This window comes from Labrus mixtus, chromosome 14 (assembly GCF_963584025.1).
Source record: "Labrus mixtus chromosome 14, fLabMix1.1, whole genome shotgun sequence".
Taxonomy (NCBI): Eukaryota; Metazoa; Chordata; class Actinopteri; order Labriformes; family Labridae; genus Labrus; species Labrus mixtus.
The window spans coordinates 16,865,223-16,987,118 of NC_083625.1; the positions used below are offsets into that span (position 1 = coordinate 16,865,223).

At 39.8% G+C, this 121,896-nt stretch overlaps 12 protein-coding genes across 17 annotated transcripts in view; 5 read left to right on the top strand and 7 right to left on the bottom strand.

The window, feature by feature from the left end:
- The window catches only part of rtn2b (reticulon 2b), a 4,844-nt gene extending 3,811 nt beyond the window's left edge, over nucleotides 1-1,033 (bottom strand). Inside the window, exon 1 of one of the 2 annotated variants that reach the window (XM_061055521.1) lies at nucleotides 897-1,033. In XM_061055521.1, coding sequence (XP_060911504.1) covers nucleotides 897-909 — 13 coding nt within the window. In that variant the 5' untranslated portion in view covers nucleotides 910-1,033. Of the gene's footprint in view, nucleotides 1-637; nucleotides 793-896 lie in introns of those variants that run through there. The other variant, XM_061055522.1, reaches the window with a different exon arrangement.
- ccdc61 (coiled-coil domain containing 61) overlaps nucleotides 1-25,037 on the top strand; it is a 111,954-nt gene extending 86,917 nt beyond the window's left edge. Inside the window, exons 2-14 of one of the 3 annotated variants that reach the window (XM_061055527.1) lie at nucleotides 17,695-17,923; nucleotides 20,035-20,192; nucleotides 20,273-20,355; nucleotides 20,932-21,092; nucleotides 21,195-21,347; nucleotides 21,429-21,636; nucleotides 21,737-21,837; nucleotides 21,950-22,170; nucleotides 22,257-22,335; nucleotides 22,427-22,624; nucleotides 22,720-22,753; nucleotides 23,629-23,692; nucleotides 23,803-25,037. In XM_061055527.1, the coding sequence (XP_060911510.1) occupies nucleotides 20,045-20,192; nucleotides 20,273-20,355; nucleotides 20,932-21,092; nucleotides 21,195-21,347; nucleotides 21,429-21,636; nucleotides 21,737-21,837; nucleotides 21,950-22,170; nucleotides 22,257-22,335; nucleotides 22,427-22,624; nucleotides 22,720-22,753; nucleotides 23,629-23,692; nucleotides 23,803-23,897 (1,545 nt within the window). In that variant the 5' untranslated portion in view covers nucleotides 17,695-17,923; nucleotides 20,035-20,044 and the 3' untranslated portion in view covers nucleotides 23,898-25,037. Of the gene's footprint in view, nucleotides 1-17,694; nucleotides 17,924-20,034; nucleotides 20,193-20,272; nucleotides 20,356-20,931; nucleotides 21,093-21,194; nucleotides 21,348-21,428; nucleotides 21,637-21,736; nucleotides 21,838-21,949; nucleotides 22,171-22,256; nucleotides 22,336-22,426; nucleotides 22,625-22,719; nucleotides 22,754-23,628; nucleotides 23,693-23,802 lie in introns of those variants that run through there. The other 2 variants (XM_061055528.1, XM_061055529.1) reach the window with 2 other exon arrangements.
- ppm1nb (protein phosphatase, Mg2+/Mn2+ dependent, 1Nb (putative)) lies at nucleotides 3,517-9,827 on the top strand. Its single transcript, XM_061055524.1, has 6 exons — nucleotides 3,517-4,295; nucleotides 4,607-5,178; nucleotides 7,254-7,371; nucleotides 8,089-8,203; nucleotides 8,412-8,475; nucleotides 8,587-9,827. Exons 1-6 carry the CDS (start codon nucleotides 3,890-3,892, stop codon nucleotides 8,593-8,595), a joined length of 1,284 nt encoding a protein of 427 aa, XP_060911507.1. The 5' UTR covers nucleotides 3,517-3,889; the 3' UTR covers nucleotides 8,596-9,827.
- kcnk12l (potassium channel, subfamily K, member 12 like) lies at nucleotides 9,686-12,813 on the bottom strand. The gene is made up of 3 exons (XM_061055523.1): nucleotides 12,771-12,813; nucleotides 11,933-12,456; nucleotides 9,686-11,809 (listed from the first exon to the last, which is right to left on the bottom strand). Exons 2-3 carry the CDS (start codon nucleotides 12,276-12,278, stop codon nucleotides 10,800-10,802), a joined length of 1,356 nt encoding a protein of 451 aa, XP_060911506.1. The 5' UTR covers nucleotides 12,279-12,456; nucleotides 12,771-12,813; the 3' UTR covers nucleotides 9,686-10,799.
- itpkca (inositol-trisphosphate 3-kinase Ca) lies at nucleotides 13,937-18,431 on the bottom strand. Its single transcript, XM_061055532.1, has 7 exons — nucleotides 18,298-18,431; nucleotides 16,909-17,008; nucleotides 16,505-16,718; nucleotides 15,939-16,143; nucleotides 15,514-15,615; nucleotides 15,365-15,436; nucleotides 13,937-15,237 (listed from the first exon to the last, which is right to left on the bottom strand). Exons 1-7 carry the CDS (start codon nucleotides 18,307-18,309, stop codon nucleotides 15,031-15,033), a joined length of 912 nt encoding a protein of 303 aa, XP_060911515.1. The 5' UTR covers nucleotides 18,310-18,431; the 3' UTR covers nucleotides 13,937-15,030.
- Nucleotides 25,038-26,293: 1,256 nt separating the features above from the next.
- On the bottom strand, nucleotides 26,294-52,247 carry LOC132988251 (transcriptional regulator ATRX-like). Its single transcript, XM_061055525.1, has 35 exons — nucleotides 52,100-52,247; nucleotides 51,321-51,427; nucleotides 51,180-51,235; nucleotides 49,826-49,854; nucleotides 48,615-48,736; nucleotides 48,166-48,282; nucleotides 47,351-47,460; nucleotides 46,078-46,145; nucleotides 44,190-45,961; nucleotides 42,765-42,825; nucleotides 37,290-37,441; nucleotides 36,925-37,092; nucleotides 36,740-36,839; nucleotides 35,762-35,852; nucleotides 35,451-35,636; nucleotides 34,802-34,940; nucleotides 34,381-34,490; nucleotides 34,063-34,206; nucleotides 33,785-33,959; nucleotides 33,548-33,685; nucleotides 33,014-33,189; nucleotides 32,811-32,928; nucleotides 32,246-32,376; nucleotides 32,102-32,157; nucleotides 31,546-31,598; nucleotides 31,310-31,466; nucleotides 31,140-31,231; nucleotides 30,951-31,053; nucleotides 30,671-30,848; nucleotides 28,753-28,947; nucleotides 28,523-28,666; nucleotides 27,819-27,890; nucleotides 27,648-27,743; nucleotides 26,579-26,707; nucleotides 26,294-26,493 (listed from the first exon to the last, which is right to left on the bottom strand). The coding sequence occupies exons 1-35, from the start codon at nucleotides 52,117-52,119 to the stop codon at nucleotides 26,410-26,412; spliced, it is 5,649 nt and encodes a 1,882-aa protein (XP_060911508.1). The 5' UTR covers nucleotides 52,120-52,247; the 3' UTR covers nucleotides 26,294-26,409.
- Nucleotides 52,248-55,059: 2,812 nt separating this feature from the next.
- Nucleotides 55,060-74,289, top strand: LOC132988258 (plastin-3-like). 2 transcript variants are annotated; one of them, XM_061055535.1, is made up of 16 exons: nucleotides 55,060-55,193; nucleotides 62,213-62,317; nucleotides 64,064-64,215; nucleotides 67,117-67,246; nucleotides 67,729-67,861; nucleotides 68,304-68,385; nucleotides 68,468-68,633; nucleotides 68,749-68,891; nucleotides 70,205-70,300; nucleotides 70,403-70,598; nucleotides 70,726-70,804; nucleotides 71,117-71,234; nucleotides 71,381-71,511; nucleotides 71,897-72,020; nucleotides 72,945-73,069; nucleotides 73,175-74,289. In XM_061055535.1, exons 2-16 carry the CDS (start codon nucleotides 62,257-62,259, stop codon nucleotides 73,305-73,307), a joined length of 1,869 nt encoding a protein of 622 aa, XP_060911518.1. In that variant the 5' UTR covers nucleotides 55,060-55,193; nucleotides 62,213-62,256; the 3' UTR covers nucleotides 73,308-74,289. The 2 variants fall into 2 exon arrangements, with proteins under 2 accessions (XP_060911518.1, XP_060911519.1); XM_061055536.1 differs by lacking the exon at nucleotides 55,060-55,193 and adding an exon at nucleotides 55,344-55,362.
- A 1,344-nt stretch (nucleotides 74,290-75,633) lies between these two features.
- Nucleotides 75,634-82,414, top strand: cnga2b (cyclic nucleotide gated channel subunit alpha 2b). The gene is made up of 7 exons (XM_061055534.1): nucleotides 75,634-76,693; nucleotides 77,750-77,864; nucleotides 78,060-78,170; nucleotides 78,464-78,637; nucleotides 79,155-79,262; nucleotides 79,396-79,502; nucleotides 80,261-82,414. Exons 2-7 carry the CDS (start codon nucleotides 77,767-77,769, stop codon nucleotides 81,751-81,753), a joined length of 2,091 nt encoding a protein of 696 aa, XP_060911517.1. The 5' UTR covers nucleotides 75,634-76,693; nucleotides 77,750-77,766; the 3' UTR covers nucleotides 81,754-82,414.
- Nucleotides 82,415-84,874: 2,460 nt separating this feature from the next.
- rraga (Ras-related GTP binding A) lies at nucleotides 84,875-89,636 on the bottom strand. The gene is made up of 10 exons (XM_061055537.1): nucleotides 89,475-89,636; nucleotides 89,040-89,157; nucleotides 87,911-88,010; nucleotides 87,734-87,800; nucleotides 87,400-87,622; nucleotides 86,849-86,944; nucleotides 86,638-86,760; nucleotides 86,443-86,534; nucleotides 86,232-86,347; nucleotides 84,875-85,457 (listed from the first exon to the last, which is right to left on the bottom strand). The coding sequence occupies exons 2-10, from the start codon at nucleotides 89,064-89,066 to the stop codon at nucleotides 85,354-85,356; spliced, it is 948 nt and encodes a 315-aa protein (XP_060911520.1). The 5' UTR covers nucleotides 89,067-89,157; nucleotides 89,475-89,636; the 3' UTR covers nucleotides 84,875-85,353.
- A 2,316-nt stretch (nucleotides 89,637-91,952) lies between these two features.
- Nucleotides 91,953-94,774, bottom strand: chmp1b (charged multivesicular body protein 1B). The gene is made up of 8 exons (XM_061055539.1): nucleotides 94,595-94,774; nucleotides 93,627-93,724; nucleotides 93,298-93,444; nucleotides 93,102-93,170; nucleotides 92,876-92,983; nucleotides 92,745-92,788; nucleotides 92,487-92,559; nucleotides 91,953-92,216 (listed from the first exon to the last, which is right to left on the bottom strand). The coding sequence occupies exons 1-8, from the start codon at nucleotides 94,608-94,610 to the stop codon at nucleotides 92,172-92,174; spliced, it is 600 nt and encodes a 199-aa protein (XP_060911522.1). The 5' UTR covers nucleotides 94,611-94,774; the 3' UTR covers nucleotides 91,953-92,171.
- A 306-nt stretch (nucleotides 94,775-95,080) lies between these two features.
- LOC132988263 (uncharacterized) lies at nucleotides 95,081-101,924 on the top strand. Its single transcript, XM_061055542.1, has 2 exons — nucleotides 95,081-95,468; nucleotides 97,748-101,924. Exon 2 carries the CDS (start codon nucleotides 97,754-97,756, stop codon nucleotides 100,022-100,024), a length of 2,271 nt encoding a protein of 756 aa, XP_060911525.1. The 5' UTR covers nucleotides 95,081-95,468; nucleotides 97,748-97,753; the 3' UTR covers nucleotides 100,025-101,924.
- Nucleotides 101,925-102,716: 792 nt separating this feature from the next.
- brwd3 (bromodomain and WD repeat domain containing 3) lies at nucleotides 102,717-119,312 on the bottom strand. Of its 2 annotated transcripts, none has more exons than XM_061055541.1 (40): nucleotides 119,162-119,312; nucleotides 118,965-119,023; nucleotides 118,834-118,863; nucleotides 118,589-118,648; nucleotides 117,420-117,570; nucleotides 117,245-117,343; nucleotides 116,967-117,127; nucleotides 115,713-115,934; nucleotides 115,462-115,562; nucleotides 115,278-115,348; nucleotides 114,986-115,086; nucleotides 114,841-114,881; nucleotides 114,641-114,745; nucleotides 114,400-114,550; nucleotides 114,162-114,296; nucleotides 113,949-114,077; nucleotides 113,552-113,777; nucleotides 113,322-113,462; nucleotides 112,915-113,101; nucleotides 112,474-112,567; nucleotides 112,208-112,382; nucleotides 111,976-112,045; nucleotides 111,699-111,906; nucleotides 111,429-111,539; nucleotides 111,238-111,345; nucleotides 110,343-110,467; nucleotides 110,157-110,239; nucleotides 109,955-110,066; nucleotides 109,770-109,831; nucleotides 108,309-108,464; nucleotides 108,103-108,223; nucleotides 107,885-108,010; nucleotides 107,689-107,764; nucleotides 107,464-107,514; nucleotides 107,209-107,346; nucleotides 106,930-107,082; nucleotides 106,659-106,828; nucleotides 106,311-106,399; nucleotides 105,763-105,897; nucleotides 102,717-105,660 (listed from the first exon to the last, which is right to left on the bottom strand). In XM_061055541.1, exons 1-40 carry the CDS (start codon nucleotides 119,193-119,195, stop codon nucleotides 104,825-104,827), a joined length of 5,403 nt encoding a protein of 1,800 aa, XP_060911524.1. In that variant the 5' UTR covers nucleotides 119,196-119,312; the 3' UTR covers nucleotides 102,717-104,824. The 2 variants fall into 2 exon arrangements, with proteins under 2 accessions (XP_060911524.1, XP_060911523.1); XM_061055540.1 differs by having other exon boundaries at nucleotides 111,976-112,049; nucleotides 112,206-112,382.
- Between the last annotated feature and the right edge of the window lie 2,584 nt (nucleotides 119,313-121,896).

The following is a 121,896-nucleotide window of genomic DNA, read 5'->3' on the forward strand; positions in this document are numbered from 1 at the left end:
AATGACTATATGACACACGGCATGACAGAAAAGTAAAAGGACAAAGTTCAGCACTTAACAGAGGGGAAAAAAATCCCCACTTGATTTTAACAGTTTTAGCATACAGCATAAATCTCGCCTTCAATATAAATTCAAGGCAGCTGCATCTTATATCAGACTATTTTCTCGCAGTAAAAGAATATATTTCAGGAATAGAAGTCTCTGAACTTATGCACTGCTTTTAATAATTCACATTTCTGAATGAATAATAAATCAAGGAACAATTAAATGATGAGTCACACTATGATATGCCAATCTCTCAAACATCACATTAGACTCTTTGCATCTAGTGTGAATCTCAAGATAATTTACTGATTAAATCAAACACTCAGTAATGTTACACACATACATTAGTCATCCATGAACACACAAGTAAACAAGCTTCCATAATCAGCTTTCCATGGTAATATTTTATATGTTTTTTTTTAATATTGCAAACTTGGACTGCACACTCGAGGTAAATAAGAGCTACTCATACTTGTGTTGCTATAGTACACCTATGAAGTCATTTCCCAAGCATGGCATGACCATAACCCAACACTCATTCAAACAACAACAAGAATAGATAATCAAAATAGCTCTCACATTGAAAACACACATCAATCTTATCTTATTGGACTTTAAAGAATGAACCAAGCATTATTCCGTCAACATTAGGGTCTCATTTAGTCGAGTCCAAGTCCTTCCATCTGTCCACAGAATGAGAGACATGCTGCACTCAGTGCTAGACTGCTCATCCTGTCAGCATTCACACCTGCCCAGCCGAGAGGAAAAAATAAATCTACAGCTGCACTCTGACCAACTCTCTGTCTCTTCTAATTATCCTTACTTAAAGCTGTCTGTGTTCATTTCCTTACATTTGTTTGCCATTTCAGCTGCAGTCCTGCCCGCTCTCCTCTCCTCCTTCACTTCCACTGTCGGCTTCAACTCAAGGCTTTTTTTGGCCACACAGCCTGGTCAGCAGTATAAGGCCTGGCTGGCCTAATTTTATCCCGTATTGGATACCCCCTGTTTGGATTCTGTTTGGAACACACACACTCACACACACGCACACATACACACAAGCACACACAGACACTCAAATTGGGAACCTGAGACATCAGCATGTACTTTCAGAGACTCTCAGGGTTCCTCAGCCAGTTGGTGGCTGACCTGCACCTAGAGTCCTCACATGCAGCCAGGTCAGAGAAAGAAACAGGTTTTTTATTTCAAATTTCAACAAGTCAGGGTCAATCAGGAAGAAGAACACCACTGTCTGCACGCTCCTTGTGTATGCCACAGCATTCATGATTGACTAATGAATCTTTAATGAAGCTTTAGAAAAACACTGTACCCTAATAGAAAAATGACAGAATTGCTTCATTTGTATTATTTTAAAAGCATGCCTCAGGTACAAAGGCCTTCTTTCTGCAGGGTTCAAGAATCATTTTAATTTCTCTGATGACACTTTAAGAGTTGTTTAGAATTAAACCGGGAACCACTCACACCTCAGAGTCTCAAGCTGCAAGATGCATTTTGAATCCGACCCTTTTTGTTTTTGACATTACCTTAGAGGTAGCTATTCCCACATGGCTGGTTTATGTGTTCTGTGCAATGCAGAAAAATGATTGTACAAATGGTAACTGTCACACTCGCCTTTCACACATTCACGCGCAAGTGTCATGCAAGATCAGTAATCAGCTAACAATTCTCACACATTCAAGCACTGGAGGCTATGCCTTCTTGAGCAATAAAGTTCAATAAAGCTCATAGGAGGGTTACCCCACTATACCTCCAAGCCCACAGCCACCATGGAAACAGGTACAACAAGCTCTCTCAGGCATTTTTTCCCCCGCTTGATCACAGAAGCATGACGATACAACATTTTTGTTTGTGGAGAAATACAGAGAGTGGTGATGTGATCGTGGTTGATTTCACACATTTAATCAGTTATTTGGGCAACAGTGCCAAAAATGTTATAATTAACTTTGTGGTGACACGTATAATCATGCAAAACCCAAAATCACATTTCTGCTTGTTCAAACAGAATAAACAATTAAGACATGGAATAAGCCTTGTGCCACAGGCTTATAAAATAATTAATCTTTACTCAGAACCAAACAAACAAAATCTGTAATAAACTTATCTGGACAAGATGAGATTTTGATAAGCCATTAACAAAGATTGTGGAAGAACTATGCAGTCAAAGGCTTTATTTTCTTTGTCAGTCACTAAATAACTAAAACAATACAAACATAATTACAGTTCAATAGACTTGACAGATATAGTCAAACATATATCCACAGCCTACAGTAGAGTCGGCCATCTCTCAGCCAGTGGTTTGATCCCCAGCTCCCTCAGCCACAGCAGTCAAGTGTGTCCTCGAGCAAGACACCTGCTTCATCGGCAGCATATGAATGTGTATGAATGGAGTTAGTTAACACTGATGGTCACTTTTTATAGCAGCCTCTGCCATCAGAGTGTGAATGGGTAGATGTGACCTGCCTTTGTCAAAGTGCTTTGAGTGGTCAGAAGACTAGAAATATGCTAGCTGAAAATATGGTGTTTTTGAGACCAATGACTTATAATAAGGAATTCATCGATTTTTGATTTAATGTTTAGGTGGTAGATTGAGTGAATACGCTATATAAGTCAATGAAATGTGATTCAATGAAATATGACAACTTTTGTATTGTATTGACTGTTTTAATCAGATAACTTTTCTCTCTACTGGTCACTTATGTTACCAGATTTAAAAAAGTGTAATAATGAAATACCAATCTCCTATTAACCTCTTACAGTCTACAAAGACACAACATTTCGTATAGAACATAATTAAACCATACTGTAGTTGATAGCATCCTCTCCTTCTCTAAAATTGCTCTCAACTGACTTCGGCCTCCTTTCTTTTTAAACTGTTTTCCAGGATCTCTTCTCTGCCATAAGAGACCCTTCAATGAAAAGACCACATAAGAGTGCTTGATATTATGTTATTTCATTTAAGTGATGCAATCCAAACTAATTTGCAGTACTTTAAATCTCATTGAAATATTGCTCTATAAATGCATTCATGCAATCCAGTTCAATATATGATATGTAACATATATCATGAAACCTTTTTAAAATAATGCATTACACTAGGTTTTAACGTAATGGCTTCAAACCAGTGAGGTTTCATTTTAATAATGGGATCTATTTGAAAACTGCAGATAAAGGCTCACAGTACATTATCTTTCTGCACATTGATCATAAGCCTTCTTCTTCTGTTTCTTCTCATCACAATATCAGCCACACGCTGCATGTTAAATGGCCGACAGTCCCGTAATCCACAGCAGTCGCAGCCCATAATCCTGACTGATCAAAGGCTGAGATTACCAAAGAAGTGGGAGGGGTGGACAGAGAGCGATGGTGAGCTCAGACATGACAGAGGCGATGCAAGCCAGGCAGGGATTGGTGCACACAAATAGCCAGCCAATCAGAGTATAGGAAGGGGAAAATAACAAGGCAAAGGGAGAGCTGGTGAAACAGGGACTAGCGATGAAAAAGCGAGGGAGAAAGTGAAATCACAGCAGCACAGAGGAGAGACCTAACAAGGAGGAGAGCAAGGATGAGTGAAGGAGAAAGTGCTGAGCAGTGAGGTCTCCAGAGAGGAAGAGGAGACGAGAGGAGATGAGCTGGGAGAGGAGGGTGAGCAGCCAGCACTGATAACATCCATCAGCTCAGGCAGCCATGCTCTGAGCCCTGGAGCAGCAGGGCTACGCAAATACAGCTCAGGCCTACCATCAGGCCTACATCAGTCCTCCATCCCAACCACAAACAGCAGGGCAGGGATAGAAGAAGACTCGCCTCACATCAGCTGTGCATCAGAGCCATGAGGACAGCCAGGAAGGGCAGCGTCGAGATGCCTGCTTTCATGCGGCAGCTGGTTAAAGAGACCGAGAAGAGGGTCAGCTCTTTCTTCAAGGGGGGACGTGGAGGAGCAGCAGAAGGGGAGCATCCAGGGGAGGGGGAGAAAGAGGAAGTCATCCCCAGTCCTTACCTGGACCGTCCTGTCCTCGACAAACTCGCAGAGGAGGGCTGTGCCCGCTGGGGTCTCACCTACGCCCTGGGGAGCATGCAGGGCTGGAGGGCCAACATGGAGGACTTCCACAACTGTGTTCCACAGCTGGGAGGAGAGCTGGCCGACTGGAGCTTCTTCGCTGTATTTGATGGTCATGCTGGAAGCACAGTGGCACAGTACTGCTCCCAGCACCTTCTGGGTCACATGCTGGCCACAGGTGAAAGAGATGCAACTGGGAATGCCTTATTGTTATATAAAAGATTGTACAGTGTTGTTATATTTCATAAAATAATACAATTTACTGATCCTTTGTAATCATGCTGGGTTATGTTTAAGATATTTTATTCTTGAAACTGTTTTCTTCCTGATGAAAAGACTCCAACAACAATGAAAGCGATTATTTTCCCTTATCAGACATTTATATCATGACTGATCATTTCCCAATGTTTTCTGCAAATATGTATCCTATTTTGTGTTTTTATGGGCTGCTGGATGCAAAAGTAACACTGTGTCTGTTTGTGCACACAGGTGGATTGGTCCCAGAAGACGACCCCCTAAAGGTGAAAGGAGCCATCATCGAGGGCTTCCTGCAAACAGACAAGCACCTGCATTCAGTGGCACGTCGAGAAGGTTGGGAAAGGGGTGGCACCACTGTGGTATCCACTCTCATCTCACCGTATTACATCTACTTCGCCAACTGTGGTGACTCGAGGGCCATGCTGTGCAGGTCTGGGCAAGTTTGCTTCTCCACTGAGGACCACAAACCTTACAGCCCTTTTGAGAAAGAGCGAATAGAAAGCGCAGGCGGCTCAGTGACCGTCCAAAGGATCAATGGCTCACTGGCAGTGTCCCGTGCTCTGGGGGACTTCAGCTACAAGGCAGCCGAGAACAGGACGCCCAGCCAGCAGATGGTGTCACCAGAGCCAGAGGTGTGTGTGGTGGAGCGCTCACCCGCAGATGAGTTCCTGGTGCTGGCCTGCGACGGAGTGTGGGACATCATCAGCAATGAGGACCTGTGCGCCTTCATCCACAATCGGCTGCGTGTCTGCACTGACCTGAGAGATGTCTGCACCCAAGTCATTGACCTTTGTCTCTACAAGGTCAGAAACTGCATCCAAAGTTCAGTGAACATGTTAAATGAATTGATTTAATTACAAAGTGACCCGGCGACTCATGCATGTCTACATGTGAAGTCATTTAAATGGCAAATCTGTTTAGCTGATTTTATCACAAAACTTCATTTCCCAGTAAATCTATGTTATATCATTTTTAATGGGCTGTGGATTTTATGTCACAGTTTAAGGGATTAACGTAATCCTTTGTAGTGTAACTGTGTTGACTTCATTTTTGCTTGATGCGAAAGATGCTTGGGTCACTCCACTCTCTCCTTTATGACAATAACTGTGGGGCTGCTTTAGTGTGACCATTACTAAACACTGGTTAAACTTGATCTACATACATGTAGAACTTTTACACAGTCCTGGAAAACCCCGGTCAAGGCACAACTTTCTGTCTCTAGTAGTTATAAGAAACTTTCATGGGGGGCGCTGGTGGCACAGTGGTTAGTGGCTGTAGTCCTCCAGTTTGCTATATTGTTTGTCTACACTTGACTGTTGGAACTGTAATGAAATTCTTCTATTTTGGAAGTTTAAGTTTATCAAAACGTTATTTTTTTTTTATCTAAAAAGAACGTCTTTTTTCGCTGTTATGGTGAAGTTGTTTACGAAAAGTAGCTGATTTCCTCAGGCATCAGTGTCTGTTTGATGTGAAGCTGAAAATGACACAAATGAGAGTCTTGATCATGAACATTAACGTGTTAAGTTGTGAGCTTGGAAACAAAACAAGCTGAAAGTCATTATAACAAACTGTTTAGGTAACTATGTGCACATCCTTGGCTATGGCTCAGAGATAGAGTTGGTAGTCTCTCAAACAAAAGGATTGGGGTTTGATACCCAGCTCCTGCAGGTACATGTCCAATGTGTCCTTAGGCGAGACACTTTCAGAAAAGGTTTTGCACATGATGGACAGCGCCCCAAAAAATGACAACTCAGGACTGACACACCTAACCGAGGAGCTAACTAGCTGTCAGCAGACTAAACCTCAATTTGCTCCCGCTGCTTCATCGGTGGTGTGTGAATGTATATAAATAAAATTGTTAATACTGATGGTCACTTTACATAGCAGCTTCACGATCAGTGTGCGAATGGGTCCAGTAACCATATACCTTAAACTCTTCATATGGGATATCAGGTTAATATTTAACCATTGATTAAAGACACTTTAAGCCCACCGTTCCTCTTGCCGCCTTCGTCTCTATTACACTGTGGCCTCTGTTCATGATCTGAAAGTGTGACAGAGCACCTTATATTAGACTGAAGAGGTGTCAGAACTGGTTTTATTGGATTATTCTGGGTTCCAATGAAGACTCATTTCAGCCTCTTTCACTCATATAGAGTCACACAGTTGACGGTTGATAGTCAAAAACACATAATTGCTTGTTGTAGCATCGTTATGTGTTACATAAATGAGAATCATTTCAGACCAGAAAGGGAGAATAACATTTCATCACAACAAGCTCCAGTTTATTATAGCTGGTAGAATGAATGCTGTTTAATGAAGAACACTTAGACACTAAACACTAAACATATATTGTCGGTAAAATAAGAAAATTGTTTGGAGAAGAATACTTCAGCTTTTGTCTTTTGTATGTTGTCCCTAAAATTTTACATGTTAATGCATATATTCTACCGGATAAGTGATACAAATTCCCTTATTAGTTCATATTCTGTTTACAATTACGGCTCACAGAACCCATGGAAGGGGTAAATACATTTTGTTTATTGTTTATCTTGAGTCACATTAGAGCACACCAGGATACACACGGGCCACATGTGCACACTGTCCTCTGTTTGGCTATCATGTCTATCATGCCCCTCTTATGTAACTGGGCTTCAGCCTGGATATGCTCAATGACCTCAAAATGTCACCGCTTCTTCCACACTCCACTTATTTCTTCCTGCTCCGCTGCATCTGTGTGACAGTGCTGCACAAACCTGGGGGTGAAAATGATGTATTTCTAAATCTGTTTGCCCAGGATGAAATAATGTTTGCTATGTTGACATTTGTAAGGTCAGCCATCATTACTCACCTCTGCTGACGCCGTTCTGCTCCACAGGGCAGCCTGGACAACATCAGCATCATCCTGCTGTGCTTCCCTGGAGCCCCCCAGCTGTCAGCAGAGGCGTTACACCAGGAGGCCGAGCTGGAGGACCTGCTGGAGTCCAAAGTAGCAGGTGTGTGGGGTGCAGGTGACACACAAGGACCACTCAGGACTATGCACGGTCATCTTTAACATGTGGAACCTTCTGTTTAATCAAAGTTTGATGATAAAACTCTGACACTTTTATGATTTCTGGAGGTCTGTATTTTGAGATTACTGCCTCCGCTTGTACTCTTTAATGAGGTCATTCAGCCTTACAACAACTTCATTTACTTTTACAATTTATCAAATATAATAACAATTAAAACTTCCTTTGAAAATATTTCTCCTAACGTTAAATATTCGTATTAGAAGGTTATTTTATTCTTGTCAACATAATTCCATGAAAAATCCTAAATCAAGATTGAATAATTATTCTGACCATAAACATTAATGGCTGTCAGTTTATGCATTTTTTTTTTGTTAGAAGGTCACTGGCACTGTATTCTTATGTCATCCCTCAGTACTGAATTTTGTCCTGATTCGGTAAATATTGCAAAAATAAATCACCCCAATAAATTCCTAGTCTAGCCCTTTTTGTGAGAAATTTGCCAAATACTAAAGTGCCTCACTGTTGTGGCAGTTTATTAAATCACTTTTTTGATAAATTGTTATTATACTGTTGCATTTTGGAACTTTGCAGGTTTGGCTGTATTAATTAAACTCCCTTAAAGTCCCATTCTTTAAACTGTATGTGAAACTTCCAGACACTTTAAACATGATTAAATGTTCTTGTTTTCATGTCCAACAGAGATTTATGAAGAGCTGTGTGCCAGAGGTGAAGATCCAGACTTGTTGTCAGTGCTCACTGTCCTTGCATCCACTGTCATTCCTGGACTACCACCAGGGGGAGGCATACAGAGCAAGTAAGAGACAAAGATTAAATGTTTGTGTGTGTGTGTGTGTGTGTGTGTGTGTGTGTGTGTGTGTGTGTGTGTGTGTGTGTGTGTGTGTGTGTGTGTGTGTGTGTGTGTGTGTGTGTGAGTGTGTGTGTGTGTGTGTGTGTGTGTGTGTGTGTGTGTGTGTGTCCTCTCTGTAGTTGAATTGAAGTCATGGTTCTTCTTTTTATTACAGAAGGAACTGCATTATTTCTGCTTACTACCAACAAAGAGAGATGCACAACCCCACACTACCAAATGTAAGTAAAGCTACACATAAATCCCATTCTAACCACTAATGTAGAAGTTAAATTATTGCCTGATCTATGAACATTTTTCACCAGTATTTTCTCTTTGACATGTCTGTCTAGGGCCTGTGAGGATACTGAGCAGGCTGCCTGGGATTTCATCTCAAGGGTTCCACGGAGGGACTTTAATTAATGTCGATATTAAAAGTGTTTTCTTCATGTGTGCAATTTAACAAAAAGGGAGATTATTTATAGAAACCGTTGCCAGCAAGCACCATCTTGTTGTAATGAATGCAATGCAAAAATAGATGTAGGCTAACGAAAGCCTGTTACATTTTATATTTCTAATAGAAGATTTTGTAAAACTATCTCAGAGAAACTGATCCAGCAACAAACCTCTGCCTCATATTCAATGAACAGAAGCAACAGATGATCATTTCAATGAAAGTCTGTTAGATTTACAAACTACTGTGAAATGGCATTTTCTGTTGGATAGATAAAGTATATCAGTTAGTATATAAATAGTGTTATATTTTAAAGATGATGTAATAAGAATAGATTTAAAAGAGTAGAGTTTAAGAGTACTTTAATGTTTTTGATGATCAAAGTTTGCCTTTCCTCTACAGGAAGGAAAAATGTGTCAGTGCTAGCTAAACGCTAGCATGTAGCCAACATGTACCCATTTGGTTAAACAGGGAATGCTAACAGCTGCTCGGCTGATTGGAAAGCACAAATACTGTATCTCTTAGAGTGACAGACAAACAAGCACTGATTAAATGTTCAATTTTAGTAATTCAATCTTGACACATACTCACACTCAGTCCAGAAACAAATACATTTCATGCAAACTACTAATCTTCTTGAAGATGTATTTTTACGTTTAAAAGTGCTTGTTGAAGATAAACATGTAGATTAAGATTCACTTGGTCAGAGTGATGCTTGAAAAATTTGATTATAGGTCAGAATAATTTAATAGATTGTTAAAAAAAAATTAAAGCATGTCTCAGATTTCTTTGTGAACAAAAATTTAACTAAATTCATCCAAAATCGAAAAAATACCCTAAAATCACTTTAGCTGACCAATTAAAAAAACATTCAAGTTCTACATATATACATTTATCTTAATATAAAAACCATATTTCTAAAGACATTCTTCAATACGGTGTATATGAAATGTGTTTTTTCCATAAGTTGAATGATGTACTGTGATGCCTTATTCATATTTTATATTGATGATAAAACTAACAGCAGAACGGGTAAGAATATCTTCATTGTTACATTATCTCAGTTAGTCATTTCCTCTGTATAGACATTACATGTAAGTCATGATTGTTCCAAACTTGAATAAAGATTATTTGACTGATGACTTGTTGCAATATTTTTACCCAAATGAACGACTAAAGTCCTTTTCTTTTGAGCGAAGAAAGTTCCTGAAGCATGGTCACTAGAGGAAAAAGAATATTTAAGACCTCTAAGGATGGAGCATTTTACAGATGATGCATAATGGATTCAAATTGACTTTCTTGCAAAGTAAAGGATCTCCTCCAGCTGACCAAGGAGAGCCTGAATGTTGCTCTCTGCTGTGTTGATGTTATCCAGCTACTATCTGCACACCACTTATTGACATAAGGACATCCTTTTCAGGCCAGTTTGATTAGATGTGCTCCACTAAAAACCCTGGATCTCAACTCTTCCATGATTACCATGAATTTCAATGACCTGCATTGATGAAACAAGATGGGTGACTCGTGAGCAATCAACAAATTAAATACATCTCTTTTTCAGAGCTCGTGAGCTCCTTGAGAAGCACTGTTGAATACAAATGACATTTTCAGATCTTTTATAGATGCAGCCAGTGGTCTGAGAAGAGACTGTATATATTTGATTTAGTCCTGCGTGTTCTCTTTCATTGACTACCAGCGCACATCCACCATGTTTATTAAGGAGCACAGAGGGAGTGTGTCGCTCTCTTAAATCAGCATTCCCCCTTTAAGAGCTCCTTCACTGCTTCTTCCATCTGATTGCTTTTGTATGAGCCAATCACTTCAGGACATCAGACCCCTCTTCACGGCCATGTTGAATTCTTTAAACTGTGGTCGTCTCGTTGCTCTCTCTTTCTAAACGGAACAAAACGTAGTCAATTATTTGATGTCCTAAATCGATGCCTGGGGTCTACTATTTTGTACATAGAGTTCCACTGAAAGGAGGTGCTAACAGGAGAAAAGAGATTGGAAAAGAGTTTGGTTTTTGTCATACTAAGAGATTAAATAGGACATAATTGCTGTTAAGAAACTAGACGCCAAAGAAGTTTACACAAGACTAACATCTGTTTGGTGCTACCTATCTACACTGGTTTCCTGTAGGCGATTATTCATAATAGCTAAAGCCCCTACTCCACCAGAGAATCCATTGTGATGTCCGTAGCTCTGTCGTGGACCCTGATGAGCCGTTTCGCTCAGCTGTTTCTGCAGCAGAGCGAGAGACACCTTATTGGACACCATAAATTCATTGACGGAGATCATCTCTCCTGAAAGACGACGGCCCACGTTAACCCCATCGTTCACCGCTCCTGCCTCTGTCTCACTGTCACATACCGTCTCCACGGAACCCTCCGTGTAGCGGTGTTTTCCTGGGGGGCAGTGGGAGGAGATGGGCTGCACAGTGTTTCGTTTAAAGCGTTTTTGCCTGAGGTGTGCAGGCAGACGTCTTTGGTTGTGTTTTTTCTTGAGGGGGCAGAGGCAGCAGAGCCTCCAGCAGCTCGGTGCGGAGCAGGAGCAGGTATTGTGCCGACCCTGGCAAACAAATTTACCCACAATCCAGTTGAGGGTCTGCTTAATGATAATAGAAATTACATTGAAAAGTGAGTAGATGCAACACACCCCCATTAAGATGAAAAGGCAGTTCCCAAGTCGGTAAGCCTCCTGAGACTCGTACTGCTGCCTCTGACTGCTCACCAGGTCCCCGAAGCCAATGGTGCTGAAGGCCACGAAGCAGAAGTAGAGTGAGTCCACGTAGCTCCAGTTCTCCATGGAGCTGTACAGGGTGGAGGCGCTGCATGCGATCACAATTGATGCCACACCCAGGATCAGCATAACATAATAGACTGACGGCTTCCAGCCTTCAAGACTGTCCTCCTCACTGGATGATTCCTCCCGGCTGGCCACCACCCCGACTCCAGCACACTTAAGCCTGCGCTCGTGACACCAGCGCATGATGTAAGCCAGCATGGTGATGATCCTCTCCAGGAACAGATTGAAGAAGAGGATGGTGGCAGCACAGCCGATAAGACCGTAAAAAATTAGAAATATTTTCCCAGCTATGGTGGCTGGTGTGGTCATGCCAAAGCCTGGAAAAGGAAGGTTAAAAGGTCAAGGTCGACAAACAGTGCCATTTTGGAGTTGATAACTTGTCAAAGAATTGAACTTATTAAATTTGCATATAAAAAAAACAAAATAACTTCAACACTTACCAATAGTGGAGACCACTGTGCCCACAAAGTAGAACGCTCCGGAAAAGTCCCAACGGGGCCTCAATGTGTCCACTCTGATCCCAGCTCCATTCGCCTCCTCATACTGCCGCAGCAGCGTGTGCAGGGCACCCAGGTTCACCCTGTATCTCTGGGTGAAGTTGTCTAACTGCTGTTTCCAGAGGTGGCGGGCTCTCAGTTCAAAGGGGTGCTCCAGGGCAGAGAAGATGGCCGCCCCACATAGCAAGTAGAGAAGGATGAGCCCGGCCAGCAGGCAGAAACGGGCATTGTCTTCATTCACGGGCGCCCGCGGGCAGCAGCAGCTGCCTGCAGCTCTCCTCTGAGCCATGAGTGGTACTGATATACCACTGCAACAGCATGCACGACCACAGCCAGTCACACACTCACAGTATGTGTTGCATGCATCACCCTATACACAACATACATGCGCTGTATAAATATGGCACAGAATTGGAAGAAAATAAATCTCTTGAAGAGTAAAGTTGTGCAGCTTAAGACATTGTTGCCTATGAGAAAACAAAATAAAGCATAAAAAAACATATATTAGTTATATTTGTACAAGAATGTTTGGCCTATATTCTTTGCACTATTTAAGTTATAATTATTTATTGTTATACACATAAATGTATCTCAATCTAAATGACAACCTGACTGATAACATAGTAAGCTTTGGTTGAAACATTATCAAATAAAGAAAATGTATAATTACAAAATATGTATTTCTTGATAACATTTAAGTCAGTAGAAGTTCATATCAGTAAATACACACATTAAAAAGTCAAAAAGTCAAGTTTAAAGTCAAGGAGACATTAGATATTACCTGGTGTTGTTGTAAGCGTTGTAAGTCTGCTGCTCTCCTTCCATGGGTCTGCTCAACAATGACCAGCGAGAGGAAGCCTCTGGAGGATTTTTCTTTTTTTCAAACTGAAAGGCTGACCGATGTTTCATCTGTCACAGTGACATCATAAGCCCCCACCCACCCCCTCTTGTCTTTGAGCTTACTCAGGCTGGTTCAGTAATATCCTCCACTATTCCTCTCTATTAAAACTTAGTTTCACTCTACACTAAAAAGCAACAGGTGTCTAAAGCTTCACTAATTTACATCCGCAAATTAGATTTTCCAAGATCGGATTGAAGATCAGCACAAAATGTGATTCTCTTCTGCTGTATTTAGTCCTGGACAGTGTTTTAAACAGCAGCGAAGAACTAAAATAAAATGATGTTGGGTACATTTAAGAGCAGAAATGTTCCCTTTGTCTTCATCACCACTGATGCTCCCATGAGCAGGGCTCCAGACCAGCTCCGGTGGGGTAAGGTCCCAGAAGCCATCAGACTGTGTTTGTACTGTGCAGCTCACCTCAGAGGGCTTTGTGTTGTTGCTGCAGACTGTGTGGGAGGATTCGCTGAGCATGACTCTCACTCACTCAGTCTGCTCGTCCCTTTAATCTCACGAGGGGCTGCAGGTAAGGGCAGGGGTTTCCTCTGCCCTCTGTTTGATGGCTGAGTGACAGGAGTCGACAGGTGTGGAGGACAGAGAACACATCTGGCTTCATCTCACCATCAGCTCTGCATCAGGTGTTGAACTTTAGAGTGTTTGTAATATTGGGATTGTTCTGAGACGGTTTAAAGACGGGCATATCCATCACTTTAACGTGACATGTCAATAACTGTAATGTAGTGGGCTGAGGTATAACAGTCTTGTGAACAACTCTTAAATACATTGTTCATTTACTTTTTGAATAACTGAAAATCTCAATGATAGTGAAAACAAGCTGATCAGAATAATGCAAACAGTTTATAGTAGTATCAACTCTGGTCATTGCTCCTTTTTTTTAGCGTTCAGACACAACCTATCAAATAGTATTCATCCACTATTAAGTCGTTTTTAGCCTTAAAAATGAATTTCTGGATTAAAAAGAGAGCATCTACATGACATGCCAGCTGTATGTGAAGTGTTACTGTTTACATGCTAACATGTCAACACAATTTCTGCTTTACCATTTTTTATTTAGAATACAAACATTTACTTTGTAGTCATCACAAAGTGCAGCTGGAGATGATGGGAATGTGGTAATCAATTGTGAAAAAAACATTTTACTCAAATGTCAAAATCAGGGTGATGCCGGAGGAAAAGTCAGGGATTATCAGAGGAGGATTCTTCTTCTTGTTGGCACAAACATTTGTAATAAAGCAGGAGTTGGAAGTGGTGTAATGACAGGCTCACATTGCCATCCTCACAGCTGTGCTGCTAGTATGGTTAAAACAATTTCCACGTTTTAAGCCCCTCCTCTAAAAGACCAAAAAAGTCTAAAAATGAATTTTAAAAAGCTCTTAAAATGAAACCTTTCACCCAATCATTTTGGATAACAACAGGTTCCATCTTGTTAGATCGCCTGATAGTGTTCTCGACTGTATACAAATGTGTACAAATAATATGCACACGTATCTAATCCTACAAACTATGATCCATTTAAGCATTATCAGGTAATAATAAAAAATTGTGGGGCAAACAAAACAACATAGTGCATAGTAAATATGAAGATATTGTGTTCATTAAAATAGTGCAGAAAATAAATGGGCTTTATAGCATTATAGTTTTAGCACCATTTTAATGACACTGTGTGACATTTTTCTGTTATAAAGCTGGGGGGGGGGGGGGGCGGGGGGGGCAGCTTATTACTGCTGTATCTCCTAAAATAATCTCAAACCAGCAAGGTCAGAAGTCTCCTGCTGAGGCTGGGAGACTGAGAGTGTGTTTGGCACACAGTGGAGGTCAGTGTCAGGTTGACTGGACGCTCCACGCTAATGCCCCTTTGACCGTTGTTGTGTGCCTGATAACTGAACAAATGTGGAATGTATTTATTTGGAATACATTTTTGCTAATTTGTTACTGTAACTAATCACATCAAATGAGGATAACATTTCTAACATCCTCATTCTCTCTTTTTCCAACATAAAGTCCATTCTGACAATTCTGATAAGTCAATCATTTTCTGCAGGCTATCCATCTGCAATCAATATGCCCTTTTAGAGAGTTAGAAGGGATTAAGAGATCCAATTTCACATTTCCAGAACGGAGTTTAAGTCAATGGCAGCATATTGGACAGTATATCAATGAGGTTGTCCAGACCCCAGAGGTAGCCATCTTCTCGATTGCCCTCCTCCCAGGGAGTGCGGTGGTCCAACGTGAGGTGTGACGGCAAGGCGGCTGTCTTCCCAAAGTCAATCATCCACACTCCTGTACTGCCTGTCCAGTCGTGAACAAACAGTAAAGAACTGCCCACAACCTGTAGAGATACAGCTGTTAGAGAAAGGGTCTACAGCTGCTACAGATGTTTTAAATTATCAGAAATAAAAGGCAATGAAAAATACTTCAAAAACTAATGACTTCAAAAACCGTGTTCTTAATCTAACCTCGTGTGATTTGAAGAAGTCTGATGCTTCCAGGACCTGCCGCAACTGCTTCAGTCGTCTCAGATAGCCCCACTAACAGGAAAGATATGAGAGATTTACACATGAGAAAAGAAAAACAAATGTTAAGGTTCACTGAAGGTCCCACTCACCAAAATGGTTGTATTGGAGTCAACAAAATTGTCAAGAGCTTCGATCACTTGTTCTCTGCTTTTGGTCCTTTTGAAGTTTGTGTGGCATTCTTCATCTGCCTTCTGTATAGGAAACAAAGAGATACGTCAATATTTGGCATGCCAGAGGAGAAGCCATAGTTTTGTTGCTTTTTATATGACTGTGAAATCAAAGGGCACTGATGGCCTAGTAGTTCGGTTGCGCCCCATGTCAAAGGCTACAGTCCACCAAGCGGGCAGCCCAGGTTAAAATCCGACCTGCGACTCCTTTCACCCACATGACATTCCCCATTTTCTCTCCTAATTTTCTCTCCACTGTCCTATCAAATAAAGACAGTGAAAACAAATGTATTTGTATCACACAATCCTTATATATCAAAATGACTCAATGACCTGACACATCTTACCCTGAATCCTTCGATACGGAAACCCAGAGTTGTAGTGGAGCTCAGCGTCTCCCTCCACTGCATGTACCTGGTCTTCAGCACAGCTTGCTGGGCTCTTTCCTGAACCGTCGGGGCCTCTGGATCCACGGCTACCATCTTCTCGTACATGTCTTTACGAGGCTGGGGCCGTTCTCGAGCAATTACCAACTCCTCCTCGAGGTACGTACTGTGAAGGTCAGTCCCTCATTATTGTGCCGGGAGCATAATTATTATACTGAAGACTTATTATGACATCAATGAGGAACATTCTGCTTCAATATCCAAACCATTCAGTCAAATATATTAATAGTAGTATTTGTTTTTCTTTTCTGTCAACTGCAGCTAAACCAAACCAATATTACATTTGTATTTAGGGAAGTCTTTTATGTGTTTTATAATGTTATAAGTTAGAGGACATTTTTTCTGCACATGAAATAATTGCATAACTATGTTTGCTGTTTTAACAATTAGTAAAACTATGAAACCTTTTCTGAGAAAAAGCACTTTTAACAGCACTCAGCAAAACACACTTCCTTGTTTGAACATACCGGGTTCCCATCTTGCAGTCCATGATGGCCGGTGTGTTGAAATGGGTCAGCAAGTTGTCCATCATGTTGTAATCTTGCTCGTCCCGCTGCACCACACCGTGGTAGGCCGGAACAAAGGGCCTCAGAGAGTCCTCCATCAGCCTGAGGTAGCATTGCTGCTCCCCTTCACAAAACCTCTTCAGCAAGGTCCCATAATCCCCAACATGAAAACTTCCTGTGAAGACAAGCAGAATGAGACACACATAACTTAACTGGGGTATTTCAATATACATGACATGTATTATATTAGGATAAACCCCTTGAGGAGTATCACCTCATTTCAAGGGGGTCCTAAAAATATAAGGATAATTCCCTTTTAGGAGCAAAATGTCAGAAAAGTGAGATTTCAAAACAAAAAAACAAACCTGCATGTCCAACCACTTGCAGCCACTGCTGAGGTTTCTTGGGAGTCATAGGAGTTATAGCTGAAGTCCCGCAACTTTGTTGTTTTGTCCATGCAGAGTTCTGCATCAGAAGAACAGAAAACCTCAGTCAGTCATTCTTTAGCACACACACACACAATCCGGGACGCACGCTTCTGCTACCTGTGTCTTCACAGACAGACAGCAAGAATCTCAGACTTCAGACCCTGTCACTCTGCTTTTTGCCTTTAGAGGGAACAATGTTTCCATGGAAACAGCGCTTCACTGAAAACAAGTAAAGACATGCAGAGGGCAGGGTTGGCTCTCAACATGTCTAACAGGGTTGTCAAACATTTACAGGAGACACTTGGTTTTTTTTTTACTAAAAATGTCTTTTCAGGAGGGCTGAACACAAATATGTCAAAAGAGGATTCCAGATTAGTCTTACACAATTACACAAAAGTATCATGATTAAGAAAAATGTGTCTGCCATATGGTTCTCTGACGTTGATGAAACTATACAAATACAAATAAAAAACTTTAGAAGTTAGCTGACCTAATACAGCAGCGAAAAACATGCTTATAAAAGAATAAACTTGTATTAACAAAACGTTATTTCATATTCAATAACTTCATCCTTCAACATTTAATTCCAGCATAGTGTTTCCAAGCCTTGCATTAGATGTTGTTTCCATTCACAACCTGTAGGCGGCGGCGGCGGCGTCGCGCCTAAACGCTGTCGAGTCCACATCTAATTTTAGTAGAAGAAGAAGAAAGCGGGAGCGGTAGACCAAAGAGGAGAAGAAGAATTTAACGGTTCCCGGTTGTAGACCCGCTCCGGTCTCCACGGTGCAGGAGGTTTACACTTTGATTTTATTTATTCTATATCAAATAACCGGCTGAGTTAGCTGTAACATTACGTCACCGAGCTAACGCAGCGCCGTATTGTTCCAATGTGTTGACAACATAAACCTTTAAGGATCTTTACTAATCACCAGGTGAGCTACACGGAGTAAAGGTAAGAGTTTCACATGAAGGTAGTTTTGTTATCTTACTGTAAGTCGAGTTAACTAACATGCAACTAACGACATTAACAAAGGTAGCTAACCTGAGCTAACGAGTTGTTACGTCTCGGTATCTTCATGATGTTAAAGATAACACAACATTAGTTATCTCCCTGAAGCCTGTTGTCTATATAATGACTTTCTTTACAGTCGATACCTACATTACTGTTACCAAGACGATGGTAAACAGATTCCTCACCAGCTGTGATGTTGTGTTAAAGATGAGGTCAACACAGGGTTTCAGTCTCTTTCACTGCACGAAGTGAAGTCAAGCGAGAAATCTCACAGCGTTACATTAAAGCGAAACAGACGCGATTAAAAAGCTTACCTCGAAAAACATTACTCAAGACACTACACAGCCGAGTCCTCCACACATGATATGACCCACCAAGCTGCACTTTTTCCCAATAAAAACGATGATGACACCTTTTGAAATGCACTCTGTTAGCTCCTCAGCGCCCCTAGCGGCGTGTTTGAGGACAGACTGTGAGGTGGTGAGCCATTTGAAATTGTATAAAGATTAACTTTGCTTATGCAAATGACAGTTAATGATAGGACTACACTGCCCCACAAAGGCAAAAGACCTGAACTCACCAGAGTGTAGAACTGAGACAAAATGACTTTAAAGTCTTTTTGTTGTCCAGCCAAATGAGTTGCAGGCAGAATATTGGAAATGTGGCAATTCTTTGTCTTTTTAATGAGGTTATTAATGTACATAAAAATCTTGAGCTCAAACATGACCTTTGACCCTTATTTGGAAGTTGCATTGCCTGTATAATAATAACGGGGTCATGCCAAGGCAAAAGGCATTCACTTCCATTTGATACTGTATCTCACTTGGTTGCATGGTTAAAATAACACAACCAACACTATTTATTTGTTACACTTTAGTCAAGCTACTGTGTGTGTCAGAAGTTCTTAATGACAGATATTAAAACAAAGGCATAACACCTTAACTTCACTGCAGTGAAACAGTAACTTCACTTTGATCCGCAGTAAAACAAAGGCAGAAGACCTTAACTCAGTTTGAGCATTCCTGAATGCTGCAGTTCAAAGGCAAAGACCCTGATGAGTGAAGTTACTGGACTCTGCCTTGGTTTCTCCAGGGCTTTTGGAAGTTAGGGCAAATACAACCTACTATTTTCTTTAAAAAAACAACACAATTGACTCAAGATATCTGTCCTCATAATAAAACACATCTGTAATGTTCCAAAAATGACAAAAACTCATTTTTGAAAAATTGAAGTTACTGCCTTTTGCCTTTTGTAGGGCAGTATATATATCTATCATTTATAAAGTGGTGATGCATGCTCAAGCTCTGCACTATATGATGTATTTTTACATCATATAGTGAACTGTTTATGGTTCTTTTTTTTGATTGATTAATTTATTTTCGTGTCATGCACACAAAGTGCCCAACCCTCATGGGCTTATAAGACACCAAAGAATTCAGTTGCAGTGGTTCACAAAAAATCATAACATTACAAAGTTGCCGGCTCCTGTCAAAGTTCAGTCTCAAACAACATGTTCTGTATTTTTTTCCCCAGGCTTTACAAACAAAATCTGCTATAACAAAGGTTTCTTTTTTTAAACACAACTCAAGTTTTTCATAATCGTCTAACCAAAAAAAAAAAATCAACATAATTTGAAGACATTCTTTTAAAAAGAACATCCCTGATGTCAGCGTACATCGGGCAGTAAAACAAAACGTGAGTCTCGTTTTCAATTTCTCCTAACTCACACAACAAACAAACTTGATCTTCCTCTGGAAGGGAATTAAACCTGCTGGTCTCTAAAACTAAAGGCAATGTTACTGAACGTAGCTGAGCGCAGAGGGATCTTTGTCTTTTATTTAAATTAAACTTAGCATAGGCTTCTACGCTGTAGCAATCCTTTATGAGACAGTATGTTCTTAGTTTTGGTTTGCACCATATATCCACAGACCATTTCTCTTTGTACATTAGAAACATAACATTTTTGGTTCATTAAGGAATATTCTTGTCATCAGATTTATAATCAAGCAGCCTAAAGTGGCATCAGGATTCACAGGATTTTTTTCTCTCAGACTCGGAGGGATGGAGGAGGTTTCTGAGGTGGTGGAGGAAATGGTATTTCGAGGAGTGGAGTTCTCTGTAAAGATCGAGGTGGAAAAGAGTGTGCTGATAGTTGAGATCTCAGACTCAATGACAGCTGATCAGTGGAGGGGCGACTTTGATCCAGCATGTAAGTAGCATACATGTCTTATTGATTAAATGTCTTTGCAGGCACAAATACTCTCTCAAACACCTACATTATTCTTCCAGACATTGAGGACCTCACCCGCAAAACAGGAAACTTCAAGCAGTTCCCTATCTTTTGTAGCATGTTGGAATCAGCTGTCAGAAAGGTACTGTATGTTTAAGGAGCACTTAGATGGAACAGAAACACAGAGATGGCTGAAATTCACACAAAGTCAATAGTGAGCTGAGAACAGACAGAGATAAGCTCTTGGGTCTTTGAGCGAAGACGAGACACAGTCATCCGAGTTCAATGTTTCCACTTGAGTGAAAACTGCCCAGTGTCCTGAGCTGCCTTGTTGCCTCTCTGCTAGTCATTAATGCACAGGCACCAGGCCCAAAAGAGGAGAGCCTGCAGAAAAATATAAGAAAGTGATGTGAATTTGGGTAGACGATCATAACTGACCTTTTAGTTCAATACAAGCACAATACACGCACACAACTTGTGTTGGTTCAACAAATTATTGAACCAACAAGAGTTTTGTTTTGACAAAATTACACAGAGCACACTTTTGTTTCTGAGCAGCCCTTTATATCACATTTTGTGAAAAAACTAAATCATTGGTTTTTACAATTGTTTTTGTCAGGAAGAGGATAGGATATATATCCATCATAAAAATGTTTAAAATACCTTACTATCTTATTTCTAAGTTCATAACAGTAAAGTCTTTATTTAATTTTTCCAGATGAGTGATTCTGTGACTCTTGACCTGCTGACCTATGCAGACCTGGAGCTGCTGCGCAACAGAAAAGCAGGCGTAGTTAGTCGTCCTCGCAGTCATCAGCAGCCCTCTGCTCTCACTGCCAAAAGATATCTAATCCTCATTTACACTGTGGAGTTTGACAGGTTGGTACCTTTATAAGTCAAACATATACTGTATATGTTTGTTCAGAATTGTTTTGGTTAACTAAAAGGTAATAACTGTTGAGATCTGCTTCTCTAATGAAGGATACACTACCCTTTACCTCTACCCTATGCGGGTAAGCCTGACCCGGCAGCTCTGCGAAAAGAAGTGAGAGCTCTGAGGGCTGAGCTCAGCGCTGTCGCCTCTCATGGAGTTAACAAATCTGCAGAACTAGAGATCCAGAGGCTACGAAAAGAGTAAGTTGAATTTAATTTGAATCACTGTGACCAACATGAAGGGATCTTTTTTTTTTTTTTAATGTGTACTACTGTTACAAGGCTTGCCCTGGTGAAAGAAGAGAAAGCAACCATGGCTAAGGTTTTGGAGCGACTGCAGCTCGATGGAAGTGGTCCAACATCCGGACGAGAGGACTGGAGGGTCAGAGGCGTGGTGACGACACTGGAGGAGCAGCTTGTTAAAGAGCGGGCCAAAAGTCAACGTTCAGCGAGCAAGAGAAGCCAAGAGCAGCGACTGCTGACTGAGCAGGTGGGCCTTCTGCATGTCAGAGTACCCACCTGAGAAAGAGCTAAGTTGCTTTCTTTTTTTTGCCCCGCTGACTTAACATTTTATTCTCTTTCCTTGCTAGTTGGAGGAGCTGCGAGCATCAGAATGCACTCTCCGCGTTCGTGTCAAGAGTCTTACAAATGAGCTGGCTTTACTACGGAGAGGGTTAGACAATCTAAGCGTGTACTATATCTTTACTTTCTCTCTCTTTCCATTCACTTACATGTTAAGTAAACATTTGAATTATACATTCTTATATTCCCACTTGGCTCACACTCATATTGTTCTTCTGCAGCAAAGTGACTCCTGTGTCTGGCCGCCTCAGCTATCGAGTCGACGGGGAAATCTATCGCTCGGTCTCCCGTGAGAGAAGTGTGGGGTACGGGGCGGTCAGGGCTCGCTCTGGGTCCAGAGATCGTATTGAGAACAGAGGTCAAAGGTCGGAGGAAAGAGGAAGAAGAGCGGACTCCTCAGGACCACATGCTCGCATACACAGGCCATCACCTTCTCCCACGGGTACTGTTCACGCTGTAACATTAGCTTTGCCCTATATCTCTAGTATTCTCTTTTTGATCTCAGGCCTCTAACCACGTGTCTCACAGGGTCTCGGGGGCCACGCTTTGACCCAACCGCATACATCCAGGACAGACAGCGCAGGCTGAAAGAGGCGGAACAGAAGAAGTTGGTTTCCATTATTTCTGTTTTGTAGTTTGCAGGTATTTGATGTTGAAGCTGCTGAGATGAACAGTTTATCCCTCTTTTATTGTGTCAGACAGAGGAAGGTACGTAGAGAAATGCTGACCTCACCTATTGTCACTGAGCGTGGGCGTTCACGCTCAAGGGAGGCGTATCCTCTGATGGCCCGGTCCAGCAGCAGAGGCAGGAGTTTATCTGTGGAGCGCAGAGGGAGCAGGAACTCATCTGAGAGCTCGTTGGTGGATATGGAGGAAATGGCTAGAACTCTGTTCAGGTAATGGGGATTACCTCAGATGTCTCTCTTTTCTTTTAGTGTGATTTCTGTTGTTTTAGCCGTCTTTTCAAATGTCTGGGAATTTGTGTTTGCAGGGGAAGAAAACAGACCTACAATGGACCCAGTGTGGTGAGTGACATTGTCAATAATGTTACTGTGGTACAACATTTATTTCTACTCTATCTTATATTAACTTAAAAGAGAAGGTTGTTGTTTTTAAAAAAAATATATTTTTCTTACTGTCTGCAAATCCCAAAACCCCAACAAGACCAAAACAAACAAAGGTTTAGTCTGACTCTCAATAGTGTTTGACTTCCCTACTCTGTCTGACTGACACTCAGCTGCAACGCTGTTCGCACATCTATAGTTATATTACGACATGACGGTCTGAGTCAGTTGTGAAATCACACTGGAGGAAAAAACATTAGAACAATACCGATTTGCTACCAATAAAAGTGGGAGTTTCTGTGGCACAGAGACCTGCAAAGAGATCACAAAACTTTAAGGACTAAGGCTGTGTCCAAAACCATTTACTTTCATAGTATTCATACTAAATGATGTCACATTGAGTAGTAGTAACTTCTGTTGATGTAGGAGGGGGCGGCGCCCCAGTGCCCCTTACTAACAAACTGCCAGTGTTTACTAGTAGTTTATTTTCCTTTTCTGTGTGTTAGAAAAATGTAAACAAAGGCAGCAAGAACTTCTTTCTTCTAGGACTTTTTAACCAGGGATCAGTACACAAACAAAAACGACAGTGGACATGTGAGTTGTGAGGAACATGACCTCAGTGTGACTCACTGATGTGTTTCAACAGTTTTTGGATAACAATGGAGCTCTAAGGCGCAGAGGAAGACGCTCCTTTATGACCAGCTTGCATATTACAAGCTGGACTTATTAAGATCACTTTATTGTGGGTTGGGGGCTTTTCAGGTATTTGTTGGCAGTAAAAAAAAAACATATTTCTGTCAGCCTTATCATCTAAAGTGTGATTTATCTTTTTCCAGTCGAGAGACCTTTTAACCAGGAAGCCATTAAGCAGTACTCCAACACAGAGGATGAAAGACAAAGGTAGTTCATAACAAGTCTTTTTGGTGCAGTAAAATTATTACAATTTATGTTAAACAAATAAAAATCCACCACAGAACAACTAAACATCAGTTTATATCTCCAACCGGCAGAGAGCTCCATGGATACAGGTGCTGAGCTGTCAGAGATTGATGCCAGACTGCAGGCGCTTCAGGACTACATGAGGGACCTCGATACAGGACACTAACAACCTCTGCACAGCACGCTGCTCAAACCAGCTGTGGAGAAGATACATTATGATTGCACAGTTTGGGGTTCAGAGGATCTGTTTTGTTTTTTTGTCAAGTGCACAAACTGATGAAGACTTCGATCTTCAAACATGGACAATGGATTTACTGTAATAAATCTGTTTACAGATGAGACATTAAAAAAAAAAAAAAAAAAAACCTTCGGAGGGTCAGACTCCCAGGACCTCAGGAAACTAGAGCCATCACTGTGAAGGACTTCTTTATGTGGACTGAAATTATTTTTTTAATGTACAAAGTTTTTATTAACTTAAAATTGTAACTGTCTTCTTTTCCTTTTACACACGTCACCAAACCCACTAAACTTGTTACATGGATGTTAAATCTGGCAGTAACTAACTGTAAAAATCCTTTACTCACTTGATGCGTTCCTATTTTTAAAGCACATTGAATCAACTGACACTAAGAGTTGCATTCTTCAAGGTATTAACACCTTTTAACGGCGGCATGATTTATCCCCCCCTCTTTAAAGACACAGTACGCAACAACATTTAAACAAAAAAAAAGTTGACGGTTGTGATTGTATTGGATTTTGCTTTACTGTGCCAACATTTTAACCATAGACTTAAACCTGTGATGGTCTGTTATCTTTGCCCCCAGTGCATGCTGGGATACACTCCAGCTCCTGTACACTCAGCAGTAAGCATGTAGAGGACAGGACTCACTTCATCACCTTGTGTTTTAGTGCACTTTCTCACTCCTTCCCCACTCTGTACGTCACATTAACAATGTACTTTCAGCATTTTAATTGATGGCAGAATATGACCTTTAAATAAGTTGATTCACATTGAAATTGTAGAATATTCTTCTATTTCAATGTAAGAATACATATGAACTTGGAGTATAAAAGCTAATAATCCTGGACCCCAAAAGATAGATTGTTAATCACACACTTAATATATTTGTATTTATGTGTTCATTAATCCATCCCACTTTCAAAGTGATGGTGCATGTAAGTGTACGACTGTTGAGTGACTCAGTCCCATTCTGTATGAAACATCTCAAAGCCAAGACTGTTACTGTTAACTTTTTCCACTGTAATGCCCTTTTAACAGCTACAAATATATTTTATTAGAAATGTGTCCTGTGTGTCAAGACATTTCCATTCTTTTCTGGCTCTGAACAGATTTGAACACTACTCTGATCAAGCCTAGTGTTGGTTGAAGGGGAGCTTGAGGGAAACCTTGAAGCGTTTCCAGCTCTGCAGCTGGCTCACTTTCATTAATTAACCAATAAACTTCCGGGCCAAGAGCTGTCCTCTCAGGGGAACAGCTCTGTGTCCGAACAGCTGCTCTGCTTCTGAGCAGATCAGGAGAGAGATGTGAATGCCTTGTTCTAAATATCAGTTATTAAACGATCTACACTGATGTCCCCATAACCACCGCCATCCTCATTCATACACGGTCTGCTCCCACCTGAGCGGCAAGGAAGTGTGGACAACAGGAGCACAAAAGAGAAATCCTTCCCGCATCTCATCCCATCTCCCCCATCCCATTTTTTACCTGCTCTTTTATAAAGCACCTTATGAATTGGCACTATACAAATAACGATTGATGGACATTGACAGAAAATTAGGGCTAAAAATAAACATTTTAAAATACATGTGTTTAGATGAAATTCTTGAAAAGATGAGGAAAACATATTTTACTTGGACAAATGTACATATTCATCACCCTGCACCCTGAAATATTGATTCAGCTTCATGAATACTGGTTGAAAACATCAATCCATAGTGGATATTTAAGTTAGAGCTTCATTTTTTTATTTCAATGGCACTTAAGTCCCATTGTTACACGCCCAGGTTCGAGGTTAGAAAAAAAGAATGAAAATATATTTTCTCTTTTAATCAAAAACACATTTATCAAACACTTTGGATTTAAACTTTCTTCTAGGAAATCATTATAAAACTGTAAGTAATGAAACATGGGAAACTTTCACCCTGTCATGGCTTGAGTCTTGTTGATGGTTCACAAACAAGGTACGATAAAACAAGAACCTTTCAGTTGAGCTCTTCATTTATTACAAACATATAAAACCAAAAAGATTCTAATTTACAAACAGGAAATTGAACTCCAGTCAATGGTAAGGCATATGGCGTCCAGTGTGAACCCTCATTTTGATGTTCTGCTTTTAGCCTGAAGCAGCTGAACAACATGTTTCTAAGAGTATTTGCAAACCCTTCCTAAAGCACATTTGTGAAATGCTAAGACATCCTGTGTGTGTTAAAGTGCTCAAAGTGTCACATAACAAAACTTTCAGTGCATGTGAACATTGCTATAATGAAGTACTAGAAATATAGTCCAATAACATCTGTTAGTATGCTGCTGTCATGATTTAATAACTTAGCTGCTCAGTGTTACATACATACATTCCTCGGGTGGAGAAGTGTTGACGTAAGGCCACAATTCTGGGCTCTCTTCTCCCGCTAAATAATGATTTTCTTGTTCGAGTGTGTCATTGCTGGTTCTCTGTGTTCACGGTCGACTGCATCACTTGTTGTCTTCGGCTGTTCAGGATGGCCTGAATGCTGAGTGTGAGCTGTGGAGGGATGTGATCAATGAGATTTGTGATTTGTCACACATGTTCATACATAAACACACTCCGACTAACTTAAGTGACTTACTGTTTGTTGCTGTGAAAGGACCTCTCGATAAAAGGCTTGCCTGCGTTGCTGCTCCTTCTCGTCACACACTTTCCAAGTTTGAGCTTTGCTTTGGATCAAGGCCTCAGGCAGCTGAGGATTCTGTTGCCGCTGTGACATAAAGTCAATTTTACAAATACATGATGGACAAAGACAATTCTGAAAAACTTACCCAACAGCAAAGGGCTTTAGTCATACTGCACTGATTCATTATCTATTTCACTGTATGACAAAATACACCAGGAGAGGATCATCATTGTCAGTTCTACTGGTACCTCTTATATCCACTGCTGTATTAGATTAAAAGTGCTTCATGACCATACTGAATGTTATTATAGCTTGTCCCTCAAAGTAACTTTAGTTGTCTGTTGTTTTTTGTAGTTTATTTTATCCATTACTTTGCAGCCAACTAACTACCAGAAGCACCATTCAACTATTAAAAGTCGATATCAAGTTCTTTAAGAAAAGCAGAACTAAGAAGTTTGAGGTGGACAAATATTAGTTTGATTTTTTCTATAATACTGAAACAGTTGAATGGTAAGGCATATGACGTAAATTTCCAGTATGAACCCTCAGTTAGGAGTTGATGCCAGACGATTACCCAAAATATGTGTAATGATTATTGTTGTGGAAACCTTTTTGTGCTGCTATTGGAGTAGTTCAAATGTGGATTAAAAGCACTGCTGCTCAAAGGAAAAGCTGGAGATCTGTTTGATAAATATTAATGCTAAAAAACTAAGTTCTACTTCACTCTACTTATGCTGCTTGCTGCCACGCCACTATTTCTGAAACAAAGGTTATTTCATTGAAAAAAAGAAGTTATAAAACTCTGAATAGTAAAGAATCTTTGTCTGCAGCTTCAACTGTGTAAACTTAAAACACTTCTCAGCAATCAACTCCCTAGATGCATAACAACAAATTAAAATCATACTGTTAATGTCCTTTTATAAGATGTTGGCATTCCTTATACATATATATATATATATATATATATGTGTGTGTGTGTGTTAATAACACCACATTGTTACTATGAGACCTTCAGGTTACTCACCACTTGTAATATGTAGTGGTCAATAGTTTGAGACGTCATCCTCTGCAGTGACAGGAAGGACATCGACACGTTTGCTCTGCTCTTGTTCAGTAGTTCCTGCCGACACATTTTTATGTTATGTACCGTATAAAACATTTTAAAAAAGTCTCATAAAATGATATTTATTATTACCACAAGCTGTTCGTTGGTCATCATTTCCAAGTTTTCCTTGCTTGAGGTGACAGGAAGGTTGGCAGTGTTTGACTGAGGAAGAAACATAAAGGCACACATTAACGTTTGGTTAATACATATTAACGTACTGTTAGAGCTGCAGATAATCCTCTTTAATACCATTCAAATATGTATGCTTTATAATTTTTAATATTCAAATATATTAAAAGAAATTATGTTAAAATTGAGGAGGCTACTAATTATCCTATACTCAACTAATGGCAACTACAACATACTACAACAACCCTTGTGCCCATACTGCATGTCATTTTCTTTATCATGATGCTTTGGCACAGAGTAACGTTCACTTGGATGTTTGCATTTCCCATAGTATTTTGAATATGGCCCAAACAGCGCGACGCGGCTCGTCGTTTTTACACCGACACCCCATTTCTATTTCCCTCTCTGTCACTTTTGTAAAACTGAACATTTAACATCGTCACGTGAATTGAGTCACTCCTTATCCATGTTATTTATAACCAAATTACATATTCAAAAGGCAATTAAGCATTTGAATATTATTATTTTTAATATTGGGAATATATGCAAATTTCATTCCTGCAGCACTACAGAACATTCAACACTTTGCAGGAATTCTAGATGTTATTTCACTAGATGGAGTTGTGCTTGTAATAATTGATGCATTAAGGTGTTCAACTTTTTACCTCAGCCTCATACTCGGCCCAGGCAGCTTTGCGTTCTGCCTCACTGAGCTCTTCCTCTTGTTTATGGTCCAGCAGAGATTCGTGCTCGTGGTAAGTTACTATCTGGGTCTTACATGTTTGTAATAGCTGCTCCAGGACTTTATCCTGGGAAACAGAAACAAATAGCCATTCAATCATAGCATCTATGTGCTGAGGCATCAAAGCACAAACCTGAAAATACAAATGGTTACCTTTGGTGACACTGAGCTTGTTCTTTTCGAGTTTTTCTTCGAGTTTGGGTCATCCAGTAGATCTGGCTCAAATGTGTAAAGTTCAGTAAGTTCAGAAAGGGTGAAGTGCCTCTCATTCTGCTGATGATCCAACACTCGATTGGACAGAGACTGCTTTGTCACCTGACGATCATAGATCTTCTCCTCCATGGTGCCCTGGAGCAGGGGATAACAGCAATATTTAAGCAGCTTTGAATGGACCTGTGTATCTTTGTGCTCGTCAGTGTGTGTCACAGGTGCAGGGTGTGTCGGCACCACAGGTGGTGCTATATCTTCTGCACAGAGGACATATTTGTCCACACATGACTGTAATGAAACATGGGGAATTTGGATCTGATTGAACAGTGTATATGAGTTTATATTGCCTCTTTACACTACATTGCATTGTAAAATATCAATAGGTAGATCTTAGAGATGCAGCGATTGGGAGAATCAGGGCCCATACCGATGTTTGAAATAACAATTAAGCCGATTGCAGATTCCAATGTTTGTTGACTTCTTTTGGCCACCATTTTCTCCCATGTTTTGACAATGAGAACAATTCAGAGTTTGTTCAACAGGTGACTTCATCTGCCCAATAACAAACCTCTTCTCTGATTCCACATTTAGGTTTACTTGATGCCAGCATTACATTGATTTGGCACAACAAACAAAGAACAGCTACTGACATTGGTTCATTTGCCGATAAGCTGATGTCTGTCAACATGGCCGATATACTGATGTATACTATGAGTATACCAATGTTGAACCGATGCATCAGTGCATCCCTGATAGATCTGTTTAGGGTCGAACTTTCAAATGTATATGAATACGTCCATAACTCGCCTTCTCCGCTACTGAAACACTGATCAATGCTTTCATTACATCCAGACTTGATTACTGCGACAGCATTCTTTACAATAGGTCATTGGCAAGTCCTCAATAAACATCAGTTTATCAAGAACTCTGAGCGCCTACTTATCCATTACTCCTGTGACCAAATCAGCCCTGTTCTGCAAAGTCTCCATTGGCCCGCTGCCACAGATTGCATCCTATTCATAATCCTGCTTCTCACTCACAAATTTCAGACCAAAGTTTTGAAGAATTTCTCATGTCCAAAGTTTCCCAAAAAAATTCCCCAAATCATTGATGATTGGTTTCGAAAAATTCCTCAAAATTCTCATTGAAAATGACAGAAGTTTCCAAAATTTTCAGATTAAGGTTTCTAATAATTTCAGACTAAATTCACAAAAGAACAGGTTTCACAAAATTCTGATTAATGTTCATGAAAATTTCAGACAAGAATTCCCATATGTTTCTGAAAAGTTCCTAGAGTTTTGAGCGTTTCAGTAACCCTAACCTCGGGTGTCACATGTCTTTGAGCTGTGAGGAGCAGCATAGCATCACTCCAAACGATAGTTAGGTGAGAATATTTTAAAGTGACCACAAAAGTACAAAACTATCCACTAATTCCTAAGACATCTCTGTGGCAGAACACAAACTATTTATGTATATGTGGACAGTTTAAAGCTGGATTCAATATACATGTTGTACTTTCATATAACAAAATCTCAAAACAATAGAAATACATTTGTTTGTCCTGCACCGTGCAGTCTGTGCACTAGAAACTTTTGAACACGTCCTTAATAATAGAATGTTTATGTAACAATGATTTAGAGTATCACTCACACTTGAGAGCAGTGCCAAGTGTGTGTGCCAATGATGACACACGCTCCAGCATTTAAAGTGAAATTCAATTAGAGATGCACAATTCCTTTCAAATATGAAAACTCAAAACAAATGCACAAGAGACACAAAAAAACACAAACTTCATAGTTAATGCTTACATAAAAAAAACATAAACACATATACAAAATATGTTCCAGGAAGAGATGCCTACCTGAGCCAGGAAGCGGTAGATGAAGACTTGTTTGAGCTGACCAAAGCGGTACACCCTGTATATGCTCTGTATGTCATAGGAGGGATTCCATGAGGCATCAAATATGATGACCCTGTTAGCAGCCACCAGGTTGATACCGAGTGAGCCTGCTTTTGTTGAGATCAGAAACAATCGGCCACTAGAAAGAAACACGATCCAAAATTAAACTTCATCATAATAAGTCCCCCCTCCCCCCGACATTATAAGCATAAAATCTGAAGATGAGTCAGTTCATTCATACCGGACATTGGCAGTATTATTGAACTGATCCGTCCATTTCTTCCTTAATGTAGCAGAGGTGGAACCATCAAGACGATAGTAATCAATGTTCTTGATCCAACTGCCTTCTGTGATAACAAAGAAGAATCATCATCAAAGGTTAAGTACCATAAGGGAGACATCAGTTATATGCTAATCATCCATAAAATACCTTTAGAAGATGAAGGGTATCTTGCCCGGTGAGAGGCCCCGAGGAAATCCTCTATCAGGCTCAATGAAGTCAAGGACTGACTGAACACAAGCCTGAAGAAGAATAGGATAATCAATCGCCAGCTTCTTCAAATAAAGTTCAACTTGCATCAGGTAACAGTATTAACTTACACTTTGTCCTCTAGATCTTCAGCCATTCTGAGGATCTCAAACAAGAGCAACATTTTCCCAGAGTGCTCCTTGATTTTGGCATCCTGTTCTGACAGCAGACTTTTGAACCAGCTCATAGGTAGACTCTGAGATATCGAGCCGATGTTTGATTTCTCTCCTAGACAGAGGACAGCACAGGCCAAACTGTATTAGTGTGCATGCTACAGTGTTATTAAGAATTATTAATGCATTAATACCTTCCACTGTTGGAGCTCCGTTGGTCACACTCCCTCCATTTTGGTTCACACCACTACATCAGGCAAAAAAAGAGCATAACAAGCATAAAAATAGCATCAGAAAGCACTCACACTCTTCTTAGTATGTGTGTTGAGTCCATGAAAAACTTTTGGCACTGGCAGAAAAGACGTGGCAAGTTTACTCAGCTCTGCTGCTCATCCCACAAATGCATGTTCCTTAGAAAATGTGGCACCATTTAAAAGGGAAATAAACAGTATGGTATTTCCAACGGTATAAGATTTATTGCCAAGAAGCATCGTTACAACAAAGAAATAATCTACCAAACACAAATTTCCTGACTTTTTGTGCAATGCTCATATATATATATCACACGTTATTCTCGAATTAGATGAAATAAAACTCTTGTATGCCAATGTGCTTTGGAGCATTCTGATTTATCAAACTAACACAGCTTCCTCATGTATATTATAGCTCAAGATGTGCAAAAAGCTTTCATAAAAACCAAATGAAGTGAAATGTATTTGTAATGGTAGAGAGAGATTATACATGTCTTACCTCTGAGCTGCAGCATTTCTTGCAGCTTCAACTTTATTCTTCTTTCCCAACAGACTCTGTAATCAAAGCTCAGTAAAATACACTTCAAGTGATGGAACACTACCAACATGCCATAACAACCTGTTCAAGCTGGGTTGTTTGTACCTTGTTTTCTTTGCTGATGTTGCTGAGCTCAAGGCACCACGGGTGATTCCAGATCCTGCTGAACACATGGAAGTCCTTGAACAGGTTTGCTCCGGCCTTCACCTTTGCTCCGTTAGTCAATGGACCAACACCTGGAAAAAAAGAAACCTTTACTTGTATCCTCACCTTCTCAAACACAATTCAATCTGAGCGCCTAGCCAGGCTTATCTTGATGGATCATTGATCAAATTAAAAACAACTGACATTGTCTGAAGAATTCAACACGTGTTCATCAATGAATTACAACATGGTGGGGCAGAAGGGGAGATTACCTATAAGTCACAATAAAAAGGTAATACCATGACACTTTAATGTAAGATTGAACCAGTCAATCGTCTCTACCAAAACAAATGTCGGTTTCAGTGACTAAAATGACAAGTCTGCAAATGGAAGATCCTAATAAACTTAAATTTGTTTGAATTTAAAAATGTACCATCTTGTAAACATTCAAATTCCTCCACTCCTGTAATGACGGACAATCAAGTTCTACAGTTCTTAAATCAAAAATACTACCAGAGATTCTTACCAGAGATGTGATCAAGGTAGAAGCGGTACAGTCGATACTGAAGTGGGGAAATCCTCACTGCCAGCACGTACTCGTGTTTAGGAGGTAGAAACTGAGTCAACTCTGAGTAATCTCTTCTCTAAAAAAAACAAACAAACATGTTTGTAAGATCTGGGCTATAAAACCAAACCATTTTGAGCATGTATACAAAGTTAGCTTTTTACCTGCACACATCTGTCCAACATAGCATGAAGGACATGAGCACGTTTCTTCATGACTCGGACGTCTTTAGGTGTGGAGTCAGCACACTGGCCGTTCTGTATGGGGTTGATAAATCGGTTTCTGAACTCTCCCAGAGAGCCCAGAAGATTCTTCTTGATGAAATTCACCATGCAGTGGTCTGTGGGAAGAACATAAAGTGTATCACTTACTCAGATCTCAGTAAGTGGCGTAATTCACAAAGCCTTGTTGCCAACCAACCGATTATCAATACAATGTTTTTGTGGTTTTATTTACCGGGAAATGTATTACATATGTCGTTTAGCTCGAGGTAGAAAACAAATAGATCTGTCAACAGCCCCTTTAAAGGGAACCAACACTTCAGGCCATAGCCAGAGAAATAGAAAGATATGCAGTGAAATGAAAAATGAGCTCAGTGTGTTGCAAAAATAACAGATGATATTCATTCAGTAAAAGTAATATGTGTAATAATGTGACCTTGTGGTGTTATTTAAAATGTTATTGTGATGCAGACTTACACTCAATCAGGTTGTTCTGTAGCGGTGTGCCAGTTAGCACCACTCTTCGTCGAGTCTTGATTGCATTCAAAGCTTTGGAAATATCTGAAGCTTCATTGCGCAGGATGTGGCCCTCATCACAAACAACAAAGTCTGGACCTGTAAAAAAAAACACATGGGGGGGGGGGGGGGGCAGTCTAAAGCTGAACCAGGTCACACTTCAACAACATAATGGAGTTTATAAGTTATATACTGTACCTGGATCCACCAGTATGCTTTTAAACTCCTTCTTTACATTCTCGTTGCTGATCTTCTGAGCTAATGACAAGATGCGATACATCTGGTAGCCCATGATCATGACTCCTCCGTCCCTCTGCCACCTCCGCAGAGCGGAGATTCGTTCTTGAGGTTTTATTGTAGCCAATTCTGTTACCTGAAGTGAGATAGGTGTGATATTAAGGAAAAGATTATGTCATGAAGTAAAATATGCAGTAATGCCCATTTTTGCTTATAAAGATTTGAACTGCTTTTCAAACCTTGACTCTATCCTGCCCCATGTTGTCCTGCCATTTCTTGAACTCGTTCACCCAGTTGAGGATGGTATTAAGTGGACACACGACCAGAGCAGTTCTGAATTTGAGGTTCTCTGACAGCAGCACTGTGTGCAGGAAGGTCACAACCTAAGAAGTAACACAAGTATGAATATGTAAGAAAATAAAAAAAAAACACAAAATAAAGCATAGATTAAGGTAAGGGATGATTGGTTATTTTGTGCAAAAATAAATATTTAAAGTGTCTTAAATATTGTTTATCATTAGTCAAGGCAAGGGGTGCAGGTCTGTGCATGTCTTCACCTGCAGAGTTTTCCCCAGGCCCATACAGTGTGCCAGAACACAGCCTGACCCAGGGGTAGAGTTGGCCTTATTCACAGACTCACAGCAACTGTCCCAGATGAACTGAACACCTGTTGGAAGAAACAAATAAATAAATATAATATTAAAAGATAAAAATTATTTCTAACCAGAAACAAGAATTCGACTCTGTGCAGCCAAGATCTGAGAAAACGTGTTGTTTTGTGGATCAATCATTAAAATAATATATTTATTCAAATAATCTAAGGCTTTCAATGAACATTGTAAAAGTGCTTACAGACAACAAATGTGTAACTCAGGTAAATAAGAGCTGAATTATTTCTTGCTGTTACATGTCTGTGAAGTGCGTTACAGTAAATTGGTGTCCATGTCAGACAATTTGTAGAAAAAAGTGCACACTAACCATCCACCTGGTGAGGCTTCAGTCTCGTCACCAAGTTCCTGTGCACCTGAACAAGAGGCTCCTTGGTCTCCTTGTCCTGATCCAGGACCAGTTTAGTGGTGATGGGGCCCCCAACTTGAGACAGCTCCTCCGGTATTATCTGTAAAACAACAGCAGACAGTCAGCATTAATGATCAAGATTTAAGATGAACTTTTATTTAATTTCTGTTTTTACACTCTAAGTCATGCAACACACACATAGGCTGAAATATACAGATGCACAAACAGGATCCTATGGACATGCACTAATGGAGAGATGTCAGAGTAACGGAGCTGCCCACAGCGAGCGCTCCTGGGCTGATGATGTGTGTGTGTGTGTGTGTGTGTGTGTGTGTGTGTGTGTGTGTGTGTGTGTGTGTGTGTGTGTGTGTGTGTGTGTGTGTGTGTGGGGGGGGGGGATCAGTGCCAAGTCCCGGTGGTCCGCACCGGGACTTGAATCAGCGACCCTCCGGTTCCCAACCCAAGTCCCTACAGACTGAGCTACTATATATACTGTATATTACCGGTAAGTGTTATAAGAAAAAGGATACAAGCATCTCGTGAACAATACTTCCCTTAATATGTATTCATTATAACACAGTGCAGTTTAGATTCTGTTTGTGTGCAGTACCGTTCTCATGTCCTCCAGCTGTATCTCCCTGTCTGCCAGTCGTTGGCACCTCTCCTCCTCCTCCCTGAGAGCCTCCTGGGTCTCTGCACGCAGGTTCTCATCATCGATGATTTTGCGAATCTTTTTGCGTCCTTTAGGGGTTCCTTTACCGTCGCTCGTATCCTCATCTGCATCCTCTTTATCACTCTGCTCACATAGAGAAGCAATAAGACCGTTATGACAAAGTCCTCGTCTGAGAGCAACAGTGAGGTATGATAAATAAGGAAAAACAGATAAGTGGTAAACAAAGAAGTTATAACATCAGCTGCTACCTTTTCACTGCTGGAGTCTGACAACAAAATGTAGGGCACTTTGATCGACTGGTCTTGACTGCTGGATGCCTCCTTATCTTTACTGGATTGTCTGGAGCCATAAAAAAAAAGAGCGAAACTCATTAATGAAAATGAACCTATGTAAAGTTAATAAAGCAATTGTATCTCTATTAATATAAAAGTTTACAGTGTGACCGACAGAAATGGGTTCGCTTAAGGCAACTTTTAGCAAAGTAGTATAAAGGAAATGTCATGATTTTCATTCAGGAATAAAAAAATGCATTTCATATTCATGTGTTGTTGTTTACTCAAAGCCAGTTTCAATTGAATTGCTTGAATCCAGCTCAGATCGTTAGAGGTTTGTCTGTCACAAAACAAACAGCTTGTTTAGTGAATAAGTCAACCATCACTCAGCGCTGTATTGTACTCTTTATAAATTCTTCTATTTCCTTCAAATATTTTGCACAAATACATATAACCAATATGGATCATTATTGAAAACAAATGGTTGAGAAGCTCTGCTGTATTGCAACAATAATGTGACATTGAAAAAGAAGTAATCATTTCTATTTGATACATTCGTAGATTTACCATCAGGGCCCCACTGAGGTGTATGTTGGTTAACTGTCACTGAGCCACTGGAGCACTTAATGGACATGAACATTCACTGATGACATGAGATGAACATGCTGTGACGTGGACAAAGGTTCAGTCTTCCACTGTGGTAATTGTGCTTTTACTTAATCTCATTCGCTTTATACATGTTGTTAAACGTTAAATCAAACCAGAACTGTTTGTTACAGTACTACCTTGTTTTGATGTTATCAATCAATCAATCATTGTTTTATAATAGCGCCAATTCATAATAAGTGTTATCTTGAGACGCTTTACAAAAGAGCATAACGAGATAATATGAAGGCAGGATTTCTCCTTTGTATTCCTCACTTTCCTGATCAATGGCATCTAAAAAATGTTTACCTTTTCAGTTTGTCTCCACCTGCTTCATCCTCGGAGTGACTCAGCTCCACGCTCATCCCATCTTCTTCTGGCCCCGACTCGTCGTCAATATCAGTCTCGGCTTGAAAGAAATCAAAAGCAGACATTAAGGCGGATCATGTGCCCCCTATCTGGGTATTTATTGTTAATGTCGGAGGTGTTCTTACAGCTCAGGTCGATGCTTTTGTCTCTTTTGTTCTGCTTTCCTTCTTCACTTTCTGCCACCGCCTTGTCACCTGATGTCCCTTCATCAAAATTGAGTTTGTGACGGAGGAGATGGTGCCTGTTGCTCTGCTGATCAGACGCGGTGTCAGATGGCGCTGAAGAGTCTTCCCCTGAAGTACAAGTTTAGTCTCATCATTTCCCCTTTTAACTCCATAAGTCACCTTACAGCTGACTTATTATGGCTTTTATGTACAAATGTTAAAGTGGGCTCTCTTCATTAAGATTAGAAATTGAAAATACTTGTGCTTATAAAAAAAAAGATGCACAAGAGTAAATCTAAAGCTGGTGCTTTCAATAAATGACTTACCATGTGCATCACTTCCATCTTCACTCCCCTTTTTGACTGCCTTGTCGATGTCTGAATCTGATTCCTCATCGTGTGTTTCCTCCTCCGTAGATATTTCATCAGCCGAGGAGTAGTTGGCTTTGATTTGGGCCAACAGAATTTTCTTAGCGATTCTTTCAAAAGTAGAAAAAAGGGAAAAGGTACCTGAGGTTCATTTCATAATCAGTTAGTGTCTTAAGCTGGATATTTTTCAATAGATCAAAGGCAAATGTGTCATAACAGTTTGACTGATATAAAACATATTAAGTGTTTAATGACCAGTAGTGCTTCAGCTGTTAGCCTTTAAATAAATGTACTGTAAATCTGAACAGACATTTAATAGAGTCACTGATTTCTGGTCAAACACATCTTGTGCTTAGATAAAGGTAGGGACAACTAGTATTTATTAAATTAAACATTCAGAACACTTGAAGACATCTACAAAAAATAAACGGATGAAGAAGTACAAAAAAAAGAGACAGAGGGGTTTTCAAAAGTAAGAATTTATTACAACAACAGGTTTTCTTCACAGAAAAAAGACAATTAAGAGTTTCTTAAAGTGTTTACAACGTGTTAAGTCTGCTTGAGTTGGACACACATTTTGTCTTCTTTTGTTGCAAGTGGATTTTTAAAAGAACAGCTATCATTGATCGCTAGCTCAACTATACACGGCAGCTCGCATTTGAAGAGCAAAGCACTCCTCTGGTACTGTACCAGCAAATCAATGTTCTGTGTAACAGGGAGGAAAACCTGGGACAAAACAAAGCATCACTGAACTGAGTTTTAGATACGTATTTACACAAAGAATCTGTTTCTTTATACCACTTAATGCACCCGGGAAGGATAAAAACTAAAGAAATGGGGCGCTTAAAATAAATATAAAAAAGGGGTGTGGGATTAAGATTCAATACCTTTCCGTGTTTAATACCTTCTACTAAACGAGAATTTTCAAAAAAGTGCTTGACCTGTTATGATTTATGAAAACTGAGAGTCAAACAGCTCAAACTGGTTTGAATAGAGTCCTCAGATCAATTGTCTGCCCAAAATTAACCCTGTCTCACAACTCTATTGTGCGCTCAGGGCCGCTCCTGAGCTGAGCTCATAGAGGTCAATGCAGGTCACTGGACATGTGATACCAGCCATTTTCACTGACGTTTGATCCAACATCCAATGAGATTGTATTTACAAAGAAGCTGCATTACAGTGATTCCAGGCCACAGCAGCATCTACGGACCAGGCAGAGCTCTGAATCTCTTTTGACACATTTAGACCATGCAAAGAAGATGAAGAGAAAAAGCACTGAAGAAGATACATGTAGACCCCAGGAAGAATAGCTGAGCTCCTGGGTACAGCTAAAGAGGATCCTAACAAATAAACAAAAACCTACATAATGCCACACATTTACATGGCATAACTGCCATTGGTAATCACATGCTCTTTATGTTTTAGCCCACTAACCACTAACATAGTAAACATTACACTTTTGCTGACCATTTTTCAACAGTTTAAGTTGTGCTACTTTTACAGCAAAATAAAAAAGACTTTTGTCATAAAAACAAAAACTATGTGTTGCCGATAGTAGGCTACAATATCCAACATTTAAGCGATTGGTGCCTAACAGCACTGCAATCACTGCTGTGCTGTCAGAAAATCCGACCTGGAAAAAACATAAGAAAGAAAAATGGATGTCATTAAAAGCACAAAGTGAAGTCTGTGCCTCTTGCCTAAGATGGATGTTGTTTCATGGCCCACTCTCAATTCTCAGATATACAACCCTCTCAAATATGTTGAATGAAACTGACCTGGAAGGCTTTTAACTCAAATTGTTCTTTTCTTCCTCAATTTAGCAAAAGGTGACAGCTGGTTAACATGTCAAGCAGGGTTCAGGAGTACCAGTTTGTGTTCGAGATGCACCGATTGCAAGGTCTGACCTGCCGATTCTGATTTTAGTCAATTTTAATATTTTCTTTGTTTCAGGAAATGTCATGGTGCACTCTGAAGTCACAGCTGGGAATGATGTCATCATGTCACACTCTAGTTGACCACATTCCAGTGATGAGTTTGCAACAAGTCGAATAAGCAACATTAACGCCTCCAAGGAGAACCTTTGTTTGGTTAGCTCACACAACGTGATAGTTTGAGGGCCGAAGTCACATGACAACATGTCCGCGAATGGAACTTTCACAATACCATCAGTGTGATCGATTAAATTACACTAAAACAAGACTGAGCTTGATGAATGTAGCAGCCACGTTGGCGTTAAGCTTGGGCTACTGAAGTTATTTCAAGTTTCGGAGTCAAAATTCCGACTTCAGTTCCAGATGACGTATCAGACTGGCAACTCACCCACAATTCACACATACTCCGTGCACGCCGCGTCAGCGCCACAGTTTTGCTCCGTCGGACGGCTCGCGCCCATTCACACTGGATCCGTTTCTGCGACGTCAGGGCAGCGGAGTGCACCCATGACACATCACAGGAGAACTACAAGATCCCGCGGGAATAAAGAGAAAAACATGCAAACAACATGTTGCTTTGTCTTTCTGAGGATGCATTGTTGTTAATTCGGTGCCTGTTTAGACGTAATGTTGATAAAGTGATGAAAAATACGGTCGCGAGTCCGTATATTGTGTTTTATTTTGAAGTTGACCGAATGCTCTGTGCGTTTCCTTGTCTGACTTCCTGTCCAGGCTGTCATACTCTGTCCAGCTTGACGCGTGCCTGCAGCGTACTCCGGGGAAAATAGACTCGCTGCGTATTTGAAACGGAGCAGAGCGCAGTGCCGTTGGTGGCACGCGCCGGAGACGGACCGCAGCACACCCTGTGTGAACACAATGATTGACTAGAGTGGCAGCTAAGTACAACGTATTGCGCGGTGCTGACGGACCGCGGTGCGCACAGAGTATGTGTGAACTGGGGGTTACAGGGTGAAATGGAACGCAACATTATTGAAAGCAAAAACGTAACTTCTATGCAACCTTTCTTAAATCTAAAATGACATTTTTGGGGACGCAGATGGCCTAGCGGTTGGGTTATGCAAAACCTATGTCGTCTAAGCAGGCACCCCGAGTTTAAGTTCTGTGGCTCCATTCCTACATCATTGCCCGCTCCCTGATTTCCTGCTCTATCTACTCTTCTATCAAATAAATGCATAAAAGTCCAAAAACCAATATTTAGAAAAAAATGCAATTTTATGTTCATAATAAAACATTGTTTATTAGGCTATTCGATCATCAGAAAAAAATTCTAATGGTCTTTGTTTATCGTCCAGTAGGTCGATGCTTTTTAGCCTCTGCTGATGGGCGCCTGCCGTCCACACATGAGCTTATGTGTCTGTGATTATGTGCACATGACATGAAACATGTAGCTTATGTGTACACCTGAGACTGGCACACAATGTTTTTTAGGTATAGATATACTTTACAGGACCAGCTGGTCACCGGTCATGACCAAACAGGATAAAAATCGGCCAATTCCGGCCGACAGCCGGTCGATCGGTGCACCTTTATTTTGTATATACAGTAAAAATCAATGAAACTGTTTTTAAAGCTACAGTCTGCTTTGGAAAATGGTCAGCAAAAATGTATTCTCTGTGTAAAGAAAGTGGGGTAAAACATACAAAAACACTGGCATGGCTGACATTGAAGTCTGTAAATGAGAATGGATAACGATGATGGGTCCATGATGGTACCAATTCTTTCCAGAATTGCACTAATACAACTCAGGCATCTCACACACTGCCCACACACTGGAGTCAAAAAAAACATAATGCCAATTCACATTTTTTCTTGTACTACAAACTAAGAGTAATTTCAGATTTCAAAGTATATTTTCTCTCATGTTTTATTGCATGTTTTGTAACATTTTGTTTCAGATAAAGTCATGACTTTTTCTCAGCACCTGGCCCTGAGCAGTGATAACCTTTCAGTCTCCTCTACTGACCTGGGAGTGTTAAGTGTCTCAAAACCTCAGTAGATAAACGTTGAAATATGTGAATGGTTAGATGGAGTACTGCAAGTGGTAGAGTGATGGAAAAATGTGTCCTTGGATCTTTCTAAAAGCAGTACTACGGGGAAACAAAATGACATGTCTCCAAAATGCACCAGTAAAAACACGACAAGTCCTTAAAAACATGTCACCTCTCTCATCTTCCCCACAGCATAGTAAATATACAAAAGCTTCTAAATAACTTGACCATTTGTATAAAGGGGCGGCTGTTGCTCAGTAGGTAGAGTCGTCGCCACTCAACTGGAAGGTCAAGGGTTTGATCCCCAGCTGGGTAACATGTCTGATGTGTCCTTGGGCAAGACACTAAACCCCAAATTGCTCCCGAATGGGATTAGTTACTTCTGATGGATGATACTACATAGCGATCACTACCATCAGTGTGTGAAAGGGTGTGAATGTGTAGGTGTGACATGCAGTGTAAAAGCACTTTGGGTATTCGGAAAAGACTAGAAAAGCGCAATATAAGCTCAAGTCCATTTACCATTTATTCACACGTCAAATATTATGACATTAAAATGTGCGGTAGAAGAATTGCTGAATAAACTTTGTGGTCAGTATTAACACAGTCTGTAACATCATTGAAATGTGTCCTTGTAATGCTGAATGGCATAAAATGCACTCACAGAGTCAGGTACTCTGTCACAGGCCTTTCGACTAAAAAAGCTTTTAGCCATTATGAAATCTAGGTTGTTACTTCCAGATTTGGATCCCCGTAGATTTAAATTAAGAATGAAATGCAAAAATAGGATGGTTTGAAGGCAAAGCATAACAACATCACAAATGCTCAACTCTGCAGCCTGACAAACCATTAATAAACATAAAATAGCTGACACTGCAGTATCAGTAAAAATAAAAGTAAATATGACTTCACAAAGTAATGTTGTTGTTTGTACAGATCATGTGGGAGTACAATAAAGTTTAACCTTAGTAAAAAGTGTAGAAATACTGTCACTGAAAACCAACGTGTAACATCTGAACGGGTTGCGCCGTAAAGCAAAATAAATTCAGTCATTCTTCAAATGTTTGCTCAGACCTCTAAAAGGCCAGAAATCTCAACTTCAAGGTCTCCCGTTATATCAGTTTGGGGCTTGCCAAGGCGATAATAGAATACAAATCTTGATTAAACTGTATCTCTGGTATTTACAGACGTGCTGACTTATACACTAAATAAAACACAGATAGGCACAGTATGTAGCCCATTCCAAGCTAGGTTCAGAGTCCCTGCTTTATTTTTTGGCCCTGTGCTTCACAGTGTACCTTTAGAACGTGTATTTGATTGCTGGGGCCCGACTGCAGCTTCGCTTCGGTCTTGTCTGAATAGACTGTAACTGAGTCTGAATAACCCCGGTGTTGCTAGACTTTTCAGAGATGTTAGGGTTCATTGCCCCAGCTTTTTTTCCACATTTAGGCTGTTTTACAAACTCTACATTTGGGCTTTTTGATCCATACCTATTTTCTGGGTCATCATCATCTTCTGCCGCCCACGAGGGCTCAGAATGCTCCTCATCTCCTACAAAAACAAAATAAAAAAGTAGTGTTAGTTTTTCAGTAAAGGAAGTTATGTTGCTTCAGCAGAGTCCATTATCAAAGACCAGATAACAGGGAACTACAAGCGGCATTATATTGATATACCACCAAGAGAAGCTACCTGGAATTTTATATCCCATTAGATATACACAAAATGCTTAGTCACAGAGTCACTTTTTTTTTAACAATGAAATGTAAATTTTATGAGATTCTAAACACTGACTCAGCAGTACCTCATGGTAGAAACATATCAAGCCTGTTTATCTAGCGTTTTTTTCGGGGAAAAGAAAATCGCTGGCTGTGTGCTAGTACAATACACTTGTGCGGTGGAAATAAAAGCGCTGCCCGTGCGTGTTGTCTATGACAACAGTCTCTTAAACACTTAATCTCAATAATTGAGATAATTTTTTCCCCTTTACTATGAGCATCCAACAGAGGATGCTTTCCTTCCTACTTTGTCTAGACACAGAGCAAGGAGGATGTGGGCACACAACTGGATCCGTAGAAGACAAAAATACGGAAAATATCATTTATTTTGAAAAGATCGCTGGTGACATCAACGGAGCCTTTCTTAAAAGTTGGGAGATTTTTTATTTCAAAGCGCTCTGGGCTGCCACACAAGAGGCTGAGCGCTTGGGATAAGACGCTGAACGCTTTTTCTTTGTCTGGCCGTCTGCTACCGCAAACACTTTGTTCTCATTGGGAACAATTGAAAAAAGCAGCTGGTACTAGAAAAAAGAGTTTACACTAACCCTACTAATGCTCTATGACTTTTCTAACGTTAGAATGGATTTTTAAATTGTTACATTAATAGAAGAACTACCATATTAGCAAGTGATCTAAAAAAAATCTTCCACAGCCAACATTTGGCCTGTATTTGGTCTGCGGACATGCTAATAATAGATCCTCCTTATGCCGTGATCACCCTCCTCTTTGTAAACTATTTACTCAGATTTGTTGATGCTTAGTTGTTATGTAGGACACACACTTCCACACAACTGATCCTTTCTTAAGCGCAGCGGCTCCTGCTTAATACTCAATGAAGAGTTGGGCATGATTGATGTCTGGCAGAATTTACTGAATACTATATGTAGTAAAAGGAGCACAAACTGATGAGCAATGTTGACAGCTAGAGTTCTCAAAATTTAGTCACGGGAGAATATGGGGTTGCAGCGACCTAGCATTATTAAGGATAATGGTTAGTAACAGCTATCAAAGTCTAGTAAATTTAGTTTTCCAGTTATAATCAGGCAATCGATAGAACTATTCAGGAAGTGACAAATGTACTGTATGTTTTAACTGAAATACTCAATAATATTTTGCAGTCTCATAGGATGAGAAACTCACCTGAAGACTGATGGAACGCTGCTGCTCCCATTGAGGGCACATCTTCAGTGATGGGCTTCATCTTCTGATTGCTCCCGTCACTCTCCGAGTCGTCATCTTGATCATCTTCACTGGATGAGGAAGACGAATCCATTGCTTCCTGAGGAGTTGAAGACTTTGACTTTGAAGCCTGTAACCTGCTCTGCTTTCTAGCCACCCCTTTGTCCTCTCGTTTGGCCAGGTGAGGCTTCCCTATTGGCCTCAGGGTATTCAAGTGCTTTACCTCCTTGTGTGTGCCTTGATCATCACTCGAGGAATCAGTCCCACTTTCCCTTCGAGATTTTACTCTTCGGTCAGGTGAATCAGGCTCGGGGGAACCCCGGTCCAGCATCTTGCGTTTGCGGCGCATTTTCTCAGGTGAGAGCGGAGTGTTCTTAGTGAGCCAAAAGAGACATTTCTTGGCCACCTTAGTTGACGCTTTTCCATCCTCATCACTCTGAGCATCATCAGAACTCTGTGATATGGCCGCTCGCTCAAGCAGGGCTGCAGGGACTTCGTCTGAGTCCGAGTCGTCTCTTTCTCTGCTTAGACTTTGTTTTTCTGGGTTTTTGGCTGGAACTGTGCTGGAGGTTTGCTCAGGGTCAGAGTCACTGTCACTATCAGCAGCAGAAAGAGACTGTTTTACCTTGACATCACTTTGTCTACGCAAAGGTGTTGTCTTCACACGAGGAGATCTTCTATTGCCGTGTTCCTCCTCTTGGTGTGGAGATGCACTGGAGTTGTCATTGCTAACTTTGCTGTCAGCTGTAGCCCCTACAACACCTGTCTCTTCATCCTCTGAAGCATCCTTTTCCTCTGACTTCTTATCCGTCATGCAGCTGCCCTTGTTCATCTCTGGGTTGTCATTGGATTGCTCTTGCTCCATAGGTACAGGTGTTAGTTTCACTACAAGTGTTTTAGTCATGTTGACCCCACTTTCAGAGGTATTCCCACCAATTTTTTGTGGCCTCTGTTGGGCTTCATGCAAGTCTTCCCCAGGACAGTTATGGGTGGTTAGTCCATCTGTGAAGCCCTTAGAGTCAGAGTCATCATCGTCTAAATGTTCACCTGCCAATTTCTGCAAGATACCCAAGCATCTTTTATCAGAGACGTCCAGCTCTGCTTCTGGTACAGGTTGGCTATTGCACTGCTCACTGAGGAACTTGTCCCAACAGCTAACAAGATTCAAGTCACTGAACTCCTCCTTAAGGCTTTCCTCGAGAGCTGTGAGGGATTTTCGCAAACCTTTATAAACTGACAAAAAAGAGTTTAGATATAGACTGCGAACTCCTGGTGTTTGTTTGCTCTTTGTAACAGAATTAATAAAATTGACAAATATGCGGTTTAATATGTTTGTTGAGTCAACTAAATGTTTGGCTTTTTTGGTTATCTCCTTCGATATCTGCAGTGTGTTGTAATTGAACACAACATTTCCGTCCATACCAGTGTGATCCCATTTATCAAGAGGAAGCTTTCGGGACAAGCCTGGCAACATGGCGTAAATTCCAGATTTTTCCTGGCCTACTCGGCTCTTCTTGCGGTGCTGATGCAAAAGACTCTCCATGTTCTCCAGGACGTTGTCACAGGCTACCACTAGGTCAAAGAGCGGCTCCGGGCTGCACACATAGCAGTACCATTTACTTTCCAAGATGCCCGACAGTTCCTTTCTTCCCAAATTCCTTAGAATGCACTTCTTGCAAAAAGCATTGCTGCAGTAGTCGCAGCATATCAGGTTTCCTCCTTCAGCACACCATCTATTTGAGGAAAAATTAAGAGGTGATAAATGCGGTTTACAAGAGCTTAGTATAAAGGAAGTTATGAATAGGTCTATTTTTTTTAGTTTTTACATTTTAAATACGACAAATCCTACCTGCATTGCTCATCCATTCCATCCCCGTCCCTACTGATGTCATCACTTAAGTAATACTTATAGCAAGACTGAAAAAAAAAAAAAACAATCAATAGAGTTAGAGATAGTTTGAACTTTGATCTATTAATTATTTACAGTTAAAATGATCTTCAATTTAAAAAAAAAAAAAGAAACGTAATCACAGAAAAGTTTTCAACAAATTTGGATTTCTTAAACTCGAGCATTTGAAATAACACAGATGTAATTGATCGTTTTTTTTTCAAACAGTTGAGTTGTTGACTGACAAACTGGACACAGTATTTTCATCTATTTGAATATAAACCAACAATAGAAATTCTCAGATGCTGATACCCGCCATACGTCTGTACAACACCTCACGGTTATGGCAGGGGGAAAGCACACACTTGGACTAAATCTTCCTTTTCCCATCTGCACAGCTGTCCCAAGAGTCAGCCTCTAGTTGGACACTTTAATGATCACCTCAATTTACTTAAATAGCACCTTTAATTTAATGTTTGCACTGCCTGTTATTTAATGTCTGTTTTTGATAACTCTGCACTATCTGCTTTTTTAAACATTGCTGTACATATATAAACAACACAACTTCAGAAGGTCAACACTTTTTTATTTTTTTATATTCAGGTCTAATTACAGATTTTTTCCCTTAAGTGTTTATAGGTTCTTGCTTTAAATTACAAATTTTTATCCCTGCACAGGTTACGTACATTTCTTGTATAAATCTATTTTCAATTGCACAGTTTAAGTTTGTTTCATCTAGGGGTATTCTTTAAATCTTTTTTCGGATTAACATATATGTATGGGAGGGGGGCATCGGTTTTGCGGCTTTTTTTTAGGCTTAATTTGTAACAAATGTTTCATGTCATGTACGTCTTGTAACCTGCTACTGGATGCTTTGAATTTCCCTCGGGATCAATAAAGTATCTATCTATCATCTATTTATCTATCTACAGATTCATGTTTCAACGGGTGAAGTATCCCTTTAATCACACACAGCTAACAGAACTGAAAAAGAGAGTAGTGATGTCAGAATCATGCCACATTATGAGCTGCTCCATAGAGAATGTATGTAGACTCCGCCATTAAAGAAAGTCATCTCATGTAAGCTATATAATTTAAAAACAGAATGCATCAAATGTCTTCTGGTTTTTTACTTTTTGAAGAGATTTGCATGCTGATAAAGACAGGGGTCATGGGACATTTTAAAATACCTCTGAGCAACCCTATGAATATGGAGGATTACAATAACACTCACCTTACAAATGAGTACTTTAAGAACTGGGTGGCGATAGATGCAGTCCTTCTGGAAGTGGTTCACTTGTCTGCCACATGCAGTGCAACTGACAATTTCCATGTGTTCACTTCCTGAGAAAGAACACCACTGGGATTAGCAACACAAAGGTTATAAATGGGGTTTCTTAAACACTTTGAGACTACATTGTTCAGCCTAGACCTAAATTCAACATATTCTACAGGTCAGGTCTCCATGAGCAGTACAAGTGGTTAGGACCAAAATGTGGCAAGGCCGGTGTGGAGTGGGAATGCTGCAGAGGCGACTAGAGCATAAAAAAAACCCTGAACTTTCTATACACACAAAACACATGACAGTGGAACTCCCCATAAAAGCCTTCTATGGCTGTCCTCCATCAGATGTGCACTGACAAAAAAAATCATTAAATTATGAAATTCTTTGAAATGCGGAAAATGCCCTAGTGTTTATTGAACTTTTCACTGTTTACACTTTCTATTTTAGAGGGTTTTTTTGGACTATAGTGCGTTTTACTATTGTTCTTATGACGTGCTTTTAATGTCGTCATTACAGTTGTAATTCCTGTGTTTTTATCTGTCCTGCCACTGACAAGAGCTTCTTAACAAATCTTTGTTTTATTGCTTTGACAATTAAGATCTATTCTATTCTATTAAGCCTTCATGTCTCTTTGCCTTGTATCCCAAGTTGTTTCAGTTGTTGAATTAATACATGTCACCACTGTCACATTCCCTTACCTTTAGGACATGGCTTTGTGAGTAATCTTGAATTAATGTTCAGTCGTATCATTAGCAGTAACTGACCTCCACGTCTTCTTGAAAACTCTTTCCTCAGAACACCTGGTTTGCGGCTGCGGAACTCTGGACCCCTGAAGTCGTCTCTTCCATTCTCAACAGCTTCAGGCCTCACCAGCACAGTGCCTGTGATGTAAAAAGACATAGTTCCAATAAATCAAGCTATTCTGTCATCACCAAATATGTTTGTCAATCATAACGTTGTTTAAGGCTCTGTCAACCTCTAATCCCTTAGAGTATACAAAAAGAATACAGAAATTATACAGACTGATGATTTAGTCTTGTATTCAGCACTTGTGAATTTCAAGTGTTCTTGACCAAAGTGACCTCAATATATCCACTGAAACACATATTTAGACCGTGACATAACACAATGGACAGTTCACTGTTGCATATTGGCATATAGGCTAGGTGTAAGAGTATTAAAGGGACGCACATTTGGCAACATTAAGATTTACCTTTGGGCAATCTAGTGATATCAAGGTGACCATTTGTGTTGACCGGCAACTCCACATCCTCACTGGCCTCCGAGTCCCCAGATTCATCCAGTCCAGAGTGCTTTATGACAACAGCTGGTTTTCTGTAATAAACATAAATATTTTAAGTCCCAGAGCTTTTGTTGGCAGCTTCTTTGGAATACCAAGAAAAGATGCACACAGTAACCAAAGTGTTTTAGTATCAGGGCGCACTCACACTATGCAAAGTGGTCCCATAAGCACTATTGTCCCCCCCTCCTCATTCCCCCGCTGGCCGGCCCTCCCACTGCTCCAGGGCTAACCAGGCCTGAGCACGGTTACCTCTTTTACATAACATCGTAATACAACACTCGTATGGCATTACATAATTATGAAGCACACTTTGTTTACAAGACAAGCGTACACCAAAAAATAAATAAAAGGGACGCGCTGTCGAGTACGCCTCTGCACATCGGAGAACAGATACAGACTTGAAACTTGAAAACATTTCTTGATAATGAAGCAGTGTTTCCCCTAGGTTTACAGCGTTGGGGGGGTGGGGACAAGCCGACACGACGACACAAACACTTGAAGGAATCTTGGTGTTCATGTGTTACTTTTAATGACAGCTGTCCTTTTCTATCGGAAAGATATTCTTAAATGACTTCTTTCCCTGATTTCCGACTCTATCCACTATCCTATCTCTTCAATAAAAGGCACAAAAAGCCCAAAAATAAATCTTAAATCTTAAAAAAAAATAATAATAATAATATATATATAAATATTTTTTTAACTTGACCTTCAGGGGGGGGGGCGCCCCCCCCAATATAATGGTAGGGGAAACACTGATGAAGGCTGTCCAAGCTGTGTACCCGTGCTTGTGCTCGTGCATGAACTATGCCATGCCGAAGCACACCTCTTCCAATTGGCCAGGGCCAAGGAAGTGTACCGTGCTTGAGCACTCACACTAGTCAAACAAACTGGCCTTTAGAGAGAAGCGTGCTTAGGCATGGTACTGATTGCCTAGCGTGAGTGCGCCCTTATATGCAGTGCATAATAATCCTGTTTTCCTTTGGTTTGATCACTATGGGATGCATCATAGCTACAAAAAATATTACACATAAGTACTTTCAGCAATGAACAAGAAAACACTGGCAAGTTTATTGCAACAGAGCCTTTTCTAGGTTTGGGGAAAGAATGAAAGGCCAACTCACCTCCTCGATATTCTGGTGTCCATTCCTGCCTAAAAGTCAAGGCAGTTTATTAGTTAAGCCTTCATTAGCAGTTTCACTATTGGTGTTAAATACTTCACAGTAAAGTCTATTGTGGGATGCATGTCCTGTAGGTTATGTTTTCTTCATGCACATTTTTTTTTTTTTTTTACAGATAAGCGTTGTAAGTAACATTTTTGAATTTCCATTAAACATTTTAGCTTACTACAAAACATTTTTTTTAAATAGAAGGGGGAACTAGTTGTGTAGAAATTAAACAAAGACTACCACTTTCCAAATTTTTTTTTTTTTAAACTTTGATTCAGCAGAATCTCTGTTTTAGTGGATTTCTGTCTGAATGGAACCTTATTTTAGGGATCCAGTTGTGAAAATGTTGTGTGGGACATTAGTGCCCAGGCCCTATAATTAAGATTTTGACAGCCAAGCTGATTGGTAGATGAAAAAATATAAATACAATTTTAAGCACCATACATTTTTAACTGCATTCTTGTCAATTCTTATGTACCAATTTGTGCCTTTTTCTGCGCAACATTATTAGATTAGATCAACTTTATTGTCCCCAGGGGGAAATTTGTCTAGGGTAAAAGTGCAGAGAAAACACACAACTCTGTCCAACTTACGATAACAAGCATAACAAAAAACTAGACAGCCATAAAACACATTAAGTAATGCATAAAAACACAATAATAATAATAATAAAAAATAACATTCAATACAAATGTCTTGTTTTTGTTTGAAGAGAAGTTAGGACAGTTTAAATGATAGACACATTTGCACCTTGCATTGGATGCACTGAACGTGTGCGCTGATATGCTGCACAGAAATAGTTGTCAACATAAAGACCTCATTGAGTGCACCGATTTCCAATGCAAATCCATGTGCAGAATTTATGAAACCCTGCTCACAGTTTGCAAATCCAAGTGCACAGTTCAAGAAACAGTGTCCATTGCAAATCTGTAAGCATAGACAAACAAACTGTGGGTACGAATTCACAACCACAATAAAAATTTATCTGAGCCTTCGGGGGCTCCGTGCAACACGAGAGATGTTACTATCTTTACGTTACTGATTGTTGAAGTCCAACCATAATACATGTTGGTGTGCATCAGTGCACCCCAGACACACAGACAGCAGAGGAGCAGGAGAGAAGCTGCAGCTACACTTAACGCACTTAAAACTCATTAAGGTTTTATACATGACTATTTGGGTGGATAGCCCTCTTAAATCCCTCCCCCAAAAAAACAGAAAAACTACCCACAATTTGGCACTTGGTCGGTGTTAATTTGTTAGCGTTCGAAAATTAAAACTGATCCAAACATCAGGGATGTTCACTTACCTCTGTCTCCGTTTGACTTATTGGGTTTCCCATAAAACAGCTCTTGTTTGGCAAACCTGTTTAAGAGAGGATAAGTTAAATAGAATTGTAAAGCATGATCATTATAATCTTTCCACCACTGTAATCATTGAACAACTGTACCATCAACATCCTGTGAGTTTGGAGTGCCATTGGTGCCGTCAACAGGGGATTGGGCCAAGTATTCGTGCAGTTTGTTGACCAACACATTCAGCTTGCTGGTCGTGGTGCTAGAGTCAAGCAAAAAAGAAAAAAAAATCATGTTTATGAAAACTTTACAAAAAAGGTAGTTAAGAGTTGTTTAATCAAATCAGTTTTTAGACTTTTGCTTCACATACTTTGTTTCAGTGACATTTGAAGAGGAGAACTACTAATGCATCTCATAATGATGTGTTATACATCTTACAGACCCTCAAACAGTCAAATGACATTTACTTTTTCAAATAATAAATTTACAATTTAATTAATATAACAACTATTACAACTCTCGAAATCTCTGATTATTTTCCTTTTTAATGAATGGGGATGTAAAGGTTGAGACTAAAGTACAAAAAACTATTTTGATAATGTCAAATTAAATGTATTTAATTTCAACTGTATGCTCGAAATTTAATTTAAAGTTTAATATTTTCATCGAGTTTTTTTTTTTCTCAGAGCATAATGAGAAAAAAAAATCGCAACATCACCCAAACAATAGCTGCTATCATCACCTATGGTAAGTCATGTTTCCTGCTGTGTTGGCTGTGTAACACACGCTTATAATAAATGTATCTGACACAATTAGAGTTGTCGTTACACATTTCGATTTAGTTAACTGTTAGCTCACACGGCTAGCCACTTGCTAAGCTAGCTCTTCTTCATGGTTTCTAGTGAACAACAGAATTTCAGAGCGCAATTTATACCTGAGCATCGTCGCTGACATTATCGTCTAGCAGGCGAACAACCGAAATCGTCGAAGTTCTCAGTCTCTCATGAATTTATTCAGGTAGAAACATGACGCCTCAAATTTCGTCTCGCACCCCAACACAAGCTCGAAACAGCGCTGTAGAAGCTAACAACAACCAGTGAATGACTTCTTCTTCTTCTTCTTCTTTTGGGTTGATTGGAGGTTGGCAAACAGTTTTAAGGCACATTACCGCCACCTACCGGACTGGAGTGTGGCAAAAAATATAGGCAATAATAAAAACAACAAAAACTATATTATCTCTATTATTTTAGTTTTTTTTTTTTAAATGTCTTTAATTTATTGTTTATTTTACAAGACCCAGTTCCCATAATATTTAATACAGTGTTGATCTCTAATTGTTTAAATTCTTTCCTTAACCTCCTCCTCTCACCCTCATAAAAACTGCATCCACGAGAACATGCTTTGCTGATTCTGGCTGATCACAGTGGGTACATAAGCCGGTTGTGTGTTTGCCTATTATGTGTATTGTTGAGTCCTGTGTGTCCAACTAGGAGCCCGGTAGTCACTGCCTCTTCCCTTGGGTTCCTGCACCAACTTGTTTTTGAATGTTACTAGAGACGTCGCCTATCACCTAAATCCTTAGACTCTGCCTTACTTACTTTTATCTGTAATTCGACTGTTTTTGTATGCAATATGTCTGCACCCTCTGTCATTTCCTCCTACTCCTACACAGTGACGTCTTTGTTGTTTTCTGCTTTATGGCCACTGGCACTCAGCTTTCAGGTTCATTGCCGCCACCAACTGTGTTGGAGTTTGGACCAGAGTTGTTAAAGCTCCTCCTTGATTAAAGCTCTTCCTTTCCAGATTTCCATATAATTGTTTTAAAGTGTTCTCTCTTTCTCTGGATAATTTCTGGCATTGTAAAAGGACATGCAGGTCTACCAATCCCTCTGCATTGTTAATATTATACTGTGGGGTGTTTGTTTAATGAATACAGTGTTTTATTGAGACTTATGACCACCTCTAAGCCTTGTTATAATATCTTCCTCTGCACTCCTGTTCGTTGCCCTATACCCACTTTAAACTTTAATTTATAAAGGTGATGCCTGTCTCCCAAATTTGTGACCATTCTTTTATAATGTCTTTTGAGGATTCCTTTTAGCTTCCATTTTACTAAGTGCCATATCCATAATGTTATCCTGTGTGTGTTTAGGGCCAATTTTGCTATAGTTTATCTGCATGTTCATGAATTCCCTTTATCCCTCTGTGCACTTACAGATGAATCCAGTGTATTTGTTTTTTACTGTAGTAAACTAACAAGTATTGTGGGTTCCTCTTTTAACTGAATATGGTAAAGTTGGGATAGGCCCACTTAATGCAAAACTTGTGCTTCCTGTTTTAGAATCCCTTGATCCATCAGTGAATACTTGAACATATGATAAAATGTTTGCATCCAAGCTTCAACTAACTGCAGTACTTCAAATAATTTTTGTTGCCAATTTTCCAGAATGTAAAAATTAACTTTAGCTGGGAGATACAACCATGGAGGTGTAACTGGTGTACTGTCAGGGTAAATCTTTTCTGGCTTAAGGTCATGTCTCTGGCTATTTTATAACTGCTCCATGCAAACCACCCTCCCTGCATGTGAAAATCAGTTGTTGGAAGATATCTTCAAAATATACCCTTGTAAATTTGTTCAGTCTGCTTAGATAATTGGTTTCTTAAATATAGCCAAACAGAATTCATTGAAGCCAAGATGAGTAAAGATAATTTACTATGAACTAAAAAAGGTCAAATGTGTCATAACGTAGTACTCTAGGAATCAGAGAGACAGAATCAATTAGTAATAGCCTGGTATTCAGCCAAGGCAGTGACCGTCACAAATGTTCATTAGATTCTTAAAGAACAGATTTTTAGATCATTTTTATAATGAATGAACAGGCATATTGGTTCTGCCGTTATTCAGTCTAAGATAGACTTCCTTAACTTCAGCAAACTTTAGCCTTTCCAATGTCTCTGCCTGCGAATGTCAAATAAGATTGTATAATTTAATGCAATCATACACATACAAGCACTATTACATAAGCCAACAAATAAATCAGACAGGATCAAACGTAAAGGATCGAATAAAGAAAAACACAAAATACAATTAATCCTCTCATATAATATTTAAGTTAATGCTATTATGGTGGATGGTGTCATATTACCCTTACATTACTGTAACCTGCTGACATTGCTGTTGGTAATTACACCACCATGTGGCTTCACATGAGAAAAGACTGTCTAAATACAGCATTGCTCATAGTTACAACTTGTGTTACGAGTTTAATTATCCTGGTATGGTTTATTTTTTTTTAATTAGTATTATATAGGCCTATTTCATATTTCAATATAGTCCTACCGAATTTATATTAATTCCATGCATGTACTCCATATACTGCCATACCCACTTTCCTCAGGTCCACTGGCACAATTGAGCAGCTGTTTTTCTAACAATTTGCATGTGCGTGCGTATGTAGATTAGATAGATAGATAGATAGATAGAGAGAGAGAGAGAGAGATAGATAGAGAGAGAGATAGATAGAGAGAGAGAGAGAGAGAGAGAGAGAGAGAGAGATAGATAGATAGATAGATAGATAGATAGATAGATAGATAGATATAGATAGATAGATAGATAGATAGATATAGATAGATAGATAGATAGATAGATAGATAGATAGATAGATAGATAGATAGATAGATAGATAGATAGTTTTAGTTTAATGTGATAGTGATAGGCTATACTTCTGTTCTGATAGCCTTATTTTCTTTTGAACTTTTTATTCTTGTTTTGCTGAAACTCCCGATTTGCCACGTTTGCAGAAATGTGGCTTATTTTATTTTATTTTACAAAGCATATGGCTACCTATTAGCAGTTGAATATCTCTCATGCTTTCCGTCTCACATAATGCTCCGGCGCAGACCATCGTCTGGAGGTGACGTCACCGACAGGGCGGGGCCAACATTCCAACTGCCGTCTACTTTTGTCTCTACGTGGAGGAGGCAGGACTGCACACTGGACGCTGTCTGGACTTTCAGGCGCACCGACAGTGAGTACCAATTTCCTGGCAATTTTATAGATTAACAACTACCTAGAGCTGGTCTTTGTCTCAGAAGCTTTTACTTTAAAAAAAACAAAAACATCCTTGTCCTAGTGTTTCCTTTCTGTGAACGCGGTTATCCTCTGTTTTGAGAGGTTGAATCTGCTGGAGTATACAGGTATAGTTTCCTGCCCATGAAACTTGCATGTCTGTCGCTAGCAGACTAGCGTTAGCTACACCTTCACTGTTGTCAGGATGGGTGCTAGAAATACCGATATTCCCAAAGAGTCGCCAAGTTCTTTAATTTTGTGACATAGTAGCCTAACTATTAGAAATAGTATCTGTGTTTTAAAGACATAACTCTGAATACTTGTAACTCAGCATGTTAATGTTAGGGTGTATTGAAATAACGTGTCATGTTTTCTTTGAGGGTTTTTTTTTTTTTGGGGGGGGGGGGGGGGGGGACATTAGGTTTGAGAAAATAACAAATGTCATGGAAGGAGCAATGAGACGAGGTTTGTTCCTTGGAATTGGCATAGCGGGAGTCTGCACTGTTTTTTTTTACAATGTTCTCAGTTCACAGTATAGAGACTTTATGTTAATAATATAGTCTATGGTCCACAGGCTGGCGCATAGAAGAGCCATACATGAATATACTTAGGACTACACATGAAGCCTTTACTCAAGGTGTAGCTGTAAGTGAGAGGGCCATGAATAACTTCACTGATCAGTTACCTGATGACAGATCGCGTAGTTTCCTGACACACAATGCAAGCACTATTCTAATAAATATTTAGCTGTGGAATAAATTGAACCAGCCTCCCACTTTCTGTGCCACATTTCCTTTGAAATAATAGGACTCATTTGCAGGGTGGAACTCACAAAGTGAACAAGTGATCAACTTTTTTAGGTCAGGTTTCTCCTAAAACAAAGCATTGTTCAGTGCGTTTTATATAGTAATAATGATAATAGAAAACTTTATTTATGCTCCTTTAAAAACGCTAGTTACAAATTGCTTTACAGCAACAAGATAGAAAACAATGTGGCATGATAAAATAACAAAAAATAAATTATACTATGCTGTTCAAGGTTTTAGCTCAGAAATTGGGTTGTCTGGTTAGTGAGTCTGTTTTTGGTGCTCTTGTAGGACAGTGGTCTATGTGAACTTGTTTGCTGCTCTGATTGATTTTCCAGATTTTTCCTGTAGAGACATCTGGGTCTGCAGCACTTGTACATCTGGCATCCCGATTGCGTGTTATTTTAACTTACCTTTTTAAAACTGACTTGGAGCAAGAATTATGTTACATACAGCCACCATTCAGTAAAGTATTTCATGTTCTCTGTCCTCCCTTCAGGTGTTGTTTGGCTTGTTAGGGGTCTTTGAGAGAGATTTGGCAGAAAATTGCTCAAGACAAAACTGTTAAATCCATTTCTTAGGACAGGACTCGGGACAAACCATTGTTCTCTTGTCAGAGGGGAAAAAAGTGCTTTTACGCTAGTTTATTTTAACTGTACCTGCCTTTACCCTTAATGGCATGGTCAAATTGTCCCATGAGTGTGCACATGTGGTATGTGAACTATGCTTCACAGCAGCTGAAGTGAAATTCAAGTTCCTTTGTTCATGCTGCAGAACCACACACGAGTACGTAGTGTTTTAGATACAGACATTACATGCTGCCGTTACCCGTCAGCATGTAAAGACAAACCAGACGATCAAGAAAGGGGTGGGTGTGTGCTTGTGTTTTGTTTCAACATTTGCAGACGCTCACACCTCTGCAAGTGAACAGGTTTCCCCACTCTCTGTGTTTGAAGATTTTAAACAGGTGCCTTGTTTAAGGAAGCGAAAGTGATCAAGTTACTCTTTTATTTTTAAAGAGCCTTATGGTTTGCCTTAACCCCCTCCTGTTAAGGCATTTACATATTAAGCATAAATATCGCTTAACAAATGTGGTTTTATCCTAAATTGAACCACTTGATTTTACATACAATATGGGTAATGGGTAAAGTATGCAATTGAAAATATATATATTTTTACATTTGTTTTTGGTAGGCGTCTTGTGACCCCCTCTGTGTCCTGCAACCCCCACTTTGGGAATCACTGGCGTTGAGGACCGTTTTGAGTGAGATGTAGTGGATTACCTTGGCCAAAGTCTTTTTCTATATTTATCATATTTCATACAAAAATATTGTAATAATGGCTCATAAATCACCACAAAGAAGTTGGTGCACTTTGTTTGAAGGTCAGGGGTCAGCTATAACCTTGGAGCAAGGAGCGATGCAGTTTATTGCTAAAGGGCACACGTCATGCTTGCGTGAGAAATAGGCGGTATAATGCATTTGAGCTGTATCATTATTTCATTTTTAAAAGATAATGCTTTAATGTGCCTTTTTCAAGTTATGACCCACCCTTATAGGTGTGGCTGCTCCCAACTGATTCAGCAGCACCTCAATAACCTGTCGAATGACATTCTTGAATGATGGTTTATGGGGATTCCTGTGTTAACCCATTTGCTAGCTTAGGCCTCTTTATGGTCTGCTTCCTTGTTTACTACGAGGTATTATTTCATTAAAGTAATGTACTACTGAAAGCAAGTTATAGAAATGAGGGACAATGTCAAGGGACCATTTAATTTGAATATTTCCATGATGACTCATCGATGCCTAGTTTCCTGAGCTTTTATAACACCCCTTAGCCCAGCCCAGGGCATCATACTTACAGCTGTAAATGATGTAAGAGGTGTGTAAACTCCATGTACAGTGTTTGTTTTCGTCACCTCCTCCTTACCTGTCAGTATGTCTGTGCTGATCTGTGCCACAAAAGCTTTAGAGGAAATAAATGGCCTGTGCGTTACAGGCTGTTGGGAGTAAATATGACTCAGTTTGCCTCACATCTGCAGCCGATTGTGACTGAATAAAATCGCCCATGTTCCTTTTACAGACGTTGTTGGGTGTGTTCATATGAACTTGACCACACTTGGGAAGGGTGCCCAATCTATTTGTGTGCCTCACATTTCCCATGTAACTGTGTGGATGAAACACTGGCAGACGGGGTGTGTCGGCTTTACACATTTAACTCAGCCATCTGTGAACAGGCTTTGGCTTTAAATCGACTGAAAGATCCATCAAAGGCGATTGTAAACAGTGTAAATGAGATGTTTCTGGCTCAACAATTAATGCTGATGCTTGGAAAGAAGTGCTTGTTTGTGGGTGATATCTTGCTTTAAAAGAACAGCAAGAGAACTGAAAGGGAGTCTTGGATGAGTAGTGAAATGTCCCGAAGGCTACAAAGCTAGTCCTGTTGCTCTTGTTTTGCTACTAGATATCATGTGACCTGGAGGACTGAAAGATATGTGTAGAGGCCTTTGTTGTTTATTTCTATTTCATTGTACTGCATCCCCCAATTTACAGGGCTCTACTGAAATGGGATTTTTAAGACAGATACCACACAATTTTGGTGTGGACAATTTTGGTGTGGACAAACTCACTAATTAACGATACAGCAGACGATATAGTTTACTTTTGAGCTGGGATGAAAATAGATCTTTGTATGTTTTCTTTCTGAGATATAGTCATTTGAAATTAAAGTAAAAGACACCAGATAAATGCGGTGTCTTTTATTTGTACATTATTCAAAATTTTAATCAAACAATTCTAATTGCTTTATTTTGGTTTTTAATTAATTTTATTATTTCCAATCTAAACATCAAACACACTGGGTCCATCCCTGAGAACCATTCTGACACACACATGGAGTAGGAGTAGGAAAGGTGGCGAGAGAACAGTAGGAGCGGCATGTAACTTCATAAACTTCACAAATAAACCTGTGGCTTGAAATTGTCTTACTCGAATGTCATCAAGCATTTCTAATGATGTTCACAGTCATGTTTAGTCTCCATGACCAACCCAGTGATTATAACTTCTAATTTATTCTAATGAAAGCTCACTGTCTTCAGCTGCCTGTGACTCACACAACACCTCATTGTGTGCACTGCAGGTGAAGCTGCTAAAAGTCAACAATCAGTGACACATCCGCGCCGTTAAAGGTCCGTATATGTGGCCACAGCATTAACAATACCGGGATGAAGTGCGTCTGCCTCCAGCGTCATGCTGTGGTATCTGTGATGGCAGCAGCGTCTCCTGTAGCCTATGCAGTTTTACATGCATGGGGCACACAGACTCTGCATGCACAGTAGTTAGTTCTGTGACTACTGATGATGATATCAGACAGACTTATTGAAGATTAGTCATGGAAACAATGAAACTTGCAGTTTTGGTTTACATAATAGACAAAAGTGGCAGCATGACATACTTCAGGTCACCTGACTGAAATTTCACGTCCTGTGTTGTGACTATTGAGCATGCGCACCTCGCAATCAGGATGATAAAAAAGATATATTGTTCAGCCCTATTTCAAACTAGCCTGGGGGTTGGGTGGTCTTGGTATGGAACCTTTTTATTAACAGGTTTACTAACATATACTCGGCAGTTCAGAAGCCGATATCTGAACAGCTCTCATTTTACTATACAATGAGAATATATCAGAAAAACAGAAAGTATACCATGTATCCGTTTTAACTGTTATCAACTAATGTCAGTTGGTATCTATAACTAAGTAGGCAAACACAAGCAGCTCCATAAAGAGGCTGGCTAGTGGCTACTGTTCAGAGTGCAGGATTTTTCTCCTCTCTTAGAGGCAGCACACGGTCCAGCTGTCAAAGACTGCAACTGTCTTTGGAGCCTGACACTCTGAACTCATTTTCTTCCCTTACACAGGATTTATTACCGCAGTGTGTTTCACCAATAACAAACCCTCTATTCTTCTGTACCACGAGTGATATGGCTCACATTTGTGCTCTGCCATCTGTGCCTTTGCTCCATGTACTTGACCCCTCTTATGTTTCTACTCTCCAGTCTCTGCCGAGGGTGTGACAAGGGCTGACAGGGCACATAATGTTTGTCGGCCCTTAGTGTAGCCCGGCTGACTTCAGCAGCCACATTTCACAACCTTTTGGAGAAAAGTTAAATATAGCAACCGTGGTATCGTCATTTTCCTAATGGTTTAGTCAGGGGTTTGTGCTTGCCCCAATTGAGTGTTTCTCTTCATAAGAAAACGCGGTGTTCCCTGTGATTCATCTGAAAGCATCTGTTTGATAAATATTACAAACCTTGTTATTCTTTGAACAGGATTGTACAATATTGATTATGATTTCATGAGTTACTGTCCTGATTTTGTTCAACAAGTGTTATTTCGTCACTTTTTTCTTTGTTCATATAGTATTTCAGGAAGTGAGTCATATCTCAGCGACCACATGTAAACTGTTGAACCATCTGTCATGAAAACTATTAATAGTTTCATTCATGAAAGAGGATGAACGGATATTGGACTCGGTTCATTGTTGCTCTGCTTGTGTTTGTGCTGGAGAGGCTGTTGTGGCCACAAACAGAAACCTTTTGAGATATTTAACACAATATATAAAAACTATTACAAACACTCGGGTGGATTTTTGATCCATTTGACGAATGCGACATTTAACAAGTAGGGTTTGTTGAAACCTGTGGCCTTGCCCGGGATTTCTGACTAACACACACAGTTAAAAAAAACATCACCAATCTGTGCTTAAAATCAGGAAATGGGACATCTTTTCAGTCTGGAAAAATCGGTGATCCCTAGCTACCCGCAGCATAATAACCTCATCTTTGTTTTCTGAACACTTGTGTTGGAGAGGAATGCCATCATACCAGTTTAGCCTTGGAAAACGAAGCAATCCAGCCCGCTCTGCTCTCTGTGAGTGAAGCTCGATCTGCCCAGGCCTCAAGCATTCCTCTGCCACACAAAATGGGAAGGAGGTACTCAGAGGAATTCCTTATTTCAGTCATTTTCAGCTTGTTGCTGCTTTGTGTTTTTTTTGGTCAACCAGAATAACTCGGGGGAATGATTCTGGTTGGCTGTTATGTGGCTTGAGTCTGTACATGGTCAAATGAATCTCTCTGCTGGGTGATGACACTTTTCTCTCCTAAAATACAAAAAAAAAAAGTCCAAACTGCTTCAAGATGAACCTCAACCAGAAGCAGCCGGAAGTCATTACAGCTGGCTCAGTTAGCATGAGCGATAACTTAACATTACAGATACAATGGTTTAACACAACATACTTTAAAAAGGTCAGATTTTTGAGGGGGTGCTTTCGCAGCTACCGTATTTATTCGAAAAGGTTGTAACATTTCATCAAATCACCTTAAATGCTTAAGTGGTCTCTTTTCTCTGTCTGGTTTTTTGAACAGCATGGGGTTGTTGCTACACAATGGAACTAACAGGAAATTACTTTGATTATGGGAGAGAGGCCGTTTATAGAAGGAAAAGCGCTCAAGAGAAAGTAAAGATATGATCAGAAGGGGTGGGGATCAACAGGGATCGGGCGGATATATGAAGTCCTATTTTGAGAGTTTTTCGACCTGTCAGAAAAGTTTTGTTCCAAATGTAGAGAAAAGGTCATTTTCTCTATAGGAGGCAGAAAGAGGCACGACAGTGAGCAGTGAGGTGTTTGACTTGAGTTAAGAAGAGGTGGAGATCCCGTCATGGGTTGCTTTCACAGGGTTTGTGGCGGCCTGGATAAGCTGCAGCAATAAGTCAGTAAATAAATCAATCAGTTCACTTTAAGAAAGAAAAGAAATGTGATTCCAAATGGATTTCGTGTTTTTAAATTTTTTACTTTCAGGGATATTTAAAGCGAACATGTCTTAAAATTGCTGGTTCCAGCTTATTTAATGTTTTCTGCTTCTCTTTGTGATTTTCAACAGTTAATGTAGATTATTTTGTTATTTCTCTGTTTGTTAATGAGAAGACATTATAAAACATGTCTTTGCGCTTATTCAAATTGAAATAAGCATTTTTCACAATTTTGACATTTTATCGACAACTCGATGAAGTGTGAATATCGTAGTCAGATGAATAGAAAATGAAAATGACCTTTATTTAAACTCTGTCACTTTGAGACCCTGTTAACGATTCTTTCTTGGTTTCCTCCCTTCAGTCTCACATTTCTCTGAGTGACCCACTCAGGTCAATCACAGAAAAATGTCTGGAAACATATCAAAAGAGGATATAGAGGAGATGAGGGAGTCCTTTGGGAAATTTGGTAAGTAAAAGCCATGTCACCTTGATTTAGTTTTGTTAGTTCAATCATTTTACAATAATCCAAATATTGGCAAGGCATGTTACATAAAGCACCATTTCTACATGTGGCAACGCAAAGTGCTTTACAGAGTTAAAAACAGAGTATAAAGAACATTCATTAAATATGACCACAGTAAGATAATCAAATACAAAATATATGAAAATGTAAGATCAATAAACAAGTAAATAAGCAAGGCAAGTTTATTTCTATTGCACAATTCAGCAACAAGGCGATTCAAAGCATCACAACATAAACCCTTTTCACACATACGGAAATCTCCTGAAAAACTTGGCTACCCGGAGGGGATATAGGTTATATGTGAACGCAAACAGCTGCATTTTTCGCGCGGTCTTTACCGGACTTTCTCCGGACAGACCCCTAGTATTTTTTCCGCAGAAAATCCGAGTGAGCTGATGTCTGAACGCGGCCGAATATACTCCGGAGATTTCAACTAGAGCCAATAGAAAGAGAATGACGTTTATATACAGTGACTGCATAAAGTGTCTGCAGGCGACCACTACGATCTCCATGCACGTTATTAAACGGCTGCATTATGTTTTCTGGTCGTCAGTATGTTGTTCTCCTCTCTCTTGTGGATGTTGTCATTCCATTGCACTAAACATAACATTGATATAAAGGCAAATATTCTCATTATAACGTCGTGTAGCGGACTCTGTTTCTTCGGCCGCTACATCCGCGTTGTTTTTTTATGTCACGTCTTACCTCAGGAAATCCCCCGACCCCCCTCCCCTCTGACAGGGATAGTCCCCTGCTGTGAGGAGCATATGTGAACGGCTAGGTCGGGAGAATCTCCAGAGCGGTCCTCCTGTAATTATCTCGATATTATCCGGAGTGCATATGTGAAAACGGCTATAGAGAAAAAGAAACATTAACATTTAAAAATGACAAAAACAACAATTAATCACAGAGAAGACTTAGTATGAAAATATGTTTGAAAAAATAAAATAAGATCCAAAAGAAATACAGAAATATGACATGAAGACATTAAAAATTGAAATATATACACCATATTTAGTTGGGACAGAATTCCAGAAGTAATCGGCTCTGCGTGTACAAGAGAAATCCAACGCTCTGAAGTCCCTGACCACAGAGTCTTACTGTCCCGCCAGAGTCACCAGCAGGCGACTCAGATTCACCTGCTGGTCTTTCCTAATCGAAATGAACTTTGTTTAACAATCCACCTCAGAACGTCTTCCCTAGGATTCAGGCTCACAGTTTGTTCAGTCTGTGTCGAGTCACAGTTCACAGGCTGGATCAGACCTCCAGTTATACCCAACATGGGCACCCTACACAGCCCAACTCTCACCATTTGCAACTTAAAATGCCCAGAATTTGTTCAAATGATTAACTAAAATTGAAAATGAATTCAAAGATAATAAAAAAGGCAGTTAAAACAGAAGCTAAAATATAGAAGGAGTTATATATTTTTTTTAAAACATAAAAGTAATAGTGCAAAGGGGTATTTTAAAGATTTTACAAAAGCTAGTGATTGAATTGAAAGAATCAAGTGAAAGTAGATAAGTGACTGCATTTATGGCAAGGCAACAGTAAATAAAATGTGTTAAGATCTGTTTGAGATGAGCTAACAGGTGAAGTGTAAATAGTATGAAGTAATTCTAGCATTAGTTTCAGCCCAATATTAACCTTGCTTCCTTGTGTCTAATTGTTCCGTTTGTGTTTCTGTAGATCTGGACGGCAATGGATTTATTTGTGATTATGAACTCCACGAAGTCCTCAAAGAGTCCGGCCATCCCCTCCCAAGATACATGGTTCGAGAGATCGTTCAGAAACTGGATCGCGACAAGGATAACAGGATCAGCTTTGAAGAGTTTTTGTCGGTACGTTAAGCAGCTCATGCTGCTTAGCTTCACAAGTTTTTATGTTCTGTTCAGAGCAACTTTTAATGCAAGTCGGGCTTTGTTTTGTGCTCTGCCCACCTGGTCCTCCTTCATAAAAACAACTTTCAGCAGTTTCTTTAAGCACGATAGAGTGGAAAGGCCTCTACAAACCCCACACAGGAAATGTGGAAGTGAGGTCAGCAAAGTGGTGTGAGTTCTAGTATTTAGTTTCATCAGCGATGAGGGAGTAGTCATTCATATACAAGAGTGTCAGGGTCAACCAAATCTACTGTTGCTGTGTTTGGTATTTTATATGTTCATTTAAATATCCTGACTAAGCCTGAACTTTTTAATAAAACCAGACAAAAAAATAAAATACATTTCCCCTGAATTTATACAGAAATCTCTAATGGTGTAAAAAAGCAAAACAGACAATCAGATATCAAATATTTTTGTGTGTCTTTTTTAAAGCCTTTCGCTGCTTTTCCTGGATGATATTCAGATGAAAAAAAGTGAAAAGTTTTTACTTTCCCATGGCAAAGTTTCACAGTGAGAAAATATATAAGGAAATTAAAAAGAGGTAGGATTACATTCTTCTGAGAGTACTACAGAAGCATATTCAGGTAATGTTAAGCATAGAGATAAGATGTATTCTTCACAGCAGCTATACAAAAACCTTCTCTAAGAAATTTGAATTTAGAACCATGGAATTAATTTAATTATAATTAAAAAGGTAAAGTGATTAAAACAATTCATCTATCCTAGTCATCTATCCTCCAAGCATCTGATCTCTTTTTTAACAATCTGTTTGAGAAGATTAGGACACATGTTCTCTGGTTACTTTCCAAACACAGTGTGTCTGCAGGTTAGAAAATGTTTTGTTGTAACCTTTTTGAGGCCCTAAGAAAAAGATGTCTAGAAAAAAATAATTTTGAAGCACATCATTTTAAAGCAGAGCAAGTTTAATGCCAACCCAGCATGTGATGCTTGTCATTCATTCTGTGTCCTACAGCCTTTTCTGTCCTTTAAAAAAATCCTTACTTACATAACTCCAAAAATGCCCAAAGGTAAATCAAAACAAACAAAAAAACATGTTATTACATTTTTTTGGATAATTTTTTTAGTCCCAATGATGTGTTGCTGTGTTTGTGTTTTTGGGGGAAGGAAGGACATTTGGGAAGATTTAGCTGCTAAACTGCACTGGCCACTATGTTAGAAAGGTGTGTGCTCCTCCATCATGTTATAGTGGATTAAAAAATGAATCTGAATCCGCCTTAAAATGTGAAAATGACATTTAAAAAAAAAGCTTTTTTGCAGAATTGACTAGTTGCAAATACCTTGTTGTGCTAACTTCTTTTACCGGTTGTGGCCAAAAAAAAGTGCCAGCTGGCAGTGTGGCCGTATGAGTGAGTGACTGTGGTAAATGGTGCTGCGCTGTCTTTAACTGTTTCACTGTGCCAGGCTGAATAGCTCATTGTGGTCACAGCAGCGCCTGTGGGGCTGAGGTCACTGATGAAGCAGCGATTACTTCAGGTTCAGGAAGTATCACAGTTATTACTGCAGAATATGTATTGTCAAAGCTGCTTTGTCTGCAGCTGCTCACAAGTTGTGTACTACTGATAAGCTGAAGTAGTATATGGACTCGCACCACAGAGCTCTCTATCGTCAGAGTAGTTGAGTTTGATTTAATGTTCAGGGATAATTATTTAATGTCGGGTTTCAGGCCTACAGAGGAGGTTAACTGCTGTAGCTCTGGTGGTTTACTGTTACTGTCCATATGATTGCATAATAGCCCTCACGCTCAATGCTCTTATACTTGGATTAGATGTGTGTTGAATACACAGGTTCGCTTCAGATCACTGAGGTGTACAGTTGCTTTTATGAAGCCATCAGCCGAATGTTTTCCTTGAGTATTTTCTTTCTATTCGAAGTATCTTCTCAGCCCTGTAGCAGGTTTATGTTTTCATACCAGGGTGGATAAATTCCTGCTGTGCTGCTTTGTCTGCAGAATGACCTTGGTGGTTACAAGAAGCCAGACAACACAACAAAGGAAAAAACTAAACAGCTGGTCGAACTGAACAGAAGATGGTTGATGCTTTAAGACGAAACAAAAAACAATTCTCAGATTAATTAAAAAAAAAAAGCAATGAATGAGTATTGGTAGCAAGAAAAAGAATATATACAAAATGTGTTATCAGTCAAATACACAGAAAAATGTTGTAATCAAACAGCATGGATATATCTGGGTATGATTTCTAAGCGATTTGTAGATTCCTTTACTTCACGGCTGCATTATTGGGTTCACACGTACAGCAATCCTTTGTAACTGTTCTGCTAGAAAGTTGACTTTTATGAGGCCTTGTGATCATTTTTTATGAAAATGATGTTAAAGCAGTGAGGTCATAGTCTGTGATCGTGTTGAGTGCATTATTTTTGGAGGTGTTTCTAATGTAAATATACAATCAGATACTCCCATTTCTGCAAATACCAAGAACTGAACATCATCATCATTGGCTTTTAATAGTAGAATGGTTGGCGGTGCTGTTCAACTGAAAGCTACTACTGTGAAGCTGATACTAATCACATTAGCAGAGAATGATTATGTTTGTTACAGCAGAATCAGTTCATTAAGAATAAATTGTAATATAAATATTAAGAAGCTTAAATTACGTGGCAAAAATGTACATAAATAATTTGTCAATTTCAGTGTTTTTTTAGAGAGAGAGAGAAATAAAAAGAGAGATGCAGTAAAGGTCCTCGGTTAGTAACTTCAGTGTGCTGCTGCAGAAAGGACTCAGCCATAATATGGTATCTGAGTAAACATGTGAGCTACCAGTACCCACCAAATGATGCAGGTTTTTTGATGAATAGTTTCATTAGTCTGTATTGTTGTTGTTTCAGATTGTCAAGGAGTTAAAGGGTAGTGAAATAGCAAAAACTTTCCGGAAGGCCATCAACAAAAAGGAAGGCATCCTGGCAATTGGAGGGACTTCTGAGCTATCCAGCGAAGGGACACAACACTCGTTCTCTGGTAAAGACGCATGGATATTGTCCTTCCTATATCTAGTCACGTCTGATGATTTTATATAGTGTTTTTTTTTTCTGTGTACCCTTTTCTCAGCAGCTACAGATGCTCAATTTACCAATACAGACATTGTAATGGACAATGTGACTTAAATTATGAAATATGACAGTGTCATGTTGAAATATTTAACCCTCAGGCATCAGTTTAATTTACTACCTTCTTAAGTCACTAAGGACAAAAATGTCCACTTCCAAAAAACTGCTATAAAAATAGAACAGATTGATTTTTCTACTTTTTCTGCATACATCTCTTAAACAACTTCAGCCCTGCTCAAAACTACCAAACATTCAGTCATTTTAAGGAATTTAACCCCCTAAATGCCAGTTTGATTACTTGATGTCACTGTTGTTATTTATGAATAACATGAGGCATGAGGGACTGTCATCATTTTGCTTTTCACTGACACCTGTGTATAATCCACTTTCCAGAGGAGGAGCGATATGCCTTTGTGAACTGGATCAACACGGCTCTGGAAAATGACCCTGACTGCCAACACGTCCTGCCCATGGATCCCAACACAGACTCTCTTTTCAAGTCTGTCAAAGATGGTATAGTCCTCTGGTGAGAGTTCCTGTTTTCACTTTAACACAGACACACCCCCCTCCCTTACCTAACTATCATTCTTAAATAAATATCAAATACCTGCATCTCACTGCACTCACGGCTACGAACACATTCTGGCTGGAAAAAGGCAAATAGGAGTCTGTAGGCTAAAAGGGATGTAAATCACCCATAAAACATTCTTAAAGAGGAGATATTGATATTTAATTAATTAAAATGTTTAATTGTTGAGACTTTTGAAATGCTTTATTACAAAGTATTCTAACATTAAGGAGGACAAAGCTCGACTCCAAATACTTTAATTTCATGTACCATAGCCAGAGTTTATAAACATTCGTCTTCTGCAACTTTTGGTTGCTACTGTATATCTTCCTTATTTTACTATGTTGACACTGTATGAAACGTGATAAAACTTCATGTCTGGTTTTGTATGTTTGCACAGCAAAATGATCAACCTGTCAGTTCCAGACACTATTGATGAGAGGACCATCAATAAGAAGAAAAGAACACTGTTTACAGAGCAGGTAAATTCAACATCTGACTAGCTGCTGTTTCTCTTACTTTCAATGGTAATGCTCCAACAGCTGATGCTCGGTACCTTTACAGGAGAATCTCAACCTGGCCCTCAACTCAGCGTCTGCTATCGGCTGCCATGTGGTGAACATCGGTGCTTTAGACCTGAGCGAGGGGAAGCCCCATCTGGTACTGGGCCTGCTGTGGCAGATCATCAAAATTGGCCTGTTTGCTGACATTGAGCTCAGCCGAAATGAAGGTACCTGATATCTGATAGGTCCATTACATTACTCTTATTAGAGTCTGTGTTGTCATCATTAGGGTTTCCTGGTCTGTTGTCAAGTAGCCTTACTGATCATTAACACCCCTGACAGCACTGGCAGCCCTGCTAAGAGACGGGGAAACCCTGGAGGACCTGATGAAGTTGTCTCCAGAAGAACTGCTGTTGCGCTGGGCAAACTATCACCTGGAAAATGCTGGCCAGCCTAAGATAAACAACTTCAGCTCTGACATCAAGGTGGGCCTATTCCCTAACATTGAACCAACAGTTAACACAAACGTTGCAGATATTGAAACCACTCAGATTTAAAAAAAAAAAAAAAAAAATTAATATATGAAAATCGTTTCAGTTTTAGAGCTGTTTGGGACAGTCTGTAGGTTTTCTTCACACGTACTTCTCTGGCAACAAGGTTCACCAACAGGGATATCTATCAGCACAATAACTGACTTTGTTTGTACTAGCACTCGCAAAAAATCCACCTCAGAAAATAGGATTGAGTGGGTAGTGTCTCTTTTTGGTTAACATTGGAAAACTTTCAAGTGTACATGTTGATGATTGGGTTTTGGTTAAAAAGCATAAAATCCTTTTGGAGCTTTTTACTAAGTTCAGATAACTTTGCATGTAACCTCTCCCAAACGAAGTATGACGGGCTGACTCAAAACAGAGTGATTAAGATGCTCATTTGTGTCCAGTCCCATCACACTGTACAGACAGTACAACATCACTGGAGATCACAGACAATCATTTAGACCAGCAAAAAATATTTGATTGTATTAAGCTGTATTTAGCATTATGCTAATTTGCTATAAAGAAATCATATAACTGTTTTCATACAGTTATACATAAAATAACTGTATTTATACAAACATATAAAAAAGTATCATCACTTATATAATTTTGTATTATGCTGTTATAGTAGTATGGTTGTATTGCATTGCTCTAATATACTTACTTGAGATGATACTGTGTTCTTAGTTATCTTTTCATTAAGTTTAAAATGTTTTTTAAGGTTTCTGTTATTATGTCATAAAACCGTTTATATGTATGGACAGAGATAACTATTGTGCTGCTGGTAGAGCACTTTGGGGATCGATAAAGATCTACGTTAAGCAAGAAGCAATCCTTTCTGCAATGGGACATGTTAAGAATTTGTTGGTTGAAAAAACCTCATTTCACTGTAGGGTGTTGTCTCTGTATAAATCAACCAGACAGACATAGTACATTCTGCACCTGTCTCTTACACCTGTGTGGTTACCTGTGTTTTTTTTTCTCATTGCTCTCTGTTTATTGAATATGTATGAAGACATCAGAAGTTGTCTGAGATACTTTTTATATTTGCCTTAAGTAGTTTTTGACTAGTGCCCAGTTTGCATTTAGTTTGGTTTGATACCAGCAGAGGAAAGAAGTAAGAGATAAGTATGCTGTGCAGAGTTAATACTTACTAAGATCAGATTCACATTACTTCACCAAGACTGCAACTATCTTAAACGTGTACAATGTTTAATTTTGTAAAATAATTCCAAATCTAAGTATATTGTATTCTTTTTCAGGACTCCAGGGCCTATTTCCACCTACTGAACCAAATCTCTCCAAAAGGCACAGATGAAGACAAGCCATGCATAGACATCAGCATGGCAGGCCTCAGTGTAAGCATTTTGACAGTCAGCACCCATAGCTGAGTATCTTTACCACATGGTAACAGCTGTCCAGTGTCTCTGATTGGAGCATGTGTTCTGTGTGTTGTTCAGGAGAAAGACGACGTGAAGAGGGCAGAGGCCATGCTGCAGCAGGCTGACAGGCTTGGCTGTCGACAGTTTGTCACTCCAAATGACGTCGTCAGCGGAAACCCCAAACTCAACCTTGCCTTTGTGGCCAATCTTTTCAACAAATATCCAGCACTGACCAAACCTGAGAACGAGGACATTGATTGGGGACTGTTGGAAGGTGTGTATGGAGAGCAGAACAAAATCTACTTCCTTAAGCCTTAAACCTTAAACCCAGCCCAAAGCCATGTATAGCTAGGTGCAAATGGTGCAGCGTGTTTTTATATCTGTACCTCCTTGCTATCCAGGTGAGACACGGGAAGAAAGGACATTCAGAAACTGGATGAACTCACTGGGAGTGAACCCACATGTCAACCATCTGTATGGGTAAGTACTAGCTTTTCTAGTCTTCTGACTACTCAAAGTGCTTTTTACACCGCAGGTCACACCTTCACATTCACACCAATTCACACACTGATGGCAGAGGTTGCTATGTAAAGTGACAATTAGTATTGGATATCCCATTCATATACATTTACACACCACCAACAAAGCAGATGCAACTTGGGGTTAAGTGTCCTGCCAAAGGGCACATCGGACATGTAGCTGCAGGAGCTGGGATCGAACCCCCAACCTGATCTCACCTTCTTTTCTCATGTCTTATTTAATTCATGTTTTCAAAACAACCTTGTCTTGTAGAGATCTACAGGATGCCATGGTCATCCTTCAACTCTATGAGAAGATTAAAGTCAGCGTCGACTGGAACAACAAAGTCAACATGCCTCCTTACCCCAAACTGGGAACCTACATGAAAAAGGTAAATCAGGTTTCTGTTAATCCCCACTAGACAAGAAAGAAAACTCTTTGCCAATCTTTTTTCACCCCCGTCCCCGTCCCCGTCCCCGTCCCCGTCCCCGTCCCCGTCCCCGTCCCCGTCCCCGTCCCTGTTATTTTGTGTTGTAGTTGGAGAATTGTAACTATGCAGTGGAACGGGGCCATGAAGCTAAGTTCTCCCTTGTTGGAATCGCTGGGGTCGACCTGATTGATGGCAACCCTACCCTGACCCTGGCTCTGGTGTGGCAGCTGATGAGAAGGTGAGACACAGCATGAGGATGGCTCAAATAGAAATACAACTCCAACATGTGTTAACACAACATCACATATTTGGTTTGCATAAAAAAAACATTTTGGCATTGTTAAAGGTAAAGATGTAGGGTTTTCTAAATCTCAGTGACGGGGTCAATTTATAAAATATATATTTAGTAATTAAATTCATTAAGACAAGACGAAAAATACTTAACTTCATTCACTTACTCTGGGAAGAAGGAATAAATCATGAATGTGTTAGAACATGTTGCATGCTGTTACAATGGGATAAAATAAAGTTGTTTAATTTTCTGTCAAATTCAAGTAAAATGTTAAACTTAAGTGTACAGTTCATATGCTTATAAACACCCTGCCGCTCCTTCACTCTTCCAGATATACGTTGAATGTGCTGGAAGACCTGGGTGAGGGACAGAAAGTAAACGATGACATCATTGTAAAATGGGTGAACAAAACATTGGCGGAAGCTGGAAAAACAACAAAGATTTCAAGCTTTAAGGTAAGCCTAGTTTGCCTTATATCTCTTATTTCTCTTAACACTGCTGTGTGTGTAGATTTCGTTTAATTTATTTAGTATAAAACTTGAAGAAAAAAAAGCATTGTCAGTCTTGTTATAACATGGTCTTAAATGGGGGTGAAGTGTGATGTCATATTTCCCTCAGTTAGCTGTTTAGGAGCATAATATGCAGTTAAAAGAAAGTAGATCTTTTCAGCTTACTTGTTTTCTTTCTCATGCTGTTTCTAAAGTCAAAAATAAAATAAAAATTTTTTTTAAATTAAATTTAGCAAGATTTCATTATGAATATGCTTTTTAATGAAGTAATATCACATGAGAGGGAGTTCTGTTCTTCATATCAGCCAGAATGGGATTTGGTCAGCCCAACCTTAAGTGTGGTTTTTACTTTTATACAACAATATTTATACAAAACTAAAACTTAACGTTAAAGCACAAAGGATTAACAAACACTAGATTATTGTTTTTGTTTAACAACCAACAAATAAGCAATTTTCCTCAGTGATTTCTACTGTGTGTATGTCTGCATGTTACCACAGACCCACTCCTTTATATCATGTACATGATTCATGATGTTACTCGTTTATAAAGAGTCTGTGGACTGTCTCTTATGTGGCCTGTTTAATGAATCAATAGAGTGAAAGACCATTTTGCTGCTAAAACAATATTCAGAACACCTGAGGGAGACTAATGCATAACATTATCATACAGGATAATCTCTCCAGTGCTGTTTTATTTTATATCAGCACTCATTGAATGCCTCTAGCCATATCAAATTACTGTTGTAGAATGAAGGTAATATGTTGTGTGTGTGTGTGTGTGTGTGTGTGTGTGTGTGGTGTGTGGTGTGTGTTGTGTGTGTTGTGTGTGTGTGTTACATGTTTAATGTGTGTGTCATGTGGGGATCAGGACAAAGACATCAGCAGCAGCATGGCAGTACTGGAACTGATAGACGCCATCCAGCCAAACTGTGTCGACTATGATCTGATAAAAACCGGCAGTCTCAGTGAGGAAGACAAGCTAGAAAATGCCAAGTAAGATCTTTTATTACACACAATAGAGAGGAAGCCTTTTGCCATTATTTTGGAAATGATGTGTTCATATACTGTTGAATTCATTAGCCCCTCTCTCATTCCCAGATATGCCGTCTCTATGGCGAGGAAAATCGGAGCCCGTGTCTATGCCCTCCCAGAAGATCTCGTTGAGGTCAGATGCAAAATGGTGATGACGGTGTTTGCCTGCTTGATGGGTCGGGGAATGAAGCGGTGTTAAGAGACTGTCCGAGATCATAGTGACACTTTACCAACTACCCCCAAGCCATTTTGAAAGAGCAAGAGCTCTCCCAACTGAAGAAATGAAGAGACAAAGATTTTTTTGTTGTTGTCATATGAGAATAACATGATGATATGAAGTACAAAATCCGAATTTGCATGTATCCCACCTCTTTTGAGGTGTTTACTGAAGTATGTGCTTTTCTCTTATTTAAAAATGAGTCCAAAATACTAAAATGTCCAAAGAGAAGGCTCGTTACTTGTTACATTCAATATGCCAACTTCCTGTTCGATGTATAAGAATACCGTTTTATAAAGCCAATATGCATATTTCCAGCTGCAAGGTTGTTTACATATTTTTACTCTGACTCATAAGTAAATACTATCCATGAATTAGAAACACACACATTCCTGATTACTATACTGATGATGAAATGCTTGACCAGGTAAAGAAAAATGTCAGAGGTGGAATATTTAGGTGAAGCACAGGTTGAAAAAACACCCAAACCTCCTCTCTTATTTAATCAAGTACAAGCATGTCTTAATAACTGGCACTATGAACTTATACATATCGCTATACAGAAGCCATACGGTCAAGTTATAGAAATGACCAGCCTGATGTGCTGTCTGTATTCCTTTGCTCGTCTTCTTTGTTTCTTGGGATTATTACAGGAGGTAAACGCTGTTTTGGTGAACTGTCTGGTCTATGATGTAAGGGAATTTTTTTTTTTCTGTCTGTTACGTTGGATGAGGAGCCGGCCGACTGGACTCTGCTGGCTTCTGCTGTGCCTTCTTATATCAAAGATGACTTGTAAAAGCTTTGAGGTTTTCTGTTTTATTATTGTACTCAACATTACCAAATATAAACAGTTACTTCATTCCAGGTAGTTTGATGATACTCAGTGACAGCGGCCAAATTGTATTTGGTGTCTTGTTCATGTCTACCCTAAAGTGCTTTACAATAAATATGAATTTTAAAGCTACTATTGTGTGCTATCTTTTTAAGTTACAGTAAAGGCAACTACGATAGAAAATATCTGACCACAGGTCAACTGTGCTCCCAGGTTTGAGCCTGACTGCATTTGCTGCAGACTTTTGAAAAACATTTTTTAAGAAAGACAGGTTCTGATGTGTAGGGCAGACATTTGTCGCTGACATTGGTAAGAAGTGAATATTTTTCAAATTCAAAAAGTTTAGCTCTATTGATAGATCAGGCGTCCCATAAATTAATTCTTCATATTTCAAACATTGACATAAGCATGTTTAAAACCTGGTACAAAGCCAGTTTCAGTATAAATAGCTCATTTATTTAAGTTTAAAGATGTGGGAGGATTATTTTGAATAACTATTTCTGTTTGGAATATATTGTGGCTTAGAGTTTTGCACACATTTGCATAATTAAGGGTTAGGCTGAGTTGTCTGACGGGGGGATGTATTGTAGCTGTTTGCCAGGAGGCTTAAATTGAGATAGCATTTTTAACATGGCATCAACCATTGTTGGGCTTCAAAACACTTCTTCAGAAACCAAGGGATAACATCGATTAGACTTGATTTTTATAGTCTATTCCTATTCATTGGCATTGGCCAAAAAAAAAGCTAGCTTTCAAAACGGCAACTGAAACTAACAGACCAAGAAATTATGTCATTATAAAAGTCTTTATTTTTATATAAAAATGTCAAATAAGAATTGAAATCCAACCACTGAGCTTGCAAAGACATGTAAAAATGCAAAAGCCAGTTAGCTTAGAAAAACAAACCATTTCTCAACTGAGCCTCCACCTGCCAGCACATCTTTGAAATTAATGAGTGCATTAATGATTTTGAGTTTATTGTATTTCATATGAAACACAAATTGTAAAAATGCTAAACCTAAAGAAAGAAGTCCTACGCCTTTTTCATTAAAATCTTATCTTAACTGAAAACAGGGACTGAGTCCTCGCCTGCAGAACCATTTAGGTCTATAACAACCCCATACTGGCATAAAACAGCATACACATTAACTTTATGAACCATTATTAAACACCATTTCATCTCATTTTCTTTTTACTGCTGCCTTCTTCTCCTTTCTCTTATCTCAGTTTCTGTTTTACAGCCCTGATGTTTTTATGTTCTTCCTTTTTCTGATTGTAAAGCAAAGTTGCTGCTGTAAACGACACCTTGTAAAAAATATACAACTCAGCTCAACTTTATTACAGCACACATGTATTCTTGTTTGTGTTTCCTCTCCCAGCTGCTTTTTGTTGCACTGGCACTGAGACCAATAATAGAAAAATGTCCACACACACTTTGGTTCTTTCACACTTCAGATAGAATACAGTCGAGGATATCTGTGGCACATTGTAGTTTACTGTTCACTGGACTGAATCTCCATCAGATGTAAGGTCCTCAGGGCTTCACTCCACTTGCGGTTTTGAGTATTTTTCTAATCTTTCTGTTTTATAAGGATCTGATCTGTCTTTCTGTCAGAGAGCAAGGTGAGACAGGCAGTCTCCAGTGGCCATCATTTTAATTTTCAAGCTCCATTTACCCTACAGAGTGTGTGCCTATTTGGTAGGTTTTGGATAAAAAGAGAAAGCCTCTAAATACAATATACTTAGAACATTTCAACATTGAAACTTATTATTAAAAAGGAAAAGTGCATCATGGAAAAATACCTTCATATGACAGAACATTTTTGAGCCAACACTGAAATAAGTATTTTAAGAATTTCAAAATTGTAGAATACATTTTAATCTTCTAAGTTACTTTTCAGCACAGTAAGTCAGTGTTTCAAGTCAATGCTTTCCAGTTGTCTCATCACACAATAGATCATATGTGCACCAAGAAAATCAAAAAAGTAGATGAAATCAAGGAAATCAAAATAAGACAGCCCTACACAAGACATATACAGGCTAAGAGATTTTCCAAACAGCATATTTAAAATATTATAAGTTTATGAGCTATACAGAAAAAGCTGAATAAATTATGCAACAAATAAAATGTCCTGTTGATTTGTCCTTTTGTTCGTGCCGTATCTAAGTTTATAAGAATTATGCAGAAGAAGAGCTCTGCAGGTCTTCCCTGAAGACTCCTCAGTCTAAAGCTGACATCTGGGCTCTTAACGGTGCAAAGAATTCCCCGCCTTGCGTCGCCCATCCTGCCAGCCATCCAGGATCAGGTAGACCATGTGTTCCTGTTCTTGAGGGGAACACCTGAAGAGCCAGCTCACAGAAACACATTGCCAGAATGGGTCGCGACGTGATTTTTCTCAGTAGTGTTAGATGCAGTTTGATTTTTCCTTTTACAGACTCGGCACTGAGGATGGATTGGCAGGGAACGAGCTGCTCTGGGTGTGTCTGTGTGAAGTCACCATGAGGATTTTATTGGATTAACTCAAGAAAACGAAAGGTAAGAATAAAGATTCATGTCAACTTAAATTTCCTTTTTTTTTGTTATTTTTAAAGCAAATCTTCCCAAAATAATGTATATGTAAAGAAAACATTTTGAAACAAACAATGGGATTTTTTTCCAAAGTGATGGAGTAAAGAATAATAATAATGTGTGTAAAAAAAAAACTGGTTCGTTTTGATATTTACAGCAATATGTATTTCTAGTCAATTACAAAGAAGAACATGACACTTTTATTGTAAAATGTATTCAATCAAAGATATATAAATCATACTTGCATGGAACTGCAGGGAGAAAAGCGTTACTCTGATTTACTTATGATTTGTTTATATAAAACGTGAACATTTATTTACGTCCATATTTTCTGTAAAATAGTAATGTTGTTTGGCACTTATAAGAAGGAAAAATGTATTATTTTTCTAAAAGAAAAACCTCAATTTTAAACCAAGTAAATGCTCATTCATGGGACATAAATGACACTTTGATTTCAGCTCCCTGGTTTCCAAAGTGATGAAGCTCCTCGGGGAGAGCAGCTGATTGGCTCACTGAGCCTCAGAGCTTCAGGCCAACCGTGTGTGTGTGTGTGTGTGTGTGTGTGTGTGTGTGTGTGTGTGTTTTCGTTAATGATCTACCAATTAGTCACACATTGGTAACAGAAACCTAAACACCTCATCACCTGTCTGCGCTGCCGAGGGTGAAGCGGTGTCACTAGGTGCTCTAACATCTTTGGGGATGTTAGCGTTTGCACTTGGAAACACATTTTAGATGAACTCGCACCAACGTAAAAATGCATTTCAAACAATGCAGCATCTCTATCATGTCACTGAGTTTATCTTCAGTTACCACAGAAACCAGCTGCTGTGTGACGGGCCAGGTAAGGGGCAGACAGTCCCAGTCCTCCCCCCTCCCTCAGTCCCCTGGCTATAAACACTCCCAGAGACTCCCTGTTAACTACAAACACTTTGTTCAGCTTGCACAGTGTCACTGCAGAAAAACTTGACCGAAAGCTCCTCTCACGTAGAATAGATGACTGCTATGAAATAAATGTTTTCTCAGCACCTGCAGATCTGAAAATGACCGGCCATCCAGCGGAGAGAGAGCAGTCTCCTCACAATCTGTCAGTGAAGACCACTCTGGAGGAGGAGATCGAAAAAGAGAGTATTCTTAGCAGGTGACAAAAACTTTTTTTTTTTTTTAAATTGACTAGCCTTAGAGGTTTTGTCTGAGATTAGTCAAATGTGAGTTATTTTATTCATTTATTTTATTTGTAAAGGGACCATGTACAATATTTAACATAAATGTTGCCATTTGATGCATTTTACCAGAGTTAGCTTGGAGCTAAACAAGTTTTTCTTTAACCTCCCAGGGTGCCATCTGTGTGTGATGACACATCCTCAGAGCTGCAAAGAGTTTCTGCCCTCGACCCTCATGGAAGAAGCTCAAGAAACTCTTTTCAAAGAAACGGAGCAATCTCAGGGTAAAACTTAACTCCCAGCTGTGGCACATCAGCCTTCTACACAAAGCCTAACTGATCAGATCATTTGTTTTCAAAAACAGCTCATGGCCTTTGGTACCAACAAAGTTTAAAAGAGGCTCATGAAGAGTTTATTTATAGTTGTCTTAGGGTCACAGGCTGGAAAAAAAGTACACATGCAGAGATTTAAAGTTTGGGAGTTTTTGCATGACTAAATTTTTTTTTACATTTTACCTAAAGCTGTGATATTTTATTTATGTGAGCTTTCATATTTCTTGTATGTGTGTGTGTGTCAGACTGTTTAGACTGGTGGTGAGACTGAGGGAATGGGCACACAGAAGCCTGTTGGAGGAGGAAGAGCGGCCGGACTCTTTCCTTGAGCGTTTCCGGGGTCCTGAGTTGAGAATAGCCCCGAGCCGCGCCAGCAATACACAGCCTGATGCAAATGGTAACACCAAAGGGATCTTCAGGTATGCCTGCCAGTCACCTTGGACCGTGACCATGTACTTTCAATATATTGGGTACATTAACAGCTCTGTAATAAGTATACATTAAAAAAAAAAAAAGTAAATCATTTAGAAATATATTTCACACCAGTAAAAATCTTTAAGGCTTGTGGGTCTAATAGTATACAGGGTAATGTTTAGGGTTAGAAAATCAGTGGGACTCTCCAGGGGAAAAATCAAGCATTAAACTGTCCATTAGGTGATAGACATGTACTGTTATAATACATATTTTAGCTTCACTATTAATACTAAATAATTGGGGCTAAATATTAAAGTACCTTTGGTTGCATTAACGGCAATAGTTTGGGACCTGACTTAAACTCTCAGATGTTATAAATGATGATTTCATTTGCAGAGTTGTTGCATTGCATCATTTTATGTTTTGCAGCTGCTTTCATCTTTTTGTGTTTCTGGTCAAAGATAGAAGATTCAGGTATTAGTAAAACATGTGGCTTATCTATTATCTCTCCATCTTTTTCAGGAAAAAGTGGGATCTTTTTGTGGTGTCCCCAGCAGACAATGCATACTACCGCTGGTTATTTGTTATCGCCACAGCCGTGCTCTACAACTGGTTCCTTGTTGTAGCCAGGTAATAACACAACAGTCTTTATCTGTTGGCTCCCTGCAGCCTCCAGTGATGGATGACGGATGGAGTGAGTGTGTGTGTTTACTTTCCACTTGTAAGACTTGATCTGTGAATCCATTTGTGTTTACATTCACAGGGCATGCTTTGACAAGCTGCAGGTAGGCAATTACATCTGCTGGCTGGTGTTGGACTACATGTCTGACTTTGTGTACATAATGGACACTTGCATCCGACTTCGCACAGGTATTTCAAATGACTGTGACAGCATGCGTTAATTTTTGTGTGCAGAAATATGACAATCCCCATAAAATTTCAACAACCTATGCCATTTTCAGTTTTCCCAATAAACAAGGATCAAAAATACTTAATAACACTTTTGAAGAAAAATGTGATCAATACCTCTGGCCTGCAAATATAAAAGGTAGCAAAGGAAGCAATGAGGACAATTTTCAATGAAAACAGCTGCTTGTGGTTACTTGAAATTATAGCACCAAACACTTAAGCTTAAGAAAAAAAAGGAAAGAGCTTGATAATTGATGATTGCAATACCCCTTCAGTACCAATGGTTAAACGATTAATTACATATTGTTTATTACTTCATTCATTTCTGAATCTGAATGTTATAGTTTTCTGTGGATGGATGTTTTATGATTGATGTCATTGTTTGCATCGCCCAGTACACTGAAGGGATCTTAATCTAGAAACCAGCGTGGCAACTGAAATAATATAAGAGGCAGCTGGGCTCTGTCTTAAACGCCTATCTGAAGCATTTCTGATACTGGTATGGTATCAGCTTAACTACTAGCTGATGCGAGATAAATAGAGTTCAGTGATTCTTCTCCTGGTTTTTTAACTAAAGCATAAGCTTTCACTATAGATATTGTTATTTGATCTTTGGTCCGTATTGTTGGTGGTTTTTTTATCCACATATTTGATTAAAGAAACCAATGAGCTGAGATTACTCTTAAAACTGAATTTGTGATCTGTCTTTCTCCCCTCAGGTTTCCTGGAACAAGGACTGCTGGTGAAGGACCATGTCAAGCTTAGAGACAGCTACATCCGAACGTTACAGTTCAAGCTGGATGTACTGTCCATCCTGCCCACTGACCTTGCATATATCTCTACTGGCATCCACACACCACAGCTTAGGTTTAATCGTTTGCTGCGCTTCCCACGCATGTTTGAATTTTTTGACCGCACAGAAACACGCACCAACTACCCCAACATCTTTCGGATTGGCAACCTGGTGCTTTACATCCTAGTCATCATTCACTGGAACGCCTGCATCTATTATGCAATATCTAAGTCTTTGGGGTTTGGCTCAGACACTTGGGTGTTCCCAAACATCTCCAAACCTGAGTATTCCTCCCTGACTCGGAGTTATGTCTACTGCCTGTACTGGTCCACTCTTACTCTTACCACTATCGGAGAGATGCCGGCACCAGTGCGAGATGAGGAGTACCTCTTTGTGGTCTTTGACTTTCTTGTTGGAGTGCTGATCTTTGCCACAATTGTGGGAAACGTTGGCTCCATGATCGCCAACATGAATGCCACACGTGCAGAGTTTCAAGCTCGGATAGATGCCATCAAACACTACATGCATTTTCGCAAAGTAAGCAAAGAACTGGAGACGCGCGTCATTAAATGGTTCGACTACCTCTGGACCAACAAAAAAGCAGTGGACGAGCAGGAGGTGCTGAAGAACTTGCCAAACAAATTGCGGGCTGAGATTGCTATTAATGTACATCTGGAAACCCTGAAGAAAGTACGGATTTTTCAAGACTGCGAGGCAGGACTGCTGGTAGAGCTTGTGCTCAAACTCAGACCACAGGTCTTCAGTCCAGGGGACTACATCTGCAGAAGAGGGGACATCGGGAAAGAGATGTATATCATTAAAGAGGGGAAGCTGGCTGTTGTGGCCGATGACGGGGTCACACAGTACGCTCTCCTCACAGCTGGCAGCTGCTTTGGGGAAATCAGCATCCTAAACATAAAGGGAAGTAAGATGGGCAATCGGCGGACAGCCAACATTCGCAGCTTGGGTTACTCTGATCTCTTCTGCCTCTCTAAGGACGACTTGATGGAGGCAGTGACTGAGTATCCAGGTGCCAAGACTGTTCTAGAGGAGAGGGGCCGGGAGATCCTGATGAAGGAGGGTCTGCTGGATGAGAACGCAGAGAGCGGTGGGCTGCAGAAAGAGGACACAGAGGAGAAGGTGGAGAGGCTGGAGTCCTCTCTGGACACTCTTCAGACTCGCTTTGCCCGTCTGCTCAGCGAGTACACACATACTCAGCTGCGGCTGAAGCAGCGCATCACTCTGCTAGAGCGGCAGCTGAACCAGACGGACTGCGGCGCAGATGCGAGCGACGACAACGATGCAGATGCCGAGATTGTCAGTGAGACTAACTGTGGACCTGTTGGCCGAACAGATGGGTCTCCACATCGGAATAGTGTGCAAAAAGAGGAGAGACAGAGCCCGACATCAAAACATTAACTGTCAAGCTAAGGACAATTTTCTTTCCATCTCTTTAAAGATTCATCAATATTAAGAAGACACCTTTTAAAACCTCTGATGTGAGAATGTTTTATCAGTTGAACTGAGTGTAAAGAAATGTCTGCATGTCAATAAACATAAAATTTAGTAAAAAAGGAAAAAGTAGTTGGATGTTACAGTCATATCCATACAGTCTACACAACCAGTAGGGATCATCAAGCTAGATCACGGTACAGAGAGAGAACAAATTAGTGATGAGCAAAAATATACCAACAAATCAACTACAGTAAGTACATTTAAAAACCTGTTAAATGAAATGAAAATCTCACTTTTTGGATTTCAGACTAAACGTTAATGGTTGCCATGGTTTTTGGGTGACTTGTCTTGTGTTTGGTTGAATCAGCAGAGGGAGTAATTTCTCCTGAAGTGTTTTATATCACGCTCTGGCACTGTACACCTTGTCTGTTACAGCATATTTCTCCTGGGTAAAAGTCCAAAGAGAGATGACAAGAGGAGATGTGCTGAGTGCATAAACACAAACACTAAGTTTCCAGCTCTGGCATACTGAACTATGCTGGTGATCCTAACTATTGTTTGAAAGAAAAAGTGACTCACTTGCAGTTTGCCATAAAATGTACTCTGCTGTTCTTATTTAGGAATGAGTGAGACACTTTGTCTCTGAGTTAGACTATTTTCTATGATGGCGACTCTCTCTCAGAAGCCAGGACTGGGGATTTTCCACTTATTTAGCCTCTGCATTCCAGGATACAACTCAACCACATGAGCAGTGTCGATAAGCACAGCTGGAACAATGCCTCTGTACCAGAGCTGGCTGTGATAAAGAGGTAGGAGGTAACGAGTACACATTCACTGCAGCCCCTGAAGGAATGGGTGGGGTCAAGTACAATGGACAAAAATCCAGTCACTGTGTACCTGCTGTGGACTCGTCATCGAGCAGAAATATACAGTTTCCCTTTGATCTGCCACAAAGGAAAAAAAGACAGGAACAGCTCTTGAAATTATTTTGGGATCAAAGTATAAAACCTGTGTTTTCTGCAGCACATGAAGAGCTCAATGAACTACGTTTAATGTAAAAGGTCATTCAGAACCTTTTTGAAATCTTGAGTTTGGCAATGTGAGGTTTTTGGAACACATAATGACCATATTTGGGCAAGAGGTTGAAGCTGGAGAGTAGTGAAGGGTTCGCAAAAAAAAATCAGCTTCACAGCAACACAGGCATGAACATGTCTAATTCAATAGCTGACTGAGTTTCTTGCATACACCGATAAATGTTAATATGTCCGACTTTAAAATTACTCTATATTTCACTCACCAGAATAGTTGGAGCACAGACTTTCTTGACACCCTGTTAGAGTTATTCCCCTGACAACAATTATATAGATGCCAAGTTCATTTACTAAATGACCCTAGGTTACATGCAGCTGACAGCTAAAAGCATGCATATGTAACTCAAAGCAACCACACCCCGATTATAACTTTAAGCCTTTATACTATTTAAAAATGAATACCCTTCTATATGTTGTTATGAAGGAGAAAAGATCTACAGAGACCAAAATCTGTTCTTGAACCAGTCTTTACATGTTTTGTTTCATTGTATGGTTAGGCATTTTTATTTGGAGTTTAATTTGGAGAAAATAGAAACAGTACTTTTCAGTAACCTACACTGCTAAAACTGTTTGACTTCACAACCAAATTTATTACAGTTTAAACCTAAAATATCTAGATGTAGCCTATACTATGAGCCATTAAGCCCTCCAAGCGGGAGGCCCATGTTCAAGTCCGGCCTGTGGCACCTTTTACGCATGTCATTCCCCTCTCTATCTCCCATTTCCTACTCTATCAACTGTCTTGTCAAATAAAGGCAAAAAGCCCCAAAATAAATATTTTTTCAAAAGCACAACGCTGCATGCACAATGTAAACACAAAATACTTAACAATCACAATAGTCTAGTGGGATTCAAACAAAGACAAGCATATATGGCCACAGCCACATGGTCAAGACACATATGGCTCACTCAATTTATTTATCTTTAAACTTCACTGCAGTCTCTTTTCTATTTATTTCTTAAATATATATCTTGGGCTTTTATGCTTTTATTTAATAGGACAGTGGATAGAGTAGGAAACCAGAGAGAGAGTGGGGAATGACATGCAGGAAAGGGACCACAGGTCAGATTTGAACCCAGGCCACCAGCTTGAAGAACAGTGGCCTACAAACATGGCCGCAACCAAACCGCTACGCCATAAGCGCCCCCCTTTTTTTCCCCATTTCAAACCTGAGTGAAAACTGTGTCTGAAACTAGATACAAGATTTCACTTACAGCACAGTAACATGAAGAAGTGTTGCTTTCAAACATTTCATAAACCAGCTTGTCACTATTTAAAACAAGCTTAACTCACCTTCTTGTCTTGTTATTGTCTAGATAAAATACTATTGTACTTCTGTCAATTTCATGCAATTTGCTTAACAGGTGCACTCAACTCTTACGCCCCCCCTTCACCACACACACACACACACACACACACACACACACACACACACACACACACACACACACACACACACACACACACACACACACACACACACACACACACACACACACACACACACACACACACACACACACACACACACACACACACACACACACACACACACACACACACACACACACACACACACACACACACACACACACACACACACACACACACACACACACACACACACACACACACACACACACACACACACACACACACACACACACACACACACACACACACACACACACACACACACACACACACACACACACACACACACACACACACACACACACACACACACACACACACACACACACACACACACACACACACACACACACACGTATACGTCCAGCCCCCCACCACATCAAACACCTGCCACCATATGTCATGTGGAGAGGACAACTGTTCCGAAGTGTCAAAAGACCTTGTGGCTGCTGCAGTGAGTCTAAGGAACAAGAGGAACAACTTTCCCTTTCTGTTCAAGATATACATCTTGTCGCATGACAATGTCAAAATATCAAAAAAGAAAAACAGAACACAGATGATGTTTTTTCTGAATATAACTATATTTTCCATCCGTTCAAAGTTTAACAGCTTACAAACTGCATTTGAAAATCCAACAGTATCTACTGCTTATCATTTGGAAATTAACATCCCCAAATCGCTGGGATTAACTGCCTAGGGTGAAGAAATCTACTGTATATGTCCATACAGGTGACAGCAAAGGTAGCCCCTCCATAGCAAACACAAATATTTATTTTTAATTCAATTCATCAGGTTGGGGCAAATATTTCAACAGAATGTGTTGCTTTTCAAGATGTATATGATCACTGTAGAAATTTGACACAAAAAACCAACAAAACAAAAAATAAATCAAAAAAATGATTCCTGCCCAGAAATAACTGATTGAATGTGAATATATAGAAACAGTGCAGGGCTGCTTATATGCATCAGAGCTGAAAGACCACCACAGTGGTCTGTGGGCTGATTGGCTGAGAGTATCCACTGGGTCAAATGCCCCGACTAACGCATCCGCATGTGCAGGCTGTGCTTGGGTCCATCCACCCGCTCCAACTTCTCAAAGTGTTTCCTAGCATTGCGGATGTTGATGAGAGTGGCTGCAGATGCTGAGAAAAAGGAAGAAAGGAGATTTGAACAATTCTCAAGGCAAGGGTTCAACAATAATAAGAAGCACTCATTATATTTGTTTGTATTTTATGTACATCCTCACTGAAAACTATGTCCATGAAGCCCCTTGTGACCAAGGTTAGAAAAAGGAAAAAGCCTTAAGTAAATCCTACCAATGGATTTGTAAACTGTGCGCACAGATTTTAAACCTTACCACAGACTTGTAAATCATTGCACACAGTTTGCGAAACTATTCTGTGCTTACATAATTAAGTCTGTGCACACAGTTTACAAATCAGTCCACATAGCTTGGGAACCATGCGTACAGATTTGGGAAACAGTGCATACAGATTTGTAAACCCTTGGAATAGATTTACAAACAGCTTTTTATTACCGGCTTTCTTACCTGAACCGTCAGGGACTCATTGTTTAACAAAATACTCAGTATCTGTGGCTGTCACAGTTAAATCTAATTATTTCATTCTGCTTACATTTGTCTACTATATGCAAGCCTGCCTATCTTCCTGTCTTATTGCATATTAGCAGATTTGTTTCAAAGCTAAAGCTAACAGGCACAAGAATAGCTCCTTAACTCTACACTCTCTCGTGGATTCGTCCAACACCAGTAATGAGGTAGTGAGTGTTTTTGTGGTTTCAGTGAGTGGCTTTATCTTTTTACCAGTTGGTTATTTCATATCTAGCTGAAGTTTTCTCTCCAAAGTTATCTCTTAAAGCTTTATCTGTAAGCTCACTGTAAGATCTATAAAACTTACGAATGGAGGGGTCCGACATGATGACCATGACATATGTGTTGGAGGTGAAGACGTCGATGAAGGCGGCAAAGTTAGAGTTCCTCACTTCCATGCTTTGGAAAGAGGCTGCAAGTTTACTAGATAAGAAAAAATATATACAAAATCAGACACCTCAAAGAAATTAAGCAGAATATATGTGGAGGGAGGGTGTTCTTCTGCGGACTGAACTCACCTACAGCTGAGTTTGAACTGTTTGATAATATTACTTATCTTCTCGAAGCGATGAGCATCCCGCTGCTCTTTGCACTGATAGTGGGAGATCACCTTCATTGAAGAAACACAATGCAGAACAACAACAAATTACTTGAATAAAAGGATGGAGATTTTCTACATGGGTGGCTGAATCAGAGAGGGTGGCCGTTCTCACCAGGAAGGTGGCTCTCTCAAAAAGAAGAACTTCATCTGCCTCTATGATCTGAGCAAAATTTCTCAGGTTTGTCTCCAACTGCTGGACATTCGGGATGAGCTGGTACACAATGCTTGACCAGGCCTGCAAAGACATTGAAAATGTTTCCTACAGTGTTAACCTTTGTTTTTTTACCAGACGTGTTTTCATAAAAACAGTCATAGATCACAACCTTGTAGAGGGTCTCGTCCCAGATGGATGTCCTGAAGCATGTACAGGCCAGAGGTCTGGACAGTCTCTTCAGATCTTCTTCACGTTCCTTAAAGATCTGTAAAAACACAAAACACTAAGTCAAATGGACAGCACTATATCTCAACATCTCTAACAAATGATGAAGAAAAAACATCAATCTCAAATAGAGACATATGATATAAAATATGGAATGGTCAAAATTTTAAAGTTGGACTAGTGTATTCTCTATTCTACATCTTTCTTCCAAAAAATGAAGCATGCTGTTGTCAATGCTGAGAAACTTTTACTCATTTGAAATACATTATTATTATTATTATTATTATGTAATGTGATGTGACACTGTTTTCAAGCCGGTAATAAATATGCCTTGTTATTTTTTTATTCCTAACAGTGAGGATGTGATTGTGCTAAAGAAAGAAAAGATCGTTTCTACACCGTGAACATGGCTTTCAAATCGTCTGCATTTTCTGTGCTACTTATTAAAGAGTGTGAGACCACTGCTACTAATAAAACAAAAACCGTTGTGTTTACCAGATCTCTCTGGTCTTCCTGCACCAGGTCCATTTTGTGAACGAGGCAGAACACTTTTGCATCTGGGGAGTTCTGCAGAATGGCCTCCAGACATGACTGGTAATAGTGCATGTCTTTCTCCAGCTCACGGCTCTCAACATCGAACACATATATAAGAACCTCTACGTTTCTGAAAATGTTGTCCCTCTGGCTGGTGAAGTAGTTTTCCATGAACGTGTCCTGTCTGAGGGTTGGAGAGAGTCATGTTTTAAAGAGGGATTCAGGAAATGGGAATAACTTTGAATCAGCAGAGATGGACAAAAGAAAAAAGCATATAATGAACAAGTGTATTTACCCTCCACAGTCCCACAGGTTTAGGACCAGATTGCCAAGAAATCGAACATGGGAGTGCTCCACGTCAACTACACTCAACAACAGAAAATTAAAAAGATGTTGTTACAGATCAGATCAAAGAAACATCCAGCATCAAACATTCATCTGCATTTACCACCTTTCCTTAAAGTTCTCTTACTTGTAGCTCCAAGGCGGCGTGTGTCTCGAGCTATGTAGTTGGCAAAGATGATTGATCTCATACTGGTCTTTCCAGACCCACTTTTTCCCATCAGTAACACCTGAAAGCATGAATGCTACATTTAGGACCATGACTGAAATATTTTGTGTCCTCTCTGTGTATACTCTCTCACACTCTTATATAAATAAAAGAAGAATGATAATGTAACTTCAGTTTGTAGATGCTTTGACTCATGACTTTCTGCTCTGTGACTCAGGACATGTTAAACTGTGTTTGTAATCACTCTGTGTTTTATGTCTGTAACTCTTTGTTGTGCTGCTGCCCCTCTTGGCCAGGACACTCTTGCAAATGAGATTCTTAATCTCAATGGGGTTCTCCTGGTTGAATAAATAAAATAAATAAATAAATAATGTAAGAACATTGTATCCCAAGTAAAAGTCTTGTATTTATTTATCTATTTTAGTAATAATATGTGGTGTAACTGACCATTAATACCCTTGTGTCATACTCAGATTCTTTCAAAGCATGTTCTACATATAAATGGGGCTCAAAATGATGTGACTCCTTGTATTATTATTGGAGTTGTAGCAATATGTATACATACACATTGCTACAACTCCAAAAATAATAGTAGGAAGAAGAAGAAAATGGAGGATGCGATACATTATCGGGATTCATGGAGCTGCTTTTTAATCGTAGGGCTTTTAAAACATGCAGTTTGAGACTGCAGCCGAGGAGTAGAACAGTTATACTATAAATGTATGTTTTTATGTTTGATCTGAAAATGATCAGATCCATCATTGCACTTATTACCAATAACTACCTGCTTCACAACACTCACAGAAAACAATGACTGACATTTTTTAAGATTAGTCTGCTGTGATATACTATCAGCTAAAAATGATTGATGAGATTTACATTGTAAGTCACTGATGGGATTACTTTTAGGAAACTCACGGTTTTGACTACACTGATTTACAAAATGACAGTGAAATATACTGACCACTGACACTAAGATCATTAACAAACCATAAAACTTTGGCATGTTGACCTAATGGTAAAAATTTGAACTACAAATGTAAAATACTGCTTTAAAATATGTATTGTAAGTAAAAAGTAATGGATTCACCTTTTTCTTCATCGCTGTGCTTGACATCCCCCCTTTGCAGACACGAAGTAGAGTATTCCTCTGGGCTGCAAGTCAGATGACTTCAGTGTGTGTCCGCAGCAGCAGCTCTCCTTTTCCGCTGAACACCAAACACAAAATATTATCACATAGCTGCCAAGATCATTTCTAATGAAGCAGAACTGCGATGTAACTGTAAAGATAAGTTTATCCATAATAAGTTGAACACGTCTACACATAGGTATCACCCGCGTTAGCTTACAGTCACAAAACAACACACAAACAGCTTACAAAATTATGTCAAACTATTTTTTTCTTCTCCGTGCGAACACCGAAGCTAATGCTAATAGAGCTAGCACGATAGAGAGTCTAGAGATGTCAGCAAAGCTATACAGCAAGCTAGCTCAGTAGATATTGAGTAGTTTGTCGTCTACTTACCCCGGCAGGGTAGAATTGTTTCTTAAAATCAAGCTGTTTCAGCAAAAGGTGTCTATTTCTTTTGGCATACAGTTGTAAACATTACTTGGAAGAGGCACGTAGTGAAGTCAAGATCAGCTGCTTCCTGTTTACGCCAAAGTCACATGACGAGGCACAAATACTGCAGCCCTGAGTTTTGTCTTACGGTCAGCGTTTCCGTCGTTAAATCTGTTGTTTCTTTTATTGTATGTATTTACAAGATTTATTGTGCTTCATATTATTTTCCAAGTAGAGTTATAGAGATACTTAGTCATTAAAGGTGTCAAGGACAAAAGGTGTTATTAGACTAATGGACCGAAAAAAGGGTATTAATGTAGGCCTACAAGAAACAAGGCATTTGAAAGGGCTGTTTTTTAAAAAGCTTTTATTTTCATTTAAACAATATGACAGTCACCCACTTGAACTTTTGTCTCTTGTCACATTAATTAAACGTTGTACGTGAAACAAATATTCAATTCAATGTCTTTAAGTTTTTAATTTAAAAAAATCAATGTATTCGATAACTCCAAAAAGGCAGGGTTAGTTTTTTTCGATACCACATTTCAGTAACAAGGCAATTTCAAAGTGCTTCAAACGAGACATGAAAATAAACATTAATAGAAGACGTTTGAAAATCACTAAAACAACCATTAACAATCATGGAGAAGATACAATATGAAAATATAAACAAAATCTGAAATAAATATAGCCTAGACATATGAGCAACATTAAGCGAAAACAACACATTAAAATACACATTTTTAAATAACCTCACATTTAGAATTCAGTGATGTTATCTGATCTGCGTGACTCTCTCTCACACTCTCTCTCTCTATTATGGCTGTCAGCATTAAGTAGTGAATCACGATTATTTAAGGTCAGAAATGAATGAATACTTTTTTACGTGATTAATAGCATTCTTTGTGTCTCTATAGGTGCACGGTAGATTTGCCTCCAGTAGGAAGCCCTGTTGTCACAGTGATGGAAAACACGACACTCCTGCATCGTAAAATGTCTCATTTCACTTTTTAAAAAAATCTCTCAGACAGCTCAGTTGACGAATAAAAAGTAATATCTACCTTTTGACATCCAACATTTCAATTCTTACTGTTCCCTTTAGCTGTTTTCATTTAGTTGTTGATCCAAATTAGTTCCCTTTTCTGTGGTTAAGTTAATGTCATACCCTTCATACTGAAGGTCGTTACTTTATTTCAAACTATATTGCTTGTATTTTGTGACGAGACTTTGTAGATTCTGTAATTTGACTTAAGATTGAATTTAACAGGGTTTAATTTTCCCCTTCCTGCTGAGCAGGCAGCTTTTAAATCAATCAAGCTCAGCACCAGTAAGCACATGAGCATGAAGGTAGTTAATAAAGTGTACTGTGGGCAAATACAATTTAAAAAAGTTTCTTTTTTGCACATCATAGTTCGTGGCATAGCTTTCGAAGAGCATTTATATAATGGAACATGGTTCAGATGAGAAGTGAGATTTCAGTTGCATGCAGTGTAGCATAGCAAGTAAGAAATTCCTCTTGAAGGGGATTGTGATAACATGGAGGTACACAGCAGCAGTATCAGACAGTCACAGGGAAGGTAAATGATTCACTTATTTCCTCTGTGTAAATGAGAGAAGTCAGACATTAATGATTAGAAATGATTGGGATGTCAAACACTAAAGAAAGGTGAGTGTATGAAGTATTTTATAATTTCATGTTCTTCTATTATCACCCCACATATTGTTTATTTTCATGTAATTTCTGACAAATATTATTCTGTAAAGGCTAAATACTGGATGTATGTTTTGCATCCACTGTAATTTGTTTTGGTTCACTGAGGAGCACATATAGTTCCACAAATATTTGTAACAACATAATGTCTCAATGTCTGACATTTAATAGAATAAAGGAGACACACTATGTGGCTTTTTTTTTATGTCCACACAAAATATGTGGTGACTACAGATGCAATCCTGATCAATGTGTAATTACTGCAAATAATGATTTAATTTAATGACAGAGATAAAAAAACATAAAAGTATTATAAAATTTTATTGATTACTTCCTGAATGAAATCTACAAAGTGTAACCCCTTCCCAAATGATCAGTGAAAATACTGACAATGATCAGGCAAACACACAAGCCGATCATCCAGCATCTTAAAATATATGTCAGAAACAAAACAAATCAACACAACAAGTCAACTCAACAGTGACGTGCATGGTCTTTCACACTGAGGAGAAAATGCATACATGGGTTTGCAGTTATGCACAGATGAACCTGATATCCACTTCTATGGTCAAGAAACATTAATCACCATAAGTAAATGAAATTTGCCTTTAAATAAAGGCGTACAACCGCCACTTGTAATTACTTCAAACCAGTTATGGTGACCTCCAAAGTACACAATTTCAACAATACAGTTCCATTTGATCTTTCTCTCTGTGTATATTTAAGAAATATTTGTTTCCATCACCACCATCTGCGTTAGCTTGAAGAAAGGTACTGAATGATAATAATGAACACAGAAGAAACAGAGGCCACAATAGAAGCAGAGACACATGAGATGTAAAGAGGAGGAAAGACCTGATGTAAATAAACAATGTTTAGGAGTAATATCCAGGTAGTGTGAGAGCACTCCAGAGCTCTGCGTTAAGGTGCAAGTCCTCAGCAGTTGTTGTTTACACTTGATCTCTAAGTTTGGCAAGCCTTTGGGATAGTTCATCCTTTGGACAACAGAGAGAAAAGACAGGTGTTAGTGAGGTAATGGAGATGGTACAATAATATATAATGCTTTTTTGAATAAATAAGCATTTTGAAACAAAAAATCTGAATCATTTTCAAATGTTTGGTTATCAATTGCTTTCATGATCACTGTTTCTCTCTATGTGACAACCCCTTTATTACCTTATTACGTGTGATGTCAAAAGGTCAAAAAAGTACACGTTTATCTGTGCCAAATGTAAAAGATTTTAAAACAAAATGTGCATGTGCACCTGTTCTGCGGAGGCCACGCTGGTACCCACTGATCCAGTCTGTCCCTGAGGGAGCTCCATGTTCAAGTCCAATCTATAAACAAACACATGTTCAAATCTTACTTGAAGGTTAATAACACAATCAAATATAATCATTTAAACAGTTCTACAAAGAATGACAATCTAATTGTTCACAGCAACCATGATTTACAATCTACAAATGCATGACAAGAATGTACATTTTTTAACAATGTTGAGATTGAAATCTGAAAAGGTTACCCTGCTTCATCAGCCAATTCATGCATCAATGAGTCCACTTGGTTCTGAAACACACATCAAATGTAAAGTGAATGTTTTGTTTGTGAATGTTAGAAAAAATAAAGCCATGCAACAAGGGGAGAGAAATGTACCTGTGGTGTTGTGAGTGTTGTCGTGCTGCTCATGGTGTCCTCCATCTGGGCTGTCTGAACATCCAGAGTTTCAAACTGGTGCTCAAATTTATCCATAAGAGCCGTAATCTGTAATTACAAAAGAAATCATGTTAAAACTTAAAGGAATTTGTTTACAAGTGTTTCAACGATTACAGTTTCTGCTAAAAAAAAAAGAAGAAGAAAAAAGCACGAAGTAACACTCTACCTTTTCCAGATTCATACTCTTCAGGACAGAATCCATTCCTTTCACCACTCCAGCCATAGATTTCGTGACCTGAGATATAAAAGACAATCATTTCAATGGAAAAAAATGACAAGCAATTAACGTTTTCTGTCTAGAGTGCCACTCTCAAACCTGTATTGCTTACAGTCTCAAAAGGTGACCCCAGTATTCAATGTACCTGGTTCATTGTGACTGCAGTTTGGACCCTTGCTGATACTGCATCAACGCGAGCGCTCATCCTCAGGAAGTTCACAGATTGGTTCTTCTGTCTGATGGCGTTCTCTGCATGGATTCTCGCCACTTCCATATTCCCCTTCTGGATGGCCTAGAAAGAACAGTGAAGTGAGTCAGTAAAAAGTATTCTGTAGCAAAGACCAATTCGTTAGCTTCTATTATATGCTATTTATATTATCGCTATTACTATGGAGTTAGATCAGTCTCAATATTGTTTGTGAATATTGAGACTGATCTAACTCCATATATTACAGCATCAGAAGTGTAACTTACTTTCTTGACTTTTGCCTTCTCGGCTTTTTCCTGTTTGTCACATTTCGTTGCATTTCTTTGGAGATCTTTGGCGGCCATCTTCAGGTTGAAGAGATTTTCTGTGATACTCAGTTAAAGAAGAACAAGGTCCAAACAAAACCAACAAACCTTGAAGGACTAATGTAGTGTGTGGGGGGGAGATAGAAGCAAAATGTCTTGACACTTTCAGCCTTTTTCTTAAATACAATATGTGTCCCATCAAACAAACAATTTGCCAGATTCAGCACATTCTACAGGGACAGAAATGAACGGTGAACCCCGAGAACGAGAAAATAATGCTCACATGAGCCGGGGCCCCTCTCAGCCCCTTGGGGCCTGGAGCACTCTTGTTTTTCAAGATAAATATATGTGACGGCTTTATTTTATGGATTTGAATTCTGAAACACACAGCATCGGTCTGGTGTATTTTAAAATTAAGACAATTGCAACAACTTTACTCTTGACTGAGTGATCAAGCTGTCACAATAATAGGTTAAATAACGTGCACTTATAGACTATCATAATAATAAGCGTGTGATAATTAAGTTCCTGTCACACCTTTATTTTGTGTTATATAAGGAGCTTTTAGCCCGAAAAACTTATACTCGTTATTTTTAAACTTTTTTTTTTTTTTTTGGAGTAACTTAGCACCTTGACTCCATGGTTCAAATAATTAAACTTTAGTTGTTGGGTATTTTCAGCCATTAGCATCGAAGCTTGTGGCTTGGGAGTTCTCCCCATTTTACGACGACTAGACTCGATTAGAAAATGTCCAGGTTCATAAAAAGGCAGAACTTAAGACTTTGGATAATATCTAACATAATTAAAACAATTTAAGGCGTCCGTCGTAGGTTGGTCTCACCAGTTTCGTCACATTATGTTCGGTCTTTAAGCACTCGACGCTACACCACAGTCGAGCGTCGTTTCTCACCACTGTTTGTGAAGGATACTTTCCATTGACGACATTTTGAGGCGACTCTTCGTGAATCCAACAGTTAAAGGATAAAATATTTACAGAGACTTTGTAAAAAGGCAGTTAAATAAAGCTTAACTTGTAAGAAAAACTTCAACCTGTCGGGTTTCAGTCGTCGCCTTCTTCGACACTTCCTGATGTTTTACCAAAATATGAACGACGTCATTGTCACGTGGTGACGGTATTCCACCCGACGTCACGGGGACGTCCCCCGCCTCCATGCGAAATATGAATGAAGTGTTAAAAACCGAACCGTTAACACGAAAACATTATACATTAATGTTGCAAATCTGTTCCCCTGGTGTTTTTGTTCGGCGATGAATAAAAACAGGCACTTAAAAGTGGAGGAGGCGTTACACCAGCAGATTAGTGGGCGGCGAAGGCGGGTGATTGATGATTAGATTTACGGTGTGGATCACGGCGGGGAGAGGGGATGACTCACACCGTCTGATGTGATGTTCACCCCGCAACAGCTCGGCAGTGCGGTGGCACGCCGGTTACTTCAGCCTGACACATCGTTGTGCTCCTAAAATAAATGTCAAACTTTATCAAACTGTGAAGATGCATTTTGGGTGGCGCTAAGATGCTGTGTTTGTTTCAAACTTAAAGTGTTTGTCATTTTATAATTAGTGACGAACGAAGAGTCGTGATTTAGGCTACGGTGAATTTCGTGACGCCTCATTACCATGGAAACAGTGCTCGTGCGCTGAGAGGAAACAGTCCGTGCTAACTTCATCATCAACGTCTCTAACGGGGTCGGATAAAAAATTAAACCTGTTGGATATCTGTTATTATCTTTTCTTGTTTTGCTGTTTCGGATTTATCCCCAGTTTAAGTTTGCTACAATCAAGGTGAGTTTTTAAAATTATGTTTTCGTTTTATGATTGTGTCTCACCCTTGTTTGTACCCCCCCCCCCCCCCCCCCCCCCCCAATCATTTTCCAAGTTTACAACAAAATATTTCACTTCTCAGTCAACTTCTGACTTGAATATTGTCTTGCAAGTGTATACGTGTAGCACAGAAAATAAATTGGGATTTAGTTACTTGAAAAAATTGAAAGGCTACATTTTTTAATTTAGAGGATGGCATGACATAAGAACAAGGAACAAAAGTGGCAAGTGCACAATGTTGTTGGCCATGGGAGTTCATAAAAATATCCACTAATACGTTATCTATGTCTCCAGATCACTCCGATCTCAAGCCATATAATTTGTTTTTTAAAATCCGTTTGCCAGGCTGATTGATGAAAAAAAAACATTATAGGTGGTGCATTTGTGTCGTCAGGGAATGCATCCAGAAGAGGCAACGAGTGATGCTTCATTCAGGGGCTGTATGACTCATATAGTCTTATCTATAAAGAAGCCAAGTGGCAGGAGAGCAGTCCTGCTGCAGGACCCAGCTGATGTATCCGCTGACATTCACTAGAGGCTGCTGTGGGCCATGCTTCACTGTGCCCTGAGTAATGTTGCCTCTGACTGTATTTACACTGATCAAGTCCAAGTATAAACACAGGCTGAGGATGGATGTTGGTTTTGAACCCAGCAGATAGCCCATAGCTAGCCTATCATCACATGAACAGTCCAGTTTGAAACCAATTTGTAGGCTATTTATGAAAGTTAGGCCCTATACAAACAGCAAAAACAATAGTTATTGAACCATTAACATCTAGTGTAATGTGCAAGTATGGCTATCTGTACCTGGATCTTTAGGCCTAAAAGTGCTTTGATGTCCTACCTTGAACTTTTACATTTAATTCCACACATAGCCTACTGCACACATCAATACACATTATTTTTTATGTTGACTAAATCTTGAAGGCACAAACATCTATATAATTAAAAGTAGCCTATATTTAATTACAAGTTAGTGTCTTTTATTACATTGGCGTTCATTATTCAAGCATTTACTTCTCAAAACACCTTGAGGGCCCTTAATGGATCCCTAAACCCTAATGTTGTCATAAATGTATCTGACAGTATATGAAGGTAAAGCCTGCTGGCAACAGGCTCAATCTGTGACAGTATGAGTCAGCATACATTAATGATGATGCACCTTCCTGCCTACATTTTTGATATATCTGCTAGAATAAGCAACTTGTCCCCTGTTTCATTAATATTATGCAGACGTGACAAATCACAGAATTATTTATATTTTTGGGTCTGAAAAGCTTGGATTAGTCACACTTGCGTCAGACAGAGAGAGCTTACACATACAGACAGGTTCAGCCTGTCTCTAGATCTTTCAAACTGAGTTGTGCAGCCGACAGTCAGTGAATAACAGACAAGTGACTCACCAACCTGCAAAGAAGTAGCTCACTTTATCATGTAATTTCAACATGACAATTATTAAATATTCATCTCACAGATACTAGAAAAATGTGAGAAGCAATCTGTGATGTCTATATTGCAACTGGTACAGCTCAGAAGACAAAAATAACTTATAGTGCATTTTGGGAGCGGTTGCAAAGTAGGCACCACTTACATCTTGTAATGATTTGTTTGTGTTGGTTTAGTTGAAAGCACATATCTGTTATGGTGACAGTCATGTTGTTGTTTTTTTGCCATGATTGTGAGAGCAAATAATTGTGAAGAACTCAGCACAATACAAGCAGCTTACTGTATGTTCAAGCATCCTCCTTGCCATTCAGATCACTTTTCCTTGCTGTGATGCTGACTGTTGCCATCTAGTGGTAGCACAGCAGCATACAGGTTAATCACTGAGACTTCCCTCAGTCCTCTGAGCTTAATCATGTCATGCTAAATGTGGCAGAAGATCAGAGCAGTAAGTGCATTTAATATCTCAACTCCAAACGAATCACAATGAGTTCAACTGCACTTCTGCATTTGATAGGGTTAGGAACAGAGGAAAAGAGTAAATGCTAAATATTTCACAAAAGAATAAACCTCAAGCAAACAAATGAGTGAAATAATGTAGACACAGATCAAAGACAATTGATAAAAGTAATGTTATTTGACACAGATCTTTTGCATGGATGCCAAAATGACAATGCTGGTAGATTATGTTTGGTCAAGAAATCTTTTGCTTCTTCTCTCTTGTACTGCTTTCATTGACCATTATTCCTTAATCATAAGCCAAAATATGATACAAACGTCAGACTTCTCTTTCACAGGCAAGTATGACAGAGCTTCAAAAGGAGAAGAGGTTCCACAACTTGACCCTCGAGCAAGTCCAAGCTCTGGACAAGGTCCTGACTGAGGTTATCCCCATCTATGGAAGAGGAAACTTTCCGACACTCCAGGTGAGGGCCAAAGACATCATCCGTGTGGTAAAGGATCGTCTGATCGAAAGAGACATCCAGGTCAAAGATATTCGACTCAATGGCGCAACTGCCAGCCATGTCCTGGTGAGGGATAACGGCCTCGGCTACAGAGACTTAGACATCATTTTTGGAGTGGAGCTGCCAAGGCAGGAGGACCTCCAGGTGATTAAAGAGGTAGTTCTGGGTAGTCTACGAGATCTCCTCCCTTGTGGAGTAAACAGACGGAAGATCACCTCGCTGACAATGAAGGAAGCCTACGTCCAAAAGATGGTAAAAGTCTTCAATGAGCATGACAGATGGAGCCTGATCTCGCTATCTAACAACAGGTCTAAAACCGTGGGGCTCAGGTTTGTCAGTTCCCTTCGGAGGCAGTTTGAGTTCAGTGTGGATTCCTTCCAGATAATATTAGATCGAATGCTGGAGTCCTACTGGGATACTGAAAGGAGACAGGGTGGAAAACCGGCATTGAATATCGGAAATTCATCTAAAAGAGACAGTGGGGATAAGAAGACGGAGCAAGAGCAAGCCAGCAATCCTCTGGATTCAGATCACCTAAAAGACTCAGCAATGGCAACTGGTGAAGAAAATCGTTCTACCAATGAAGCAGTTTCCATGCTTGACAAAGAGCTTCCAGATGAGGTTGAGCATGGGGATGAAGAGCATGAGGCACAGGAGGCATTAAAAACTAAGAACATTAACTTACAGCAGGAGAACAAGGAGGTGGATGGCATAGAGTATGTTCATTCAGAGGAGGACATTGTGTTTGAGTTATGTGAAGAAAGTAGAGAAGAGAAAGGACAGTTTCAACAGGTATCTTCCCCTAACGCTTTATTTGCAGATGTCAATGATCCATCGATAACACACGACCGTTTTAAGATGCAGAGTAACAAAGAGCTTCCTGTGTCAAACGTTTCCCCTCCAGCATCTACGACATGTTTGGAAGAGTCAGCTCCAAAAGATAAAGTCCTTTGTGAAGACATCACTCAGTTCAAAGAAGACTCTATAATCTGTAGGACTGTAAGTAGCTCAGATGTACACGATTCAAATCTTGAATGCTCCTTTCCTCCTCCAGCTAAGAAAACTTGCAGCACATCCCAGGACATTATACCAGACCATTGTCCTTCCCCAAAACTACAAAGAAAAATGTCTCGGAAGATGATCACGAAGCCTGAAAAATGGTCTTTACTGAATGATTTGTCGGATCTTACGACACAGCTTTTTCCCCCCATAGAAATCCCTAAAACACTTCAGCCGATGCCTCCTGTACAGGACAGTACTCAAGAAGCCCTTAGCTCAAGCATTTCAGACACCAAGTCAGAGACCCCTGAGATCCTTAGGGTTCCAAAGTACAGTTTAGCTAGAACATCTCCTGATGGAACAGGCTCGAATGAAAATATAGAGCAAACTGTGAAGCCAAAGCACTGGAAGAAGCCACCTGATTTGGACAATCAAAGCCACACATGTGCAACATACATGCCCTCACAGGTAACAGACAATGTCCAGAAAAGCTGTGGGGAAAACTCATGGGCAAGGCCAACAGAGGATTTGACCATCACTGTGGAAGCAGAGTGCATGTATGGAGACTTCCAACAGGCCTTGGACCACCTTCACCACCGCCTCATTGCCACCCACAGTCCAGAGGAGATCCGGGGAGGGGGCTTGCTGAAATACAGCGACTTGCTGGTGAGGAACTTCAGACCAGCCAGCGAGACAGAGATCAAGTCCTTGGAGCGATACATGTGCTCCCGTTTCTTCATCGACTTTCCTGATGTGAACGAGCAGCAACGGAAGATCGAGGCTTACCTGCAGTGCCATTTCATTGGCAACGAGGAGGCGAGTAAGTACGACTACTTGATGACCCTGAGGCGCGTGATAGATGAGAGCACAGTGTGTTTGATGGGACATGAGAGGAGGCAGACGCTCAACATGATCACAGTTCTTGCTCTGAGGGTGTTGGGTGAGCAGAATGCCATCCCTAACACGGCCAATGTCACCTGTTTTTACCAGCCTGCTCCGTATGTGACAGAGCCGATTTACAGCAGCTACTTCATCACCCAGGCCCAGCCCCCGCTCGTCTACCACCCCTACCCTCCTTTACATGTCCACATGCAGACTGGCCTGGTGTAGCAAATGTGACGTGCCCATGTAGGCAGCTTTCAGCATGGTGCTCTGCAAGCTCAGGCACAAATGTAAGTTTTAGCAACAACAAGCTACCACTGGAGCAGTGTTGTTTAAAGCTTTGAAATCCCTCCTGCTTATGACATGAAAGACCATGAGAGTTCAGAACTGAAAGGGGTCTGGAGGCAGAGCATGTCACTCTTTCAAGAAGGACACTCTGAAAGGAAAAGACAACACTAAGAGCTTGCTTTTCAAAGAGCTCGTAGAGAGGTTTTCATTGAAGTGGATTGACTTTGTTGTAAGGTTGTTTCAGCTCAAGTTTGGCAGAGCTCACCCTCCCCTGCTGAGGAGATGTTTTAGTGTGATAATTATTCACTGTAATGAAACAGCTGTTGCAAATATCTTGATCTCGAGGTTTGAATAGTGATCAGTCCTTAATGTTTCTGAGGGGTTATAACCCCATATAGCTGTTTTGTGAATCATCAGTCTCTGTGGAGTAACTTTTAGCACGTGACAATACCTGTGTATTCACTGTATAGAAATAGGACACCTGTGAGTGAGGGTATATAGCCGACGAAATCTACTGTGGTACTTCCATGTTATTGTACGGTCTGTGTTTGTATTATTGTAAACACATAATATATAAGGTACAAACAAGTGATTCAAGCTTTGGTTCCATAAGGGACTGTCCAAAAATGATTTGGATGAAGAGAGGGGCTGAATGTTTATTTCTCAATGTAAAAATGGAAGAAACCCCTCGCTTGGGTAATTAGATCCCCTGAAAAGAAACACAATCTATTTCTTTGAATGTTTACTTTTTGACAAACAAAATAATGTTGAACGACAAAAATCATCCTCGACATGGACTGTATGGGTGTGGCTTGACCAGGTTTGACTACCAACAACTACAAACTACCAACAAGAAGTAAATGACCAGAGCTGAAATACAGAAATCTCTTGAGTAAAAACAAAACTTTGTAAAGAATATGTTTTTTTATTTTGGGAACCCAAGGGCCTTTAATGTTTTCAAAACAGGTTGCTTTTTATTTACCTTTGAAAAACACGCACTTAAACTAAGATGCATGGCAATGACAATGAATAAACCAACCTCCCTGTTTTTCTCAACTTATACTACTGCTTGTAATTTTTCCACAGTCCCTTAGAATATAAAAAAAAATAAGGTTGATCCACATTAGTTACAGATATTAATTTCAGAAATTGTCTTGTCATGCTTTTAAGTTTTTTTTTTTTTTAATGGTAACAATCTGACCATATCTCCCCATATCCAACCTGCATTTGATCAGTTCAGTACTCCTACTTCATGTCCACTCTTAAGTTTTCTCTTTTGTATTGCTCCTTTAATGTAAAGGTAGAATTATTCTACTTATAAGAAAGTTTTCCACACCTAAAAAAAGTGCAGAGAGCATGTTTTTTTGTTCAATTGGCTGAATATATTTTTGTATGTATTACAGTTGTTTGTTGTACTGGATGTAGTGAGTGTTAGTTCTGTCTGGGTTTTGCCTGCTACTTTAAAGCAGAAATGTTGGTGCACCTTTTTAGTATGTGATGCGGCCAGCAGTTATTGCACTCTGTCCCTGTGTGTGTTAGTCCCCGTGTATGTATAGCTACACTAAAAAAAGAAGACAATTTAAGCACAGGTTGGGAAATGTGGGCTGTTCACACTAAATCTGAGACTGGAGCACAATGTACTTGCACTTTGTTGTTGTTGAGTAAACAATGTGTTTATGATGTGCTTGTGAATATTGAAGAGATCTGAAATACTGTGTGAAGTAGTTTCTGTTATGTAACGTATCCTTGTTGAGACTTGAAGTGTGTTGTGTATCATTGAGGAGCTGTTTGACCAGTTGAGAATTTCAAGTATTCCTGGTCTGAAATGTAGTTGCTTAGAATGTTGTGTTATTGTGTAATAAAATAAAACACAACTCTTTGTCGGGAGTCGGCTTTATCTACACAACTGTAAATACAGTTGTATCAACCTGCGTGATCACTATTTGTATTTTTTATGCACTGGACTGGCTTGCCCAAGAGTTTTCACCCATAAACTAAATAAGGATCAGCTTGACAGAAAGAGAAAGAGACTGAACATGAGAAGACTGAGAAGGCAAAGACATGCGATCTTGAAACAATGTTCCCAAAATAGAATATCTTCTGGATTTTCTTTTTTTCTGATTCTGAAAGTTGTGATTTCCAGTGATCACTAATGAAGTATTCATAATGAAGTCGTTTTTTGGTGTGATAAGTGGCTGTTGTCACTCTTTGCGTTGCTTGCTTAACATTGTCCCTTTTTACCTATTTATGTAACGATCAGATTTAATTCCCATGATCCTTCAGCATCTCTGCAGTTTCGAGGTGTGGCAGAGCATGGTGCGTCACAACTAAACCTTGTTTGTCCCTCGTCTGACTCACCCAAGCTTTCAGTGCATTAATGCAGTTTAGCAGAGGGAGATAGCACAGTCGTGGTTTACGACGCGTTATCACGGTCAATAGGCCTGTCCTAATATCCAGTAACTATTGAATCTTTGCCTTCAGTGCAGGTTTATGACTGCGTTCATAAAAACTGCAGATGACTCAGTTGCTGCTGAATAGCTGTTGAAGCTTTAGGTGAAGTAACACAGACAGAAATCATTGGATTACAAATCCAACTCGAACAACCTTTGAGAAGTCTAACTTTTTTTATTAAAAAAAAAAAAAAGGGAAAACACATACAATCAAACTTTGTGTATAAAAGACAGTCACATAAACTCATTCCACCTACAGCAGAATGTTATTGTTGTACTCATCATCTAAACTGATGCGTCCTGACAAGAGCCATCTACTGTAAGAAAGTAAGATCCCAAAATATGAATTTTAAGTCTACTCACACTCAACCAGAAATACTTCAAGAAGCCAGTTAATGCTGCAGAATGGAGCACCCTATATGCTGATTTGTGTGATTTATCTCTGAGAACCTGACAAAAAAAAAAAAAAAAAATCATCCCCCCCCCAAAAAGACAAAGAATAACCTCTGAAGCCCCTCTCTTATACCAGTGACCACATGGAGGCTGATTGACAAGGTTGTTCAGATTTCAGCACCCAGCATTAAAATGGAAGTGTTCCTCTGTTGATTCAGAGACTGCTCAAAAATAAATATTACCAGTGCAACCAAAAAAAAGATGCATCCATATTGCAGAACTTCCAAAAGACCAAACCAATTGACCCAGGAATCAATCATTATTAAACACAGTGCTTTTGAGAGCAAATAAATACCTGATTGTAGTTTATCAGGTCAAATGTGTCTTCAGTTGGTCAGAAACAAGAGGACAAAAAGTGGCACGTTATTGAATTGCTGAGCAAAGAGCTGCTGTATGGTTGCTTTAGGCCAAAAGACAAGAAGATTAAAAATGGTACATCAGATGATCTCTCAGGCTGAAAACATGTTTTAAGCATGTTCTGTTATAACTTAGAAAAAAAAGACAGGATTAATGCTTTCTGATGATGTTCAAAATTCTTTAAAATATCATGAGGTTTCATCTTGTTTCTCTTTCTCCAAAAATCGTTATTACTCAGCTGCCACGTGGAGTAGATCAATGTGCAAATATATCCTTTTCCTCATCTCTAAGAAAAAAGAACGTAAACCAAGAATAACACAATGTAAAATAAATATTTCTGCATAAGAGAGTAGGCCAGAGACACCCTTGCTTTTTCATGTGCTGGGTGTTGGAGAAGGTGTGATGGAAGCAATTTGAAAACAGATGCAGATCAGGATGTACATCAGGACAGGAAGCAGTGGCTTTTTTACCCAAGAATATAAAAAAAATCACCAATAAAAAGGTAGGAATTCAAGAGAAAAGGCAAATCAAATACACCAAAAAGGAAGTGGGATATTAGTAGAGCCAGACCGACTCAGTATCTTTGAGACCGATACAGATAATGAACAAGTAGATACTGTTCACGTTGCTTTCCTGAACAATTTAATTAAAGAATATTTCATGTCATTACACACTCGGTGCCCGGGTGTGATGCTCTGCTACTTGGGCTGCAGACAGCGCAGAGAGATGTTAGTGATGAAGAATGATCTGCTCTCTGTATGATGCATGTATCAAGACAAAATTTAATGTCTTCATCACTATATTGGCTAAATCATATTGCCAAAAGACATGTCGGTCGGGCTCTAGATTGAATTCTCTCGTACTAAAACTACTGATTCCTCTGTATAACTCATGCCCAAATCACACTTGAACTAAATCTGACTGAAACTCTGAAAACTAAGGCTTCCGGTTGTGAGGAAAGACCGAGTACCAAGACGGTTGACATCAGTTTCGAAGTAGAGACCACTAGCTTGATGGGTTTAAGTTAAGTTATTTCACAGAAAAAAAACAAAAAACCCAGACGAATAAAAACATGAGCACCGTTTTTGGCATCTCTGCATCCTTCTTTGGTGACCAGGATTAAGAGGAGACGTAGGAGGAGTATAGTGTTTAGTACAGGAGGAGGACAAGTGGAAGAAGAGCAGTGCCATGTCTTGGAGGCTCCGCCAGCGAGCAGTAAGGCCGAGGTGACTGAGTCCAGTTGGGGGTGAGGGTCTGTGTTGAACAGTAGCGCCGTCTACCAAGAGAGGAAACTCCATGGCAACGTGTCACAAGCACCAGCGATGAGTTTGAGTCATAAGCAGTCTCAGATAAAAAGAAACATCATATATATAGATATATTATATATACACTTGTACAAAAAGAAAGAAGAAAAATCCCTGAAGTTTTGCTCACGTTTGACAGTTTTCTTTTTTATTGAGGTTTGAGAGGGGGCGATGTGTCAGTGACTCCAGCCCATGAGGTGGCTGACGCGGGCTTTCTCTGTCATGCGGCGTACCCGCCCGGAGCGGGACCTGCCCAGGTTGAGAGGGTCGTCTTTTGACCCATGGGCGTCATCCTCCGAGTCGTCCCTGTACAAAACTGTCCTACGGCCCTGGTTTCGTGTGTTCACCCGCTGAGACTTGCACTGGCTGCCTCTCTCTGGTTGTCTCTTCATTGCTGTGGCTCCTCCGTGCGCTTCATCTGAGTTTTCCTCCTCCTCTTCCTCCTCCTCCTCAGGTTCCTCCTCCTCCTCCGGTTCCTCCTCTTCCTCTTCTTCATCCTCCTCCTCTCCCTCATCCTCCTCTTGTCTCACATCCTCCTTTTGCTGTTGCATTTGTGGCTGCTCTTCCTCCTCCTCTTCTTCTTCTTCTTCCTCTTCATCCTCCTCATCATTATCATCATCTTCTTCTTCCTCCTCCTCCTCCTCCTCTTCCTCCTCCTTCTCCTCTACAGGCGCCTGAACCCTGGCTCTTTTGGGTCTCTGTGCCTCCTCCTCTTGTCCTTTGTGTTTTCTTTTCCCTGAGGCCGTCTCCTTCCCCTTCGCCGAGAGGCAGGGGGCTTTGCTGTAGTCGTGGTCTCCCCCATCCACATACTTCTCCATCTCAGTGTCAGAGCTGTTCTCGCTGTCTGATGACGACGAAGAAGACGACGAAGATGAGGTGGAGGATGACTCAGACGAGGAGCTATTGGATCGAGACGCCGCCGCCACCTCCTCCTCCTCGTCTTCAGACTGCGATGACGCCTGCTTGGGGCGTTGTCTGGAGCCGTTACTCAGATGTAAGTTACGCCGGTGCCCTGATGCAACACAGAAGGACAAAACTTTAATTCTGTATTCTAAAAGAAACAATAAAATGAAACATGTTATATATTATGATTAAACTTGGGATGTTTTCATACCTGACTTCTTCACTGGAGTTGTGCGGCTGCGGGTCACCCGCGAGGACTCCTGGTCTCTGCTCTTGCTGCTTGTCCCTGAACTCGGGGAAGAAGGCTGGACGTCTTCCTCCTCTGCTACACTGTCGCTTTGCTGAACTGAAGCAACAACACACAGCAATTATTAAATACGAGTTTAACCCTACTTTTCAGCATCTACAGCAGCAGTGCAATGCATTACATTCTATATTCAGTCATGACAAAACTAGAGAATTGTAAAAAAATATATATATCTTTGACTTACACGTATAATGTCTTGCTACAACATGCTGAATTTAAATAGGTTTAAAATCTGCAGAGGTGTCCGGCAATAAATGTTGAACCTTTCTAAACTCTAACCAATCTTGGTAAGACTTTGAGACGGTTATTCAAAAGGAAATGTAAGGTGGAAAATGACTAATCTCAATAGAATTTAAGAAGACATTTTCCCACTCTCCTAACCTTAATCATTTACACCAGCGTCATATAGGGCACAGGAAAAAAAACAAAAAGACAGAGTTGTGCAGTCGTACCCTGATGTGGCCTCCGAGAACGACTCTTGGTTGAGGTCTGGGATTTGTTTGGCTTTGACACCTTCCCCAACTTGTGCTTTCCTTTAGGGCTAGACATACAGAGAGAGAGACAGAGGGAAAAAAAGCAACATGTAAGAATAATAAGCTTCTTTACATAGAAGCAGCGTGCCTGCGATTTTTATTTAAGGCTTTCAAACACTTTATAGGAGCAGGGGTTGAGGGAGACATTAGATCTAAGGAAGAAACAAGAATGTAAACTCTGTAAGCCAAATGTAAAGTTGAAAAACAAATCTAGATGTTTTCAGAAGATGCAGACACCCTGTGTACACTGTGTCTTCTGAGATGTACCTGGGGGATGGACTGATGGGCGGTGAGCTGCCTCCATTGTGCAATCTGTTCCTGTAACTGAGCCTCTGATGAGCCCGGCGCTCATTCTGAATGGCTGATTTGTGATCAGAGATGATGGAGATGATATTTTTTTCAAAGAAGGCCGACAAACTGAGGGTCATGGTGTAGATCTAGACATAAGTAAGAGTGTCAGAGAGTAAAATACCAGGATATCACTTTGATGGACTTCTCCCAATATCTGCTTATTGAATTTCAGGGAGGTTTTCTTCACCTGTGATTTCTTGTTGGGTGTGTACGCTTTGGAGTTGCTGAAAATGAGACGCACGTCTTTGGCGAACTCCATTGGGTTTTCATAATTTCCTCCCAGCAGCGTCTCTGACACGGTTCTCAGGTCCATGGGAGTGTCTATGATGTCTCGATAATCCTGAACAAATATGAGAGCAGGAATGTTACTGTACAAAGATTTGGATTTTTGTAAATGTTAATTCAAGAGATTTCTGGCTTCAGTTGCATTATTACTGCATGTTACGGTTGCTGCAGATTGTTTTACCCGATACTCAAAGAGATCCACGGGCTGTCTGAACGGTTCTGAATCTGGCGAGGCAATCATTCGACGCATCAGCTCTTTACATTGACCTCGCCAAGCTTTCACATCCAATGACAAGCCACGCTTCTTTGAATTTGATCCCTGGAAGGGAAAGAACAATTAATATGTCTGTTACATAAGCAATATCACACGAGAGGGAGGGATGTTAGTCAATATTATTAGAATACGGTTTGTTGTGGTCACTTGACTCTCTCTTACCTGATGTCCTGAAGACGTTCCTGGAGTGTCAGAGTCCACATCCAAGTCAGCCTGTAGAGGAACACATGCAAGAAAGTGATATCATTTTTTTTTTTTTGTATCTCTGCTCTGTAGGGGGAGCTTGATGATTTGAAAGGCGCCTTTAAATAAAATGTATTATTAAATATATTATCACAGAACACTTACAAAAGAAGGAAAAACAAAGTCTTAACCACAATTTCTCACCTCAGCTTCTTCTCCACTGCTGACCTCAGATTTGAGTCTGTGATACAGATCCAGGATGTCTGTGCAGCTCTGGTCACTGCAGGAAACAAAGGGTTAAATTAAATACTGGTGTGTGCAGGCAGGAGTATCAATAACCTTAAAACAGATTTCGCAGTATCAGGGAAGATACTAGAACATGAACTCTCTGGAGTCTCACCTGATGTAGTGAAGGAGAACGTCCGTCACCACCTTGGCGGTTGCTACAATGGGGCTCTGGGGCTCATTGAAAGTGCGGGCATTGTGTTCAACGTAGCGCACCTCCCACATTAAAGCCGAGATCCGCCTAGACACGAGAGAAGCAGAAATGTCAACACTTTTGGAATTTATGTGAAAGGCAATTTGACTGTGTGTGTGAGGCGACATCGGCTGCTTCACCTGTAGAAGCGGTTCTCCAGCCGTGTGCGGATGGTGCTGAGGTCAGTGGGGTAAGACACCACAGTGCAGTACAGAGGGTAGTCCCGGAGATTTACAGGATATGCAAAAAGCTTGGCAACGTCTGCAGAAAAATAAAAAAAACAACATCAAGCATGGCCTGACTCTGCCTGCAACAACCACACTGGAATGAAGCTTTGGTGGCGTACCCAGTGTAAGAAGCAGGTCGATTCCTTGGATGACTCTTTCACATTCTTCATCTCGTGTGTGAGCCCCCCACTCGCCCTCCTGAGGCTCGTAAAGCAGAGCCTTTAACTCGTCCTCTGCCACCTCCACACCATCGCCGACCTGCTCTGGTAATGAAGCTGGAAGAAAAAATGTATTCACTCATTAAATAAATGTAATTACTCAAATAAGAGAAAAAGCTAAGTTACAATGTGCACCTATATTAATCATCTTTACTATCCTGATGGAAAACTTCAATTTTTCGATATATAATATAGGTATCTGAAAGTAAGATACCTAATTAAGTAAGTAAGAAAAGTAAGTAAGGAAATAACTAAGTTCACTTTTCAAAGAGATTAGAAGTATAATAAAATCATTGCTTGATGAAAAGATAGTTTTTCATTTTCTCCATTGTGCAGCTGAAACGTATCACCAGAATGAACCAGCACGTGGTTAAATGCCAGCCAAGTGAACTTTAATGGACAGCCTGCTACATTTCAATATGAATGGACTACTTGGTGGTTCAGAGACGTCACAAAGGAAATTAGAGCACTTGAAAAGAAGCAGCAAGTGGTTTCAAATGTTAGGGTACGAACATAGTCTTTTGTTAAAATGAAAAGATTCCTAATGTGAGCTGTTCAATAATATCTAAGTGGGTGTCCTTTTGAACAGTCTGATTTGGATATAAAAAATAATAATGAGTTCCTTTGTCTGGGAGAACTTGAGCCTCTTTATGGAGAGAAGATATTCACCAGCTTACTACAATTCTAAAGACAAACAATCAATTTGACAACAAAGTTCATAAGGTTCCATCTGAATTCCTCAGTTGGTAAAGGAGTGAAGATGTTCTTCTTTGACCACTGTTTCACAATTGTTAACAACATTTAAATACAGAAATCTGAATGTTGAAACAGGGCTAACAACACTAAGAATACAGTGAAACCTTGAATTTATGAAAACCAAATGTTTCCAAGCAAATAAACCCTTATGGAAAATAAGTTTGGAAAAATATCAAGCTCCAAGATGTGGTGATTTCCTATTTTTTTCACGTTTCTTTTGTTGAAACATAATTCTTAAAAAAATGTTTACGATAATATTTTGAATCATTTCAATGAAACAGATTCCTAAAGCACAAAGTGATTATGGACAACTTCTCTTGTTCACCTCCTGGTGATGTTGCAATGAGGCCACAGATACAAAGTTTGAAGTTATGGGTTGAAAGACTAAGCTTCAGCTTTTGAAATGAAATTTAATACAGTTTCTATATTTTTTTATTGAACAGGAAAGGTTCTATTCTTTGTGTAATCACCTGCAGTTTTTTCTTGGTTGCAATGGTGATCTTACATTTATTGGATCTATTCACATTTTTTCTGTTATAAAACCATCACAATAACAACATAACTGCACAGGTGTACAAACATGTTAAGGTTCTCATAAATACTTACCTTCGTCAGGAATGGGCTCCATGTCCCAGGGACTCATTTTCTCCCGCTCACCATTATCCCACCTGATGGAAGAGGAAGAAAACAAAGGGCAGTTAAAGAGATCATTCGACTGAACTTAAATGGTACATCAGACAAGCAAAGAAGAATATGATATTGATTGTTTACACATCTTCTCACAGACATACTTTACTGCATAGCACTGAAAAAGGCTGTCTGGATATTCAGGCTGCAAAGGCTCTTGGTCCTCCACAGAGCCGAACCACCAGGCGTCATCGATGATGCTGCGGAACCTCATACCTGTGAGGTGAAGGCAGGATCAAACATAAGTGAAGGACCCACCCACACAATGAATATGAGTGGTAAACACATCATTTCACCAAGACTAACCTGACTGCCAGTTGTGCTCTTTAGCCTCATTGTAAAACTGCTGAAGTACCAGAAAATCTATGACATCAGGCATGTCGTGGTACCTACAGAGGGTGGGAATGAAAAAGAAACATAACGCATACGTGAGCTTGGATTTTAATAATTAATAATCTAGGACAAGTATGTATAGTGTTTCTAAATGCTCACTTTAAGGAGAAAGAGTCATTGGTCATCTTCCCTGAGACTGGGTCCAAGAAAGCCAGTTTTAGGCAGCAGAGGGTGGGAGGTCCCACTTCATATTTGATTCCCACCACTTTCACAGATTCCTGGTCCTGAAGAGGCAGGAAAAAATGTAAGACTCAAGGCACAAGAAAGTATATAGAACATCTGTGAAAGAAAACAAGTTCAGGCCTCAGCAGCGGTTCATCGTGAACATGTTCAATAGAAACCGTGTTTGTGGATCGTTTGACACCAGTCTGGTAAGACGTAATTAGTGTTGATTTCAGATTCAGGAGTCTTGGTGCTGTGCTCCCCAAGATTTTTGATTTTATTAACTGCAATACCATTTGCTCGTGTTCTTTCCATTCTTAGACCATTCTGCAAAAATTGTTTCTGAAGAATGGTCTAAGACGAGAGCTGTTTTGGAAATGCCTGAAGCAGCAGTAGATGTTATGCCATCCACCGTGCCATGTCAAAAGTCACAATGTCTCGTTGATATAGCACTTGACCGGCCCACAGCCATGCTAGCATCTCTATGAGGCTGTACTTATGGCACATTGGTGCTAACATGCTAATTTTAACAATGTGTAAATGCTGATCCTAAATGGATCAGCAGTGTCTGGTTTAAATTCAAAGGCTTTTGAGAAATATCACATGTTGTAAGAAGTTGTGGTTCAAATGGGTCAGATGTGAACAGTGGTGAGAGAAGGACTTTGAGGATTGTGGAAGAAAGGATCCGCTGAGGGTATCGAGTTTTGGAATTGGGCATGCTAATGAGATAGCCGGTTTCAGAGAGTGACGTGAACTGACTGCTGTTTGCAAACTCTCGGAACAGTCGGGAGAATTGAAGTATGCAATTCTTTTTAATAACCCTGTGCCTCACCCTGAGGTCGAGTCTGTTCCATGGCTGTTTCTGAGGGTTGATGCTGTACGCCTTGGCCCTGCGGACTGCCCGGACGTAGGCCTGGTGGCCCTGTTTGAAGTAGATGAGCTGGCGGAGGACAGGAAAACCAGGATGAAACTGCATGTTATGAAACATATTTGTCTGCTTGATATCAGAATAACACACCCTACCTCATCTCCCATTTGTGGAACGAAAGGAGAGCGATGAGGGATTGTCTCCATTACCCACGATGGTGGCATCCACTCCTCAGCATCCAGTCCAGCCAGAGACGAGGTGGGTTTCTAAGTTAATGCACATTGTTAAGAATAAAATGTTCACATACAGAATTTTCCATACATACTCTGTGAGGTCAAGCTACATTGAGAGCAGCGCTGCAGAGGACAACTAATGTTTAGCACAAAAACATATGCTCACTCTGAACGCAGGTGTAGTCGACTCACCTGTTTAGTCTCCTTGGGCTTGCTCTTTTTCTCCCTTTCCTTCTTCTTTGCATCTTTTGCCTTGTTGTCGCCCTCCTCCTCCTCCTCCTCCTCCTCCTCAGAGCTGCTGTAACCCTGGGGCTGCACAGGCCTCCTGCTTGATCTCTTTGGTGGTTGGAGATTGATCCCAGCATCGGCTGTCCAGTCAGAATATTCACTCGAGGAGTCACTGTGAGTGGGAGAACGGTGCTGTTAGCCGGGTGATGGTAAAAACAACTTCATTAAAAAGGTTATTCACCTGGAGCTGCTTTCTGTCTGCCATTGAGTTTCCCCGTCAGAAGAGGCCTCGCTGTGCTCCCCCTGAGCTGCTCCCTGTCAACAAAGACACATCAAACACCTTTAGTATGATGTAAGGCTAACATAGCTCTTTAAAATCTAATTTTCACTTGTGTTTCAAGTGGGCTACACATGCACAACAAAATGTTTCTAGTAATGTTTATATATGAGAAATAGAGGGATGAAACATACATCTCCATCTCCATCACTATCAGACTCTATCTGGCTGTCAGAGTTTCGTCGGTTGCTTGAATTTCGACTCCTCGTCCCAGGACGGCGGACTTGAGCGGAGCGGGTCTGGTAGGCGTGATGCTGCTGCTTTTTCTTGGATGGCCGCAGTGAACGAAGGCGTGTTGTCAGCGGATCGTTCTATAGAGGACGGTATGAGGTTGGAAAATAAGAAGAGCAGGAATCGACCAGAATGGACAAAAAAACAACGTTAAAGAGAATGATAGCTGACCTTAGGTATGCATGCTGCAGGTTTCTTGCGCCTTTCTGCGTTGTATAGAGAACATTCCATGTCGCCTTTGGCCCGTCTACACTCCTCCAAAACTCTGAAAAGCACAAAAGATATTTTGCATCATATATATACACTAAACCGTATAATTTTGTTTTTAAACAGAAATCTCATCCTGTCGTCTTTTAACAGTCAAATATATCACTCATCAAGAACCTTTGCACTGGAAAATGTAAAAAAGGCAGTTTCCTGACCCCACCTAGCAACAATTTCTGGCATTAAAGATAATTAAATAGAAATAATCTTGTGGCTGACGGTCTCTTTTTGCTTTTGTGTGTCACAAAGAGACAGCAGTATTATTATTTGATTCAGTTTCAGTTAAAAACTCCTCATGCTAGCTTTAAGTCTTCTTCCATTTGATGAAGTTTTCTTCAGCCCCCTCACCTGTGTACCCCTTGCGGTAATTCATTGACCATCACTCTGCGGCTCCAGGCCAGCAGGTCCCTCTCAGTGGCCACTTGACTTCGCAGCACATTATGCTGCATCTGCCACACCCTGTCAACCGGGCCAGTCCTGCGTGGTCCATCAGTTGGAGAGGAGGGCTCCACTTCTGCTGCATCATCGGCATTAGCTGAAATAGGAGGATTTTTTTTTAATGACTAAATGTTATTTAAGAAATACTTAATGTGTGCCAATTAGCATTAAGCAATTAAAAATCTAGTTTCCACTCAATAATACTGCCTCAAAGTTTTATAATGGAACTCTGAGTTTTATGGACAATAGTTAATGGTATGAAAACACAAAACACACACACACATACTGTACATCACTTAAAAATCACAGTTAGATACCTTCATCCTCTTCTGCTGGTTGCTCTACATTTTGGAGTTGGTCCTGTTCATTCTGTAGCTGCCTGATGAGATTGTCCAGCAGGCTCTCTCTGTTTTCTGCCGTTTGCTGGCCAAGTACCTGCTCAACCAACTCTCCATCACCTAAACGACAAAAAGGCAGGACTCTCAGTTTCCTCAGTTCAAACGGTGTGAGCGTTCTGAACTTTTAACAACAAGGGAGCAAGTTTTACTGTTAGCCATGTATCCCAGCTGGGGAACCAGCTGGTCTTCCTTGCAGTTCTCTCTTCCCGGCACCAGGCGCTGGTAATGTGTAGGGTGAGGGTTCCCATCAACATCCACCAGGAATGGTGGAGGCATGAGATGTGGGGCTTGCTGTGTCTGCTCGTCCAGCACATAGTTGTTAGAGTCACGGATAAGAGGTCGGTAGTCCGTGTGGAAGAACATCTGGTCAGGAATCTGGAAACAATTTGTGTTAATAATGAGATTTAGAGAACTACATGTCGCTGCTTCCATTTAAAATGTATAATACCCAACAACAAATACACAAGAAACAGTACCGAAAAAAGCTAAACCGTAAAAAGACAGAACAGTACAAGACTATAAAACAAAACTGTTATGAGTGTTTACCTTCTCATATGGCCTGCTGCAGCCAAATCCGAAGATGAGCAAATGGCCGTGTGAGTCAGTGCAGGCAAAATGCTGGCCATCCGCTGAGAACTTGCAGTCAAAAATAGCACCGTGGCCTTGGCCTTCAATCTGGAAACAGACAATTTCACATGAACACTGTGGTAGTGTAAAAAAATGAATTAATGTTGGAAGATTGTGATTCTAGAGAATTACCATGTTGAAGAAGTTTCGGATTTTGACTCCTTTGGACAGGTCCCAGATGTAAATGTTGCCATCATGGCCAGCAGATAGTAGGATGCGGGAGTCAATGGGGTGAGTTTCCATGACGAACACTTCATCATCATGACCCTTTACGAGGGAGACGGCAAACATTCAGGGCCGTTAGTCTCACAAAAAATAAAAACGCCATTTGACAGAAAAAACTATGCAGAGTAAAAGGGCAGCCACTCACTGATAAAATGTGCAGCAGCTGTCCTGTGGTTGAGCTCCACACTTTGAGCAGGTAGTTTGACACGGCTGTGATGACAGTGTTATCAGTGCGGTCCCAGGCCACCATGGTCACCACCAGCTTGGTTTTATCATCTCCGTTTGTAGCAGCCGTCCTGGAGGAAAATATATTCCATCAGAAATTAAACACTGAGCAGTTAACAGATAAAAGAAGCGGGCATCATACGCACTGTTTATTCACTTACCCTGGAAGTCTGGCAGCCATGTCTAAAGTGACACTCTTCCACTCTTGTTGCTGGTAATGCCAAATTCTGGCTGTGCCGTCACGACTGCCACTCACAAACCTCAAGCTGAACACAAACACACATTTAACTGTTAGAGGCTCGAAAAAAAAAAAATGTAATGTAACACTTCAAATGTAACAGTTTGAAGGAAACACACTCACCTGTCACTGTTATTGCTAAACTGGACGACCACTACTTTATCCTGATGACAAAGACAGAGGAGATGATTTTCAGTTACAGAGACTTTGGTTAAATTAAGTTCTTAGACTAAAACAGACCGAAACAACAACGCGACAGGTTTCTTACCGTGTGAGCGTCCATCTCAGAGACCTTCATGGGAGTTTCAGCTCCAAGGTAGTAGACCCTGATCAAATGATCAGTGCCGCCAGTGGCCATGAACATACCACCTATTAACAGTAAACGGAAGAAATCTAGGTGACAGGAATACATTCAGTCTACTTTAATATCAATACAGCCACATCCTCTTGTTCGGTCACTTTTAATATATGTTGGATATCTTTGCCAAATGTATCTTGAAATGTGCTAATGTTCTTTTTTTTCATAAAGGAAATGATAGGAGGCGAGGAACTACACTCACCACTGCTGAAGGAGGAAGTGGAGACCTGTACTCCTGGTCGTGAGCGCTCGACAAACTTGACAGGTTGATCACTGAGAGATGGGAGTAAAACGAAAAAAAAAACAAAAAAAAACGTGTCTACCTATCAATTTTGAAGGAGCAATTTTACAGAACTTAAAAAGACAGATTCGACCCGATCACTTACTTGAACGTTGTGCTGATCGAGTGCCACTTCCAGAAACACACCATGCCGTCTGCACCGGTGGAGGCCAGATACCGTGTTGTCCCTCTAATAGCCGGACAAAACTGAGGGGGTAGAGAGTCAGTGTTGGATACTTGCCAAGGAGTAAACCGTATTAAACAAAAAAATAATAATTATAATAAAAAGATACATTTATAATCACCGATCACTCATCAGCTACCTTGATAAGACCTGAAAAAAAGCATCAGCCTCACCTGTATTGATGTGATGGAGGCAGCGTGGGCCTGCAAGACAGTGATGGGTGCACAGGTACGTAGGCACCACACCCTGATGGTTTTGTCACAGCTGGCTGAGGCAATGAGAGTATTCTCGTGATTGACAGCCATGTCACAGATCTCTGCCGAGTGGCCACGGAGAGTTGAAAGGAGCCGGCCGTCATCTGTTGCCCAGATTTTCACCAGGCAGTCATCAGAACCCTAAAACACACAAGGCAAGGCAAGTTTATTTCTACAGCACATTTCAACAACAAGGCAATTCAAAGTGCTCCACGCAAGACATCAAAAGCATCATGAGACAGAAAAAAAGAAACATTACAATTCAAAATTAAAATTAAATCGCTAACACAAACCATTCACAATCACAGAGAAGAAACTTCCACCCTCAGGAAATCCCAACTCACAAGACACAAGACATTGGTAACAAATAAATCAACCAGTTTAATGGTGAATTATCTATCTGAGAAAGATAAACACATTAGGAGCCTTTCCGGATAGGGGCAAATGAGTAAAATCCCCTGAAGTTTCTTTTCAATAGATTCTGAGCTACAGTTAAAATTAATATGTCACTTGAATGCATACAGAAATTCATCCTGTTCTCTGTGATTACTATCCCGGGGTGTGATTTTTACATATGTATCCGGAATAATGGATCTTCCAACCTAAAAGGTGACCTCTGAGACTCAAATTGTCGTAGTAGTTTCCAAGCATAGACTATACCTGAATGTACTGCCCAGCTATATTTAAGGCTAACTAAGTACATTTCTTAGCTTTGTCTTTTTTTATTTGTATAAGATCACCAAACTAGTGGACGAACTGAACTAGCCAACACCCACTCTGCTTAAGCGTATTGATCAGTGCCCGTATGCTATGCAGGTGATCATAGAGAGAGAGACATCCATTATTAAATCTGTCCTATAAATGAACTGAGGCTCACAGGTAGCAAATCAGTATACCCTATTGGCCTGTCCTAAAGTACCTTGTGCAAGATGTTACATTTTTCTACTATTCTGTACCTTGTGTGTGTCTGTTTGTGGTAATTTGTTGCTACTTTGTCCTTTGCCGATGAAATGCATGTACTATTCATAATCTCCAAACCTTAAGATGGAGGGATACTGGATACACTTTCTTCTTAAAATCTTTTGGTTAAATTTGACTTGTCAAATGGACATTAATCAAGTAATAAACATAAAGATTTGCAGCCACAATTATCTGGCACTAATCATCACTTACCGTAAATATTCGACGACCAGTGCGATCAAAGGCTAGACAATACACTGAAGAAAGGTGTCCAAGGATACGTTTGTGTATCTTCATGTGTTGGTAGGAGGAAGACGGCAGTGCCTGGCTGAAACGAGCTGTGCCTGTGGCCTGGCGAGCTCCCATGATGGACACTTGAAATGAAGACACATGATTTGTGGAAGCAATCATTAGCTTTATTTCATTATTTGCTGATACCTGGTCTAGGTTTTTTTTTTTTAAGGGTAGACATAATAGATAAATATACACACCAACATTGGGAGCCTCCCCATTGCTGACTGGGGGTTCTGGTGGACGTCCTCGATGGAGTGCAGCAACAGCCGAACCGCTGCATACTTTGTGGCTACAACCTTAAACACACAGGCAGTAAATTAAAACAGAGAAAATGATGAACAGAGGTCTGCTTGATAGGAGGGATATGCTTACTTTTGGTGGTACGAAGCAAGGACTGTCTTCCTAGCCCCAAAAGTGTTTTGACTCCGGGAACACTAGGTGGGATCTCCTTCTCTATGAGTGGGCCAATCCGCTGGCAGACACGGAGCAAATAGTCTGCAGGAATGTGCTGGTTTAAAATCACCTGCAAGAGTCACAAACATCTATTACAAAGTAGCAAAACAAATTTATAAGAAGCATGTAATTACAAAGAGAAATCATCAAGGTTACAGTCTGTAAAATTGCCTTAACAAAATAAGTAAAGAAGAGTTTAATAAATTTAAACATATTCGGCTTTGTTCTACAGATAGCTGTTTTTTTGTCTTTTCTGAAAAATAGTTGTGTTTAAATTGGGCTATACTGGATTTTCAAGGCTGCTGTATTATTTCTATTAGAAATTGTAAAAATAGTTAATCCCCAGACAGTTTTTGGCACACAAAGACAATCAATAATAATCCAATAAAGTGTTGGTATTACAATATTATTAAATGTTTTCATCTGCTCTTATAAATATAGTAATAGGCTAACCTTATGGAGCATCTAAACTAGTTTATTTTCTAAAATTAAATACTAATTTAAATTAGTAATTATAAATACGATTTAAAACAACAAGAATTATCATCTGTCTGTACATTTTACCATATGATTGAAATGCTGGTGTGTATTTTAATGAAAGTCAACTTCTAACTTTAATCTTTTAATTCTCACACTATGCTTCTATTCATTGCTGAATTTAAAAGGCTTTGAAACAACAACGAAGACAAGGAAGAGAAACAGGACGGCAAAGCGCTACTCACAACCAATCATAAACGTCTTGTACTATTTTTCCGGGTCGCTTGCTAAAAGCCAGTAATTTCATTGGTCCCAACAGAAGACTGACAGCTGGCTGCATCGGAATCAACCAATCACAGCGCGCCCTTGACTAGTCTCCTCCCACAAGCCCACACAAAGCCTCTATATAGTAATTTATCGGCTGGCATACACTAGTATAAATGTGTTAAATGTGTTAAATAAACCTATACGTGCTATCAACAAGTCTGTTCTTTACGGTTGATTAAATTAAATATTAAAACCTCCGCTTATGCGTTTTATTTTTTAAAACAGATGCAAGGCGCAATATTTAATAAAAAAAAAAAAAGTAAATAATGATTTTTCGTACTTACCCAATCTTGAAAAGTCCGTTTGTAAATCTTCCCATCCCAACTCCATCGTTGAGGGACCAACTAAAGTTAAAAGATAATCTGTTAGAGATAGCATCAAGCTGCTAGTTTAGCCGGGGCTCGACAACTCGCTGCTTTCTCCAACACAAACCAGAATTTATGAAAAACCTGCCCTCAAATCGACGAGATAGGAAGCATGACGGAAACCACAGAGGAAAATAAAAACAGAAAGGTCCAGCTGAACCTACCTCATACTGCTCCAGCTCCTCCACCAGGATCTAACAACACACACACACACACACAGTTAGCATTCACCGCATTAGCTTCTTTAAACATAAATCAAGTTGGAGTTAATATTCTGCTTATAATACGATGTTACCTGTGCTGCTCTTTTACAGGGCCCAGACTGCAGGAATCTGGCAATGAGGTAATATAGTTCTGAAAAAGAAAAAGCCTTGTATTAGCTCGGTGCTAAGTGATGTTAGCCAGTCGGTAGCTCAGCAGCTGACACACAACAACAAAGTGTGTGAAGTCAAAGTGTTTGGTAGTGGGCACAAAGAGACGCGCAGCACTCACCAGCTTCGGTTTGTGAACTCTGTTCTCTTGCCATCACTTGATAACTCGGGCGACATAAAGACAAATCGATGTTTTAGCCTGCTCCTTAGCCGCCGGCTAGCTAACAGTAGCTTGATGTGCTAACACAGGCTGGTGAGTGGCCTCCTCCTTTCTCAAGTTGTCCCAGACCACCTGGTGCTTTGTGTTAGCGCCCTCCAGTGACACGCTGCAGTACTGTCTGCTTTGTTGCCTCGATTGCAATAAATATGATATTCAAATATTAAAATGTACAGCTTTTGGTCTTTCATTGAGCTGAAATTGTTTCACTTATAGCCTATGCGACAATATAGTAGCCTTTATCAAATTGTATATATATATATAGATTGTATCAAATGTATAATTGTAAACATACTGTATAACTTAACTTTATTGATCCCTGCAAGGGGAAATTTCAGTTTTTACACTCTGTAATCATGCAACACACACATGCAGAAACAGGATCCTATGGACATGCACTAATGGAGAGATGTCAGAGTGACGGAGCTGCCCACAGTGGGTGCTCCTGGGCTGGTGGTGAGGAGGGGGTTTGGTGCCTTGCTCAAGGGCACCTCAGCAGTGTTCAGAAAGTGATCTGGCACCTCTCCAGCTACCAGACCAACTTCCATATTTGGTCTGCACCAGGACTTGAACCGGCAACCCTCCAGTTCCCAACCCAAGTCCCTACAGACTGAGCTACTGCCACCCAGTAGATATAAGGATTGTATAAATATATAAATATAGTTCATCAAATTGTATAAATAGATATGTATAGATATAGATATATGGATTGTATAATATATAAATTATAAAAAATCCTAGTATATCAAGTTGTATATATGTTTGGAAAATCATTGGATTGTGAATATCAAATATAGTATCATAAATATAGTATAGCAAATTGTATATAGATAGATTGTTTATATAGAGAGCTTATAAGGAACACAGGAATTTAATTTAATAAATATTAATTACTGAGCTGTGGAAAAGGGGTAGGATTAAATACGTTTTATATTTCTTCCTACTCCTTTTCAGGCATATCAATTGAATATATGTAATTTTCTTTTTCTTTTTTTGTGAAATAATTTGAACATTGTTTTTTGTTTATTGTATTTTCGTGCTTTTTATTTTGTTTTGTATTTTTGATATGTTTGATTTTATTTGATATGTCTGAAACAAATGTAATCAATCAATCAATCAATACAGACAGTAATCAGTATCAGTGATACAGTGTAGGCTACACCAGCCTAACACACCTATGGTAAAGAAAAAATATTTGCTTTGAGTAGTGGTTGCAATTAAATTACAGCGTAGTCATATGTTTACTTTGATAATATTCGTATGAAGTGACTAAGTGTGTGTAAGTGATCAAATGACATCTGAGATAGGAGCTTGAAATATTTGGCATTATTTATCTCCAAAATAATGTTGCATTATGTCTGATCTATTTGTCTAGCAATATGTTCTTAATAAAATGATACTTTAAAGAAAGAAGATGGAGATCAGTTACCTTCCTAAAGTTGGTCTCTCATATCACATGCATTTAGTTTATTTAAGGTTGTTAAAAAGACTCAATGGGAATTTCTTAATTCGTACCTTTCACACAACAGTTATGGGCTTACTAGACTAAACAGAGCATAGCTAGAGACTCTTTATTATCTTTTAAGTATGGTGTGCCTCAGGGGTCATTTTATTTTATTTATACATACACCCTCTTGTGCATTTATAATATAATATATATATAATATAATATTTATATATAGAAACGGTGTTGCTTTTTATATCTTTATGCAGATAATGTAAATAATGAAGATAATGTGTCACCTGTAAGATGTACAAACCACTGCCTTTGTGACAACAATAACTCAATGTCAAAAATGTATCTTCAGCTGAATTTAGACGTATCAGTCATTCACATTTGGCTCACAGCAGAAGACTGAGCAAATTGGTTCTCATGAAGCCTGTTGCAAAATAAGTTTTGAGAAGCTTACTACAAACTTTGCGCAATCAGGTTTGTATCTTCTAAAAGACGTTTCAAAAATATGATTTATCCTAATTTTAAAGACAGAATGAAAGACAAACCTCAATTCTCAACCATGTACTAGGCTGAACTACAAGCATTTGAAAGCCATGTGAGTTGGAGAAGAAAACAACTAATTTGTAATCCCTTAATTTGAATAGTAAATTTCATACGGGAAGAAGCAGTGCAAAGTGTTTCACAGATGACTTAAAAGGTGACATACCAACAAGGGTAGAAAAGTAAAAACATGGGCTAACCACACCTCAGTGGTTGTAAAAAAAAAAAAAAAAAGGCCCAGCAGAGACTGTACGGCTTCAGGAGCTTAGAGATATTGGACCCTCAAAACACACACCAGTAGACTGAGGATCAGCTTCTTCCCCCAAGCCATTAGACCTTTTATTTTTTTTTATACTTTGTTTTTATTTTTTTCAAAGAGTTGCTTCATTCATATGGTTATTTCATTTCAACAAACATGTTTTCAACACAAGATGTTGAATGACTCAAAAAAGAAACTACCTCCAAGAAAAGAAGCAGCAACATCTTTAGAAATGAATACACAGACATACATACACATCGAAACAATGAAATAAGAAAGAGAAAAAATAAATAAATAGAAAATAAAAAAATAAAAAAATAGAAAACAAGCAGACAAAAATAAGGGGAGGGATATAGCCCCTATGTTCAATGCAAATTGAGGTTT

Coding starts and splice junctions, on each gene's coding strand:
- ppm1nb (XM_061055524.1), top strand. CDS start 3,890: ATGAGGACAGCCAGGAAGGGCAGCGTCGAGATGCCTGCTTTCATGCGG. Junction 4,296..4,606: donor GGGTCACATGCTGGCCACAG/GTGAAAGAGATG, acceptor TTGTGCACACAG/GTGGATTGGTCCCAGAAGAC. Junction 7,372..8,088: donor GCTGGAGTCCAAAGTAGCAG/GTGTGTGGGGTG, acceptor CATGTCCAACAG/AGATTTATGAAGAGCTGTGT.
- kcnk12l (XM_061055523.1), bottom strand. CDS start 12,278: ATGGCTCAGAGGAGAGCTGCAGGCAGCTGCTGCTGCCCGCGGGCGCCC. Junction 11,810..11,932: donor CACAGTGGTCTCCACTATTG/GTAAGTGTTGAA, acceptor TTCCTTTTCCAG/GCTTTGGCATGACCACACCA.
- itpkca (XM_061055532.1), bottom strand. Junction 15,437..15,513: donor ACTCCAATACAACCATTTTG/GTGAGTGGGACC, acceptor CTTTCCTGTTAG/TGGGGCTATCTGAGACGACT. Junction 15,238..15,364: donor ACTTCTTCAAATCACACGAG/GTTAGATTAAGA, acceptor GTATCTCTACAG/GTTGTGGGCAGTTCTTTACT.
- LOC132988251 (XM_061055525.1), bottom strand. CDS start 52,119: ATGTCAGCGACGATGCTCAG. Junction 49,855..51,179: donor TAAGTCAAACGGAGACAGAG/GTAAGTGAACAT, acceptor CTTGACTTTTAG/GCAGGAATGGACACCAGAAT. Junction 28,667..28,752: donor CAAGCTCAGTGTCACCAAAG/GTAACCATTTGT, acceptor TCTGTTTCCCAG/GATAAAGTCCTGGAGCAGCT.
- LOC132988258 (XM_061055535.1), top strand. CDS start 62,257: ATGTCTGGAAACATATCAAAAGAGGATATAGAGGAGATGAGGGAGTCC. Junction 67,247..67,728: donor GACACAACACTCGTTCTCTG/GTAAAGACGCAT, acceptor TCCACTTTCCAG/AGGAGGAGCGATATGCCTTT. Junction 73,070..73,174: donor GACAAGCTAGAAAATGCCAA/GTAAGATCTTTT, acceptor TCTCATTCCCAG/ATATGCCGTCTCTATGGCGA.
- cnga2b (XM_061055534.1), top strand. CDS start 77,767: ATGACCGGCCATCCAGCGGAGAGAGAGCAGTCTCCTCACAATCTGTCA. Junction 77,865..78,059: donor AAAGAGAGTATTCTTAGCAG/GTGACAAAAACT, acceptor TTAACCTCCCAG/GGTGCCATCTGTGTGTGATG. Junction 79,503..80,260: donor TTGCATCCGACTTCGCACAG/GTATTTCAAATG, acceptor TTCTCCCCTCAG/GTTTCCTGGAACAAGGACTG.
- rraga (XM_061055537.1), bottom strand. CDS start 89,066: ATGTCAAGCACAGCGATGAAGAAAAAG. Junction 87,623..87,733: donor AACCTGTGGGACTGTGGAGG/GTAAATACACTT, acceptor TCCAACCCTCAG/ACAGGACACGTTCATGGAAA. Junction 86,761..86,848: donor GGGACGAGACCCTCTACAAG/GTTGTGATCTAT, acceptor ATGTCTTTGCAG/GCCTGGTCAAGCATTGTGTA.
- chmp1b (XM_061055539.1), bottom strand. Junction 93,445..93,626: donor AGAAGGCAAAAGTCAAGAAA/GTAAGTTACACT, acceptor TGTTCTTTCTAG/GCCATCCAGAAGGGGAATAT. Junction 92,984..93,101: donor AGAGTATGAATCTGGAAAAG/GTAGAGTGTTAC, acceptor TTGTAATTACAG/ATTACGGCTCTTATGGATAA.
- LOC132988263 (XM_061055542.1), top strand. CDS start 97,754: ATGACAGAGCTTCAAAAGGAGAAGAGGTTCCACAACTTGACCCTCGAG.
- brwd3 (XM_061055540.1), bottom strand. CDS start 119,195: ATGGCAAGAGAACAGAGTTCACAAACCGAAGCTG. Junction 119,024..119,161: donor GAGTTCACAAACCGAAGCTG/GTGAGTGCTGCG, acceptor TTTCTTTTTCAG/AACTATATTACCTCATTGCC. Junction 114,882..114,985: donor CTGAGATGGACGCTCACACG/GTAAGAAACCTG, acceptor CTTTGTCATCAG/GATAAAGTAGTGGTCGTCCA.